This window comes from Bombus affinis, chromosome 12 (genome assembly GCF_024516045.1).
Source record: "Bombus affinis isolate iyBomAffi1 chromosome 12, iyBomAffi1.2, whole genome shotgun sequence".
NCBI classification, from domain to species: domain Eukaryota; kingdom Metazoa; phylum Arthropoda; class Insecta; order Hymenoptera; family Apidae; genus Bombus; species Bombus affinis.
In genome coordinates this window covers 9,219,457-9,363,635 of record NC_066355.1, presented here as the reverse complement: position 1 = coordinate 9,363,635, position 144,179 = coordinate 9,219,457, and the positions used below count along the sequence as shown (strand labels likewise).

General features: G+C 38.9%; 10 protein-coding genes and 2 long non-coding RNA genes across 19 annotated transcripts; 5 read left to right on the top strand and 7 right to left on the bottom strand.

Annotated features, from left to right (window-relative positions):
* The first annotated feature begins 51,720 nt into the window (after positions 1–51,720).
* Positions 51,721–54,635, top strand: LOC126922736 (uncharacterized). The gene is made up of 3 exons (XM_050735605.1): positions 51,721–52,886; positions 52,963–53,116; positions 53,263–54,635. Exons 1-3 carry the CDS (start codon positions 52,675–52,677, stop codon positions 53,515–53,517), a joined length of 621 nt encoding a protein of 206 aa, XP_050591562.1. The 5' UTR covers positions 51,721–52,674; the 3' UTR covers positions 53,518–54,635.
* Positions 54,636–64,300: 9,665 nt separating this feature from the next.
* Positions 64,301–66,763, bottom strand: LOC126922751 (malate dehydrogenase, mitochondrial-like). Its single transcript, XM_050735625.1, has 6 exons — positions 66,575–66,763; positions 66,214–66,503; positions 65,274–65,531; positions 65,062–65,194; positions 64,572–64,774; positions 64,301–64,515 (listed from the first exon to the last, which is right to left on the bottom strand). Exons 1-6 carry the CDS (start codon positions 66,747–66,749, stop codon positions 64,420–64,422), a joined length of 1,155 nt encoding a protein of 384 aa, XP_050591582.1. The 5' UTR covers positions 66,750–66,763; the 3' UTR covers positions 64,301–64,419.
* LOC126922756 (uncharacterized) lies at positions 65,241–65,964 on the top strand. Its single transcript, XR_007712921.1, has 2 exons — positions 65,241–65,350; positions 65,462–65,964. It is a non-coding gene; the product is annotated as an uncharacterized LOC126922756 (long non-coding RNA).
* A 228-nt stretch (positions 66,764–66,991) lies between the features above and the next one.
* Positions 66,992–67,813, bottom strand: LOC126922785 (cytochrome b5 domain-containing protein 1). The gene is made up of 2 exons (XM_050735646.1): positions 67,307–67,813; positions 66,992–67,231 (listed from the first exon to the last, which is right to left on the bottom strand). The coding sequence occupies exons 1-2, from the start codon at positions 67,811–67,813 to the stop codon at positions 67,001–67,003; spliced, it is 738 nt and encodes a 245-aa protein (XP_050591603.1). The 3' UTR covers positions 66,992–67,000.
* Positions 67,814–68,443: 630 nt separating this feature from the next.
* LOC126922696 (GMP synthase [glutamine-hydrolyzing]) lies at positions 68,444–72,425 on the top strand. The gene is made up of 9 exons (XM_050735516.1): positions 68,444–68,602; positions 69,400–69,674; positions 69,787–69,999; positions 70,080–70,377; positions 70,545–71,022; positions 71,106–71,347; positions 71,441–71,611; positions 71,698–72,129; positions 72,212–72,425. Exons 2-9 carry the CDS (start codon positions 69,454–69,456, stop codon positions 72,311–72,313), a joined length of 2,157 nt encoding a protein of 718 aa, XP_050591473.1. The 5' UTR covers positions 68,444–68,602; positions 69,400–69,453; the 3' UTR covers positions 72,314–72,425.
* A 181-nt stretch (positions 72,426–72,606) lies between these two features.
* On the bottom strand, positions 72,607–77,056 carry LOC126922679 (DNA repair protein REV1). Of its 2 annotated transcripts, XM_050735471.1 has the most exons (6): positions 76,554–77,050; positions 75,102–76,476; positions 74,574–75,015; positions 73,330–74,506; positions 72,965–73,107; positions 72,607–72,799 (listed from the first exon to the last, which is right to left on the bottom strand). In XM_050735471.1, exons 1-6 carry the CDS (start codon positions 76,605–76,607, stop codon positions 72,646–72,648), a joined length of 3,345 nt encoding a protein of 1,114 aa, XP_050591428.1. In that variant the 5' UTR covers positions 76,608–77,050; the 3' UTR covers positions 72,607–72,645. The 2 variants fall into 2 exon arrangements, with proteins under 2 accessions (XP_050591428.1, XP_050591429.1); XM_050735472.1 differs by lacking the exon at positions 72,965–73,107 and having other exon boundaries at positions 76,554–77,056.
* A 417-nt stretch (positions 77,057–77,473) lies between these two features.
* Positions 77,474–79,458, bottom strand: LOC126922724 (mitochondrial 2-oxoglutarate/malate carrier protein-like). Its single transcript, XM_050735583.1, has 6 exons — positions 79,153–79,458; positions 78,594–78,809; positions 78,371–78,501; positions 78,134–78,304; positions 77,960–78,059; positions 77,474–77,881 (listed from the first exon to the last, which is right to left on the bottom strand). Exons 1-6 carry the CDS (start codon positions 79,209–79,211, stop codon positions 77,677–77,679), a joined length of 882 nt encoding a protein of 293 aa, XP_050591540.1. The 5' UTR covers positions 79,212–79,458; the 3' UTR covers positions 77,474–77,676.
* A 607-nt stretch (positions 79,459–80,065) lies between these two features.
* LOC126922754 (uncharacterized) lies at positions 80,066–115,316 on the top strand. Its single transcript, XR_007712918.1, has 5 exons — positions 80,066–81,030; positions 109,586–109,686; positions 110,664–110,867; positions 114,559–114,676; positions 115,120–115,316. It is a non-coding gene; the product is annotated as an uncharacterized LOC126922754 (long non-coding RNA).
* Positions 82,043–110,683, bottom strand: LOC126922681 (potassium voltage-gated channel subfamily H member 8). 4 transcript variants are annotated; one of them, XM_050735477.1, is made up of 16 exons: positions 110,541–110,683; positions 108,573–108,683; positions 93,500–93,733; positions 92,497–92,628; positions 91,766–91,893; positions 91,368–91,596; positions 89,865–90,028; positions 89,051–89,264; positions 87,510–87,689; positions 87,077–87,276; positions 86,561–86,810; positions 86,214–86,476; positions 85,762–85,910; positions 85,529–85,697; positions 85,084–85,456; positions 82,043–84,865 (listed from the first exon to the last, which is right to left on the bottom strand). In XM_050735477.1, the coding sequence occupies exons 2-16, from the start codon at positions 108,646–108,648 to the stop codon at positions 84,654–84,656; spliced, it is 2,973 nt and encodes a 990-aa protein (XP_050591434.1). In that variant the 5' UTR covers positions 108,649–108,683; positions 110,541–110,683; the 3' UTR covers positions 82,043–84,653. The 4 variants fall into 4 exon arrangements, with proteins under 4 accessions (XP_050591434.1, XP_050591435.1, XP_050591436.1 ...); XM_050735478.1 differs by having other exon boundaries at positions 85,529–85,685; XM_050735479.1 differs by having other exon boundaries at positions 92,515–92,628.
* A 370-nt stretch (positions 115,317–115,686) lies between the features above and the next one.
* Positions 115,687–119,141, bottom strand: LOC126922689 (protein kintoun). 3 transcript variants are annotated; one of them, XM_050735494.1, is made up of 5 exons: positions 118,574–119,141; positions 117,269–118,489; positions 116,975–117,197; positions 116,767–116,917; positions 115,687–116,686 (listed from the first exon to the last, which is right to left on the bottom strand). In XM_050735494.1, exons 1-5 carry the CDS (start codon positions 119,096–119,098, stop codon positions 116,410–116,412), a joined length of 2,397 nt encoding a protein of 798 aa, XP_050591451.1. In that variant the 5' UTR covers positions 119,099–119,141; the 3' UTR covers positions 115,687–116,409. The 3 variants fall into 3 exon arrangements, with proteins under 3 accessions (XP_050591451.1, XP_050591452.1, XP_050591450.1); XM_050735495.1 differs by having other exon boundaries at positions 116,990–117,197; XM_050735493.1 differs by having other exon boundaries at positions 116,767–117,197; positions 118,574–119,140.
* Positions 119,142–119,830: 689 nt separating this feature from the next.
* Positions 119,831–123,645, top strand: LOC126922722 (uronyl 2-sulfotransferase-like). The gene is made up of 7 exons (XM_050735581.1): positions 119,831–120,374; positions 120,922–121,131; positions 121,656–121,816; positions 121,940–122,011; positions 122,087–122,247; positions 122,322–122,592; positions 122,711–123,645. The coding sequence occupies exons 1-6, from the start codon at positions 120,219–120,221 to the stop codon at positions 122,468–122,470; spliced, it is 909 nt and encodes a 302-aa protein (XP_050591538.1). The 5' UTR covers positions 119,831–120,218; the 3' UTR covers positions 122,471–122,592; positions 122,711–123,645.
* LOC126922669 (obg-like ATPase 1) lies at positions 123,426–137,339 on the bottom strand. Of its 2 annotated transcripts, XM_050735449.1 has the most exons (11): positions 137,224–137,339; positions 135,289–135,470; positions 128,935–128,995; positions 127,342–127,469; positions 126,813–126,988; positions 126,153–126,230; positions 125,978–126,075; positions 125,696–125,836; positions 124,395–124,491; positions 124,206–124,328; positions 123,426–124,075 (listed from the first exon to the last, which is right to left on the bottom strand). In XM_050735449.1, the coding sequence occupies exons 2-11, from the start codon at positions 135,467–135,469 to the stop codon at positions 123,965–123,967; spliced, it is 1,194 nt and encodes a 397-aa protein (XP_050591406.1). In that variant the 5' UTR covers position 135,470; positions 137,224–137,339; the 3' UTR covers positions 123,426–123,964. The 2 variants fall into 2 exon arrangements, with proteins under 2 accessions (XP_050591406.1, XP_050591407.1); XM_050735450.1 differs by lacking the exons at positions 135,289–135,470; positions 137,224–137,339 and adding an exon at positions 129,716–130,493 and having other exon boundaries at positions 128,935–129,012.
* Positions 137,340–144,179: the final 6,840 nt, after the last annotated feature.

Here is a 144,179-nt window from a genome sequence, read left to right as displayed (position 1 = left end):
AGACGGACGAAGAGTTAGCCGAACGCATTTCTTAACAGGATCTTGCGAAACACGCGGACGAGTTTCTCAATCGAGTTATCTGGCGCTTTCGATGAGTCTACCTGACGCAATTAACGCATACCATCGAGATAATATTTCCGTTCGAATGAAATTGATTTGCAAAATACGGCCTCATCGACAATGCATCTGGTAATACCAGATTCAAGTAGGTTACAGATAGCGGAGGAGCGAGTTCGCGCTTCTTAATAGACTTTCGGTGGAACTGATGGAAGGAGCTGGTTTTCTTCGACTTATCTAATTGTAAATCCATCCGAACGCTGACCACCCATTTCGAGCGAGATCGTGCGTTTGCCTCCGGGATCTGCAGCTTCGCTTAATATCTTCGCTGAAATACGACTACTAGAATTGCATATTTTTTCAGCGGCAATGATTTTATGTACCTTAACAAAGTAACGCGTAAAATAATTTACGCTTTCAAATAATATTACGTTTATGTCCGTTTTATGCATATCTTACTGTCTGGTCCTTGATGGTTCGTTAACGAAATGAAAAATTTAGAATATCAAGGTATAGTACGCGAAGATTACACGCACACTGAATCTTCGAGAGTAGCGCTCTAAGGATGCCGGACACGTGAAACCATTTTGAAAAGATATCGACAAAGATTTCTTGAATCGACGAGTCAATCATAAGGATATGCGTTCTACGCATCTGCATATACATCTTAGCGATGATACTCGGCTGATTCATCGCGCGACCAGTAATCTACGTGCACAACCAGTTTTCTAGGATAGCAGTCGTAATCGATGGTCCTGCGAAAGGTTGCGGCGCAGGCTGTTGCCATCGAGTCGAGCGAGCGAAGTGCTATTTCCTTCCCGATTTCACGGACATTCGGCTCCATTAATACCACGAGCAACAGTTAGCGACGTCTGTAAGCAACGACGATTAGTTGGTTGAAATCGGTTCGGTGATCGAGGCAAAGGGGTTATTTCGAACATGATCTATCGACCGATTCGTCGGAAATAATATTTCTAACCGCGCGAAATCGTATTTTCCTCGCTCATCGCGCAATACCGATAATTAATATCGACTGTGCTGGTTTTAATGATCATCCATCTTAATACCAAACGAACGTATTCTTTCGTTCTCCGCGTAGTGTACATCGATACCCGTTTCTGTCCGTGAAACGAGATGTATTTTTCTCCCGGCATATGATAAAAGTACGTGTAATACGTTACACGATGAAAGTCTGCCACGCGATCCAGACACAAAGGCGCAATCAAGAGAGAGAACTATCACTCTCCCCCACCTCTCCTCCCCCTAATTCATCGTTGCACGATTTGCTGCGCGTTTTCTCAGGGATTATTTGGCACGCGATCCCACGCGCGTCGGCAGAAGACAACGAACGCGTTCCAAGTTGCTGGAAAGTACCAACCCATGGCTATACACAATTACATAGCAGTGTACGGTGTATGAAAAGTATCGGGAGGCTTTTTTTTATCATTGATGGAATGTAGCTTAATGACAATCTTCGACAAACATCGAAAGAATTTTTTCATAGCGACGGTACTACAAATAGTTCAAAGGTATTCGCGATAACGACTTTCGTTCTATCAATGACAAACGTCAGGTAAAATATAATAAATATTGTAAGAATGAAATCATGTAGCTACCATAAAGATAGCAAAAGATTGTAACCTACGATTATCGACGCGTTGTTAAATAAACACTTCTACATATATCTACAACGGAAGATTACGACATCTCATTCTGAACAAACTAATACCATTGTTACAAATCGATTGAAACGTCCAAACAGTTATGAAAGATAACGTAGATACGTTTTCATGCCGACAACTTCGATCCTCGAACAGCAGTTTGGTACACGAACGTCGATCGTTATGGGAGTACACGTATCGATTTTGGCTATTTTCTATTCGATTTTCACAAGCAGATGTCGATCGTTCGTGAACGCAGCTTCCCTTCGATACGCGGACAAGGAGGTTTCGACGCAGAGGGGATCCTGGTAACTTTCCCTCCTACGCATCGACCGCAAGCCGAGGAAAGGAGAGAAGAGAAGGCGCTGGCATGCGAGAGAGCCTTTCTAATCCATCCAGCGAGTTGATGTTTTCGTGCCAGCTAGTAGATGGTAACGGAGTGCTGCCTAGCAGAAGGGGCAAGGACGGCCGAGGCCGATCATGCCCAACAACATGGCAGGAAGTCAACTCGGAGAAAGAAAGGGAGGAAGCTGATCGACGATCAACCAACACTGACAGATACCTGACTACTATTCCGTGTATATGTTCCTACGTATGTGTTCTGTTGAACCTCGTATTAGCATCAGGGCCCAAAGCCCTCGTGCACGATAATACAATCTAATCTAAAAATTAACGATATTAGCGAACCCGGTGAGGTAGAAACTATAGATTATAGGCGTTTCTTTTACGATTTCTTAATATTTCGTTAAATACGATAATCGGGGATTTGTAAAATTTTGTTCGTTTCTCTATCGCCTAGACCTACCCTTCCTAAGTTTCGAAAGCGACGACGAGGAGATTCGTCGATGACAAAGATGAAAAATCTAAAGCTAGACAGGAAATGCGTCAGAAACGGATGGTATCCTTTCTCACGTGCCTGTTTCACGGAAGGAGTTCAAGAACACGATGGAACATTGTAGGTAAACGAGAATATTATAATTTGGTGGAAAGAATAGGTTCGCTCCTTAGTATCGCGTTGCCTCACGACCCACATTCATAGCGTATTATCATAGCTTATCGTAGCTTATCGCGGACATTGGCAACAAATGCAAGCCACGTACTACTAGAGCCTTTGTATTTTATCGAGTCTCGTTTCCGAATAAACTTTGCACAGGGTACGCGAGGCTCGCAAGGCTTCTTTTATTCCAACAATTTGCAAATATCTAGAATAAAAATTACAGATACATCGGATCTCCCTAACGTGTCTTGGCATTCGGTAGAACGAATCTTTGTTTGCGTTAAGCCGTACAACCTGCTCGCCTGATTCGCCTCGATACACGCGAGAATTCCATGCTAATACGGCAGAATCATAATTTACGTCTGCAGGTAAGTAGGTACGTGTATGTGTATGATAGAGGTTCGGTACTCGGGCTTTCACAGCCGTTTGAAAAGGTGGTTTCTTTATGCCAGTGACTGGGAACTTTATGCCGGCCTTGAAGAAGCCGTTCCGGATCCTTTGTTCGGTATTCCCTGGAAGTAGCTTTTTTTGGATTTGCAGCTAGCGATAAGAATCCAGATGCCGGAACATTGTCCCCGGATAGACATTTTAAGAGACCGTGTTTACGCAATGGACCATCCTCAACGTAAATCAAAGTACCGCGTTTTCGGGGAAAATAAACGACTACTTGTCTGTGTCTAAACAGATAAGAAAACGAGTAGATATTTCCAATTCTATCATTTTTTTTTACATTTTAACCGATCTTATTTGCAGTTATGCATAATCATTCACGAAAGGGTTAGTTTTAACAAAGTAAATTGTATAACTGATATTATTTAGTAAACGCAATGCTTTCGACCCTAATCATACTTACTAATTAAGTAGATGATAAACATACTTGTTCGCGATAAAATTCGTCCGAAATTTTAGCATATTGTACCGCTTTTACAAAAGCCTCCGACAAAGTATTATCATAAATTTCTTCGTTAATATTCTCAATATTTTCTAATTAGTCAATCCGTTATTAACGATCAATGAAAAATAATTGCCTTCGCAGCCTGAAAGAAAATTCAATCCTAAAAACCCTCGTGAAACTCGGATTGTTGCTGCCGAGTTAAACTTCCAAGCTAGTCGAGATAGACCGACGATCATACGTATGCCAAACGTGTTACGCCCGGATACCCGGAGTCATAAATGAAATTTGAATTAATGCGTGTCCTGCGTTACGTTCGTACACCAGTAGTATGACCCTGGTAGTCCCCACAGTCGCAAGAGATTTATGTTGTCATTCGTCGCAGAAGTTATTCTTCTCATGAGGCTTTGTGCGTTCATCACGCGTCCGTAAACACTCGATAAACGCATATGTAACACACGCCGTCGGCTTACCAATCAAGAACAATATCGAAATTATTTTAGACTATCTTTTCGTCCTATGCCTGTGCAAAGTTTTCACCCGGAGATCCGCTCCAGACGGGCTACTATTTGAACAACATAGGAAAATTTACACAACTCCTTTCGAATCTCGTTCGGGATAAGAATTTCTTATTTTCTCTGGACGATGTTAGAGCGCGTTATCTGTATTCAAGACATCCTTTGGTCAAAGGTAAATCTAGCCGGAAACTCGTGATTACAATCTATATCCAAAAAAATAAAGATACTATAGAAACTTGGTAAATAATACGGTCGAGCTATCAATGGGGTCCGAGATTTGCTCGAATATGACACATTGTTCGTCTTTTATCAGTGTAAACTCGTTCACTCGAAAGTTCTATAAATATCTATAAATAATTGATATTTCATCAATTGCGTTTGTACTGTTAAACTTTTACTTGAAATACCAAGTTTCATATGCGTCGATCTAATCTCACGGTGTTCGTAAAAGTATGCCAGCATGGATCGATACGTTTTTAATCCAATAGAAAGTAAATGTAATAGGTCGTAGCCGGTTTAAAATTCTATCGCGTGCTAACGCTTGCAGACGTGTGCACGCCCATGGCGAAACAAACCCCACGAGGGTGCGAAAAGGGAAGACGAGTGTAATGGAAGCGAACTCGTGCTCGTGCAACTGTATCACAGATACCTTTTACTCGGATGGCCTTATATTTATAAATATGCGCGTGTGGATGCGTGTCAGAAGCCAGGAAGAGGGTGGCAGTGCAACGACACAAAGGACTTAATTGTATTGCTCGGTGACTCGCGTGGTTTACACGGTCGATGGCCTGGAAATGGTTATTCCTATCGTAGAGTACGCGTGGAAACGCACACGCGTTTCGTAGTCCCTCGAGAATTCATATTGGAAACATTCGTCCTCGTTAACAATTAGCTGGAAGAACTTTCTGTCCGTACAACTAGGGGAAATTTCGTTATTTACGAGCAACTTTTCATTAGGGGGATACTTGGTTCAGTGTTAATTGTAATTCTCATGCACGGACAAAGGTTTTCGTTCAAAGAATTTGCTACACCATCGAGAATTGTGCAGACAAAGCGTCGCTTTGTCGATTTAGTTCCACTAGCGCCGTTTCGTAGTTGGCAACAGACAGAAAGTCAACGTGCTGTCATTGAAAAAAATGTCTACCGCGGATGCTCTCGTCCCCTTTGTCGAACCCCCGCGATGCGTCGAGACGGTGCACGGTATCTCTCGTCAAAGCAAGGGAAATGTGTCTATCCCGATATTTTCGTATCAAAGACCCGCCTGCCTCTTTGTCGGTAGCCTTTGCCGACCAGTGCATAGACATTTTGGTCGATACCAGACACACAGATTATCAAACTGCTTATCTCGGTTAAAGGTTTTCCGTTAACTTCAGCGACACGCGTTATTTTTACCGCAGCTTGTCTTCGCGATGTTCGTAGCAGTGAATTGGACGTAAAATTGTATTCTCTGTGGTATATGTATATCTCTTTACTAATATTAATCCCTTAAGGCACAAACTTTACCTCGATTTATTAATAGGAATGATTATGTTTTCTCTTTTTTTTCTTTATAATAAAAAAACAACTAGCGATACATTTTTATAAAATGTATAGATGGTATCGTAAGACGTAGTTTGAATCCATAAAGATCAATGGCTAAAATAATCAATGGCTAAATTAAAAGCAATCTATGCACCGATACACGACGGTTAAACGGTTAAGTATACGTCTCGTTAATCATTATTGTTTTGTTTTTCGTAACCTCGTACGATATTCTACTCCGTATAGCGATTACATATCGTAAAATAAAAATCATAAATACATGTTTCGTGAATAAAAAAGAAATCTTGTTTCATCGAAACAACGTACATATATTGGCTTTTATAACTACGAAACGAAACGAAAGACTGAAATTGGAGAATTATAGAATATTTTCTATATTCTCTTGATTTACGATTAGTATCGTTTGGTCACCGCGTATCGTTACGAAGACATCAGAATGGAAAAAAATAAAGAAGGACTGTTCGTACACACACGCGCAAATAAGTTGAACGACAGATCGAAATTTTGATGGGTTTGGTATTATTTTAACGATTATCCAGGTTCATCCGATTTCTTCTAAATATTTTAAAATACTTACGCGCGGCAGTGTACGACACAGCGGTATTTAATATGACAAAAACGTCAAAAAGTTCCGTTTAGCATGATATTCCATAACTTTGAAACTTCTGACATGATACGAAGACTCATAGGAAATCAGCGTTTCTTATTCTTATTTAAATGAAACGACCAGCCGTCGCTGTGTAACAACAAAGTGATTTATTAGTCCTCCGCGAAGGACGTGACGCTTCTGCTTCGTCGCAGTTGCTACATGACGCAACGAAAGAAATCGGTCGAAACAATACGCGTGCATGCGTAACTTGCTTACAGGCCTCTATTAGATACAGCGGAAGTGAAACCGAAAGATTTCTGCTACATCGGAGATCATAATTGGTCGACGCATGACGCACTGCCGAATCGTTACCCATTACCGAATCGTTATATAGTTTCCAGGTTTAGTGAAAGTGTATTTTTAAGTCGAGTCGCACCCTTAAAATAACCTAAGCGGCACGTGATGATATTAGACAAGACGACAGATGTTGCACGTGCGAATGCATAGCTCGAGGTCGTCCGTTGCCTGGACAATAAGAGGAGCCTGTGCTCTGTCTGGTAGCGTAATCCGCTCCACGTGTCCGTAACAGGATCTCTTCGCCTATATGTAATCGCGGCAGACCAACTCGCGATTACACAAGACGACACGCTTTTTACACAATAGGTGACCTCGTGAAAGCACTAAATTTCAATTGGGTGTGGATAAAAGTTCTGTCAGATTCTATATTAATGGAAGAGGGCCACAGAACGTTTTCTAAAGGGTCGGCGCGGATATTTTTAGTTGAAGATTTTTAATACCTCTCTTAATATAGCTACATTACCATACTCTATTGGTAACGTAACACTGATTTGTCACGAACGAAAGCAAGAAAATATGATGTTTAAAAGATGGTTCGTAGATTATTCGAGTATCGGGAAAGTGATTCTGCGATTCCGAAGATCGTAATCTAAAAAGAAATTAAAATCCGCTCCTCATCTATGTAGATCTATCGAAGCTGTATTAGAATGTCGCGACATTTATTCACGTTCGTAAATCACGATCGTAAGCGTATCGTTCCTGGTTCTTGAATCATTATCACGAATCGGTGTTCCCAAGTAGCGTGTCAGGATCTTTAAGAGGGTCTGCAACGTGTTCTCGATAAGCGGCGCAATCTATTTCCGGCCGCACGAGCCACAGGCGCCAGACATTAGGCATTCCACGTTCGTCTATGGCTGCTAGTGATCGGTTACTGACTTAGACCGAGGACATACAGCATACAGCATGTGCGCCGGTGTACGATGCAACTCGGCTCCCTGTCACTCGGCTCGTTTTCCTATTAATTCCGCGCGGCTCGCAAAGGAAGCACGCTGGAGTCGGATATATGGCGCCATGCATCGTCGGGAATATCTCGCGTCTGAATCACCCGGCTCGTGCTTTAAGACCGTCATTTTCTTCGATATGCGCTTATCTTACGTCTATTCTAACGATTGATTTCGTTTGTCCCGTGTGACAACGTTATTTGGCGTGTACGCGAATGGATACGATGTTGTAATATTTGGTTTACGATAAGGCGTCTTGTCCGATTTACAACGCCAAGTCATCGTGTTTTAAATCTTATATCACATTGGACCTTCGACACGGTGACTCAAATCCAAAGGAAAAGCCAGATCCTTTCGTTTTACGATTATAAAAGTGCCAATACTTAGCCCGAGTATACGGAAAATTTCCCGAAATCCTCGAAACGCTTTAGGCTATTACGGTGAATGGTGTTTTTTCTTTTTTTCTTCCTCTTTTTTTTAAGAAATAGCATTTTCTAACAAATGCGTCGAGATAACCGAATAAGTATCGTTCGTTACGTACAGTGTGGCTTAAGAGAAAGTATTCGATCGGTTAAAAAGGCTGGATGTGTGTGACACGAAACCTTTTCACATTTCGCTAATGGGACTAATCTTTGCGATGAGACGCGATCATCGTGAATATGTGGAACCAATGTGAACGTGTACGCGTGTAGAAGCTACAAGAAGGACGCGGCTGATGTAAAAGTCAGGAAACCGACAGAAATAGACTTGTCATCCTTTCTTCCGTGGTATTCGTGTTTGATGAGTCGATGCCGAAGAGAGGAAAGCACGTGTCATTGTTAACAAAGGAGGCGAAAAAAGACACAGAGGGGAATCGGCGACGCAACCTAAATAGGAAGTGCGCCTGGACGCTAAGCGTTGACGGTGTATCATCGGTGGTCGGATCCACGGCCGCGGTCGCGCCGATTTCAGCAGCTGGCAGATTTTGAGCGGACATACTCATCGTCCCACCTAAAATTACGCAACCGTATTTAGCGAGGTGATTCAACCAGAAGTAGGGCCAGAGCCAAAGGCGAGCTCTTTCGCTGGGGAGCTTTACACTACCTACCTATAGCTCTACCTACCTATACGTGGGCCGACCACGAGTGCGTTACACGGGATGCACCATGGTGTACAAATAAGATGGAACCCTCGAGAAAACACGTACACAGTTGTTGAGGACAAGCGTGCACTCACGCGCTCTCGCGTAGTGATTCATGCCGTGGAACGCGAGAAACACGACCTAACCGCGCTGTCCGTTAGAGAACCGTTCTATTTCTATTTCGGGCGAACTGTGATGTCCATTCGGTCTGTTTGTGACCGTTAATAGAAGGAGACTCGCGGGCCAGGCCCGTATTCTTTCACCGAAGTGTTGTTCCACACCCTTTGAATTTCCTTTCGCACGCTTCTCCTTCAACGTTACCATCGATCCATAAAACTGAACGTTTTAACCCGTCAAGAAAGAGCGACATCGATCGCTAACCTTCGCGTCATCGTTCGATTCAATGGCACGAGATTCTTTCCCTTAGGGACCAAGTCGACCGTAATCGAGCAGTCGAAGAACAATACCGGAAAGTCAGGAAATCGCAAGGGATTGAAACGAAAAACTATCTGAGGGACACGAAGAGTATCATCGAAATATCATGTTTCACATACGATCGAAACGATTCGGTAAACTATCGACGAGAGGTATATCTATAATACTTAATTTCGTTAAAAAATTATCGAAAGACAAAGTTGGTATCGCGTCGTTAATCGCGTGCGGGCTATTCTTCGTGCTCTTAAATTTAACTCTTGCCCGTCCGCGTGCGAAACAGCTGATCTCTCGATGTCCTTATCCCGTTACGTACCCCGAGGATCTTCGGATACGTCAGCCACTTTGCATGTCTTATTTCCACCGACGCTTTTACCGAATGCGAGTGAAAGTAGAAAATCGTGGGTTTCGGAACGCGAATTTAAATAGCAAAATTATTGGTCAGCGAGAGATAAACGGTTGGAATATTTCTTCGCTTAGCAGCTACCGATATTTTCGCATTCCGTCGAAACCGATATTCGCAAGTTGGCTCGACCAATTTTTTTTTCTTTTTTTTTTTTTTTTTTTTTTGTAACATGACTTTTAAACCAGATAAAACATATGACTTTTAAGCCAGATAAAAACATTTCGTTGTACGTACATGGATTAACGTTCGCATTCTTGCGGGACGTATCGCGTGTTACCGAACGGAAAAACGCAATAAGAACACGGCTATAACATCTGATTAAATTGTAATGACGGGATGCGCGATACCTCTTAACTTTCATGAGGAAGTCTCGTGTAGGAACGAGGAAAGTAAGAATTTTACGTTCGTCGTCACGCTAATTTTACGATTGTTGTGACTATCAACGTATTGGTAACGTTACTTCCGGCAACTTCTCTCAACCGTACGAATCGTAGTATTCTCACGAAAAAACAATAGCTTTTGGATTATCGTCGCAAGGAGAGAAACAGTCGCCGTGGATACGTCTTAAACGCCAGCGAATCGTAGAACATTCGGCACGAGTACCTAGTAGATAGTTATTTTAGTCAACTATTTGGCAGGCCACGTACTTGCCAAGTATTTTCCAAGTTCTATTAACCTCGTGTTTCGTGTCGAACTAGCCTCTATTACATAAATATCAGCTTCTTCCTACACGACCGGCTCGTACAGTCGATTCCTGCTTATCCGGTCCCGTTTTAACCCATTAAATCAAACCCATTGACCCATTAAAGCACAGGCTAACATTGTTGCGTTATCGCATGTATTACCGCAACGTTTCTCTTTTATTATAACTTTTTCTGTTAATTTGCATCGATAAATCCTGTACGGTAGAAATAAAATAAACACGATTTATTGTTTGTATTCGCAAATGAAGAATCCCTGACATACAAATGATACACAGTTGGTATATATCATCGATCGTTGGTTTAACCAACCAGACGACTCCGGTTAACCGTGACGTGTGTGCACTGTGTTTTAAATCCTGTCTGGATAGCAACAAGTAGCATCAATGAAAGCCGCGGAATCGTCACTATTTTATGAACGGCGATGAAGAAGAAGAATTCTCGGAAATTGAAACGCCGAAACGCCGCTGACTTCCGGTTTCCTGGGTGGTTTCTCTATGCCATATTGGTAACACCGATCACGCATTCGAGTTTCCGGTGATTGCCAACCACTTTAAAGCCTACGCAGCTTTTAGGACGTCGAAGAAACGTATAAATCAAACGCGAGATCTCGATCGAGTCCCACGGGTCGCTATGAAACGATATTTCCGAATGCTCGACAGAACGTTCAGTGAATATCAATGGGATATCGACGAGGGGTGATCGCTTTCGACAAAAGAACCTTCGAGTCGTCGCATTTTCTCGCGTATCGTTCACATTTTTCTCGAGAAAAGGACGACATTTTGCATGCTTGCTGCATGATTCATTGGCTGATAAATATTTATTTTATGCGAATCGCTTAACCGCGGTGATTCAAGAGAGCCAAGCCCGCGACGCGTTTCTGTACTCGCCGTTGCCGGGTAATTACGAAGATCGGTCACGGATGCGCCGCGTAACAAATCCGTTAGAATTTTTCCAAACGTAAATCAACGCGCGTTGTCACTGTATTTGCAGGTTTCTCTCTTAAGAGGGAAGAAATTATGGGGGAAAGTTGATCGGTTTCGATTAAAAAAAAAAAAAAAAAAGAAAAGATATGGTAATCTGAGACGAGAATCATCGTCCTTTTTCTTCGAATACACGTTCTATGCGTTTGGTAAGAAACAGTCGTGGAATTTCTACGGCACGAGACGATACGAAGACTGTTAAAGCTGAACGAATGCCTGCCTCGCGAACTCGTATAATCGAAGCAATCCTTCAACGCACCTGGTGCAGGTGCGGTGTATAGGGCTGTTCGGTGGAACTATGCGGCCGCGTGCCTGATTGGCTTCTCTGAAATTCGAACGAAAATCGCACGAGACGCGCATCTGTCCCGTCGACCAGATTAAAGAAACTAACTACTGCGTTTTAAATACCGCATCGTTCCACTATAGTATCTTTTCTTATTGAAATTCCTTTATTCTGTCCCAGCGCTGACTTGCAAAACGTCTTTAACGACGCTCTGTATTTGCGCTAGTTTTTTTAATTAAGAAGATGCGAGGGAAAAAGGGGCCGAGAAACGCGAGATCTCACAGGCCAGTTAAACTTATGTATATCGCATTGACTAGTGAATTATTTCGTTTATTTTTTGTTTATATCTTTTACATTACCCCTCGTACGGTATGTTACGACGAACATTTCAGACAACAAACTTCCAGCCGTTATTATCTATCGCAAAGCTGATTCATTTTGCGTGCACGCAATTTACGCTTTAGTTTCTTCCTTCATTGTACGCCAGTTATACATATAATTATTTGCGTAACGACCGAGCCTAACGATAAGGAAAGCCTTTGATTACCGCATCTACCGACAAATTTAAATCGTCGTGGAAGCCTGCAAACGATTGTTTTTTACGCGACCGATTAGATGGCAATATAACCACACTGTTATGATCATTCTTAAAAGGAAATCTCTGTCCCTTTCTTACAGTATCGTGAAACGAGGGACGCACCGAGTTTCCACCGACTTAGCCCCGTTTAATACGTTTGCTCCGTATTTTCCAAGCGATTACCTGGATAATTACAGAGCGCTTCCACGGTTTTCTCGGCCAGTTGTACAATATTCGAACCGGTTGCCGCGTACGTACTGTCGTTGTCGCAATTATACTGTCGGCAATCGCGAGAGAAAGAGCTTCTGACCGATTCACCGCAGCAAATTATAACACGTAACCCGACTTTTGTAGAAGGACAGTTTAAGCATCCGATACGCTGTCAACCGATCATCCATTTTTCCGTTCTTCGCGTGTGAAACAGACGACCGAAAAGATCAAGGCTTTACGAGAATTTACTGCAGGATTTCCACGATTTATGCAGCTTCGTCAGAACATCGCGCTCTGCTGAAAAGAAGTTGGACATGCATCGCGGATGCGGTCGTTCTACGTATCGTGCATTGTACTCCGACAATAGCACATGTAGGAGAGTGCGGGAACACGAGGAGAATGTTCTTCGAAGATGGGGAATCATCGTCTTCTCTGACCACCGAGATTACGAGTTTTTTTTTGACACTTTTTCTTTTTTCGGGTATATCGAAGAACGATGACCTTGAATAAGGTAAAAACATTTTACGACATTTTACAACAGTTTTCGACATTTATCGCGATGTAGATTAAGTAATCGTATTTGAACGAAGATAACTCGTTCGATTTTATCGAGCGATAGAATGCTGAAAGAATGGAACTCGTATCTGCAATTTTTGTCATATCGTACGTGTAAAACATATTACATAACAGATAATATTATATATTATTAATATTATATAATATTATCATAATATAATACGATTATCAGAACGATTAATTTTACCGGAAACACTGGTTAATTGATAATTGCGAGATAATGTTAAAGAAAAATTAGAACACGCAAACGAGTGAGATCGTTGTATTTTAACTGAAAAACTGTCGTTTCTATTTAATATTAGTATCTAGGAAATAATTCATAATATGGTTGAATCTCGTATATTATATCAACTTCTAAATTATACTTATACGTTTATCCGTAATCTCGTTTTAATGTCATTCTCGCATCAACAACAACGTTATTTCGTATGGTGGATTATTTCACGCGTAAAGGGTTCAGACCCGTAAGTAAAATTACGTTAAAGTTAAATAAAATAAATGGTCTTTTGTCATTTGAAAGGAAAATTATTTGATTATCCGAACAATGTTTGTCACGGCTAGTTGGAATAATCGGGGTTCCACAGCGGTACTCGTAACAAAAAGAAATGCATCTGTTACAGGATGGCAGGAACGATTCCCGTTGTAGTTTCCACCAATTATTTTCTCGTCAAAGTTCTCGGAGGGTTGTATGCTCACGTTTGCTCACGAACGATAGCGGCGGTCGACAATCGCGGTACGCTCACACGCCGAGAAATAAGTTCCCCGCTGGACGAACTATTAATAAGAGAGGCCGTTCAATTGGGTTTTAACAGCCGAAGCAATAATAGAGGATCGTTAAAGGTCTGCGTAGACACCTACTTAACCGGCCATTTACCGATGCCGCTGCACGCGAAGGAATTTATTGTCCCGCTTGCAACACCACGTTACTATTACAGCAGTCCAATTTACGATAAAATATTTACCATGCTGCCTGATAAATGCCGGCATCCGCGGTAACGTAAGCGACGCGATAATGATATTTTAAGTGCGGATAGCGAGGGTACGTACGATCGTGAACGCGCATACTGTCTTCCCTTCTATTTCATTCGATCGCGTCTAAATAATCCTTCTCTTCTCCTCCGAAGATTTAGAGGAAAATTTGCATTCTCCGAACGCGTACGATCATCGGTCGTAGAATACGCGCCACGTTTAGAAAATTCCCTTTCCGAGATCGACGTCTACGACATCGTTATATCGTATCGGGTTGGCAACTAAGTGATTGCGGATGTTGTCATTAGATTGTATTGACAAGATCCGCAATCATTTAGTTGCCAAGCCAATAGATAAACTACGGACTTTTATGCAAACTTACACTTTTACGAACGCAAGAAATGAAAATTACAAGCGCTATAACTTGTACGTTTTAGATCATTTTGCATATTACGCGTATACCGTGCATCTTTGAACCTTTAAATTTCGCATAAACGCTATCTCGGATCGGTAGAGATACGAGCTATAAATCGAAGCGAGAGAACGAGACACTATCTGTTGTTATTAATACGTACGTATATCTGACGTAGAAACGAAGAGAGAATTGGTAATCCGGTAGGTGTACGAAGAAATTTATCAGTCCCAAGAGGTATCGAAAAGTTGGACATTTAAAAAATACCCCTTTGACGTTTGACGTAAACGATAGTAAAGACGGATGCTTGCTGATAACACAGCCGATAAATGACACGAACTTACTGGACGAGTTAAATACGTATTTCGTGACATCGTTTGATCATCGCTCGAGATGCATCGCGTTCTTGTCCGCAGGAGCAGAAAGAGGTAGGATAATTTTGCGAGGTGAATGGCCACGATTCGGCCAGTTCCTGCTCTGACTAAATTGGATTCGGATGTGGTCCGTTCACGTTGACGAGGGATGACGAGCAACGACACGCTTCGAGGAAAGTCCAATGACAGTAATTGGACGCGACACCGTGCGTCCTGTGCTCGTCGCAAGCTTACTCTTGGTCTTAGTCTCTCGTCGAATTTCAAGAATGTAAAACTCGTCTATAACCCAATGATAAAATCTGAAAGACTAAACGTTGCTAGCATACGAGCTACGGTGCGCATTATCGTGGATATCTGGCATGCTGCAGGCCACGAATTCGCTAATCGTCATCTCTTGTGCGTTCTACAACGTTTTCACAGCAAAAACGGTTATCGTTTACTAGGCTCGAGGGGTACTCGATTTAATAAGCATCATCGCTAGCGATCGCCTCGGAACCGTGTTCAAAGGTTACAACTTGGCCGGACTCGGTCGCGAGTATAAAATACTCGACATTATGGCGACTATATTTCACTGCCTGGTATTACACGCTAGCATTGGCTTCAAACCTCGCGATAAATAAGCGATACCTCGGGGAGGAAGAGGCTTATATTAATTATCCCAGCGGGGCAGACGCATCAACCTCCCTTGAGATCGCGCTGCAAACACTCGAGGCACCCGTGACCTCGACCCTTTCCACCGTGGCAAAAATCTCCGCTCCGTAACTGTTGCATAATGTTACTAACGCGAGGCGATTTCGTTTCTTTCAAAATTCTATCCTTTCGAACGATCGTACCTAACTTTAGGAAGATCGAGAATCTTGATAAATTTATTTGTTTAGGATGGGGAAAGTTTTCGATGGATGGGAAATCAATGCAACGAAAAAAGATCAAGATGGTGTGTGTATATCGTATCTAAAATAAACCTACTGCTCGGGCCACAAAAATTTATCTAAAGACAAAGAGATCGATAAGTATGTTTTTACCATATTATTACATCTTCATTGATATGTAATATTATATAATGTATAAACACCATAATAAATACAGTAATGCGCATATGATCTGTGCAGCTATTGTGTATAATGGAGATGGTAAAACGAAGGAGAAGAAAGTGAGATATAAATTTTACACAGCTAGGTGTCTGGGTCGTGCCCTCCGGGACGCGAGAACTGCTGTCACTTGTGTCTCCTCTAGGCCGATAAGCCACATGGAAATTTCACTCGCGATCGCAGATACTCGATATCGTCGTGTCGAGGCGATCCTTCCGGACAATCGAGAAGATCGTCGAAGAAACTCAACATCAACGGCCGTTTCTCCTCCGGCGACTGCTCATGATCTTGATCGAAGCAACGTCGAGTTTCAGTTAGAAATGGCATCGACTTTGATCGCGTGTCGATAATGAATGCCGATTCCGTTATGTACGACAAAGGTCCCTCGCATCATTGAACGGCCAAGCTGCAAATCATCATGCTGCGAACATCCCGTTTTTAATACCACACCTGTTTTAGAAAAACCGTTTCCGTGGCTAGCGTTACTTTCGCAGTTTGAAATTAAATCTAATTTATCAGAGCGTATCGCTGTTTCTCGTCGTAGTTGACGCTTTTTCATTACGTTCGATTATTGGATAAAAAGTTCGAGGCAGAGTTATTCCTTCTATGCAAAGCTCAAGATTGAATTTTAAGTTTGTCGAAGCTTAGACGAGTCAAGGAAGCTTAGCTTACCGTATTTTACGACGTCGATTTTTATTTCGACGCAGCTCGCGGTTCACAAGGTTTGCGCAACAACGGTACAAAGCGATGCATTTTATCGCATAGGTTTGCTACGGATAACCGTTCGGTTTGGTCGATTCCCGATCTCCCTTCCGGTTCTTCGTGGATTCCCCGTAGGGGAAAAAAGACCATGTTCGTAGAACGGTACGAAAGGTGTACAAATCGACCCACGCAATTTCATTCTCGGAAGAGAGCATCTTTTGTCGTAAAAGTCGAGATACTGGGCAGTCCGAGATAACAGTCGCGATAACTAGATAAGAGGTTGGCCAAGTATGTAGATGTTGGCCCCAATAACGGTACGGATTTCCCACACGATTCTGACATTCCTCTGCTCGAGCACGTTGCTTCCTGCTTCGGCCGCACAGTGAATCGTAGTTCGCGGCTGCATATGGAAATCGATGAGAATCCTACGACGATCGGAATTCTCCGTAAAAGACGGTTAAATCGTGGAAGAAGAGGTCAGAATTACACGGATGGACACACGGCAATCACAAGCTTCGTCATTAAACGAAAGATGCGTCGTTCTTTTTTTGTTTGGAATTATCTTTATCATAATACGCGATTTGTCAACAAGTCCGTAACGATGGAAATAAATTTTGCAAAGAGATAATAGCGAGATAATAGAGATAATACCCTATCAATTTTCCTTCGTGTGCTTCGTAATTATAATAGCATTCGCGATATAGCAGAATGTCTAATTAAAGCGTGAAATGAAATTTGTAAAAAAATTGCAATCAGAAATCAATAACGATCCTACCGCTTATTAAGCTCCTATCAATGAACAGTCGACTCGAGTACGAAGGTACCGAGAAACACCTGGTCGATGATGAGTTCTCCTCCGAGATATCTCGCTGCTTACTCGTCTTACGGAATATTATTCGCATGGAACAACTTAGAAACATGTTCCACCATAAACATGGAAGTGTATCAGAGGATACCTAATTACTTCGTTATTCGATAATTTATCGTTCCCATCGTGACCGTTTTTTGTCCAGCGAGTCATCGAATTAACGTCGGTAACATCGTTGGAAAACTCTCTAAATGCGCATCGCGGGAATACATTTCGATAAAGCATCGATTAAAAGCTGGAAGGTAATGGAATAATAATCGAAGTTGATGGATTAATAAGTAGGTTTCTCGTTCTTCTGATAACGTCGCGTGGCAAAAAGTTAATGGTGTACTAAGGTGGGTAAAACCTCGGTTAAATTTGCAATGATAATTAGAAGAAATGGATTTCTAAACAGACCGTTCGATGTGCTCGTTGAAGAAATGGTAAAATTATTGGAACTAGTTGACCATCTTGAAGCGAAAGACGAAAACTTGAGACGTCCTTGTCGATGAATTCTTCGTAATGGCGCGATCTTTCTCCAAAGATCCAATTATAAATGCAAAGCTGCTTAGTTAAAGTAGCTATAGTGCTTAAGAGCTATGTGTGTGTTATAAACGGGGGAGGTACTTCACTTACCGGTTAATGGCAATTTTATTCTCGTTTGCGTAGCTCGGGACACGTCATTTGCTCTGACTGACACCTAATCGCGACCAAAAGTCCATTACCATATTCATAGAATCTCATTATTACTCATATGCGTCGTTCTTTCTAGGTTTCGAGTTGCTCATTTCCCTTTATAGCGATTCGTTGCCACGAATAATCATATTAGAAATACCTTAAATCGTGTCTCGATAAAATATTTCCTTCGTTTCTTTCGAGCCATTTAACTTTTCCCTGCACCAATTTGACCTCTTCTTCTCTTTTACGCGGACATATTAAGTTTTCGCTAGAACGTGACTGTTCTGTGTTAAATTACTAATAGAAAGCGAATATATGATACGTAATATAGCAATGACTAGACGTAAGATAGGAATTGTGATCACAGCGAACGAAAGAAACGATATTTCTTGTAATTCGTAAGCAAACCGATAAACCGATTGTCCATTAGGCTCCCAGCCTGGGAAATAGATAAAAAAATCAATTCGTTATCGATGCCGAAAAGGAAAGGCGAAAAGTTTCAAGGACATACGCGCAGCGACTATATACGGGTTGCTGGTATTTCGGTGCAACTGTACGCTGTCCGGTCGTAAATGAAAGTGAAAATAAATTGCTCGGACGGTTCCACCACAAAATGCAATTTACTCCATTCATGGAGCCAGGTCCTTCGCGTACTCCAAGGTATATGTGTACATCGAAACGATGCTCTGCTCTCAACCACACGGCAGACACCTAAATTACGTTTCGTGGCCGATTCACTTTCTTTTTCCCAGCTGTCTCGTATCTCTTTTCACGAAACGCTTTAGGAATACACACCTCGAATACCGACGAAGATAATTACGCGGTCTTTACCTGAAATATCCTATCCGTCGTTTCGAAACACCTTCTTCCTTTCTATCATCTTTGTTTTCCATCGTCCAATCTAAAACGTTTAGTCGTTGATACTGAAAACTATCTTAGATTTGTCATTTTCTTGCATACAGCGACGATATACCGATACTTAAAGAGTTAAGAGGAGAAAAGACGCGTGGAATTTAAAATATTTGTAAAAAATGTTAGATAAGACATTTGAATCAAAGGGAGCAGAGTTTCTTTGGGAACTGCTTCTTCGAGTCGTGGCCATTTCACTCGACCAATACGAGAAACAAAACGAATAGAGAAGGATTGTGCTAGCCGAGCACTCGGACAGGGTACGGTGACGCGACATGTGCCGGACTCGTCTAGATCGCTGCAGCTCACCGTTAAGCCGGTATTTAACTTTTTAGCCGGTACGCTTGGATCGCGAATAAATTAGCCAGATGGCATCCACGGTATTATTATGTTATTACCGTTCGACTTCGTACAGCACGAATGGCAGTGAACGCTGTGGCGTTGCTGTTCCTTTTGTCTATTAATTTATCGTCGCGAAGAAAATTCTTTTGCAACGCGTAACACTCGAGGGTCCGCGCACTCTATAAACGGATGCTTAATAGCCTCGATACCTAGCCAGATAACGATTATGAGTCGAACTTCTCTACGTTTGCTTTGGACCCCGGTATTATCCCCATGAATATTACTCTTCATAAAGTTGGGTGTCACGCGCGTGAACCGTATTTACGATCCGTACGAGTACACGCCCGCCCGATCGTACACCGGATTATACTTATTAAGTTCTCCGCCATTAACTTCTTCGGCGCGATTCTGCAGGCTCTAGAAAGTGAAAATCGTCGGAATCACGGGGACACTGTCCCCGTCTATTTTCCTTGATCCCATCTTCAGCCGCGAGCCTCTGGCCGGTCACGCGTGAATATTAAAAGTATCATCTCCACGGCTATGAGAGGCACGTGTGTCGCGTGGGAGATACACGTGGTATGAAAAGTCCACCCGGAGGAGTTGAAACCGCATTCCAGGTGACGTCTGGCGCCAAAAGTGGTTCCCAACTGCGTCGCGACGATACTCGACGTGGACGAGGTACACGCGCGTATGCATCCGCGTGATTGGCAACGAGATGAACTTTCTACCGGAAAGGGAACCCCCGACGTTGAAGGCTAACGACTATAACCGTAACCACGGTACGCGTATATGTGTATCAATTATCGCTTTTAAGCTTTCGACGCGTGTAAAAAACGAGGAACTTGTACGCGTAATTTTGGATACGCTCGTTTATCTTTTAGATGCAGAGAAAGTTTCATATTCGTAGAAAGTGAATTTAATTACGAGGGATATATCGTCATCGCGTTCTTGTAAATAAGAGTGAACGAAGGAGGCACGGTAGAGTTTATGATAATGCGAGTTAATCGCGAACGAAGAGATCGGGTTCGGTGAAGTGTTTTACTTTGGAAATAGAGATTGATGGAATCGTCTGCTTTCTGTGTACGCGCCTTTGTTTGATCATCCATTTGTCATTTATCATTCGATTAGTCGTACAACGAGGTGGGTTCGGCTAGGTGATTAAGCTCATTGTTCTCCGTGTAAGTATCTCGTGACGTTGGTACTGATGCATCTACACCTCCGTTCATAATTAGGATAATTACAGAGGAAACGGGTAAACCTAACAGATTATCGGGAAACTGTTCAAATTTTCAAAGTTTATTTAACTCTGAGAATCGTAATATTATTATTGGACCTTTCGCTACATAGATTACGTTCCACCGCGAATTACAAATCATCGGACCATGCTTTAATAAAGAAAATGATAGGCGCGACATTCGCTATCTACCACTTGTAATTTATCTCGATTTATCAATATTATTGGTCGATTCAGCAATGTACGACTGTCTTGAATTTCGACCTTGACGAGAAAATGATTTCCACGGAACTTGGCACCAAATAGAGGTGTCGATCTCCCGTTCGAAGAAAGAGCACGAAATATCACTCCAGCTCGATAATGGAAACCACTTTTACGAGTTGGCGAGTAATCGAGGATTTCGCTTTTTGCGATCGGTCTTCCGTAGCGGGCATTTATTACCGCGAGCAAGGTGAGATATGGCGTTGCGAAGTGGAAATAAGCCAAACGCACGGAATGCACGACTGTGTACATTTGCGAGCACGGGTTCACGAGTAGGTGTGCGTATATGCCATCGATGTTACCCCCTTAGATTCCAAGATACCAATCCGGTTTATGAGCCTCGGATAGAATCCGCTGTCCGACCGTGTATAAAAATAGAAATGCCTCTCCCAATGTAGGATTGAGTTGTCAGACAGTCACCCCTCGAACCACAACGCGATTTACGCCGGGACGAAGACAGAGAAAAACGAGGAAAGGGAAAAGTAACGGAAAATGAAAAGAGAGCCGAGAATCATGACACGATATCCTGTATGTATAGACTTGCGAGAAGGTGTTACTTTTCTTCGCTTCTGTTTAAAATAACAACGTGAGTTCGTGCTCGCCATCCATATGCAGATGCGCTAGTTATAATAAATAGTAACTAGAAGACGGTTCTAGATATAATCGATAGATTTAATCGATAGGTTTACAATGTTCTTTTGTTTTTATTCCTAGTCCATGTAAGAAAGTGCAATAAAGGTTTTTCGGCTCAAAACGGTGTGATAGATTTACCCAAAGAATAAAATAATAGCTATTGTGATCCTACCTCTAAATACAGAAATGACAACAGCTTCTGTACGAGAAAACATATTCAAAGATATTAGCAGCGTAAGACTATGTTTGCGTTGTTAAATTTATCACAAAGATCGAACTATACTCGTTAAAATATTTCAACGCGTAACGTGGAAAACTTTTGTGAACCGAATACACGTCGATGACCTGTACGTATTTTACCGTATCGTTGCGAGAGTGGAATCTGAAAATTGCTGGATATCGAGACTGTCGGAAACTGTCATACAGCCTAGATGGTAACGAGAATCGAAAGATAGAGATAATTAAAGCAGCAGATCAAAGCGTGGAGTGGCCAGCCGCGTCGTTGACGCGCAAACACGAACGGCTCCCAACTCCGAAGTATCCTGATAAATAAAACATAGTCACGATGAAGCCACGATCGATCGATGTTGAATTTTATTTTACTGCCAGAACTTTCCGATAACAAGCAGTGACGAATAATTTTGCATTCAAAAAATGTACGCTAGTGAAGAGAGAAAAAGAACAACTATATTATTCCAAGCCGATGAGATTATTTTTACAATGACGAATATACGAGTTCTTTATAATTTAATGCCATTTTAAGTTTTAATCATTTTCTGACGATTTATCAGACCTATCTTTTCGTGTATGTCTTGGAACTTGTGTACGAGGGTGTACGCATCCGTATTGTTCCAAGGACAACCACGATTGTCGTTCTTCCTAAGTATCCGGGGAGAAGATACTTGGCGAGTCGTTGACATTAAACATAACTACCATACTGGCGCGTATGTTTTTGAACCAAGGCTATCGAATACACATATAGGTAATACAACCGTGACCCTTCGAATATTTTGCACGGAGAACAACGAACCAAACGAGTCGAGGTCGCCAAACGACGGTCTCCATTTTTTTCCACGCCAACGACCTGATCCTTCAAGGATGTCTCTTAGCGTTTTACTACTTTCGTTAGTAGTACGTTGGAGAGCTTACAAGCGAATTGAAAAATTATTTGAAAATTATTTCGGAATATCGCCGAGAGATATCCGCCGCGTGTCGTCTCTTATTTTTATACGAAAAGCCTGTGAATAAATTTCCACTAAAATTCAATCTCCCGTTTCGACCATTTTTAAAGTCGATTACGATCGCAGTTTGCTTTCTTCCTGCATCGTCTCCAAAGACTCCAGATATTAATGATAATTTATATCTTCGACTCGGTTGAACACGCTCTGTAGGGAGTGTCATCGGCAAGTAGGTAGAAGTAGAAGGCGACCTTTCAACGCCCCCGTAGGACGTTTTTTACGGAATAAGAAGAAGTAATGACAATGCCGAGCGGATGTACAATGGCGCCCCCTGGATAATGACAATGTTTCAGGCTGAATGCCAAAGAATGCCGGTTAGAAGGAAGGTCGTTGGCCGTACGACATTCGTGCATTCGTTCGTAATTGTTATGCACCAGACATCAGTAAGCCGTGTACCAAGTTGAAACGCGGTACCTAGAAAATATATTCCGTGGAAGAAAAATATTCCACCTCGGGCAGCTTCCTAACTACAGTGCACACCGTACGATATATCCAGAATTTTTCACCGGGTTTAATCACAGGGAGCAAACGACGTTCTGAATGCGCATGGGAAATATCGTGCAGGTTTTTCATCGGCGCAATTACGATGCAAGACACGGTCGATGCGGTAATTTGACATAAACGGTGTGCGTAACAAACCTACATTTACATTTTTGAATATCTCCATGTCTTACCATAATTAAAACGCTTCGATCGGTTACGATTGATTTACCGACCATGCAGTCGCGCGTGTCGCCTTTGAATCAGCGTCGAAGCGACGCAACTACTTTGATACCATTGCGTTCTCCGCTAACGTAATGTTACGCGAATTATGTAACGATAAAACTGCAGCGCGTGCGAGGCGGACGTTAAACGTTCCACAGTCACGACGACGCGGAGTCGCGTAATTGTAAAGTACGCTTGTATTTCTACTGCGAATAAACGGCGCGCTGTAAATCTGCGTCATCGATGTAGTAACAACAAGGAGCAGCAACAACTTTGGCAATCGTTTAGAATACAGAACGCATCACCGATTTTGATGAAATTGAGGTAGATATGTCGTCAAGGTGGACGTATCGAATAATTCTTCCATACAGGTGTATATAATTTGCTGCCCATCTTATTCAGTTTGCAAATTATACGCAAAAATGCTTTTAATACTGTACAGAATGTTTCCACAAGTTGATACCTGTTGAATATTGTTCGGAATATGCAAGACCAGGCAACAGAGAGTTCCTTGTTGTTGCAGCGAGGACGCGGTTACCGTTTAAAATTCGTACTTTCCATTTCTACGCCAAGGTGAACGCTGCCTTCTAATAAACTATAGCTTCTAGTAAAATATAGAATTACCAAGGTACTTAACTTTCGCCGGTAGATATCGAACCTTCATAGACCGGCACCAGATTACGCAAGGGCTTGCGTGAAAAGAGCTCACCTATCCGCGAGATCTGCAACAGATAGCTCGTATCTAAATAGACGTCCAACATTCGCTTTCGAATCGATTCGACGTTAGTCGATCCGCCGGTATACAGGGTGTTCCACGTTTTTCCTACAAAATGGATTTTCACGTCGCTTAGTATTCAATACGTTGCCGTTCCTAACACAATACGTTGTCGATCCTACGCCAAAACAGTCTTTCCATTCCATGTTGATGTTAAATATTTGTTCTCGCCATCCTCTCGAACACTACAACGAACGTAAATATGTACGTACTTAGGGCAAAGTTTGAACTGTGGCGAATCTATTCGTTTTCGTCTAATCACAAAGGTTAATCAATGACTAAACCACTTGGGACATTGAAACGGCAAAAAAGAAAAGATCGAAGCTGGTAAATTACCGGAGGATTTTGATTATTTACGCAGCTTTATCGGCATATCGCGTAGTGCAGGGAATTAGTTCAACATGTATTCGTGTAGTTTCTAATCGTTACGCGAACTTGAGGAACCGAAACCGTAGCAAGAGATCATCGGATAACGATGGGAATAACCATCGATCACGTTGCTTTGGACGTAACAGGGAACAATGGCCGACAGCTCGTGTATTTAACGATGAAAATGTTTTAATCATCAAGATTACTAATTTTTTCGCATCTTTCGCATTTCTTTTTCCGAAGTATATCGAAGAACGAACTCTTGCATAAACCAAGAACACGTTTTCAACATTCGTTGTAGGGCAGATTAAGCATCAAAGATACTACCCTTGCAAAGATACTACTATATTTCCGTAGATCATCCTGCAGATTCCCTTTCAATTGACTTCAGGATTTCTTTACTCAACTGGGAATGGTATCCTTCGAAATTTTAGTGGCCATCGTAAACTATTTGTAGCAAACCATTTCTAAAAAGAAGCAAACAAAAAATATCGGGAAACCATATACCAGGTCAAAACGTAGCCATTGACGAATTTTTCACACTGCCGAAATGGCAGTTGAGATTCTAACAATACCTACCAGAGCTAGGAAGTTTAGAGCAACGAATGAATTCTGTGAATCCTCAACTGGTTATCCATAAAAATGTACGATTTATTGAGAGATAGAAACCTATAATTATTCGAATATTGGCCGTCCCGATAATCTCCAGAGCCAATAAAACGCTATCTATAGCGTAAGACCGTTGTTTGCACAAGGTTACTCTGTTAAGATCGATGAGTTTTATAATTCTCTTGCTTTAGGCCGATACCTGGTAAAAGAGCAAATAAATGTTGCCACAGCTCTCAGGAAAGGAAGTTATATTGCGTAATGGCTAAAAAGAAGTATTTTAATACGAGCGATGAAATAAAATCAACTTCTTTTGAAAACAAGCGATAGATCCACCATGTTTTATAAGAAACGAATAATAGTTCGTTTAATTTAGCTGTTACGTGACTTATTTGATCTGTAGTCTTCGTATGTTAGCTGGTTTTTGCAAAGAAGAACCTAAGACACCATGTATAGCTCAAGCTGCAGCGTACGTTTTCTCCAACTCTAATGGTTACTTTCGTTAGATCGGTAATGGTGTTTCGGTTGCATACGGATGGCAATGCGTCTACCAAGTACATGCAATGAGAATGACGGGTAGAAAACATCGAGAGATCGCGTAACGAACGCAAAGGAATTTGAATCTGTTGCTCGACTAGCTAATGGAGCCAGTTGAACGCACCGACAAAGCCGACTTCGCCCACGGCCTTAAAACGTTGCCAGCTTTGTTCTTGTTGTCGCTATTGTCAGTGTTACCTGTTGTTCGTGCTTGGAAACCTGCAACACGACGCTGCCAACGGCGACGCGAACGATTCGCATAATACTTTAGCGATATGTTACACGCATGTTACGCGTTCGAAACATTCGGTTTATGAACGAGGAAACTATATCGTTTGTCTAACAGACCGACAATGAGCGGTTATTCCCTCCTCGATTTGGTTCGAATTATACCGAGAGGAGCGTGTCTACCAAGTTCGCGAGATTTTCACGTGATATTTAAAATGCGCAGGAATGCATGAAATATCAAAAATGAAGTTATTAATATGTAAAAGTGAAAGAAATCTCTAGTTAAGCTATTTTAATAAAATTCGTTAATTAAATGTATCGTTAACGCGAATCAAAGTTCTCACACTCTCGACGAGATTCGGCACGCGAAATAAATTCTTTCGTGAATTCTGGTCGTTCGTCATTCACCGATCGAGTCGCAGCGGTTGGTAAGTGAGAGGCTAAGTATGTACGAGGTGGAAAAGTTCCTTGGCGAGGTGACGTTTCTCGCAATAGCCTGCGGCGTCGATTACGGGCTGAGTTTACATTCGCGGAACGGCCTTATTTGCGAATTGCACGAACATCTATCGAGCGAGTATTGCGTCCCTTGCGTAATACGATTACCGATGTTCTTTTTTTTTCTTTTTAATCCATTACCCAATGCAAGTGCACAGAGAGCCTGTGAAAGTTAGCAGTCTCGAACTACTGGGATCTTTAGAAAGGCGAGCCGATTGTTCCCGCGAGCGTAGTATAATAAATATATCGATATACGTACTACCAAAAATTACACAGCTACCTATTGTTAGGCGAAGACAAAGCTGTACACTGTGCGAGTCGCCGTCTGTTGTGTTCCGCGGCAGTGTCTGTTACGCGAAAGGGCTGTGTGCACGGAGTTGCAGAGAGCCGCATTGTGACGACCTAGTAGGAAAACACGCGGAACAACTCGCATTCTTTCCTAGCTAGACGGGATCGCGCGTCGCAATAGGTGCACCGGTGAGAGGGAAAGAAAGAGGAACGTTGCCTAGTCGAACGTTGCACTCGATCAAAGAGCTGTTGCTTGCAAACGTTACAAATCGCACGCGTACGTTCGAACGATCCGTGGCAAATCGAAACGACCTCCGATAAATCGAACCGGCATTGTACGCCACCGGAACACAATTGTCGGACGTAAGCAGCTACCTTGCTTGTACTCTCGACACTGTTTGGATATCGGTTCTCGAAAGATCGACAAAGTTTATAAGTCGCGGTTCAGAAGGTTTCGCCACTCGAACCAATTGAGAGAAGATGCGTACGATAAGACGTAATCTATCCGACCTCAAGGCGATCCGACTTTTTACTGGAACGACAATTACGCTGACGCGCGACCTGATCGCAACTAGGCGAACTTCTTGGAGATTCGTTTAATTGCCATCAATTAATACGCCTTGACTTATTGAGATCATTTTAATCTGCATGCTCTGTGTTCTCTGTATTGCTCGAGTCGACCGATTTCTCGAATTGTCAATGATACGTCTATTAAAAATATTATTCCGAAAGTCAAAGACCACGTAGTTTGGTGCAACGTCTCATCGTACGGTATATCTCGCAATTGACGTTTCTATGAATTTTTCCAACAACTTAACGCGTTTAAATACTGTTTCATAATCGACATCTACTTGCAATTTTGCTATGACGTAAACGAATCGCTACGTAGAATTAACGTTTATATATAATCGTTTATATACAAATAATTGACGATATGTTTCCGTGTATCGACTCGCACTGTTTACAAAGTAAGTTCTTTCGCTTGGTATTTACGTAATGCTGCATCGAGATTTAACCTCGTTCGACGCAGATGAACCGCGTTACGACATCTGGTTAATGTTTAACGATCAAAGCGATCCAAAGAATACTACAGCCTGACCACATGGTGTATCGCATCTCGATATCGACCAATTAATTCGCATGAATCGAACCACAGATAAGAGATGTTGATCGTCCTCGATCGAAGTCTCGCAGTCTAGCTCGTTAATCGATGTTTAAACGACGTTACGTTGCGATTCAACGACCATCTAACGGACAATACTCGAGTGCATGACACATATCGTTTGCTTTTCCTCTGCGAGATGATCTTTCGAAGAGAAACTGGCTTTATTTTTAAAGAATGACGAGAGAAACTCGACGAATTAAGAATACGTTACGCGTTGACATCCACAAACTTCTACTTTTGAATAGGAGATTTGTCTCGTTGGAAATGTTCGTTGTACGAATTAAGTTTTAAAAGTACTCGATAAAGTTTACCTAAAATCTAAGTTCAAATCGTAAGAAAAATGATTCTTGTCCGTATCTATTTATTTGTAACCAGAAGAACCGTATGTAATTACTCGCGGCCATGTGGGCCGTAAAGAAAGAGATAGATATCGAATTCAGAGGCTCGAGCTAGTAACCCCGGTTTTAGAAATTCTCGTAGAACCAGATGCTGCGTACGCGTAACAGCGTGTTCACGGTAATAAGTTATCGGGCAATTTCCATGGAATCTGGCTGTTTGCTTCGCGCAGAGGCAAAGCGAGTCTCGGTAAATTGCTCGTCGTTTTAACGAAGGCGTTCCATTTCGTCTCACGCATTGATTCGTTCTCCGAGGAGTCGTCTCCTTCCCTTGCTCGTTGATTGCACGTTCGAGTCTCAGCAAATAGACCTCCGGTTTTTCGAGTTGGTTCACTCGCGTTCCTGGATACAGACGTTCCTTTCCTGCTTCCTTCGATATGTTTTAGACCTACGTATCTAAATATACTATTTTTCGCTGTTATTCGAACCAACCAAGTTTCGTCCAAATCTTACAAATAACGAACTATGTTTTTCTACATACATAGGTACATATACTGTATTTTATCGCATTATATCGTAAAGCGAAGCTCCACTTCGGAAAATATACTTTACTTCCTAGAAACGTAATAAGTCAATGAGTTATCTATCTAATCTCGTTAGAGGACGTTTTCTGTCAACGTGAAGGCCGTCTGTATGACGGGCATTTGACAGACAGATTATTTTCCAACAGCTTTCCAAGAGAGATTTACGACGTTCGTAAAGGAAGCAAGCGCGTTAAAAACAGGCGAGCAAGAGAAAGCATTTCGTTTATAAAGGGATCGAGTTACTCGACGAACAAACGAACGCATTCGACCGAAGGCTGGCAAGTTTTCGAGAGATGCTGTCGCCTCGATGAGTTTTATATCGATCATCACGGTGAAAGCGGAGGCGTGTACAATCGCGTTATATTCGGAATACGAATACTTTACGGACAAAAAGGAAAAATTCACTTCGATAATTCTCTGCGATACGGTGTTGATGCTGGCGTTTACGCGCGTAATCCAAGGTCCCGACGAGTGACTTATAGCAAACAATTCGCATCCACGGAACGAAAGCCCGCGTTACAGCGTAAACCGTACGACTATTCCAGTTCCATCATTAGACATGATTTATTTCAGGACCTCGCACCTCTTCCTCTTCCTGGTAGAAACGACTTATTCTATCAGCCGGTTCTTTGTTCCCTCGCGTATCTTGCTGTACTTTTTGCGTCTATTTACACAAGCTCAAGACTTTCCCAAATTTGTTAGTCCTCGAGTTGCCTCGTGCTAAAATTCGTTCGACTATTTCGCTTCTTTCTACGCGTAATCGAAACGGACGACCGGAGGCGATCTTCGTAAATGCTGTACTATTCCACGTGGCTCGTTTCATTCTTTCGCTATGACTATGACAAATGACCTGTCCCATGGGCATCCGTGAAGCTACCTTTGCATAGGGAGCGAGCGCTATTCCCATGCGAAGGACATAGCCGTTTTAAGTCGAGTACAACACGGTTTCGCCGCACTTCCTGGATCTGAATCGTTGGAGATAATTTATGTGCCGGTTCTGGTCTGTTTCTGTACCAGTACCGTATGCAAATGTACCGATCGATTAATCGAGAAGAGACGAGGCTCTTTCTTGGAAAATAAGATATCGCCGCGGCGATTATTAAACTAGCTCGCGTATCCTGCGATTAACGAGATTCTGAGTTCGCGTTCCACGCTTTCTGGGACGACCCGTCCGTCGATGCTATCGCGACAAACGACAAAGTACATACGTAGTTAGAGTTGACGATACTCGGTGACCCGACCAAGAATGTAGGCGATTTCTCGGAGCAGACGCAATTAGCGGGATTAAATCGTTCGCGGTTGTTACCATACATCCGATAACGAGCGATGGAATTTAGCGTTTAAAATTCATAAGGCGAACGCGCGCCAGCTAGTTTTAGACTAGTTAGAGACTACAGTTCTTTTAGAAGATGTCGACCTCGCCGTTCGTCCTTATAGAATCTTTCGCTTCAACGGTAATTACAGTTATCCGCTATTCGCGCGTTCTACTCGTGGGAAACGCGTGCTTGTGAATTCTTTCAAAATCAACCACTAACTTTTACAAGTCGGATACCGTGTTTTTTAAAGTACAGCAATACGTATTTCGTCTTGATTAAATTTAAACTTACACGTTGACGCGATAAATCCAAGTCGATCATTCGACACAGATAGATGCTTCAGTTGTTTCGTGGCGTTACTTTTCCTTTGTTCTGAAGAATATCGGATAGCATAAGGACCAATATAAGCAAAATATAAAAAAATTATTGCTCGATCATTCATTTGGAAAGACGACAGTTAATACGAATCTTTTGTAAAAATGAGAAACTTTCTGCAACTATTCTCTTCTCCCTCTTTGTCTTCGATTTTCTTCACAGCGAGCGGTATGTCGCGAAAGCTATGGAACGGAAGCAGACGGAACAGAGTAAGGGAAGACCGGCTTTGTCACGCTGTCACGAATTCGACTTTCGAACGGATCAACAAAATGGTTAAAGGTGATACGATCCGCAACCTTTGTAGGTCGCTCGGGCGATATCACTTTCGCTGGCAAACAAGCAGATTCCGTATCGTTCACCTCTGACCCGCCTTTCCCTTCTTGCACGATGTGACAACACCGTGATGATAAATATTCAATTCGCATCGTGACGAGAGCCCCTTTTGTTTCGTATATAATCGGCTTTTCTAATTAATTAATTGTTCCGTTGGTTCACGGGGCCACACGGTCGAGCCTTCCTAGCCTCCGCTTCCTATTTCCAACTGGAATTTCCCACGCGAGACTTTTTCTCTCGGAGCTGTCGAGCTGCAACGATTGACTTTTCGCCGGCCATTCACCCAACTGCAATATCTTTCGAATATGCCATTAAAATTGAATTTAAATAAAACACGAAAAAGATAGTGTCCGAAGAAAACAATAGGGAGTGCTTTATTCTTGGAAACGTTCCTTAAATCTTCAATTTTACGACGCTCTCTTATCTGACCTTTTATCATCGAGTCGTAATTCAAATCTCTCCGATAATGTTTTGTTTCTAGACTGCTTGGCATCGTTCAATGGCAATAATATTGACACTCCACAGTAATAACCTCCGACCTCGTTAACGCGTTTAGAACCAGAGTTGCATTATAAACGCGACGTTTCATTTATAATTTTTCTATTTCTTAATTTTTTTTTTTTTTCTTGTTATTATTGAACTCTATCGAAATCGTGGTTCATTAATCCAAGGTTTCGCTTTTCTTTGACGCGCAATTACGAGTAAAGAAGAATCTTAACGGCCCGATAACGCATAGTCATTGGAAACGAATATCGATCGATCGATAATAGAAATAAAAAGACGAGAGATAAAGTCCGTGTTGACAATTACGAGCGAATTTCATATTTCACAAGTGTCAAGCTCAAAGTACAGGTACGTATGATGCAATAGGATGAACTGCAATTGATAACATTGATAAAAGACGCATCGACGCATATCGATGCATTATCGACGATGACAATCGAACATCAGAGTGAAGAAATATGATTGGTAGGATTGGATATGGTGACTGGATAAGAAACATGATTGGTGTAGAATTGGACATGATGATTCGATGAGAAACATGATTGGCTAAGATTGGTTACAAATTCTTCTAGCATAAACATAAAAATTGTAGAAAAATCGTAAAAATCTAAGTCGTACGAAATGTACATTATATCGAAGTGCATTTTCTTAACCATTAAATTATTTATTTTTCTCGCCTGTATTCTTCGTAACGAACGGAGAATCGTAAAAATTTTCGCGCTAGTCCCAACAACAAACACCCGATGTACGACCTGAATTAACGTACAGGTGCACGAAGCTCGCAATTGAAAATAGGTTTGCACGTGAACTGATTTCACACATGTCGGAGCACGTGCAGCTGGGCACAGCGCGTGTACATTTCTCTCTGGCATAACTCTGGATCGCGTGGGCAATGCCTTATAGGTATTGTGATCGCCGATTGCAAAAGATCGGTGACCTCTTTTCAGATCGACTGCCTTTACACTGCGGATCCTGTTCGATGGTAACGATTTGCTAGGAACGATAAAGATCTATAGAAGCGAACGTTTAAGTTGACGCCGATACCTTTTTCTCGCGAGCATAACTTTCACGCTAAATGCTATTTCACGAGGTTTCTTCGTTGTCCCTGGCTCGTTGACGAAGATATTTTTAAGCCGCATACCTTTCGATTTTTCGTAATTGCCCGCCAGAGTTCGCGGAGCTGTTCGACCGAATGTTCGAAGACCATAGAGGATGCATACTTTCACGTGGCAACAGGAACAAGAGGGCTGAGGAAAGCCAAAGGCAGTGCCGAAAGGGAGAAAGGGACGGAGAAAGAGAGGCTGCGAGTCGATAAAAGGAGAAAGAGGAAGCGAGGTTCAGAGAGAGCCGCGTGACGGGCTCCGAAGCCGAGTTAAAAAAGAAATAGAGTGATGAAGACGAAGGGGAGAAAGGGGAGACGGAAGAAGGGAAAAAGGGGAGAACATTAGAGTCGACCTTGAAAGGAACCTTGCAAGGCCGTTACGCTTACCTCTGGACCGTCTCGAGCTGCTGCATCCACGGGTTGAATCTCGTTTGAGATACGATACGGAGAAAGCTCATGGAAACCGACATCTTTTATTCGTCTAGTTTTACGAACTCGAAATCGATCGGGTGAACACAGGGATTTGTGAAAGAATTGCATTCCAACGTCGATCGAAACGTCGCAGATTCTGTCGGGTTTATTACGAGTAAAACGTTACACGTTGCTCGTCAACGAAAATTCCAACACATTCGTGCGACCTCGCATTTGAAAAGTTGCGATATTTTTGGCGAACAACGTTATAAATTCTATCAGAGTTATACGATGAAATATATTTTTACTAAAACATAAAAATACTTTTCGCTGTTAGACGTGTCTCTCGTAAAACGAAACGGTAAGATTGACGATTTGGTTAACGAAGATGGACAGTTAGAAATAGCTTCAAGACAAATAGCTTCTATTTTATTAGATCGGTATTCCCGAGAGTGTATAAAACACTCGACAGTCGTGTATCCTCAGCGTACTCGGGCCGGCGAAAGATAGACGAAGTGTAAATAAAGCGATAAATTCACGTAATCACAACATCACGATGAGAGCTTATCGTCGGCTAGCCTTATCAATTACGACGTCAGCAAGGCCGATCGACGTTCTTGAGGTACATTTCTATACGAGCGAATATACGTACGAATTGGCGCGTGACTTTATACACGCACGATGATCCACGTAGTTGACGTAGGAGGACGAGTAACTGCATCTGATCGGTACATCTATCAAGCACAACTGAATTTGGTAGCGACAAAACGAAGATCGCGTCAACTCGGCCATCAAGGTTAATTGGATTTCAAATTGAACGAGTTTCACCGCGTCGAAAAATCGCCATGCAGTTTTTTCCAGCTTCGTGATCGTTTATAAAACAGGAATTCCAAGTTCGTTCGCTTCCTTGCTCGCCAACTCACGTACGATAGTCGCACGAACGTTGGATAGACGCGAGCCGTTCCATAAATATTCGTTAACTTCTAATAAGTGTTCCTTTCCATTCCGGCGTAACTACTCCGCGAGGAAGCTCGGCTAGATAATAGCCCGTGTCTGTAATTACGTGGCGGATGAACTTAGTCGAGAGTATTCTCGGGGTTAACGATGAAACTAACCCCGGAATACCGTAGATACCGCATTAAGATGGCTCTCTGTGCTTTCGTCTGCTCGCTATCGAATAAAGGTTTTCGATCAACCAAGGATTCCCAACGAGGGATATACCGAACCAGAATCTCTCGAATATGCTAATCGAGAAGTATCTTGCAAGTAACTCGACGCTCGAAAACTATCGTAAGTACGCGAAATATAGTACTCTTTGATCCAATTCAGGTCTCTGATCTTATCTCAGCCGCGTGCATGTACATAGAGTTAGCAGACATTGATAAAATGCAAGAGCAGTATAGTTCAACGATGAGGGAAAACTATACTTGGTCCGGGTTACTTGTCCGAATTCGAACGATCTAAATTTAAAAATTAATCGCCATGTTCCGTCATATGTGTCTGTAGTAAATACGACGAATGAAATCATCACAATTTTCTAATCGAAATACGAATCTTATCGAAGAGAGACAAATGACGGAGTATTTGTGAATGGTAGTGGTAGGAATGGACAGGACCCTGGTCGGAGGACCGAAGATCCAACGATCGTTACGCAAGATTTCGTTCTCCGGGTTGGCTGTCGAGTTATTCGTCTGCTAGCGGTTGGTTTATTTGCTGGGCCGGTCGGGTGGGTTAGTTGCCTGCACGGCAACACGGCAATACGGCAACTGCGAAGACGGTCGCCCAGGCACGAACAAGAAGTAAAGGAGAACGTCCTTGCAAGGCCGGCCGCCGACGCCCGAGAATCGAGCCTCTCTCTTTCGCTGTGCTTCTCGTTCCCTCTGCTTCATCAACCTCTTTTCCTCTTTCGTTGGCCGGTTCGTTCGCTTCGGCGTGCTTCTCGCTCGCTCCTGCCGATTCCTCTCTCGATTTCTCTCCCGATCCCACTTTCCATCCCCATCTATACACATCGCATCCATCCAGCCTTTCCGATCCTTCGTCCGCAAGTCTACACGTTCGCCAGTTACACGAGGCTATGTAACATGCGTTCTACCCATCCTGTTTGCTTATATATGTAGAAAACTGTCGTCTCACCTAGCCAAGTGTAGTTACCAACGTGCATCCTGCATTCCGATCTAACCGAGGCCGGGATAAGAGTCGGAGCGCGGCGAGATCGCGTGAGAAAACCGGGGGTTCGAGTTAATTCCTTTGACAATGACTAGGTACCGACTTCGTGGAAAGCCGAACCTTTCCTATCGAACCTATCCACTTGCCTACGACCGTTTCTCACGCGAGTGTAAAACGCCGCTGGAAAATCTTTCCACGACTCCAACTAACTTTTGCGCATAGCGGCTTCTTCAAACTGATTAGCTGAGAATCGTCGCGGTGTAAGCGAGATAATCGCTGTTGTAAAACACAGTTCTCCGTTTATTACTTTACAACGTGTAGTATAGTTTCTCGTGTCACGAAAATGTATTATGACGGTAAGCGGAAGTAAAGTTGTAATTTGATTAATTGCGAAGCTAGATGATTTTAAGTTTCAGATAAATTCAAAATTCTGATGCACGTCGTTGTAATTTTCAGCTTGCGATTTATGGTTCGTTACGACTGAGAAAGTATCGTGAAAACATTGAAAAGTTTGAGCTTCCTATAAGTCTGGTGAGAATGATCTCCGTACGGTTATACGTCTTCTTGGAACGTCGATGAACGTTCATTTACAGGACAGCTTCGTGAAGAAAGCTGTTTGTTCCTTTGTTTAGCACGCAACAGTCACGACAAAGCGTTAAATAAAAGTCGATGAACCTTCCTCATAAATATGTGCGTTCCAAAATTGTCCGTTGCGTAAAATAACACGTTACATGCTTGTCACGTATTAACGTCGCTCGGTGCCGATCAGGTTTTCGCATACATGGCGAAACCAATCTTTACAGGGACGTTACTTATTCATTATCGTTATAAATGTCTTTCTTCCTACATAAAACGAGAATTCCTTTTTTGCGCGTAAATATTACGCATTAATGGCGTAAGACGTTAATTACACTGGCTCGCAAGGTTTTTATTAACGGTAGATATTTCCACGGATCCTTCTATATTTTTCCATACTGGGATACGTGGTTGCACTTTTTATCGCTTAATAATTATTGAATTCATAGGTTTTTCGTTAATAACGCTATATGTATGTAACTCGTACGATTCGAGGCGTAGCGCGTTATGACGTTCGGAAATCATTTTCCTGGATTTCCACTTGAGTGTTTTCTTAGAAAACCTGATTAACGTGGACGATCAATATGACGAACGACTCCATTAATGTATTTCGGATATGGAAAAACGATATCGAGACAAATAAAGTTGTGATACGATGGTCGATTACAAATGATAGGTCATCGTCGATTATCGCTTTCTAGGTAACAGATTAATAGATAATAGATACGTGAAATTATATGAATCACTAACTACTAACCTATTAAGGACCAAGCTGTGACATAATGTGTAAAAATTGCGTAAACGCAATATCATCGTTAACGTCGTTAAAAATAAAACGACGAGTTCAATAAGTCGTTGGTTCGCGAAGCTACAAAAAGCGTATTGATATGAGCTGTACGTCGTTAAAAAAAATCTGACGTAAGAAAGACAATCTCGTTGCATTTTTCGATTCAGCAGAAAAAATACACAGAAAGTCACATATTAAAACTCGTTTCATAAGAGGTAAGAGATATTTTGTAAACCAATGTCATCGGATCGAATTCCTCAACCTCTAATCCACTGGTTGTGCAAACCTTTTGGGAAGAAATCTGGTCGCGTTTGGCACGTACCGAGGTCGCTTCAAGTATACGAACATAGCGCAACACGGTTCAGTGAATGAGAAATTTTACAAAAGCTCCGCTCGACCATTGAGAATATCGTGACTTTTCGTAGGTGTGTGAGAGTGACGCACGTAATGGATTTGCACGGCTGCAAGTAGGCGCAAATCTATGAATGCAAACGCCACGCAATGCACTCGTTCATGCGGCCCACTTCGTGCTTCATCGCTGGCAGAAATGTGCATGTGCACTTGTGGCTTGTTGCGCAGTGGTTGCTACTCTGAAAAGTGTGGGCGTCGATACCGATCGATCGACTATACCGTTGTCATTCGCATGAATCGCGCTTTTATAAATACATGGCGGGCAAACCAGCGTTTAGTACCAGCCGGGCAGATTGATATTTTGCGCATTGACGACCAGCGAACGTAACAAAGATCGTGAGACACCGAGATTATCGACACAGCGATTATGTTTCTGCGCGATAGATAGGTTCTTGAAAAAAATGGAAGCATAATAGATCGAATCTAGATGCGAAAAAGCCAATATAAGTAATAAATTGTTTTCGAACAAATCTCTAATTAAATCTTACTCGTACGAACACATTACGCGCCCGCGTGAGAATGTATTTTTTAATTTGATAAATGTACGATACAAAATCCAATAGAGGATAATGCGATAATAAATTTAGGGTGCAAAGGGTTAAATTGAAAGAAGACGTTTTTACGATAAAAAGGAATCGTTTGAACTATGTTAGATGAAATTAAATCACGTAAAAGAGGAATTGGATTTTTGCACAAACCATGTCGAATAGAAATCGTGTAAAAGTGTGTGTATTAAGTGTACTTTTCTTGCGTGTTATTCATCGACTTCCCAATATTCCAGTGATTCTAAAGAAGTACAAAAACCAGTTACGTACGCATCTGGTAATATATTCTTGGTGGTGGAATAAGTTAAACACCAGATATATCGAGAGCCAGTTGCAATTTGTTAATGCGCACAAGAAATATTCCGGATAGGCATCTTCGCGACCTGATAAATCTCGAAGCAGCTCGAGGTTCGATACGGTCTGTAATTACGGCACGTAACGAAAGTGTTACGTGTAGGTGCTTTGAAAGCCTTGGGGCTGAGAATCAGGTATCTAAGGGCGTGCCCAGACCGAGACGACTTTTATTGTCGGCAATATCGTTGACCGCATCTGTAGCAATTTTTTAATCGACAAATGAATAATCGTTCGCCTATTCGTTTCACACCGTCCCATAAGATTTATCGCAAATAAATAAACTAAATAAGTTGGCTGTGAAAAATGCATTCCACCTGCGATCTCTCAGAGACAAAGAGACCACCTCCATTCTTATTTCGGTCGATCGTTTCTTACGGAAACGATGAATATCGTATAGAATTGAAAGTGACAAATAAATAGAAAGTCAGGACAGGTTAATTTATATCTGTAATAATACGTATTCTCGCCAAGATATTCCGTCGAATATTACGTTCGTAGTTTACTGATCATCGGTATCTTATTCGACGTGTCAACTTGAAACTAAAGTTAGCGAGGGAACTATGCGAATGCACAATAACAATGCTTTACACGTTGATAAGTAACCAGGGTAAAAATAAACGATTCAAGGTATCGAGGCCTACGTGCGCAAATAATCTCTCTTTTCGTATTCGATGAACATTAGATTAGATATCGAATTCTATGAAATGAACATTTTGTAATTGCACCTTATCGACTCAAGGACTTGTATGTATATATAATAGCATATAGATATATACAGCGAAACGTTTGAAGATCATTTTTCAGAACGTCGTTCAAACAATTCGCGTTATTCTAAATAAACTTCGACATTTCAAAAGAAATAGCAATTAAGAAACGAGGTCAATAAATGCACACTGGTGGTATCGATTGTTTAGATATTCCATGCGACAATGGTTACAATGATTTTGCCACGTCGACGCGTACGGTCAGTAGCACTCGCATAAACTCGAATCAATAGAAGCTATCTGTCGGAATGGCTCGATAAATATCGTCAGGACCAAAAGTAATTGTGAAATATTCAAAACGTGATACGCGCCGGATCGTGTCTCGTGACAATTCCGTCGAGTCTGGCCAAATTGATTTATATTCGCGTATTCGTTGACGCGTTACCATCGATTATCGATCGAATGTTGCGTTTGCAGAGGAAATAAATTCTGACCAATTAAAAGTTAAAATTGGCTCTGTCAAGCTGATCGACCGAATCGAGTCGAAAAGATTTAGAAGCTTTAGGAGCGCTAATTAAATTTCTCTTTTACGATGATCGTACAGAAATATCAAGCTATTGCAAAGTTATATAACTTATTGCATTATAATATAACGTTAAGGAAAATTTTGTCTGCTTGATTAGCGAGTTATACACGCGTACGGTGTGTATAGGATCGTACAAGTTTTGGTTGGCGCGAAGATTGATCGATGAGATTTATGGCACGCATATCGCTATTATCGAGGCAGGCAGAAGGTGAAAGTAAGGAAATGGAAAATACACGCTGTTTATCGAATTACTACCATGTACCATCCGAGTATCGATAACCAGATGGTAGAAAAGATGAAACCTGTCTGTCTAAAATGGCAATCGTTCGTGACAGATGTGATTATTTTCTAAGATTCGTTCAGAAAACAAACAACAAATGTCTGTAAAATGTGTTTCGTATTTTTCATTCAATTGCGAACGAAATTATCGAACGACTTGATAGATCGACCAAAGATTCGTCCGAGTGCGGAATGTAGCGGTGTTCGAGCTGTACTTACGATAGACCAGTGATCTGTGGCTTGCCAGGGAAGAAAAGTCGAGATCGACAACCACTGGATCTTGGAACGATGCACACGTGTGGTCAGTTTAATAAGAGACTGCATATCGCATTACGTAGCCGTATAGCGACGTGTCCTGGATACGCTTGATTGTCGTATTCTCTTCCAACCGAGTTCATGCAAATTTCAATGCGATATCCGAAACAGCGTAAAAATGGATTGCATTTCGTGCAGCGGGCGATCGAATCGAATGGACCACGAACAATCGTATCGTTGCCACGGCTCTCCTTCCTGCTGGTCTATTAAACTTTGCGCAACCCACGTTTCGTGGTATTTATCGAGGTCGAATCCAGCAGCGTTCCAAGCGTGGGCCTTAACCTGCCACAATTCGATCGTAATTTTACGACAAAGTGGCCAAACAATTCGATAGAATTCGACAAAAGGACAGATTCCGAGAAGATCGACGTTTCGTTTTACGAATGCAACGGTTGCTTTTTGCAAAATTAATTCCAACGATTCTTTGCGTCTACTTTACGCGCTTTCTTGATTAAAGTGCTTTTTCATAGCTTGTACGAAACGTTTGCTATTTGTTTCCAAGTTAACGTCGTTGTATTATAGATTTTTCGTAATACTGCGATGAATATTCAAAGAACGCAAAATGTATAAACGAAAAATAATTGATATTCTATTTATATTCTATACCTACTTATACCTATTTATATTCTCGCCACTGTAGATCGCGACGATTCTACCTACCAAGTTGTCTACCTACTCCACTGATCGACCTACGGCTGCGATAGATATTTACGTGTGACTGTTCCGCCTTAAGCCTGTCTGAATTTAACTAGAGTATTCAGGTTGCGCAAACATTTTTCCACTAATGACGGAGAGTAATGCGTTACCGGCAAATCTCTAAGCTCTCTAGAAATATAATAATATCAGGTCAGCCTGGAAATTCCCCTGCTTCTGAATAAAATTAAAGAATAGGAACGTCCAGTTTGAAAGAAGTCATGTTCCATTAAAATAGATAGCTCGAAACTGTGGAATCTCGAAGAATGATCCAATACGTTCAAATTCCCATTTCTTATCGAGATCGTTATCGTTATGCTTTATTTGCTTATTGTTAGCTATATTTTCGAATAAGACGCAAAGTCGTGTACGTTCTACGCAAGCACATACGTAGGTTCGAGCGCGGAAAACAGAATAAGAGTAAGAGTAATGTTTATCGTAGAACGTAAGGAAAAGAGAGGGGAAGAACGAGCAAAAGTACTGTTACTCGGACAAAGGCTACCCACGTTTATGGTCAGCTTGCTATAAAAGCGGCTGCTTCGCGCACACCCAGTTCTTCCTGCAGTTTATTGCTATTGGAAACGGTTCAAGAAATCTCGTTGCCGTGTAATGCGTTTACAGAATGACGCTTCATTTTTCCTTATCTCCTTACGTTCTCGCGCGACGCGACGTTTCTCGCGGAAACCGTTACTAAAGTTCACGCAATGTACATATATCCTGGCATTTTCTCATTCTGTCTATATACTTTCGATTTTAAGATTCCGCTGAATTTTATTGGTAAAACCCAGTAACACACTCTAACACCACGTTTCGTTTATCTCGGATTCTTTAATCCTTTGATAGCACCGTAGCATAACACGAAGAGTTCAGAACGAACGATTTAAAAGTTAGTCGTCTCTTTATCATCGCGATTTTATGTATCTTTCATATCAAATATAGAAGATATAATAATTTCTTCATTCTATAGGAAATAAATATGTATCGGTAATTACGCTACGTGTGGCGAGATTTAACGCTAGAACGATCTGTTCAGATGGAAGATGAACGAAGCATCCTGTATAGAAGGAACTTTTTAACGATTTACTTCGTTCGTTGAAGAATAGTTGAGAGATTCGAGTTAGTCATGGTTGAGAGAATTCTAGCGGAACTTGTAGTATAATAGATTAACACGCTACAACGTGTGGACAATGCATGCGTGATCATGCTCTTCCGATTGCATTGTGGCAATCCCGTGGAATTATCGGAGATGCAAAGAGGCGAATCTGTAATTTATGAATTCGCCGATGAGGTCTGGGTCAATTGAAAATTGCGCTATTACTTCTACCTCCCTTTATCCTTGATCTCGTGTACCAATCGCGATCCATAAACGATACCTTTATTTTTGGCCACCATAGGTTCGAACGAGCAGAGATTCTCAGACTTGCACGAGATCGGCCATAAAACTTTTTTCCCCGAGGTTCGTGTTCTCGCGTTGCTATACATAGGATAGGCCTGAAACTTTTTTCTCAAACCATCCCACCTTTGCTCGTCGTCCTCCTACTCCTTCATCTTCTCTACCTTGCCAAACTACATGGCGGCAGGCGAACAAAGAGAATCTTGAAAGAAGAATCTCGTGTTCGAGAAGGTAGAAGAGTCGGTCGATAACTTTTTCGCACGGGTGGTACCGAACCTTTCAACAGGCCAGGATAATCTCGTAAAACGATAATTCACTAAATAACGATACCGTCGGTTTATTAAAAATTGCCAATCTTTGAGATATCAGTAAAATCTAATTCTAAAAGTAAACTACCCGTTACGTATTATGGGATGGGAGTGCCATGGTCGTATAACAAAATTAACGACAAGAATCTTGCGATCGATAAGAGTATAGCTGTATGCATACACAGTTTCTGATGCGAGCTAATTGAATTCGATCGAAGTAACGAAGCTACAGACGGACAAAACTCGACGCTAAAAACGTTAACCCAGATCGATGATCACGCGTCAATGCACTAGGCTGTACCTTACCTTGCTAACAGAAACACGACGAAGTCTTCGATGAACGACATACATACGTGTCCTTTCGACTACAAGCCGTGTCAAATAAAATGTTACACCCGCATATGGGACACGGATCTCGCGTTACATGTCGGCCACACCGCAAGGTCATCGATAGATAGGATCTAAAACAGAAATGTGGCTAATGACGAAGCAGTTAGACCACTCTAAAACTCTTTTTTCTTTCTTACGAGAGGAAGACAGTTAACATAATTTTTAATCATTTTTGTTGGTTTTTTGTCTCTATATTCGATTACGGGGGATAAGGCGTTGTCAATGCCTCTGGCCACAAATCGCTAGATCCGGTATTTAATACGAATGTCTCGCATTCCTTTGCGCGTATCCAGCGAATCTTCTTCTACCCACCATAGACAGAATCAAAGGGACGAAACCGCGATACAACGGCAGCAACAACGGGCGGCCAATAAGTAACGATAGAGCATTAACTTGCCTCGACAGTGGCGGTGCACCATAATACACGTCGGGTGTATACAGCGCTTGAGCAACACCTACAAATAGAAGTCGTAGAACAAGCCAAGGCCCTGTTGCACGCTACTTTATGACTACCAGGACACAGAGTTCGCGGGCATTACTTTCAAACCATTAGCTTGCGCACACTAAGCTTTGCTCCGTCTATACTCGATACCAATTTGTATTTGTAGCTCGAGAAGGGAAATTATTTTCTCGTTTGCAAGAACATTCGGATAACGTTCGATACTACGAGAGATCGTTGACTAACTGCCCGAAATTACAGGGAAATCGATCGATCCTGACAGAGGGTAAGTCGAATATCTTTGTTCAAGATGGTGAAAAAATGTTTATATTTATTTGCAACTAATTATATCGTTAGAGCAAGCTAACATATTTCATTCGCAAGCCTTCCGCTCGAAATTCCTCTGTTCACTGACGCATAACGTGCGCAGTGATTTGCATATTTGAAAGTGAACGAGTGATTTTCGCCCCAAGGGAACGTGACACAAAGATATAGACAACTTCGAAGCTGCATTACGTCAGTTCCTTCGAGGTATCCGAGACTTTTCGCAAAATGACGTGAACTTGTTCGTTGTAAAAACCTCACCAGATTTTCTACCGTACGTTGAACATAAACCTGCATGCATAATACATCCGCTCAGAAGCATTAGAACACATGGTTTCATAGAACACGCGATAATTGATTCAAGGAAACCATTAATCGATTGATTTTACAGCGAAGACGAACAAGATAACGATCCGAGAATTTGCAAAAATTATATGCAAGGGTAATGAAAGACACACGGCTTCGAGATCCAACGAATCATCGAGTAAAGATGATCAGACCGATACTCTATTACGGCATCACCCTGGTGTTACACGGGTTGAACTCGAGCCACGTGTCTACAGAATCTTACGTTACGTCCCTAAATTCTGATACGAAGTATTTGTTGACTGGTCGTCGTTGTAATTTTACTCGAGACATCGCGTTTCATGTTTGTATAATGCAACGATCAAACGAGTAATCAATGGTAATGCAACGTTAGCTTCTCATACGCTGTGTACAGGTGGCGCGATAAACAAACAAGCGAATCTACGTTCTACCACGTGCCATCGATTCACAAAGTAAGCCATTGATAAATCAGCAACTCCGATTAGCATAGCAATTATTTCGACATTCCCGCGTGGCTAAAAAAATTGCTAGGGGAGAAGACAGGCAGCGCAGCATCGATCGAAGAGCGATTTACCGGGAAACACGATCCGTGGTAACGCGTTACCAGGGCGTATAGAAGCGCATCCTCGATTTTCAATTTTGCCAGCAGGCAAAGACTTAAGATACCACCAAATAAACCAGTCAACGTCCCGACAGCAGCGTATACCACCGACAACAGTGCATACCACCGCGTGGCGGGTACCTAACAAGCGCGAGTCTTCGAGCTAAGGTAACACGAGAGGGCCACCGGCGTCGCGAGAGTCTCCGGTTTCGAATTTGTCTAAAGTAATTAAAACCCTACACGAGGCTTTGCCGCACGTTATGCCTGCAAATCGACGTTCTTCACGAGGGTGGTTGTTCTTTTCGCCAACACCACCCCGAGAGATTTTAAAACGACCGTCGCGCGCTGCTCACCTTCTCCTAACCTGAGTTATAGAAAGGGCAACGTTATACACGTATCCTCCGTTTCGTAACGTTAGAACTTGGAAAAAGGAAGGATTAGGAAATTTATCGCTTTTCTGCGGAGGGAAGGAAAACGGCTGCCTTTTTCTCGTGTTCGTGGCGCGAGTACATCGATGCAGGGTAAACAGAAGAAATGAGAGAAGAAAATAAATGGCCACCTGTTTAGCAAGCTACCTTGGTCACCCAGCTGGGGATACGTGATGTCACGCGTTGTGTCTCACCGTTACCCCGAGAATTGTATGCAGAGGAGGAATTCGATTGTCTCCAAATTGAGGAGCACTTATCTCGGCACGTGACTCCGCGTCGACGAGAGACAAACGCTTCGTCTTTTTCTCCAGAGTGTTGTCCCTTCTTTGAACAATCGGCGGTATAATAAAACGTTTTTCAGGCTATCGATGTTGCCGCGAAGAATAGAGATGTTGCAGGTAGAACGGAGATACACGCGAGCACGGAATTTATACGTGTTGCGAGGAGATCGTGATACGATACAGTCCCTGGTTATTGGAACTTTCAATATCTTTCACCCTTTTGATAAAGCTGCAGGTGCGATCGAGTGCTAATAGTACAATATACGTACATACGCGTGCTATTTCATCGACTAATGCTAATTTCTAATTCATCGACTCACGAATCGGATATCCTTTCTGAGAGAAGAGGGTATCAAGGTTCGTCAAACCCATAGTCGCGTCTTCACGTGGATGGCACGCCCTGAACCATGTCTGGCATAACACGAACCGGCGTTCTTGGAAGAAAAGACGAGGAACAAAAGCAAGCCGCGCCATAAATAATGCTACGAATCCACTGTTACGAGAGAGACGTTCGTTCGTTTGTTTTTGCGATCACGTACGCGATTAATTGAATTTTGAACGGGATAGAGAACATTCTGTGCATTATGTAGCCATAATTTCCTACGGGGAAATAACTCGTAGCCATGAAAAAGTGAAAAAGGTTGGTCCGATGTTAATGTTCTCAGTCATGGTCGTTTTAATTGAATAGCACGCGTATACCGATGAAAAGACAGAGTGGGATACGTTCGCGTGGGCGTGGATGCCGCGATTATCGAAGACACCCTTGGTGGATGAAGACGTCAGGATTTGACGGGCTTACAATGGAGTATAAATTACCGATGTTAGGAAACGATGATGACGGTGGTAGCGCAAACTCTTATCGTAGACTGTAGACTATACGCTCGTATGCGTTTAAAGGTATATGTACCGACGATAAACGTCACTGGAACCTAGGCTTTTATCAAGCATAGGTGAGGAGCGATTTAAGTACCGGAGGGATGTGCAACACGCTCATACACGGCTTCGAGGATCATCGCGACTTCCTGGAACGCCTACGAACCGTTCGACCTCCGAAGACGAGCCACGATCAAAGAGGTCATCACGGTATCGAGTCTCGTCCTTCGTGCCCGACCTTTCGATCCTTCGAGGACAATGAATTCACGGTTGTATCGTAAATCCTTGCCGATCCTCCAAAGTCTTGAAATAATCTCACCAACGAGGGGAAAATTTGACGTTTCATCGAGCCACGTACCATCATTCAAAGTTATATATTTTTCGATAACCGAAAGACACGAATGTTCGAAGCGTACAATCTCGCGCGTGGTTTTGCAATAAATCGTAAACGACTCACCGTTTCACACGACATTGCTTAAAGCGTAGGCAGCTCTGGTGTGGCAATATGGCGCCGTGCCCGGCCGTCCTTCCGTCCCACCTGAACATATAAAATAGGCAATGCGGTTAATTAACGAGCATTACGTTAGGTGCCAATCTGCATAATTAGCGGCCTGCGCGCTCCACCGAGTGCATTTGTCATTTATATCGTATTTTATCGTATCATAATGTTTACGTCGTGTTTTAAAGGAATGCCGAGCGTTGAATCCGTAAAGAATTATATTCCACCGCTTGCACGCATTTATCCTATTTAAATCGGGCATTTCTAACGCGTAAATTTATAGTTTCGTGCTTTCGATCTTGTATACAAAGGCTATACCATTTCTCAAGATATATTTCTACGGCATGTTATCTTTTCGATCTGAAATGCTACCCGAGCGGAAGGAACGCATTGCTGTAATTGTTGTAGAAAGTGAATCACACGAATCACTCGAATCACGAGATTCTATGTAGAAAGAGAGCAAAGAAAAGACAGGAAAAGACACCGACCCCCTTAAGCGAGATTCCTACTGGTTACTACCTTACGTCTACCTGTTATTGCGGCTACAGAGCTGCATTCCAGCTGAATCTAAATGCCTCTGTCACGGCTCGCAATAACCGTAATGGCAGGAACACGATGTTCCTGCTTCTGGGTGAGCGTGTTCCGCGGCTGCGTCACTTTGGACACACAAATGAGTACCTTTCCAAGTATCCCGCGTCCCAAAACTTTACCCTCCACGAATCACGTCTACCATCGTCTGAAAACATGGAGGGTGGAATGCGGAACGGATGATTATTTTGCGCGTGAACTTTTCGCGTCTGGCCATTAACTTCTTCCGCGATAACGAGAAATATGTCTTAGAATTATCTACCGAAAAGAAACGACTTCCCGACATTGGCAAGCCGTGTCGTTGATATCGAGACGATCATAATGATAAATCAAGGCTCGACCGTTTCGAGATATCGATGATAAAAGTCGGAACGGAGCACGAACGCGACTCACGTTTATGCTTCGGCAAACCCGTAACGTAGTTTCGTTCGCTGATAATAAGAACGTTCCTCGAGTTAATCAGCCTCGTATAAGGTCCAGGTTATCCTGCATGGTGTGCACAATGCCTCGGACGAGTTCGCGCATCCGTCGTAAGTGGATCTCTACCCGATGGGTCTTACGTGACAACAACGTTTAGATGGTTGCCGCGCGATAAACCGGAGAAAACTAGATCTTCGACTATAATAAAGGTGGCTTGAAATCGCAGGCCCATCAAGACGAATCTCGCCAGCAAACAAGAGTCGCAATAAAGAATCATCAATGAGAAAGCTGACGTACCATGTAAAATCTGATCGCGATATTTAGAAAATCTTTTTCCACTGTATCGAATAGAAATTAAATATTCTTTTACAAGAGTCTGTGAGAAAAGAAAGAAAGCAAAAATATTTTTGTCACGATGCCATTAGTCTTTAATACGTTCGATATGCCCTTTTGCTCGATCATCGAATGAAAAGTGAATCGAAATTGAAATCTTGCTGCGCCTATCATCTAGAAGGTGGTAGGAATTAAGTTAGATTCGTAGAAACGCGATTAGCCAGAAATGCTAATCGACTCGTTCTTGAGAGGAAGAATCGCGCGTTGCGCCATGCGAAAATTAGAAAGGCACATGCACTACCAATTGCGATCGTGCCTCTGTTCTCGGTCGTGAGTTTTCTACATACATAACGCGACGTCTTGCTGTTTACTTCGTTGTGTAAGTTAATCGCGTCCAACGATTCCTTAATTACGGCAATCGTGTTATCGAATCGAATAGAAAATCGGAGGTAGATCGATCACAAACGAGCTATATACAAATACAAAAGATAGGACACGTGTTATCAAGTTTTGATAGCAAAAGGAAGCTTCGAATCGTCCTTTATCCAGCGAATAATGCGGTTTCGGTATCGCGCGACACTATACGTTTCTCCTTTTTCTCTGTACAGACGAAGCAGACTGCATGTACTTTCTTCGGCCTCGATCCCCTTGCGGGAACCTCGCTTACGTATCGCTTTCGCAATCGTTATTAGACGTTGTTGCGCAAGCAAGAGCGCTCTGTCCTATATGAAATATCGCCCGCATTCAATCTCAGCCGCGGATACGTTGTAATTAGCGTGCAAGACACTGCGTGGAAGCAGAGCCTCTAACGTACCGTGAATACGCGATATCGCGGCTCGCAGGACACGAGTGTCTGCAAAAATCCAGATGCCATTTCAGATAGGTGCTAGGAGATTCGCCACGGCGTTACACCGCTGCAACTTTACGGCAAGCTCACGACATACCAATCTTCGCCTTGGTCTGCCTCCAGTTATTCATCCGTGGCTGGCTTTTACATCGTATTAACGCTCCTCCTATAATAAGTCATGCGGCTGCTTATCGGCGCAACGATAGAAACCAAAACAGTGTTAACGATTTTCCTATTCGAAGATTCACGGATCGACGCGCCGATAAATCTTTCGATACAAATGCGTAATACATTGCGAAAAGGTAATTGCAGCATGAAAAGGTATCGAGAAATGATCTAATCGTTCGCTAACAGCAGATGTGCTGACAGATGGTCGGACTAAGGCTGTTCTGAAACACGCGCGCTACTACTCGCCTCGGGTCGGTATAATCAAGAGACTATAAACTAACTCGGTTAAATCTCTCCCCTTTATTTTTCACGTCACGGTAAACCTATTACTCTACAAGGATGTCCCGTAATCTATACATCCTGTTCTTCGTTTAATACTAATACCTCCCAGTCGCACTTATACTTGCGTATAGTAGAACAGTATCGACTTCTTACCGATCGCTGTCAATGTTCGACCACGTCCAACTTCCGTTGTTTTCAAAGACCTATCTTTATCGAGTTGCAGCTCACGTCTCGTTACGTCAGTCCTTTAACTCGACGACGAAACGTAGCATTGCCGGATTCCATGGAAAAACCTAACCCAACTGTTGCTACGCCAAACGCGCGTGTGTTATCTTTAATCTTCCATGACCGAGCGACGTGTGCTTCATCGAGAGTCAACGCGTACGCGTTCAGTGCCAACTCAATTAACGCGATTGCGACAACGATAAATCGTTTAACTTCTTTCCTACCTCTCCCTCTTTCTGCCTTCTACAGGCGTGTGGTTCGAATTAAGAAAATTGCCGGTATAATAGGAGACACGAACAAAAGAACTCGAAAATCCCTTTACAACGACGGTTCATTGGCTAGAATCCATTAGAAAGCAACTAAAGAGTTTCTCCTATTATGAAATCTATTCACATTCGTTTCATGAATTACACCGTGTCCGTAGCGTTCGGAACAATCCGATTAAGTAAGTACGACAATCTTACGAACAAAGAGACGCGAGCTTAAATATAGCTATTTAGCAGCTGGGCTAAGTTTATCTTTATTGAGGTTTACGCTGGTCCCCGTCGACCTCGTTACTGCACGAAGTAAATTACTCGCGTCTCTAACAAACATCATCGTTTATCGCCATTTTTTATAATCACAGTCCTCGGACCGCTTTTATCGTTAACAATTACCTTGTTTATGGGCGGGAATAAAAAGACCATAATTATTAACGATAAGTTTGGTTTTATATCAAATCCTATATAGGTGTGCTTCTTGTATTTAAATATATCTTTGTAATCTGCTTTCACCGAACGGGTCACGTTGTATCTGTGTTTGCACGCGTGTACGTAAATGTAAGTAAGTTGCATGCGATTACGCGAAGAAATACATAAGATGGTACGTACACAGCGGCAAATGACGATTACTCCAACAGGATCGCGTGCTCCAGTAAGCTAACACGTTGCATTAGAGCTGCTGCCTGCTCGGCTATCAACGTGTTACATACTTTGCACAAATACGCGATCGAATCATTTAGCGTTATTTACCGACTGATCACGCGTATTATACAAACCTGCGAACGGATAGCCACAGGTTAATTGAATTAAAAATGGCAGACGTCTTCGTAAGAACTCGATCGTGAAAGAACAAGATTTTACATCGCAAAGAGATTAAGCGGATCTTGGTCGGACCAGTGGATTCTTCAACCAGTGATATTCGTTTTTACGCCTTGTACTTTAATCACCAGATAGATACCTGTTTGGCAAACGTTGCTTCGTCTACTACCTATAATTATCGCAATCTACGTACTTGGTTATTTTTAAATTTCTTATAATTAAATTCGAATATAAGAATTACTTTTTACTTGCAGAAATCTTCGACGATAGGATCGAACATGTATAGTCGCTACACTTTGCTCTAAAAAGGATCGGAGGACATTACGAAAACTGATCTTGCGAACGACATCGGTATTTCGGAACATGCGATAAGAAATGCCATAAGATAGGAAATCTATTCCGTAGCCCGGTTGGGATTCAAAATCGCGATGGTGTTGACAAGACGTGTCCATCGAGATAAATCATTGGCTCGACTCGGTTGGTCACGAGCGGTGACATGTTTCGTACCCCCCTATCAGGACGAGTCTATTAAATCTGCAACAGGACGGAATGTCTGCCACGGTCATTACCATTCCGCCAAGTCGTAAGTTATCTTCGCTGACAGTGGGCGCGCATAGAAATGTCTTCGGCCGTGATACCTCCTGACTTCTTCTTCTTCTTCTTCTTCTTCTTCTGGCTGTTCTCCTTGTTTTTCTTTTCCTTCCTTCCACTTCTCATTCTGTTCGAGGCCGTCTTTGGTCACACTGTCAGCCGCCGACATCCGTATCAGTCTTTACACTCTAGATAGCGCAATCTTTTTGCTGTATTATCTATCTTCTTGTAAAACTTGCAATAAGACCCGAAGAATTTTTTTCCTATGAAAACTGTTGCTTTTATACCGAAGATCGCCACTTGCCATTCAACGATCTTAACCAAGCCTATCAAAGGTTTAGATTCGTAGAGGTATTGGACGGTCCGCGCTGTAACTGATTCGTATAAAATTTGCATCACATTCCAGGCAACCCTTGCCAGTGCCAGTAATAGTGGCCGTGCATCGTAGGTAGATCTTTGAGGAGATCTCACCTCGGCACCTCCGCAAAACTTACGGACACGAACGTAAAGAAAAGAAAAGAAAAGGAAGGGAAAGAACAGCGGTGGAGAGGAAGACATGGAAGAAGAAGAAGAAGAAGAAGAAGACGACGACTAACCAGAGCATGAAGAAGAAAAGAGAAAGAGAAGAAGAAGGAGGTAGAACAAGAGCCGCGGACCTTTTCGAGTCCTTCCAATTCTCTCGTGACCATAAAGGTTTTGTTGCAGCCGGATCGCCGTCGAGTCGAACGGTAAATCAAGATGGTTGCTTTACGTAATGGAGTTGCACCGGCCACATCTTAATTAGGAAAAATCTGGAAGCACATCCGTTTCCAGCTCGCCGATGTTAGGTGGAGTTAAGGCGCCCATTGCATTCTCATTAACCGTCTGCTTTTGAATACATTCTATACACCGCACAGCGAATCGCTCGTTACACTATTTATCTTGAGCCTCTGTTTCGTAGAAAACAGACTCGTGGTCGTAATAACACGACCACATGCGTGATACCTGTTGTGGAATCTATCAGCTACCTTTTCAACGCGATGAAAAATATGCTATTAAACGTTGTTCATTCAACGCTCTCCCTTGAAATATCATTATCGGGCTACGAATTTTTATGTAATTTCATATTTTTTTTACGTGTACACCTATAGAAATGGAATTTAAATACTGATTTATTTCGTTTATTATTCCACCTTGCGTTTTATTTTATATAGTTTTACATGTTACGAGTCGTAGATACTCTTTTTTTACATTTAACTCTTTCGTAGATCCGTTCTCGAAAAATCTGTGCAAATGGAAGCCACGTAGAAACAGATATCAAGTGTATATCTCACGACAAATTTATCACGGTCAGATAAAACAGTAACTTCGTTCCAAGGTAAGGAAAAGTTAATAAGTTCGCGTTGCTAGCATCGATTCACATACATTCGTACTTGTATTCATACTTATAACCACGATGGAGATAGCGATCGTTCATTGTCGAAAATTTTCCGAATTCTTTGCAGGTTAGTCGATAATCGTGGTCGCTGGTTTTCACCCTACGGGGATGCCAAGATGAACGTTGGTCCAAATTTACGTGAGATATTCAATTACGACTATTAGCCAACTATTTGTGAAACATCGTGATGACTTCCGAGATAAATGGCGAGGCCTCGTGTCTCCAGCGTCTTCATCAAGAAGTACGAAATACAATTATCCCATTCTACTTAACCCTTATACCATTTACTGTATTTTCGTGTAGGCTTTTGATTGTTTAGAAACATTTCCAAACAAGATCATCGAATTGAATGACTTCGTCAACGAGTACATGCCGGAATCTGTTAGAAATAATAAATTCAACGAACCTGCGATCGATCGGAAAGTCAAGTGCCAATCTACGCTTTCCACCGCGAAAAATTGCGATCTAAGTAGCATCTCAGACTTCGGCGGTAATTATTAACCCTTAAAGGCTGTCACGGGTGAAAATGCATTTCGATCAACGAATTAATCAGGTTTAATCAGATGGAATTGAATCTTTTATCGTTGTTCGCGATACTACGCGAAGAGTAAACAACATTATCGTTAGCGGTGGTATTATTACACGACGACAGTGCTAAAACGAAATTCGCACGGGGTGAAATTTTACTCGTGATAGCCTTTGAGGGTTAATGAAAATACAAGTCACGTGTACGCGCGTAATGGACTTTTGCGCTGATTCCTGCAGTTTCCAGTTACTACTCTCTCTCGATGTGCGATCGCAATCGATCGCGACATGGAATCTGTAAAAGAAAATACTATCGATCGCGAGGTATAACTGGTTGTAACGTACGTCGAAGACCTGGACCGCTTGGACAACTTTTAGCATTTATAGTCAGCAGCTTGGCGACATGTACAAAGAAAATCGTCGTTACTCCGTCACAGTACATCATGGACAACATAATTCCAACATTCTTTCAAAAGTAGGTACAAACGAGAAGTATTAGAAATTAAGCAAAAAGAGCAAACCAAAGGATACTCTTCTTTTTTTTTATAAAGGCGAGAGTTGAAAAACGCACAATGTGGACCGCCGAATTGGAATAGCTCTCTTTCGACTTACGTGACTACGGTAAAAAAAGACACCACGATTATTGGAAAACTTATCGATATCATGAGACCTGCTGTAGTGAAACTCATTAACGACACTACGACCGTAAGAATTCTCATAAATTCCTTGCACTTGCAATTACGTGTTTCCTTCTCTCTCTCTCTCTCTCTCTCTCTCTCTCTCTCTCTCTCTCTCTCTCTCTCTCTCTCTCTCTCTCTTGATGAAACAAAACGTGTACAAATCTACTTCAGTTGAAACGCTGGCTACAAGCTATTGCTTTGACCGCTACATCGCCTCCGATCGAACTAACAAATGCAACTCGTAACACTGAAACCATCGACTGTTGGGCTTACGAGCTGTTCTTTCATCTCAAGTACCTTCAAGTGAATCGCGGACGACGGACCACCGACAAAGTAATCCTTACAGTTAATTGTAACTCTTGCCTACCTCTGCCGCGATATAGCGAAGAACGCGTTAATTTCGCTTTCGAATCAACGCGATCGTAACAACGATTTTCAATTGCACTTTCAACCTTGTTAATGAAACTCTCGCTGTTCCGTTAGGTAATGGCCGAGGCGGAGTCGAAACCTAACGATGTGATTCACGCTAACTTATGGCACCGATTAGTTCAGCTCCGCGATAATTACATTATTCTGTACGAGACTTTAAAGAACTACGATAAAATTCGTGATCTCGATTCGGAGAAACGGCAAGAATAACAACGTAATGACCAGTTACAGCGAATGTCGAGCGGAGGAAACACAGATTCGGTTTAATGCATCCACTAATTCCCTTCGGATAAGCGATTTAGACATTTCGCTCTGTATAGTTTTCCAAAGAACATTAATGCAAACTGTACAGCAGTTTTAACTCGAATAGAAGGTCCGTCGGTCGAACCTCTCGCCCGTTTGTTTCGACACGATTCAGCTGACATGGCACGCTATTGTAGCTAACATTTAAACTTCGTGCCAAGGAAGGGAACGCAGGCGCAGGCTACGGAATTTTTACTTCGCCGAGATTGCACCACCCGACCTGCAGTCACCATTCGCTCCATCGACTTTTTTCCACCGAGTAATAGCGTAACCTACTTCACCAGATAAAACGTCAGACACTTTTTACGGCCAAGTAATACTATCGAACGTTAATATCTAGGATCTAGCCCGGCTCATAGCGAGACCGATGTCGGTGCAATTTCGATCGTACAAATTTTAATAGCGATAGATTTCGCAATAGAAACGTTTCATTTTTTTTTTTTTTTTTTTTTTTAATCGTCCAACAAAGATTGTTTGCGAAACGTATAAGGATACAAAAGATCAGCGTTACGATGTTTCCAGTGAAACGAGTTTACGAGGAACCAGCCATCGGACGCGATAGAATTATTAATCATTCACCGACAAACGCATGCTGCACGCGTCCATTTATGTTTTGGCGTTCTTCGATCGTTTCGTATTCAACTAACGTGAGCAACACTTGTCATACCATATAGGTTAATATCGTATTTAAAAATCCCTTTCTCGAATTACCATCTTATACATTTTTACGGTGATAAATTGTCATATTATAACGGATGAAACGTAAATGGGGAAATAAAACGTAGCTGGCTGAGGGATATGCAGAATTCAAACACTGAGTCCATTCTTCTATTCCCACGATAAATGCAGCGGCAAATCTTTCTCTAGATAGAGGGAGTGTCAGTGCACATCATGGTAACTGGTATAGTCGTATACAGCTATAGAACGGTATCGCAAAAGAGATTGTGTTGCTTCTAGATATTGTTGAGACGGTATAAAATTCACAAGGAAAGGGATTATATCATAGTCTAACTGGAGCCAATAGAAAATGTTTCAAAACGTTTAGAAAACTGCGTTTACCGTACGATATCTCGTAGGGAAACGTTCGGTGGCGATACTTTTGTTCGTCACTGTACTTTTCATCTTCGTGATCGGTTGGTGCTCCTATAATCTAACTACGAATCATTAGACGTGGTGCCATAAAGCAACGCTCATGGACGTTATTACGCCATTAATGTCGAAATGCTGACAGTACCTCACGGTATTAAATTCTTACGACCGTTAAGCAGTTATAAATCGAAATTATTTGTTATTCGTTAAGAAGAGGATGGAATCGGTAATTTGTAAGAACATTTCCTTTCGTTCGCTTTGCTTGCAAATAGAAAATGTCAGGAAGGGAATACATCTAAGAACGGTTTTCCCATTTAAGCCGATGTGTTAGATATCCGTCAGTACATCTAGGCAAAGGTAAGAGCGTTAAACGAGTACCGACCCCAACTAACCTATGATCTTGGTTGATAGTTGATCGGGAGTTAAGCTTCGCTCCATCCATAACAGCTTCGAACGAAATCCCTCGTGTGGCTCCATCGTGCGAACGAACGGTAGTCACGACTCTGATTACGTAGCGTGTAAAACACCAAGGAGCCGTGCGAGAGGAAAAATAAGCGGACAGAAAGAGAAGGATCATCGAAGGAACGAGAAAACTAGATAAGAGATAAAACAAATTTATATCCTACGAGATAAGCTATAATTAAATTCATTTCGATTTGGATTTTTCCTTTATATATTATCTATTAAATATACCTTATATCGGCTTTTTCTTGCAAACGTATAATTATTATATTCCTCGACGTTATAATTTTATTTAGAAAAAGTTCCCAGGCATTTGATATTAAAATGAGAACGTACATCGCGAATAGAATCGAAGGGCAAATTTGAAAGATCGGTCGAAGAGGAAGAGAAGCGCCGTTGAATCCAAGGAAAAGCACAAAGATCGTGGTCATGAGATCATAGAGAGACGGGACTACCGAGATCCAGAGGGACCGTTAGAGTTAACGATGAGTTCGCTTCCCTTCTCTCCCTCTTTGCGATCTTTCCGCTTCGCAATTCTACGAGTGGATATATCCGCGATATCGCGGTAGCTCGTGCAGGCGGTTAACAAGACGAACAATCTCCCTAGGAAGACGACAATCACAACGAGAAAAGACGATTGCATAATTTACTCCGAATTTCGCCATGTTCGATAAAATCCAGTTCCGTACTTCAGGATGAAAAAAGTTCTTTCTATTTTCAACCTGTATACACTGGATTGCTATCGTTCGTAGAAGATCTCCGTGGAAAGGATTCCAACGATCGTTTCTCTCGTTACAACGCGAACTTCGAAGACCGATGTATTCCTTTTTAAGATTTACGGTACGAGATGGAAACAAGTACAAGATAAATCGGCTAAAAAAATTGTTCGTTTCTTGGTTAGACTTGAAACGGGCAAATTGTAAAGTCGAAGATAAATCATTTTCCCTCCCTTCGCTCGCGAAATCACTGTTTTAAGTGACACTTGTTACGTACGCGGCGGTACTGAGACATTTCTCGCGTAGTTTGGCTAATGTTATTATGGAAAAATTTAATTCGTAAATTTTCTTCGTTAATGTTTCTTGGAAGATATGGTCTATAGATCTATCTATAGTCTGGTATTGAATGATCTAATATCAGTGATATAATACTTAAGAACACATAGATACGATTGCACTTTATCGTTACGACATCAAATCGAATCGTTTATCAGACCTATATATATCAATTAAAACGCATGTATCGCTAAATACACGCAAGTCGTTGTATGCAACATATAATTTTGAACTGTACTATCGTTCTCAGAATGACAGGAATTGAGTGTCTCTGAATGCTGGAACGCTGCCTTAAATCAAGATTTGTGGCACGGTAGAAAGGAAAATGATTTTATAATAATCATCAAAGCTGTACGCTTTATCTGTTGTATCCGTTTTTTACCATCTGGTAAAACAGAATCGTGGGTGTGTTCCATGAGCATGCTACTCGGAAACAATGTGACATTATGGTAAATGACTGGGACCATTGTTGTCAAGGAACGTTTACTACGTATACGTATATTGTTCTATTCCATCCAATATAATCGAATGTTTCCGAGAGTGGACCAAGTTTTACATTCGGGGTAATGGTAATCACGAACGAAAAAGACGAATCTCAACCAATACCTATATTTTCTAAATTGGCGATGAAAATCTGGCGACTTTTCTCCGAAAGAACGGAATAATTTATAATCCAGGAAAACACGCGTGGATCTAGAATTTCAGTCGAGTATCTAACCACATTCGCGTGTCTTCGTTTACCGCGTTATACGCAAGAGCGGTCACCGAGAGATACGTATAGATTGTCCTCAACGCGCGCCAAACACTCTAACATCGATCCATGAAAATATAAATCAGAGCAGTGCATTCGTCGCTGAGGCTACGACGAGTTTTCTACTCTTACGTAATTCATGTTTATTGCGTGATCGATTTTACGACCGTAAACAATATTATCCGAGTTGATAGAATTTGTGAAATAAAACAAGTATAATTAGAGTAAATATAGATGAGATGGCGCGTTTCAGACATCGGTATTTCAAACGTAAAAGGGAAAAGCGACGGCTCCATTGCCTTCGCGCGAGTACCGTATATGAGGTAAACATGATAAATCCATCTTGTTGCAAGAACGAAGGAGAAGACAACCTGTTACATTTAAAGACAACGAAAGTTCTTACCCTAGTTAAAAAACGAAAGTTCTGTATATTCCTTTGCTGCTCGCGATACATGAGTTTATGGATATATCGGGTTCTTAACCTTTTTTCTCAGCACCCGAGCGTAAAAAACATCTATAAAGTTAATGATCGTTTAATGCTTGTTGTTAAATATACACGGATCACGGTACAGGAATTACGCTCAGTTACGAACGATTAGAAAGTTCATTGCAGAAAAATATTACTCGTGTTACGATTAGATATTACCATTATTATTATTGTTGTTGATGATATTATTATTGTCATCATTATCATCATCATCATTATCGGTATTATTATAGCGGATCTCAGCAGCTATCAAAAAGTTGATGAAGGTATCCATGCGGTAAGCCGCAGAGTACCGTGAGCTCCGACTACTCATTAACAACGTATATCAGTATGTAGTCGTAATGTGACGTGATGCAACCTGAACTTATCGAAACGATGTGTCGTAATCCTAGTCTCATAAAATTTCTTCTGAAAGCCCCGGTTTTAAAAAATCTCGATCGAAAATTGCTTACTAGAAAGTAATTTTATCGCGTGGTAAATACTACAACATGACGATTTCGTTCATATTATTTCGATATTCGTTATGTTTTTCTATAGTTCGTTATCTAACGAATGATACGGTTGATGGTAATTATTGTTCTCCGTAAAGCAGCACCAGTATCAAGGCAAGAAACGCATCCCGTTACAAAGATCTCATTAACGTAGTTGGTCTATAGCCGCAGAAGTATTACGATTGAAAACTGGTCATGAAACGCGACACTTTCCACGTTACCAAAGATATTGTGTAACCATGGCTGTATATTTCGCTAAATGTTCATAGAGAATCGAATATCTCGTGATCACGCGGCGGATTTTGTCCCTGGGCGAAATCTGGTTCCTCGTAAGAAATTATAATTCGCAAATCAGCCAAATATTGATAAACCGATGTGTTTGATAGTGTTCCATCCCGAATAAAGCAAACACGTGAGATTATAACACCATCGCTATGGAAGGAAGGATTATTTTTTGATTGAAATCGTAAAGTATTAGGGGAACGACGGTCGATCAACTTGCATCTTGAACAAACTAAAGAAACTCTACTTTACTTGTTGCTCGAATCGTACTTATTTTTCAAGTACACCGAAAATTTTCAATAGTCGAAGTTCATCAAAGTAATCAAAAAAATAGAATCGATCTCTTAAACGTAGGTGTAATACATACGTTACTATACAACTAGTTTCTAAGTCCACGATTATCTAATAATTTCTCGTGCTAAAACTCGCTTTAATATGACGTCTCCAAACGAGAATATCAGCTCGCGTTAAGTGCAAGTTTACGAGATACAAAACGCCTCTTCTTACCGTGAAACTACCGGATTTTCAACTTAGCATACTCGCAGCATTGTTCATATTTACATTTAAATCTGCACAATTACGGTTGTCCATGCATCTTGGCCATTATACAAAGATATTGCCTAGACATTCTAAAATAAGCACGCGTGAATCCCTGCCGCGATATAGCGAAGAGCCGAGTGGAATATGCGATTATGCAAAATTGGTATTCGCGGTGGGGTTCCTTGTGTTGATCTTAAATTACGCGAGTTCTTGACGGAGGGACACCCATGACTATCATAATTTATAATTATTCTCGAATGTTTTTACCATGCACGAAAAGATGAAAGATTTCAGGACAGAACGTTATAAACGATGAATCCTCGACGTCACAATACGCTTATTATTTCATTTTTAACATTCAGCTTGTTTACAACGTCGCGTCGCTATTACAGATGCAACACGAGTCTCGTAACGGAATATTTTATACCTTGTTTGCTACCAACTCCGATAGTCGTACAGAATTTTGAAGAAGAAAACGATGATTTAATCATTTTCGTTCCACGGTTTCCATTAAATTGTCCAATAAGTTCGCGTCGTTTATTCCTCTGCTAATTAAAAGTTTAATTTTCTCAACGCTTAAGAAAAACGAACTAACGAAGCATCTAACACTTGCGACTTTATCCTAAAATTTCAACCGAAGCGAAGTATGTGAAAATAGGAGTATGCACGTATAACTGGATACAAGTGCCTCGAGTGGCAACGCGTAGTTCTCTTCTCAGCCCTCACGAGTATCGTCAAGTTCAAGGATGCCTCCGAGGTCTAGGTTCACTAAAGACAGCCGCGCTCTGCTGCATGAAAGAAAGAGATTCTTCTCTTTCAGTTCCACTCTCGTATCTAAGGATTCGAGCAGCGATGCCTCGAGCAGATACGCACATTGTTTTAAAAGTGCACGGTACATTGCCTCGCTATGTACGTATTAAACGATGAAACGTGTTTCGGTAAAGGCAAGGCCGCGGTAAGAATTCTTTTCCAAGATGTTTGCTAGAATTCTTGTAAAAGTCACGATTCCAAGTATTACGGTTAAAAACGGTGTAGAATTTTATTCGAAATGCCTTTGTATCGAATCAAATGTAAATTCGTTTGAAATTTAAGTTCAATATCGATCTAGAAGAAAAAAACAGACTTTCTAATTTCTAAAAGTTCGCAAAACAATGAATCAAGTTCAAGCGTTTGGTGTATCGAAAAATAATTGAGACATCTCGATACATTGCATTTAACTTTAAATTCCACGACTATGATTTCTATAGTCGTGGAAACATCGAAAGCATGCGTGTCAATCTAGGAGAAAAAGCCAATCTGGTTGCCACGGCATCGTAAACAAGCCACGCTTGGTGCGATTGCAACGCATGAACTATGCCTTTGCCCTTAAAAGCTCCTGGCAACAATGCTCTCGCCTTGGCCCAAGAAGCAGGATCTCTGCGGAGGATCGTAGAGGCGCCAATGGCGGTGATGTAGGTGGATCTGAATGCACCATAGAAAGAGGGAGGTAAATAGTGAAAGGAGAAAAGAGAGAAAACTAGTGGACGATCTGCGAGGTTAGGCGCAGTCGCGGTGCAAAGTCACTGCACTCCTATGCCCCGTTGCGCACCGCTGAGAGAGCTCCACGCGAGCAGCCGTATTGCCGCGAGAGTACAGCCGGTTTGCTGGCTCGAGGTATTTTTCATTGACAATGAGAGAAAATAGGATATACATACCCCGTCCGCTAATACCGACGGGGTAAAAAGTTCGCTCGAACTATTATTAGAACCGTACTTAAATAAGATTATGTGGATTGTAGGGACAGGTATGCACGCTGACGGCACACTATCTTCTGCCGCGCTATGCAACTCGGCAGATAACTCTGCGAGTAACGCCGTAACGAATCGACTTAATATCGCCTCGAAGCACACCAATAACTGCCCTGCGATCTATCGATTTCTCTTCGATACACAGTTTGACTTCGGTTTCGCTTTATCGAGAGACAGAGCGGAGCGGAGCGAGCGAGCGAGCGATCGAGCGAATATACGAACGAAATGGATGATCCGGGATCGTATTCCCAAGCATCGAGCAGCATCTGCGCGTGTTAGCGGAAAGATTTCGTAGAATTTTCCCGATGTCGAGCAATGGTACGTTGGTCTGTGCCCTATCCTACATCGAAAAACCGTAAGCTCCTCACGATATTCCGCGCATCTAGCCTCAAGTGCTTCTTCGAACGCGGAAGCTTCTTGCGGGGGAGTGCACATGCAGAACCACGTCGTACGGCCGGTCGGCCGCTCAGCCGGCCTCCTCGGAAGGTCGTGCCATTCAGCGGCCGTTCACCCATCATCCCTTTCTTTTTCTGCTCTTCCCCTTCTTCTTTTTCCTCTACCTATCTCGGCTATAGCCAATACCCACTATTGTTACTATACATATCACCGGCGAAGCATATAGTCTATCAGGGTGGAAAACGGATCCCATACTTTCGACCAACCGGCACAAAAATTCTACTAGGACGTAACCTATCGATACCATGACTTTTCGTTGTAATCGCAACGAATGATACCGAGATTCGCAAGTACGTTCAAACCGATTGAAAATCGAAGAGATAGAAACGAAGGTAAGGTATGTAGGGTGACTGTCAGTTGATACGATTAGCGTCTTAACTCGCTGATACTTGGCATATCAGCAAATGGTCTCAGCTCGGACATTCACCTCCCGCCCATTTGTTCTGCTGTATCCTCTTATCTTCCTAATACATCCTCATAACCGGTCCTTAGAATACGTTGATCGTTCAAGCGAACGCCTTAGGTGACGAATTAGCGGCTATGAAAAATTACTATCGCGCTAATGAATTTGTATCACCGGCGTTAAACCGAAAATATTACGCTTACTAACTGGTAATACGGTACTCCGTATTTACCAGTTTCTTTAACACATTGTTCGTAATGGAAAGGAAACCAGAAGGAAAACGCATATGAAACGATTAACGAGAGAAAATGTACTATATGGTGACACGGTCGGAGGGATTCAAAGGATTTTCTCACGCAACGTGACATTAAGACGGATTCTTTCTCGACTATTACACTTGGAGCGATTTCTCTTCTTAATCGCAATGTATGTCCTCCAATCTACGTCCTTGAGCAGAAGAACGGCCGATCGATACTACGCAATCCTCGATAACCTCTTTGATTAGAAGAATTCAACAAGAAAGAGCCAGACGGCGCCAGCCTTGCCGGAGAAAAAGCGATCGTGTGAGGCGTTCTAATGCTCGAATACCAACAAGCTTATGTATTTCTAGATGGTAGAATCGTTGAGCTCGTTCGATCGATGTTGACAGTTATACGAATACCTACGATCGCGTGGATCGTTGGATCGATTAAAACATTTTGTCGACGCAACTTGCATCGTAAAAATATCGAATCCCGATCGAAGAAATACACTAATACGCTGATACTGATCCCATTTATTTCCCGGCGTCTAACTTTTATTCGCGGTTCTGCAATTAAATCGCGTATTATCGAGCATAAGCAAACGTGTGTGTGCGAATACTTTTGAACGATAGTATACGTCGAAAATGCAGTACGAAGCAGCGGTATGTGAATGGAATTTCTAAACGAACCCCGGATTTTAGTTGACCAACGGCCGTCGTTAAATATACCAGTTAACGTAAGTTCGCTCTCATTAGGCGAGAAAAACTTTGTACTTGTATTTTTAAGATTTCAGAAGCCGTTAACATCGTTGTAATTAAAGCAATTATCGATAGACACCAAGTTTTTAGCGCATGATGGACACAAATTGCGGAGACGAGAATACTAGCAGATGGGTATTGCAACTATTATGTCGTGAGAAACTATGCGATTAATTTCCTGCTCCGCAAGTTGCTGGCGTTACCAACATACCTAAGTTACAGTAGCAAGAACCACGTAAAAGCGTACACATCCTCGATGATGTTCTGTCAAAGACGAGTCAGAGAAACATCCGATTTTCAAACTTCCGCCAGTGATGATCCATCCGATTAAAAAATTACAAATTCTAGTATTTACATTGCTGAAAATTACTATGTGATCTACTACGAGATTTTTATCGACGAGAAAGACAATCGTGCCTATCTTTGATCGTTTTCTTTTCCACTTGGTTTACCGCTTTTATATGCGTCGATAGCACGTTGAAACTCATCGTTCCCATCAGAACGATTCTCATCGCTTACACCATCAAGGTCGACTGGTGGTGTTTATAGCAGAAAGATGGATAGTTACTCGAAGCTATTTAAGCAGTGCATTAGCTGCAATCGAGGTTTCATTAAAAGCATCGGATTATGCCTCGAATCAATGGATCGGCGTAATGGAATCGAAAAAACGAATAGTGGAATAAGAGACGTACGATGAAAAAGGACGAGCATGTGTTAATAACGATATAAGAGGAACGAGTTTGCGTGGCAGTACAATTCGATGAAGATGGTGCGTAGGTATGGTAGCACACACAGGACCAAACAACGGCTCTTTAAATAGGTACGTTTAACCTCGAAACCATTGGAAAAATAATGCAATTTTCAAGCCTGAAAGCTATATATTATCGTTTGAATTAAATTCACTGGATAATAGCCGCATGCAATCTATAAACTAATAAATCATTATGCTTTTTAGATCATCGAGCAACCAAACCTCCTGGATCACTGTGTTATGCTTGTGTTTTCTATCTTGTATTTATTATATTTTTGTTATACTGTTCGCCGTAGTTATGGTTGAATCGCGCTGGAATGTAGGGAGTTTAAGACTTGCTTAGCGAAGATTTGCAATAGGTAACACCCGCGCGTTCTCCCTCTCTTGGTAACTTCGCAATAATCCCTTCTGCCAAAGAGTTGCCAGCTGCAGTCGTCCGTATCTTGTCTGCAGTCGCCGCGCACACTTGGGAACACCATGGCGTGTCGGGAATGCGGAAAGGACGAGTTTCTTCTACTTTTGTTGCACGTATCTACCTGGTAACCTGAGACACGGTGATGCGGTGGCTCTTCGAAAACCGCGTTCGCTTCTAGAATCTTTGAGACCAGGGTTGTATTTGTCCTTATCAGATCCAAAGACTTCCTTGTTTAGGCAACGCTAGTTAAGTTGCTTACTATACACAACTACAACAAACGAGTAAATTCGAGACTCGCGAAACGAAACCAACGGACTTGTTATAATTAGAGCACCACCGTTATATCTATGCGCATATGCGATAATAACGTCGATAGAGTATAAGACGGAACAAGCATGTTCATATAGCAAACGTTCAAATTAGGTTGGTGCAAATGAAATGTCTCTTTGTTAAATGAAACTTTAACCGTACTTTCTTAAACATTATACATATATTTCGAAAACTTTATACATATATTTGATCGAAGCCATTTTTACGTGATTCGATGCACTTTCTCGATGATTATTTTTTAATAAAAAAAAAAAAAGTAGTGTACGAAAGATAATATTTGATACTTTCGATTATCGCTTGTTAAGAAGATGTACGAGGCGAATTTATTCGATCACACGAATCGGTATGTTGCAGGCATACTTCGGATGAAATGTTTTCGTGTCCAAGAGCAAGAGTCTGCGAAGAGTCAAGGATGTCATTTTGTTTTCTCAATAATATTTTTACTTCGTTACCTCTCCAAGTTTAATAGCTTCCTTTAAACAAGGTATAGCTGCTTTAAGAAGCTCGCATTCGTAATCGCTCAAAGGTGGAATACCCAAATATCTCTGAATCCCATTAGGACCTAATTCCAAGGGAGCAGCGAAATATGTTAGTTGTGGTATCATGCACGATCTGACATATGCATATTCCACAACGTTTCTTTCGTGTCGTAAGGCTAAATAATTCAATAACGAAATGTGAATTTCAGATCTAATTATGAAAAATATTGCGTATTTGATGTACACTCCCGTCCGTAAAACAGGAAACACTTGCTAATCTTCATCATGAGATGAAAAACAACACACATAAATAAAGAATGGCTTTGAAAAACTTGGTAAATAAAAACTTGTTTCCAATAATAATGAATAATTAATAATGGCAATAATAGTTGCAACGCTCATTTATATCTATTTTTAGATAAACTAAGAATTCTGTAATTTAAGGACGGTAGTGTAAAAATACCTTTACATAGAGACATGCAAAATCTCGCAGCCGCAAAAGACAGAGTTAAAAATGTTTTCTCTTTAACTTTGCTTGATGTCAGTAACTCTTCGTTGGGTATTCTTACGGCCTGTGTCAATCTGCTAGCCTCTATCTAATTAATTAATGGACTGATCGATTACTCGGTGATAATCAGAAAGGCACTGTGAAACGTTTAGTGAAATTTTTACAACCTGAGATAATTCGGTGGAAGGTTTTGCCTGAGAGAAAAGTGGAATACACGTTTTCGGACAACCTCCGCCAATTACAGGTACTATCATACATTCTGGTTCAACACCCATAAATTTTGCAGCGAAGGTATTCGCTCTAAGACAATTATAATTAATTACACCGAAAAGACGATTGTACTCGTAAATTCCAGCCTTTTTGTACATTTCCATTGCCAGAGGTATTAAACTATTTATCGGATTCATTACGACTGCGACCATAGCCTAAAGTAAAAAAGGCCAGAGATATTCACCATAGAAGTCGACATTGAAATTGATGCCTTGCAGATCGGACCTTAAAAAGGTTTACAAAGCTAAATTTGGTCGGAAATAAAATAGACAAGGCACGAAAAGGAACACATCATCGACATCGCTATAAAGGAAATGGTATGTAGATGACCAAAGACAAATATCCTTGTCCTTGTCTGAAATCGTCACGAAGAATGTCGAAAACAACCTGCTTGTAATTGATGAAGCTGTGAGGGCGTTAAAAGCCGAGGTCAGCTACTACATATAAAAAAACGACGGCCAACCATCTAGAAAACATGGCGTTGTACCATTATACGAATCTATAACGCATCTTTATTGTCTCAGTTATAAGCCTAAATACCCTATAAAACATCCATTTATTACTGAAATAAAATGCTACAAAATTTTACTGCAAAGTAAATGTGTTCTATACCAAAACAATTAATAACTTTTTCATTACTCTTTTATACCTGTATTAAGAAACATTTATTATACGTCGTTGTGTGCTTTGTTTAAAGAAAAAAAAAAAAGAAAAAGGTCTGTTTTAAAAAGTGTACGAAAATTTGTATGTGTGACTATATTTTTCACGAGTAAAATATCTAAGAGATACTCTTTCATAATAAAAAGAACGTAATCATTAGTCGGTCTAGTTCGTTACCTGAGGTGAAAATTTAATAACGTTCGGCAGTAGATCTGATAGTCTATCTGCATTAGATTTCAAGACTTCGTGTTGGTTCTCTTTGATCCTGTCATCTGCTACGATCATTACTATTTTCGCTCCTTCGAGCGTGTGCTCGAGACTCGTTTCAGGATAATTACACGTACTAACCTTGCACCTCGTGTCGATATAATTCAAATCCAGCGCAAGACCATAAACGCATTTATTATCGAAAATTGCCAGTTCATCGATCAGAGGTGACTGTTTCAGAAACAGTGAAAGACTATTCCCTATAGCGTGACAACGTAATCAGTATGTAAAATATACAGTAGAAAAAGGAAGGGAATGTAACCTAAATTACCAGTCTTGCTAGCAGCACCCAAAATAGCTACTTTCATAGATTTCGAAGAGAAGGCATCAATTTGTGTACTAGTAATTTGAAAAGCATTCTTTTTAGTCAGAGGATTAAAATATCTGCCGTGAGAAATACGCGATGTCAAATTTCGAAAAGTACGAATCGTTATAGGTGAAAACATTGTCGTTAAATTTTATAAAGGCCTACTGAACGAGATAAAGTTCTCATTTCCTTGAATGAAAGTTAGCTGACTTATATTGACTAAAGTGGTCGTGGTGCCATCTTTTGTATTTGCTTTAACTATTATACGATGATACCGTAGGAAACTTTCCTTCGAATAATAATTCATGTTCATTTTACTTTCATATACATATGTATAGCCTCTAGAATTTTTCCCACCATTTCTGCTTATTCATCTGAATTATTATTAGATCATTCATTGTAGTAACACATGAGACATGGAATATAATAATCTTCAGGCAGGCCGCAAGCGGCAAAACGATCTCGTTCATCTGGAATACCATTTTCTGTCAAAGTTAAATCGATATTCAAATCCTTCCCTTCAAACTTCCACGTATAAGACTTTCCATTTTCGTTATAAATAAGAGCACGTTCTTGAATACGCCTAATAGAATCTTCCTCGCAGACCTTTACGAAATTCTTTCATTAACACGTCGATTGTAAACACCTTTTATTACAATAAGATAAAGATCTGTTTCTTTGAACGATAAACATCTAGTATTGTACCATTATAATAACTTGTACTCCGATGAGGACATTTAAAATTCTACATGGACGTGCATTTTTGGTTAAGTATCCTTTTTTATATTTTTCATCGAGCCACCAAGGACATTTATCTAACGGTCGCCAAGTACTGCAAGGTACTACGGAAGGTGTTACATCCGGAATCGGACCATGAGGACAATATGGTACCAATACTCCCGTAACAGGATGTATGTAATGTTTAATGTCATTTCTTTCGTGATCAAACCAATGACTTATATCTTTACCGGCATAAGCTAATATTGGTTTGATCTCCCTTTTATTCGCCCAAATTTTACAAAGGTCAGTCAAATCATACACTACGTCATGATACGAAATCCAGCAATCAATTTCTGTATTATGAATAGCAATTTCTGTCGGTAGAAAATACTTGACTGCTTTGGATACGTCATCTGTAAAATCTTTACTAGTTCTACAAATATCTTTTTCCTCCAACAAACAAGATTGACTTATAAATGACATTTTACAAAATCTGCTATTATTACGTTTTCTCCCTTTTACTGAAATTTGTCGTGGGTGATTTTCATTTGAATGTACTATATAATATAAATAAATAAATATATATACATACATACATGTGCTTTAAAGCAATGTTAAGCAACTATGTCGAAACATTTTAAATTAAGAAAACATTCGCGCGATAAGATAATTTTTTTATTTTAACACATCAAATATGACTGCTGCAATTTTGAGATAGTCAAGAGTATTGAATTAACATTCAATTAAACATCATAGAGGCAGATCACAATTGACCTTGTGATATATTTACACGTATGCTTTATTATGTAAATATATAAAAAACAATAAACACATATAATCCTTAAACGTGCCCAAAAAATGCTGCTCAATAAATGTCAGAATTTACTATCTTCATGTTAGCCCTATTCCACGAAAAAACTAGACGGATCATAGACAAACTTGATAACTGGAGAAATAATCGTCGAAGAAAAAATATTAAATCGTGGAGTGTCAGCAGGTACGTGAAGTAGCAATCGTCAATCACCATATAAGATGATATTTTTTCAAAAATTGATCGATTAATGTAATAAGTATTGAATTTTGCTAGGAACTTTTAGACTATGCTGTTGGTTTCCTACGTTACTCTCAAGCTGAAGGCAGTCACTGCATTGTGACTATTGCAGGCGATTGAATGGCTGCCTCGTCCAAAGAGTGCACATTCTGTTTTGCTGTAATTAATTTTACGTTAGTTGGTGATTTAGGCGTGAAATATTCTGTGCCTCGTATAATTTGGTAAGTCTTTTGATGCATTTTACTGGTCTCTAAAAAGATGATACATGTAGTAGATATGCTATTATAATACTCTCGTTTCTAAGAAACGTGCTCATAAAATTTACGGCCGGTTATTTATTTTTTGCTGAACGTCATATTTAATGGTTCTTTTCAAAACATCATTTAGGTCATTCATTAAATAATATAAAATATGCACGTATATATTTTCAAATAAATTTCCCATATGAATCAAATATCTATAATGTACAGTAGTTGTCAGAACTTATACTGGGTTGTGACATACTATAATAGCATTTACATGCAGCGATATCTTTAGATATTATTTGTAACAGGGTGGTTTGTATATCTTTTCCATCTGTTAAAATGAGAAGCTTACAACATCAGTTTCATATAATAAAAAAACTTTATATTTGTAATTGTAGTGTGTAATCCAATTTTGCTCATCTGTTTTCAATAACATGAAAATGATACAGTAATTAATAAACAATGAACTTAAGGTAGTATGTAACTTAGAATTATTTCCTAATAAACTGCTGATCTAACTTCAAATAATAATATAAAAGATAATTTTTTAAAATTATTTGCTTTATTATTGACTACAATCATATAATTTTCCTCTGCCACAACACCTTTTTAATTTTAACAAATGGAAAAATTTTTCTTTATTCTGTTCTTTGTTACATTATAGCAGCTAAGTTTGAGTATACTTTGAGGGAAGCTAAAAATAGATTTATGTGTTATTTTATTATTTGTTTACTTATATTTGATTTCTCATTGAATTTATCACATCCTTATAGGATTATTCAAATCACCGCAATAGCAATAGCAATAGCAATACAAGAAATTTTGAAATGGAAAAAAGCGCGGACGGATTATTGTTTCGCGCAGAGAGAAATAATGGAGCTAACGAAGCAACATTGGGCATGGCATGTGTCGATGAAAAAGTGGCCATTCTGGATGCAGGGGCACAATATGGTAAAGTGATAGATCGAAAGATTCGTGAGTTAAATGTGCACAGTGAAATTCTGCCCCTGGATACATCTGCATTCACTCTCCAAGAAAAGGGTTATAAGTAAGATCACAAATCATATGTTTTTATATTAGAAACCGGGTATTTATATATATAAATATATATATATGAATATACAAACACTAATTATATTCTTTTGAATATAAATTTTTAGAGCTATCATAATTTCTGGAGGGCCAAGTTCAGTATATGCAGAAGATGCACCTAAATATGATGCAGACATCTTCAGAATAGGAATTCCAGTACTAGGTATTTGTTATGGAATGCAAATGATGAATAAAGAATTTGGTGGTACGGTAATAAGTAAAGAAGGCAGAGAAGATGGTCAGTTTCCCATTGAAATAGACTCCAAGTGCCTATTATTTAAGTAAGTGAGTCAAAACAAATGATCCATTCCATGCTTTTATCTTTAAGTGTAAGATATTTAAAAAATGAATAATTTGTCAGGGGCTTGGAGAAAGAGCAAATGGTACTGTTAACACATGGGGACAGTATAGATAGGGTGGCTGATAGCTTTCATATCACTGGGAGATCATCAAACTTTATAGCAGGAATAGCAAGTGATAAAATGAATTTGTATGGAGTACAATTTCACCCAGAAGTAGATCTTACACCTAATGGAAAAACAATGTTACACAATTTTTTGTTTGGTATTGCTGGCCTCACTGGTAATTATACGCTGCGTGGTCGGGAGGCACAGTGTATCCAGTATATCAAAGATACAGTTGGCAACAAAAAAGTTTTGGTAAGATACAGGTTTATATAATCAGCATTTAGGTAATTTTATTAGAAATTTACTAGAATTCGTATTCCTTGAAAAGATTCGTAAAATTGTTGAAAATATTTGAAAAACATAGTATAATGTATGATAAAATGTGATTGTCAATTAAAATAGAAAAAAAACAATCATAGTTATTAGTGAGTGGCGGTGTGGATTCTACGGTATGTGCAGCACTATTACATAAAGCTTTAAATAAGGAACAAGTCATAGCTTTGCATATCAATAATGGCTTTATGCGGAAAGGAGAGACACAATTTGTGGAACAAAGTTTAGCACAATTGGGAATTCGATTAAGAGTCGTCAATGCCGGTCGCTGCTTCATGCAAGGAACTACATCAGTACCCTTGGATAACGTTACTCCAGTAACCAATGCAAATACTATAAACAACAAAGGAATATGTGGGACAGCAACTAGCCCAAGAACTAGATTAACTAAAATGTTGTGTGCGACAACCAACCCAGAAGAGAAACGAAAAATCATAGGAGATGTTTTTGTAAGAGTAGCCAACGAAGCAATGGCAGAGATGGGTTTGAAGCCAGAAGAAGTGTTTCTTGGACAAGGCACTCTTAGGCCTGACCTTATAGAAAGTGCGAGTGCATTAGCTAGTGGTAAATTAATAGTCGTAAATGCATTGTTCTTTCATATCTGTTAGAAGCAACAAATTTACATAAAATATAAACACTTCTATCAGGTAAAGCAGATGCGATAAAAACGCATCACAATGACAGTGAACTCGTTAGAGCATTAAGAGCTCAAGGTCATATAGTAGAACCTTTAAAAGATTTTCATAAGGATGAAGTGAGACAATTAGGATGTGATCTTGGATTACCAGCATCATTAGTTGCTCGTCATCCGTATCCCGGTCCTGGACTTGCTGTACGCATTCTATGTGCAGATGAACCTTATATGGATAAGGATTTTTCAGAAACACAGGTATTTTCGTTTACGGTATCGATAAAATGAATAATAAAGAACACCTTCTCCATAAAAAATCCATAAAATAACAAATTAATAATTCCATCCAAGGTGATAGTTAAAATAATGGCCGAATACGAACAAATGCTTCAAAAGAAACACGGATTATTAAATCGTGTAGAAGGTGCGACTAGTGAATCTGAACGCCAATATTTACGACAGCTTTCGAGTTACCGACATATTTCTGCAACACTCTTGCCTATACGCAGTGTAGGAGTACAGGTATAATGTTCATCACTTACGAATAATCTGATTAATAAACCCGCCTGACTGATTACAAGGATTAAAACATTTACTGTACAATGTAGGGAGATCGAAGAAGTTACAGCTATGTAGTAGGGTTATCTAGCGAAGAAAATTTGTCCGAGGGTATAGATTGGAAGGATCTATTGTTCCTCGCAAAACTAATTCCGCGAGTATGTCATAACGTAAACCGTGTGTGCTTCATTTTTGGTCCTCACCTACATCATTCTGTAACGGATATCACACCAACTCATCTTACATCGAATGTGATAGCTACGCTTCGACAAGCAGATCACGTAGCAAACTTAGTATTAGCTACTAATGGTTGTATGGGAGCAATCAGTCAAATGCCAGTAGTTTTAATTCCCATACATTTCGATCGCGACGCTGCTTCTCGAATACCCTCATGTCAACGTTCAGTTGTTCTTAGGCCATTCGTCACTAATGATTTTATGACTGGCACACCAGCTATTCCTGGGAAGGAATTGCCACTACATGTAAGTTTGATATATATGTGTGTATACACATTCGATATAATAGATGTAAGCATAAGAAGTCAATACTTCTTTTTTTCCATAGGTGGTGAAGAAATTGGTGACCGAAATATCTTCAATACCCGGTATCTCGCGTGTTTTATACGACTTAACATCTAAACCGCCAGGAACTACCGAATGGGAGTAGTAAACGCTCATCTCTAACTCACCCCTTTCTATTTTTTCACCTTCCCAGCGCGTAACAACTACAAAGTAAAAAATATATTTAAAAATATATATATATATATATTACAAAAATACGTACGAATTCGAAGTTTATGACTTCTTACCGATTTATATGAAACCTTTGAGCATAGTTCTTTCAGAAAAAAAATATGTTCTCGATTGTAAATTAATATGTTACCTAAAGAATACTGATACTGTGTTCAATGAAATTGAAGGTAAGTATCATGTTTGCTTGTAAATAGGTTTCTTATTAACCTCATTGTAAAAATATTAATTTATTAAATTTCGAAAAATTTACATTACATCACTGTTACATTGCAAAAGGTTGCATTTGATTGGTGGTACCATGAGGTTACTGTTATATTCAATTTGCATATAATGTTGAACGTATTTTACTGTTTTCCTATATGTCCCATGCCAAATGCAATTTCCAGTTTTTGTCATACATCTAAAAATACGAACATAAATAAGTTAATGTATTATCTTTAATATCATTTTTATTTATCAATCATAACTGAGTAAAATGATATCTATTCCCCGAATCCTCTGTGTTATATTACTCAAAATCCACCTATTACAAGGGTGTGCGTATGAAATTTGCATAATAGATTACCTATGCATGGTTTTCAATAATATATGTAAATCTTCGATGCGTCTTTTCTCCGGGAGCATGCTAAGAAATGTCGCAAGCGATAAAAAGTCTACTTCATTCACGATTTTAGAATTAGTGATCCACGTTTGTATTTGTATTTTTACCTGCAACCGTGTATTTTATATTTGCATTAATTCTACAAAATTTATGTTTAAACGGATGACATGATGACCAGCCGGATTATCAAGCATGCATATCAAGCATTCACTCCTTCATAAGTGACTTGCTTGAAATTAAATACCATCTGATCGCTTTAACATTTTTTAATCCATCCGACAAAATGTATCGAAGAAAGAAAATAATCTATAGTGATAAATAACAGCTACCTGTTTCAGAGGTAGATTAAGTAAACGATTTACGAGGTCAATTAAAATATCTTGATGTTGGTTCGCGCTGTCACTATCTTCTGAGATAGTACGATTATGAGAAAGAATAGCCTCCGTGTCATCCCCAGTAATTTGATCATTCACAGAGTCGGTTTTTTCCACGGGAGGCATTATGAATCTTGCAATACCAGTATTAGTTTTACTCTTCGATATCTGTTCAAGTTCATTTACGTTTTTCAATGCTTTGTTTAATGTTTGTCCGTTCTTTCTTTTATTTTTAGAATGTGTCGCTTTGCCATTTTTATTGCTATTTTTATTTTTGGAATTAGGTTCCCCTTTTTTAATCTGTTTCATGTTTTCGTTATTTCTTACAAATCCATTACTATTCATAGCATCCTTTCTTATTTTCGAATTGTATTCTGCCTTTTTAGCAGTGCAATACATTTGAACATCGCGTCTTAGATCTTCCGATAATGCAGCTAAAAACTCTGGATCCACTTGCGAATAAGATATATTTTGCTCATCGCTTTTAATTTCTGTAGAAATTGCTGCTTTACTGGTTGAAGATTTACTATTTTTATTGGTATTCGCATTCGTTTGATTTTTATTAGCACTGTATTCATTAAGAATTTCATTTCGTATATCTTCAGGTAGTTCTATTAAAACAGACATATCTATCTCGTGAATAGGTGGCATTTCCACCTTTGGCCTGGAAATGCCAGGTTTTATTTGTTTAAAAAAATTCTCATGACGCATTTGCACACTTTTCTGTGGCTGTGTTTTGTTCGTATTTTGTACGCTAACAGTACCTCCATCTTTATTATCATCTGATAATCCTTTACTTTTGTTAGGATATAAAATTTCATTTCTTATTTCCTCCGGAAGTTCGGAAAAGACTGATTCGTTGATACCGGATGGAACGTGCAATTTTTGCTCATTATTAACGTCGTTAGAAATTACTGCGACAACATCCGAATGTGTTAAGGATTGAACTTCATTGCCTTTATTTGTTTCAATAGTTGGTTGAACTGTGCTACTTGGTTTATTTTTAATGAAATTTAATAAAGTTGTACCACGGGATTTATTTTTTAATATTTCTAGTTTAGATATTTGTATACCGATGCCCCTTGCATCTTCAGGCACTTTTTGCATTTGATTCCAAAGTGTAATAACTTCCCTAAAGTAAACACGAATAAATTATTCTATTGCTTTATTCAAAAATATTAAAATGATTTTTGACTTACTTTGTTATGATATCGACATCGCTAATGGGAGAGATAAGATTTTTTGATCTCGTTATGTAATCGCATAAACCATGTCCCATAAATTTTTCAGTTTCTTTAGGTGCTTCTTTTGCTCTAATTAAAAGTTTTAAGGTGATGCATCTACCTTTTGCGTTAATTTTATTTAATCGATTACATACTTCGCGACATAACTTTTTTAAAAAGTCTATTGCATCATCGTTATTTTCAAACCTTATTCCATAATTTACCTCTGCCGAAACAGATTTTCTAACGTGTTCTAGATTAAGCTTTGAATGATCTACACCGCGACACATGTTATATAATATATCACCCGTTTTTTTGCCAAATTCTTTCTGTAACGTCGGCAATGAGATTGCTTGTAACTCTGCACATGTCCGTACATTAAGATTCTTTAATTTATGTGTTGTTGTCCACCCAACTCCTAATTTAAATAATTAAGATTGTTAAACAAATATAGGATATACATAGCATTATTAATTAACTGAATTAACCCCCAAAATACCCTACCTGGCAAGTCTTGCACATTGAAGGTGCTAACACAATCATTAATATGTTCCTGTTGTATATAAAACTGACCATCTGGCTTTGCTTTTCTTGTTGCTAATCTTGCCAACAATTTATTACTTCCAAACCCTGTTGATACAGGACAGCCAGTTTTCTCTTTTATTTCCTGTCGAATTATAGTTGCAAATTCCATTGGTGTTAAAGAAGATTCTTCCAATATTTTTGTACAGTCTGCATACATTTCATCACAACTAACTGCTTCAATATCTAATGTGTATGATGCTACAATATCGTACAACATGTAGGAAACTTCTGTATAGCCTTCAAAATTATATGGTACTGGTTTTAAATTAGGACATATTTTTAATGCCTCTCCTAAGAACATGCCATTTTTTACGCCAGCTTTCCTTGCTTCATAAGAGCAAGATGCTATTTCTGATAATGAACCGTGTTCTCCATCTTTATTGCCTTTTGCATGTGTTACTGCAATCGGTAGGCCTCTCAACTCTGGCCTATCTCTAAGACCAACTGAGACAAAGAAGCAATCCATATCTATGTGCATTATAATACAATCTTGACTATCTATTATCTTGTTTTCCTCTCGTAAATCATTTGGGACGATATTAAATTCTAATTGAGAACCAAATAATGATCTATTCAATCTAATATCTTTTAATCTAATAAGACCTGGAAATTCTCCGTTATTTTTATCTCTCAGTTCATTAACATACTCTTTAAATGTTGCTCCCATTGTTGCAATGTGATGTAATCGTGAATTATTATAAAATTCTGATATGAATTCTGAATTTTTTGTTGAATGAGTATCTCTTGAACTCATTGGTAATGCAGGATTGAAGGTATTTTCTTGTATAGAAGTATGTTTTACTGTTTCAGTTCTACTATTACCAATTTTTAAACTATTTACTTCATTATTTCTTTGTATATTATGTGTTTGAAAAGTATCATCTGTTTTATTTCCTGTATTTTGTATTGCACACTTTAATTGTAGTTGTACATCTGTACAATGAGAATAAAGCAAATACTTTTGAAAATTTAAAATTCTACCAGCCTTTATACTATCCATAATCCATTCAGTTTTACATATGGGAATTGGGTTTTGACTTTTCCTATATAACATTATTTTTGAATATGGCAAATTAGATGCAATAATATGAGTTGTTGCTTTTGGCCTCATATAGTGGTGATATGTGCCCCCATGTTGCATCATTAAATGACGAAGTTCATCTGCAGTTGGATTAGTATAACCATTTACGAAAATTGCTATTCCTTCAAATATATTGGACGATTTAATTTCATTGTCTGCTTCATTGTGAAATTGTTCTTCTAATTTCGCTTGCTTTGCAGCCATGTATCCACCCTAAAATTATCCCATTATTCTATTCTACATTTAATTTGTTTACTTTTATTAAAAAGTTTTAAATGTCTTTTACATACCCAATCTTCAAATCCATCTTCCCCCCAAGCTTTGCTTTTCCTTTTTCTTGACATTATAACAAATTTTATATCATATAACTGGAGTATGAAATTCTTTAAAATGAAACTATCATATAATTATCGTATTCCATATGTATATACACCGATTTTTTATATTTGATAAAAATATTCATTCCCATATAACCTTATGCAAATGAAATACCTTGTTGAACATTCTGAATGTAATTTAAATACACGAACCAACCATTTAAATAGCATTGAAAATATAATGTTATATAGAACAGAAATTATTCATATTAATTAGTTTTCAATATTACACGTAACATTGCAACCCTTGCGATAAATATAATACGTAACGATAAATCACTTCATGCTGTCTACATATTAACCACTTGTATTAAACGCTCGATTCAAACGATTCTTCTGGGAAGAGTTATTAGATAGTTTATTTATCTCTCATTGAAGACCACATTAATATACACAAAAATAACTTTTTTCGTTTATTAAACAATTATATATACAATTTAAGTAGTATATATATACATGTAAAACTGATAGTAACTATATACTCGTTACTTAATATTTATACATCCCAATGTCTCATTCGTAGTTTCAAATTTTATGAAATGATATTTATTGTAAACAATTTATAATTTCGTAATATTAAGTTTTTATACATATGTGTAGATATAAAGTCATAAAATATAGTTTTTATAATAACAAATAAAAAAATAAAAATCATATAAAACGACACTTTATCTGCGAAGAATGTTAGTAGAATGTATTGTTTTCATAAAGCAATAAGAAGATTTGTTTATCGACGTAAACACGTGTATGACTTGTTACGTATGTATATACTATAACCTAATCTTTGACGAACTTTAAGGTGAGGTTAGCATAAGTTATCAAGGTATCCAACATTTAAAATATAAAATTATTATTGTGCGTGCATTATATACGAATACATGAATAATGTCTATCAAATATTAATACACAAACAAAAGCTATATTGAAAGAGTGAACATTCAGTCTAAGCATATAACTTGGAAAAGGTTAGATATAAAACAAAATATTGGCAAAAATGCTGCTTAGACATTTTGAAAATTTACTGCATGCTTGTGTATTAAAGTGCATCATATGTTCTGTAAAAATCACGCATTTGTTCTACAAAAACAAATGTCAAGACAGTATGTGGACCTAGACGAGCATAATAAGGAAAGAAACCTTTCCACAATGAAAATATTCCTTCATTTCGGCACACCTGAATTATAACATCTACTGCACCTTTAAATTCTGGTTTACCATCCACAATTTTCATATTTTGAATCCTGCAAGTCATCAATAATGCAAAGTGTGAAAGCGTTTTCATTAACTGTTTCACTAATTTACTTTTTTTGAAACTTTACCTTGTTTTAGCAATATCAACTGGCATAGAGGCAGCGGTAGTTACTAAACCTGATATCATAGAACTTACAAAATGTAATGTAATATTGTTTTCAAAATATCCTATCCAAATATATAAAAAAAACATTATCCTAGTGTTAATCATTTGATTCTTACTTATTTACATATTTACAAACCAGTGTTAAGTAACATTTCTTTAGACTGAGAATATGATGCCAATTGAGCTGCATTTACAACCATAGCCCTTCCCATTGTTGGAATGGTACCTCTCCACAATGCTAAAAAGCCCTCCTCTTTGACTATTCGAACTAATGCATTAAATGCATTTTTATAATTGCGTCTCTCAGCTAAAAATACATCATTGCTAAGGATTGGAAAACCTCTGTTCAATATTCAACTAACAATAGGCGTACCAATAGGTAGTCTACCATCGGCAGTCATTCTAATTAAGGCAACTTCAGCTGGAGTACCGACAAATGCTCCTACACAACCAGCAGTACAACCTATCAATACTTTCATTATAAAATTTGGTTGGCTGTCTTTTCTAAACAAATATCACGAGAAATATTAATGACTGTATTTGGTACATGATACCTTTTTTTACATTGGCTATGTTCTCAATATACATGTACTCACGAAATTAATTGTGATAGCCATTCATATGTACCAAGTCTTGTAGTTGTATATGAAGCTTGACGCAATAAACCAGCAGATAAGCCTGCATATAAAGCTAAAGCACCCTCATTTTTTAAGATTGAAGATATTACATTTATCGTCGATGTCTTAGTACCACTTAGTTGCATTCGATTTTTTATTAAATCTAATGGTTGAACAACACATGTTGCAGCCATTCTAAAATAAAGTAATCAGTTATATTTAGCTTTCTAATCATTGATAGTAAACTGGCCATGAAACTATATAAGACTATATAGGACTATATAAACTATTCCTATATAGGAAGATACGAAAGCTAATACAGACTCTTATGTAAGTTGTAATATCTATTTTAAAATATCATCAGATACGAATATTTCATGAAAATATATACAAATATGTTAAATTTATTTTTGATAGCTAAAATTAATACTTGAATCAAAGCAAGTTGTCTTTTGCTTGAATTTCTTAAAATGTCTATGTACAATGTATATTGTGTTCTTAATCAAATGAATGAATTAAGATGATAAAAATAACAAACCCTGCTGTTCCCCCAAAAAGGAAGTTTATTGAAGTTGGCACTGTCTTTTGATTACTCATTTTAACAATATTGTATGACACTTATATTGATAATTAAAAGGTAATTTATAAATTAGATGTTGCCTAAAATGTTGTAGACGCAAACGTGATATTTACAAAATTTTAAAAGCAGAAAAATAAGCACCAGCTCAATATAGACTTGTTGAAAGCACTAAATTGATCTAAATGGAAGATTATCAAATATCCCAGAAATTCCATCCTTCGCTTACCCTTTCCCATACCAGCCCATACTGAATTATCAATTTTTTGTATTTTAGCGACATCTCGTAGCACAAAGTTACTTGTGATATGTACCACACTTGATAAAGAATTTTGATAAATTCATCTATCACTGAATTGGAACGATAATAACGACTGTGATAACGATGATAATAAAATAATACCGATAATGCAGAATTATTTTACGTAAAAATTGTTAATTATTAGTTTAATAATGATAGTTTAATTTTATAAAATTTTATTGTTTAAATTGCATATTCAAAAAATTTTTGAATGTCGATTATCGATAATAACACACATCCGTGCATATATATGTACATATTTATATATGTATTAAGAGAGTGAGAGAGGAAAGGGGGAGAGGGGAGACGGTTACTTCAGATGTAAAGAGATAATAAAATCATGAAAAGAAGAGTCTTAAAATTTATTAAAACGTGTATAAAAATGAATAATATAATTTAGATATTACTTAATTTTTAATTTGTTACATTTTGTTATAAACGAACAAGAATATTCCATTGGTTCAAATTTAAATGAATTTAAATTAAATTTTTAGTATTTCTCGTCTTTACTAAATAATTAAAAAATTATTAAAAAGATATTGTTTTATTAGTTATCGTGAAATAGTCTTTCTATATTCAAATTTATCATCAAAGGAATCTATATATATACCCATACAGAATTTCTAGGAACACGATAGTTAATTCGTAATACTGTCTCACTCCCTTTATTTTGATGTAAAAAAAAGTAATAGAAAATAACTGAAAACTCACCATTCGTAGAGAGCTTCTTATCGCAGGTAGTGACCATAAGAGACGCAGATCCTAAATAGCTGCCATAGAAGAAAAGATATAGTTTAATAAATTATTAATATTACATGTGAGAACCCGTCATTTGAAAGACGAGTGAAGCACGAAGAATGAAAATTGTATTTAAAAATAGAAGAGGGAAAATTATGGAGCAAAAAAATTTGTTGGCATAGGCACGCCAAATTTCAAGAATTTTCGCATAATAGCTGCAATGAAATTATATTTAAATATTTTTCAACATTACATTAAATATTTGAAAAAACTTGCCACAATCACTTCGTTTCCATGTACTGCATGTTTTCTTCATATTTTCCAACACTATGTATTTCAAATTCGCAAAATTTTTAAACAATTTGTTAAGAAATTTACGGAGATGAAAAAGTCGCGTACCGAATTAGTAACTGAAAATGTGAGGTCATGTGAACACTACGTGTGACATTCAAAAAGTTGTGCAAAAATATGAAAATATAGGGAACACTTCGATGGAAAAGATTATTCAAAATGAATTAGAGATATTTATAAATGTAAAAAATTAAATTAAAAATGTAAACTGTATTTTTCTCATTAGTTTTATGTTTATTCAATTTTATATAATTTTCATTTTAATAATTTATGAACTTTGTTGACTTAGATAGTAACCCGCCCTAAACTAACGTACGTGTGCAGTTTCCTACCGACGCGACGCGAACTTTATTAGAGTGATTTGTGAGTGTGATTGGAAAAAAGGGATGACAAGCTGCTGCAACAGGACCAACAAAAAGCACTTGAGAAAAGCTTCTTTTCGTGGACAAGTAGGTCAAGTACAATCACGTAACGTACATAATATGGTTATAAATCGGTATAAAGTAGAAAATATTGATATATATATATATATATATCGATTAAAGAGTAGAATATACCATGATCCTTGTTGCAAGTGCGACGCCAATGATTCCTACTTTGTTTTGTAATATGTGGCTTTCTTGTTTAAACAACGATTAATTTGACGTATTTATACAAAATATACAGAGCTATACGTAATATTAATGTATCTTTTTGAAATGTGATATTACAGCATAGTACTGAAGTTGAACATTTTTAACATATGCATACTTCGGAGAATGTGACATACATACATACATATATGTTATGTATGTACATGATTCACGATCGAAATCTTTATATATATATGAATATCGATTATGTTTTTAAGAATCTTGTTCTATATGTAGTCATTTGATCTTTTTCTATACTTGATTCATTGTTTTAATGCAACCGGGAATCCTTTTGTATCGGAACATGGCTCGGTAACAATAAGTACATATAGTCGAGATTCGAGATCGTACCGCTGATTCACAACGATATGCAAATATGGCGTAAAATGGTTGCACTCATAAAAACGAATGGAAGCCATATTGAAAAATATTCCGTTACTTGTTTAAATAACATTTGAACATAATGTTCCTTCTAGAAATATTAGAGTTTAGAATAGATTATTGAATAGAATAGATTTCGATATTTTAAATCCATATGTAAAAAATATAAAATAAGATTCAAAAGTAACATGCGATTACACGAAAGAAAATTTAGACCAAACATTTCTGTAATTATTTTTATTTCTTCTTTTTTTTATAATGAGACGAGTGAACAAAGGACCAATTGTACGATACACACTGTACAGTAAGCAGATAACAATATTTACAAACGTCTGAAAGATTTTAGCAGGTTGACTCTTCTTTTGATAATCGTATTTACTGCTCAGTTTTTTGTTATACCGAAAAGAATAATATGCACATTAAATTAATAGTATTTTTCTTCTCGAAATAATTGATAAAGAGTTCGTACGTATACGATAGACGTATTTCAGCCAAGTTATTTAAAAGAGACATTTTGAAGATTATTTATTAACATTAGTATTTTCAAGATCCCATCAATCGTAATGTAATTATAAATATATTCGTATCATTTTCGAATTATATGCCTCTCTTTCTGTACAATATTTATATTTGCGATTGATATAATATAACTCGATATTTGTCGCCCCTGGAAAATTGCACTCGACAATTAGGTATAAAAACGATGTAAAATGTTTTATTTGTACAGTATGTATGTATATGTATTTTTTCGCTATTCTATCTGAACGTGGCTTTCAAAGGTGTTTTGTAATTTGATATAGCAAGTTTATACGGAAAATCATAGGCGTCAGTTACGTAGAAACCATATTCCTAGATTCTAGATTATCTTTGGTATGCAAGAATAGTGAGAACAATAAGTTTTTATTTTAAGGCCGTTGATTTTTCTAAGTTTTCTAACTAGATTGGTTAAAAAGTGTACGATAAAAAATTTCATTAAATTTAGCTATATCTCTGATAATTTGATATTTCTTTCCTTCTATGTTTGTTATAAACTTATTAACCAACAATAAGTTCATACAGGGAAGTGGTGATAGTATACATACGCCTGTATATATACGTGTATCCATACACATTATATCCGTGTATACATTAGATGCATAAATTTATGTTGTATCATATCAGATATAAACAACAATTTTCTTTTTTCTCTTCATTTTCAATCTAATAGTTAAATTAAAATTATTATACTGTACCGCGACTGCACGGTTTAGTACGTTATCCTTAAATTTCGTCAACTTGGAGCACACTGAAATGTGCGTTAAGGAATAATCATATTTTGTGCTTACTGACATTTTCATATATATTAAGATGACAAATGTTTCTTTCGTAGTTAGTTTCTCGGAAAGTGTAAAAAGTAGTAGAATACGTGAGAGTAGGTTAAATATTACAATATGTTTAGCTTGAATTATAAGGTGAGGAGCATAGAAATAGTATAACAAAATATATGAAATATTTATAAAACAGCTGCTTTCATTGACATTTGTGAAATGATGATATAATAAATACAAATATCGTACTTTACACGCTTTATCTCTATGACGTAATATATTCGAACGATTATTTTAGAAAACATTGGTATTGCATCATTGTTTGTGCGCTCAAGGAATGAGAATGTAAGTAGGTTAAACGATTGATCATCTTATGTTTCAATTCTTATATTCGTTGAAATCAAATTGTAGGTACCGAATCGTGGGTGCCCGATATCGTAAGTAGACGAATAATTTTTTGACGTTTCACAAATGACGATGAAAGATGAACGAATACAACTGTTGTGCATGGCCAAAGCCGTGCCTTATCACATATTTTTAATAGCGATATAATATTTACATTGAATTTGTTCAAGAAATACTTACAATTGGATACATCTCCCGCGTAATAATCTCGTATGATATATTCATTTTAAAATTAATCATTTGAATAACCTCCTTCATTAACGTACTTGTCTTACCTACCTTGAAATCAACATCTTTACTGCGATGATAGATACTACTTTATAATAACTACTGTCTAATTTGGACGTCAGCGGATACATCGAAATTTGTTGTGCATATTATTGCTACGCTAAAGTTTAAAACTTCGTACTCCCCGATAGATCTTAAAGTCTTTCGAAGCGAAGACTTTGCGATATTGAACGTTGAACGTTCTTCTCACATATGTGAAAGTGAAAACACGAATGCTCTTAAGTAATACGTTTTGCTGATTTATTTACAGCAAAATTACTGCAAGAGAACATCTTTAAATAAACGACATAGTTTCTGCTAACTAGGTATAATCAATCACAGCGACACGTATGCGTATGGAATGACAGAAGCAAAAATTTTCTATAAAAGAAAGTAGATTTCCAATATTTTATATCGTTATCCGAATTTTAAACATTCTCGATAATAATATAGGAATTAGTTAAAAAATACCTTTTCAAAATATCTTTTAGATCATGAAAAAATGTACCAACAATTCACTTCGCATACGATATATTTTTTAGATTAAAATTTATGGTTGTACACGTATTCCATTCTAGAGATTCGGATCAGACGGTGAGATGTCGAGTCCCTAAATAAATGTAAAAGTCTCTCGGATGAGCAAGGTTATAGATATACTCGTACGTGTATTTATAGCTTATCAATGCTGGCGATCCTTTCATTTTTCTTTCTTTGGACATGTTTCGTGTCGTAAAAAATTCTTATATCATTGCTATACTATACAGAAATTTATTCAATTATCGTAGGATTGTTTTTGGGATGAAGACAATGTCGATCGTTCGTTGCTAACTATCGATTGAATTCAAGTATTCCAATCCGTAAAAAAATGACCAAACTGTTGATTCTAGATTTCATAGGAGTCGAAATACAGGTGATAAAAAGTGAACGAATTTGAACACTTAAAATGAGTGGTTTTGCTTCTCGTTGCTCTATTTTAGTCATGAAATTTGTCTTTTGCTCTTGTTTCGTGTACAAACATCTTGCCTTCCTGGGTTACGTGTTCTTCTAAGGCTTATAACCCTGATATGTTTCTGGAAACGTTCAGCTATCAAAAGGATCGAATTTCAACGATCGAGATTCAGGAAGTCGGCGTAGAGTGCTAAACGCTGAATACAAAGACGCGTTCTCGGCATCGCCGGCACTAAATCTGTGCGATAACTTGTTCTTCCGAACCCACGTAGAGTTTGTTGGTTTATATAAACGAGGAATGTGTCGATCTCCATGATTATTACCGTAAACGAAATCAGCGTTTCCTGAAACAATAACTTTCCTGTATATTACAACTTTTCAAAAGACTGCAATCTAAAAATTCAACTCTACTGTTCTTGTTGCTCATTCCTCGCAATTGTATTCCTTCTAATCACAACGACGAAAAGTTTGATATTTTAAAAATACCCGTAGAATTCATATTTTAACTGTTTGCACATTTTTCGATAATAAGTGAAAAAAGAAATTAAATTCGAATGGTTACCTTGTGCGAGAGACGGTGATTGTGGCGGTGTCCCAACAATAGGTGACAAGGGTTCGTATGGCGGTGGCGGAGGAGAAGATGGCGATGGTGTAGGAGACGGTGGTTGTCTCAAAAGAGTATCCGGATCGAGTTCGAGGATCCTTAGAACTCGTTGAGGATTTGCTCGAATCCAGGACTCGAACAGATCCACAGGCCAGTCGGTTTGAGTGGATGCATCTAACATTCTTCTAGGTGGGTCCCAACATATAGCATCGGGCGGATGAGACGAACTTCTCGTCAAAACGCCACTCCCACGACTCGCGGGCGTTGGCAAATTTGGATTACTTCGAGGCGAACACGTTAATATTTGTAGAGCTTGAATGGCATTCCTCACCTATTTTTATACGAAACAATCGGGAACGTTAGACCAGCTGAGAGTGGAACGAACGTTTACCGCAATATTTACCTCGTAACTCAACGTGGCAACGTCTTGGTGTAACGTAGAAAATTGTGTGTCGAGTCTCTCCACCGATCCTCGAATATGTTCCTCCATTGATTCTTGAGCGATTATCTGAGCCGCTCTCCCTCTTACTAGAACTCCTCTTCCGGTTCTTTTTGCTTCTCTATGATCATCCCTATTATACGATGTAGGATATTTGAAGAATTTTTTAAGAGTGAAAAAATGTGGTGAAATCTCACCTGAACTTGGCATGTCTAGGACTCGTCGTATGTAAAGGCGATTTATTTTGTGGTGATAAAGGTGAAGTCTCCCCTTCGTCAGGCATATTTTCGTCGTCTTCGCTAATCGATGGTAACGTTAACGATGGTCCGTTCATATCTGACTCTTGCTAAAGGTAGATAATTAAGAAACATTCGTATGAATTTTTGTTTGTTTTTACTCTTACTATTGGACGCTGTCAATATGAATATCGGATTTCAGAATCTTCATAGAAACAGCTAGTATACGTAACGTTTGTTTCAGCTAGTAATTTGCCATTAATTTGTACATTTTAGTATTTTACTGTTACAAGGAACGTATGGAAATGTCCAGATACTTTTGAGCGGTATTTATTATACAAGTAGATTTATGGGTTGATTTTTCAGAAAGCTCTTCAATTACCGACACTGTGATATTAAATATTAATAGTTACCTCAGCTTCGTATCCCTCTCGTATATTGTAAGTGAGATCATGTTGTATATCATTTGCAAATTCATGCTGATACTCGGGATACAGTCGAAGTACCTCGACTAATCCATGCATATTTATGCATTTCAAATCACAGTAAGTCAACGCTTTAACGTCACAACTTGATTTGACTACTACGTCTGCGGCTCCTCCGCCACCTGTTCCACCACCGTTACTGCAGTGTTGCAGATGAACGTTTATGTCACAACCTACTAGATCGCCTTTGCCTTTAAACGAAATCAAACACTGTGTGACATCTCAGTCCTCATTTTTCGAATATAGTCAAAACTACGAACACTGTGATATCGTACCTAAAATCGCGACGACCATGTTGTTTTGCACAACTTCCATCGAGCCGTTGCATAAATAATATATGTACGAGAGTGCATCTCCTTTGTGAATTAAAAATTCGCCGGGGGCACAAAAATTATTTTTAATGCGAAGAGAAAGCAGTTTGAGACAACCCTGAGAAGCAGCTTCGAATATCGGTAAATTTAATATTTCTCGATGTAAATGCATCGAAACGTCACCCCGGAGTTCCTCGGGAAATTGTTTCAAGGTCTAAAAGCAGTAAGTCTCGCGTAATCGTGACTAATTGTGAATCACAATACGTTTGGCAATTTTATATGATACAGCGTAATCGAAAGGCTCATAATAAAAATCTCTTGTCAGATTTTTCGATCTTTTAGGTAACAGAGATCGAAATACATTGCATAGATATTACAACATATCGTTAGAGTATTCTTTTGGTTCCCTAGAAAAGAAGAAACGCGAACAAGAATCTTTTCCTTTATAAGCCTTTGAATCATAGCGTTTACGTGGTTTACCTCGTGTATATCGATACCGTGATTTAAAGACCACATAGTTTGGAAATAGTCTTGCATTCGCTGTTTCAGTTCTTCGGGGATCTGATGCAATACGAAAAAATCCTTGAGATCCCGCAGTTTTGTTTGGTATAGCGATCTTCTAGAGTAAATTCTTTGAATAATCGCTGTCACGTTACCAAACACGACGGCATGCATCAGAGCTGTAGCATACACGATATGTACAATGTGGAAACATTTTCTATCGTAAGTTTTCCATTCAAAGTTTATTCCGTATTAAATAATATTATTTCCCCCTAATACATGTGTATGCAAATTCTTATATTGATTAGATACGCGTGCGGCAACTAGTAATACTTGGTTAATTAACTTGAATAATTAATTGATAATCCTTACGGAATAATGTATAACATATCGATCAATGATGATTACTGACCACCAATGAGCATCGTGCAAATGGAGAAGAATTTTTCGGAGAATGTATTGGCCGACACATTTCCAAATCCTACCGATGTTAAACTACTGCATGTAAAGTACAACGCTGTGATGTAACTTTCCGCGTGCGTTACGTTCTCCACGGAGATTTTTAACCTTTCTGCCAGTGTGTGAATCCAGCCTGTAAAATGCGTCCGATCAAAGTCGATTCGAATGTCAGTAGTTCATTCTCTATCAAATACATCTATGATTGTCGCGTTGATATAATTGCCTTGTATGTTCTCTTTGAGCTTTTTAATCGGATATTATTCATTTACGCGAACGGATTAAACAGTAGTGTATTAAACTGTAGTGTATTAAACAGTAGTATTACGAGAGTATGCCTAGAGGCAAACGTCTGCAGTTAAGTTATGCGATACACTTTCCCATAAGAGAAAAGTTTGCAGACTGATACGAATACAGTTCTAACTTTCTCAGGGCATCGATTCCATCTAGAATGTAGTGCTCTCCAAAACAAAATTCCTTGAATCGAATCATGCAAGATCAATCTGTATGTTTAAATATGTAGACACGGAGCTTTTTGTTCAAAATGTACGGTTCTTGCTTGACTTTTGCGTAGACAATCAAACTGTTCACGCATGATGAATATCCCATTACGATGTATCAGATATATTAGATAAATATCGATGATTCGACTTTCGTACATTTCCAAAACTTTCTATTTCTCCTTTTTAGAATTCTATCAAATATTATTTTAAACGATTTGAGCGGTAAAATACTTGACGTTACAACGCAATCCTGCTATGGAGGCATCTTCGGAAAATTCTGATCATATCACAAAATTGCAATAAAATTTAATAGTCTATTAAAAAGATCAATAATGCAGTTATTAGAGAATGTAATAAAGGCGAGCCGGGAAAGAAGCAATTGTTTTATAAAGCACTATCGTTCGCAGCGTTGATGGTTAAAGTTGTAAAAAGTTACGTCTGCTAACGATGAATTGATTTTTTAACAAACGCCGCCTGCTAGCTTGGGTGAAATAGAATTCCACGCTAGAGCCGCTCGCTCGTGTCATTCGCAAATTTCTGGTGCAGTAATGCGATAAACGGAACCTTATCTTATTTATGTAAAATATACAGATCCATGACGTACTAAAAACCATATGAAAACGCGAAAAAGCTGTCATAAATGCCGAAGACCGTATGTGCTTGTGCAAGAAGCACGGAAATAAATTTGAAATTTTAGTATTTAAAGTTTTATACGCGAATTTTTATTTGTTAGACGCGAATTGACGTAAAAAGATGGAAAGAATAATTTCTAAAGCAATTTCGTAACATTCGTATTGATTTTCACGAGAACACGTATAAAATTGTTAAGGAAAATTTACAACTACCTTTTTGCGCGAATATTTTTTTGTCCATATAAATGTTAAAGAGGAAGGGATTATATCTCGACTCGTAGATATTCAAGTGTTTCAACTGTAAATGTTTCGTGAATTTGTGTCTTATAAAAATGATATTATTATATGAAGATCGAACTTACCGAGATCCCAATCATCGTCGTTTCTCAACCTTTCTTTTTCCGCGATAACGAACCAAATGCAAGCCAACCAGTGTGCCACCAAGATGAAAAAAAGCATTAACATCGTCAGAATGACGGCACTGTACTGCGAATATCTATCCATCTTTTGGAGTAACCGCGCGAGCCTTAATAATCTTGTCAGCTTTACTAAATGAATGTTACCATGTCCCGATTCCTATGATAAAAGATGCGCTATTAATAAACATGAAATACGTTAATCGAAGTATTTAGATCGATGATATTAGTTGTAATTCGTTTCGATATTAAATATGTACATACTAATTTATCGAAAAAATAGTATTGTAGCAAATCGATGTTGGATTTCCATATGTTAAATATCCGCTTTGATAATAACTGACGTTAATTACGTATTCTTGTTATAGACTCACGACGACTAGATTGTACCATTCATGTCGAGATATGTCGTTCGATTCAAGCTGATATGTGACCGTGTTCCGGAGAGAACGCGAAGCTTGGAATCGGTATGTCGTTCAATTTAATAATACGCGGACCTTCCCTAAATGAACTTCATTCATAACTCGTTTTCAAATGTGCAAATAGCGTATCGTACACGTGTCTTCCTTACATTTCTCAACAGGACATCCAAAGATTTTGAGTTAGAAAGGAAACTCTATTATTCGCAATCGAGATACAGATTTTACAAGGCAATTTTAAGTTAACTTGCAGCTTGCAACACGGGTATATTAGTACGCGTAGTATAAAAGTTTCAGGGTCGAGCTATCTAAATAGTTTGAAATAGTTACGGATTACTCACCTCACCGCTGTATACGTCAGAAGCATAGAGAAAATCAAAAGGCAAAGCAGCGACAAGATCGACGAAAAACCAACCCTTTAAATAGTTCACGGCTATACTTTTGCTGTTGCTGACAACTTCACCTTTCCTGCTTACGTACGTTGTTCGAAAGTTTAGAATGATATCTGCGGAAAGATGCGTGATTTTAACTATTGTTTTCAATGTTTAACTATTGCTTTCGTTTTCGATAATTCTATTATAATTGAAGACCGGAGGAGGAAAATTCGATAAAAGGGTGAAAATCACGCATTTAACTTTAAAATAAAATAGACAGACGATTTTCTCCCTTGTACTTTTCAATTAATTTTAATCCTACAAACTTTGATCGTACCGCAGAATAGAAATTTTAGCGAGTAGAAACATCGGACCTCTGTTTGTGTTTTGATCAAAGAGACAAACTACTCTCGCGATCCCTTCCCTTCCCTTATTGAGTTTCTCGACGTGAAAATGCAGCGCGTTAAGGAACTTTATTTCCGCAGGATGAACTGCTTTTAATCTCGTTAGCAAACAGGATTTCTATCTCAACATTCGCTCATTATACTTATCTACGAATTGGCTAAACGAGTCCAAGTAATTTCATATCAAGTTATGCATACGAATACTAGGTTTTCGAATACAGATAAATTGGACGAGAGGAACGATACACATCGACTGATAAAATCCTCCTTTCACAGGATGTTTTAACTTTCTCCACCTAAAATTCATCAGTATATTTTTCTAGATATAAATACGAAATACGAAAATTTTATTATAACATAAACGTAATATAATACGATTTTTTATTCGACTGGACGTTCTGAGAAAATCAGGTTGGACAAGTTTAAACTGCCCTATATTGTACTCACAAATAAAATTATGATTTTTATCCTCGAAGAGATACGATCTCGTCGAACACCAGTGAAGAGTTCTTACTTTGGACATCGTTATTCGATATTCGCTTTGAATATAAATCAATTCAGTGTTTGTAAAGCGAATGTCGCATTACTTGCGAAAACTGACTCAAGGGGAATTCACTGCATCACGAAAATTGAAATAAAACCAATATTACTAGCGCGGTAAGAGAACTTCTTGCTTTCTTTTGTATATTGGTCTTATATGAATAAATAAACAAATATATCGAGATTAAATTAAATTTCTCTGCATTCGCGCGAAGAAAATTGCACTGAATGGAGCTAGTAGTTGAAACCAACGATTTTACAAGTATAAAGCGGATTGGAAACAGGGAAGCGAGGAATCGTTGCTTTCGAACTTAACGAGCTTCTCGAATTACCAATTGGATGAGAAGAGTACCATTCGCGTTCCTTTTTGGCCGAATTACTTTAAAAGCATCGCCAATCGATATATCGAACTGTCTCTGATTAGTAATTTTAGGCTGATTACGATAAAGGTCTGTTCTCTCCTCGGCCCTTCAATATTTTAAATCAGTCCCGAACGAGACAAATAAATCGAAGAAATGATACCCACCGGTTATAAAGAGCGCTTCGACAACAACGTCGCTAACCATCGTAGGCCTATCGATGTTAATAAAACTCGCGTTAAAAGGGACGACGATCGCCACATAAAACGTCGCAATGAGTATTAACCAGTCCCAGCAAGACTTAAAGCCACCGTAATGGCTTAGGATGAACTGAGATTTTTTGATTCCCGTCGTTTTGTATTCTGGCAAGGGTGGTGCAGTGGAATGCAGAAGGTTCTATAATAATAGTACATCATACGTGAAAGCTTTCTATGGTAGGTAAATGTTCGGATATTTTTGTGAATCGCTAAATGTGAATGTAAATATAAGCGTAAATGTTCCCAAGGTAAATGAAATGGTTCAAGCTGTTCTTAGAAGTAATTAAAACTGGAATGGTAGCACTTACATTATTCAATTTAATTTTGTGCTTATTGTCCTGTTTGTAATGGCCTGATAATTGATAAAGGACGGCGCGACTCCTTCTTCTGCCATAATTAGCTGGAGGCGATTCTGGATCGAGACTGCCATTTGCATCTGAAATATAATTGTACCATCGCCGTATATACTTTACCCTTTGTACAGTTTAAAACTGTACGCTATATGCAATCAAGGAGTTCGACGAAGAATGTATATTTATATTTAATTATTTATATTTAGGCGATAACGTCGTATCGGTTTACACTTTTTTTCCTTTGATCTTCGATCATTTTTTTTTATTGGGAAAAAATAGCGTACACCGTAAAAATATCTCCCATTCCTATGGGATACGTACATACGCAGCTTTTCTAGGTCAATTTTGTAAATGACTAACACGTGCAATGCCATTACGCGTAAATTCTACAAGAAAAGCAAACTATTGGAAGCTTCTGATTTGTGCTCTTTGGTGTCTTTGCTTTCATAATAATCGTTGCATTAGGTATTTATGTGCAGCGTGTAGCGTGATCGCGGTGTAAGAAGCACGAAACGTTAGATACGTTGAAAAAGTATGTACATTGGGAACGTTTAATCCATACCCGATGTATGGTCCGTGCTTGGATACTTTGGAATGCAATTCATCAGTCACGTCGATCGAAATGCATTCCAGAGAAAATCGTTTCGTCAGACTGAGTTCAGCAGCGAAGCTTGGCTAGAACTCACCACTATCGAGCAACTCACACAGCTGAAGGTTCTTCGTGTGGGTGATATCCTTATGCGAAGCCAGAAACAGAACGACGTCGCCCTTTTCATTTTTGATCGGAACAATATCGAGCAGACAGTCGAATGGACTTCCTGCAATCAAAGTCGCATTCTAAATCTCGATTAAAACGTCGATCATCTGAAATTTATAAGCAAAAACGCTTTTCCTTTTGTTTTCTCTCTTTTCCTTTTTTTTTACTTTTACCTATGAATTTTTCATTTCTACTGTCAATGGTTTGAACGCAAAAAGCCAATAGTAAAACTCGTATCGGAAACATAGACAGGTGGTGTTGTACAAACACGATAGAACCGATTTGATCCAATCGATTATCTTGATTAAATGTATTTTGCTGCACCTGTGTTATTTTTGCATGCATTTACATCGTACCATTGTGACCAGTAACGCTAAATCGCACTTTTTCACCATTATTATAAATCATACGATTATTTCATATAGCAACATTGATATTAAATCTCGGCGAATAAAATTTACGAGACAGTATTTTTACATTTTGTTAAAATATATTCACATGAATAATTTTATGAATATTTTAGTGAATTTCTCATTAAGTGAGTTACAATCTATATGTTTGCCTATGTATTGTACCATCGTTGAAAAATCAAGTACAATGCGAAGATTTTTACGATGAAAAATTTTAGTAATAATAACTTCAAAAAATAATTTCAATGTAATTAAATAATGAATTATTAGGGCGTTAAAACGAATCTATTCATACGCAATATGTCATATTTAGTGAATCCTGGTTTTGCCAGGATATTCCACAAATTGGTTTCTAAGGGATCAATTTGAATTACCATTAATTAGGAGAATTATCTCCATTCTGTAACCAAATGTTAGATTGCTAAACGTTGGTAATCACTCAATTCCTTGCTTGGCAAATCGAATATCTATGATCGAAATGGATCGTTTTCTAACGCGGAAGAAAGAACGAATGAAGCTTACCGGTCTTTTTATAGAATACGACTTCCATCTTCAGCTCTGTTTTGCTCTCGAGGCTCTTGTCGATCATCGCTCTTTCCTCTTCTTTCGTTTCCGGGCCATAGAGAAACTTGCAAGCGCAACCCCTTTGCATGATTTGCGCTCGCGCGAATCCTGTCAGCTCGCAGAAACCGTCAGAGCAATAAACGATCGGGTAGAGCGACGGAACCTGTGCATTTCCCAGCACAAAGTTGCTGTCTGCGAACAAAGGCGAATATTCCATTAAAGCAAACAACTACAATAACGTGGTTTCTATTTAATCTTTTCTACTTAACTATCTATTTATTCTCGAGTTTTCATTATAAACTACACATGGCGAGCGTATACAGTACGTCAGCAAAGTATTCTTTTATGAATACATCGTGTGTAAATTTTACAGAGAGACTCGAAGACGAAAATCGGGTAACGGTTGGTCGAAAAAAGAAAATATTAGTTAAACCTAATGATTAGTCATAGATTAATCAGATTAATGTATAAATCTATGTGACTGTCGTCGAAGAATTTTGCCACGTTCGAGCCAAAACAATTTTAAATCGCAGTTCGTTCGCTACCCGTGGCGAAGTTGCACAAGACGCGTATAAATAGAGATCTCTCCATGATCGCGAACATTATCTTTTTGAATACAAGGATTATCGGGTCGCAGCATTAAATCGAGCATTTGTTACTAATGGCGCACGGTATTAGTAAAAGAAAAAGTTTTAATCTCAGAATGCGCGAATCTGCAAAAGCTTTTATGCAAATAAAAGGTGCAAGATATTTGGACCAAGAATATATTTCGCATAAAATGATGACGAGTATACGATACACAGCAGCACTTCTGGTAAAAATATGTTTGCAAGCAAACAATAATTTCATTTATATTGTCAGAAAAACTTGTACTTATTTATATCGTGCTCTCTATTGTATGTGTTCGTTCTTATTTCCCGTTAGCAAGAACATGGATCTTGCCAATTAACTTTCCATACATCGCGTCTATTTTTTCGATTACTCTTTATTTCAAAATTTCGTCGTATTGAAAAAGAGAAATCGACAAAGAACGGAGAAGTCTGATTGAACTGTCGATTAGCTTTAAATAAGCACAAAGAAGTAAGCGATACGTGTGTTTACGTCGAATTTGTTGGTGATAGCAATTCGACGAAAGTTACAGTATCTCGCTATATTGCGTATGTTATACGAAACATTTAGAAATGTTACTTGCACTTTAACGAGATGAAATTATCATAATCACATTGGCAAAGTTTGAAACAAATATAAAGATGTATACAAAAGTTACAAAATATTTATTGTAGATATATTTCGTAGAGATCACGATATGTATATATGTTTGCAATAAATATCTCGTAATCTCTATGTGGATTTTCAGATTGAGTTAAAATTTTATCGATATAATTATGGCGAATTGATTACGATGCTAATGAAGTCTCAAAATGTTTCATACAACACACATATTAGTAAACGTGTAGGTACGTAATCGTTCAAATATTTTCGCCACATTACGTTCTTCCGGAATACAATTATTGAAATTGAGGAAAGTAAACAAGATTTCGATGATTACGTGAACGCAATGCACGTCTGCATCATATGGCGGTTCATTGGTTAATAGCTTTGTCAACGTCACTGACGTCACGCATAATTTCTTTCAGGGTAACGACGGTGCTATTTTTAATTTTACGCTCACCCCTGAAACACTTTCATCTTCCCACAGCCTTTTGTGAGACTTCAACTCCCGACGCTTCCTTGTTTCTTCGAAATAAAATCAATGACTGTCTGTTTATCAAAGGGGTTCGGTCCAATTTCATCTTCTTGCAATTATCATTAATTCCTCGACGAGTGTATTTAAGGTTTAATTAAAGTATGCTGGAGAATTGCTCGAGATAAATCCATGGACAGAAAATTCTTTTTTTTTTCGGTGAACGATCACGTCTAAACAATCTCGCGCAATTTTTTAACGGATCATGGTGATTGACGATTAAGCCACCCTTTATGCAGCGTGGAAAATAGTGATTGTCACATGTTCGGTAGGGAGTTCAGTTACGAAGGGTTGTAAGATAAAAATATGATTTAGGGGTAAAGTTTAAATATTAATTTATTTTAATTTGCTGATCATCTTTTCTTATTCGCACCGTGTTCTTTATCTTTGATTTCATTTGGATTTAATTCTGCTCCAGTCGAATTTTCATGTCTGAACGTCGTTCTCGTTTCACCGTATAAAAAGATTTCTAACGATTTAAGAGAAATTCTCTTGAAATCGCCTGCAGTTTTTTACACCTAAGACATTTTTAACGATAGGACTCAGGATTGAAATCGCGCAAATAAATGTAATTCGTAGAATTCGTAATTACAAACTAATTTTGATTCGAGAAAATACATATACGTTTGATCAAGATTCAAAATAGGATTAAAGAGCCAATGCTTCTTTGAAAACGTCAGAATTTCTACGCATTTGTCATGGGAATGATAAATTGTAATTATATCTGATATATATAGAAGTACAGTATAAAGCAAACGTTTCGACGATCTCAGACAGGATGAGAGGGATAATTAAACGAGAGACACAGCGGGTTCGCAGTTCCTCTTTAATTACGGACGTTCTTCGCAGACCTTATTACATGTGCCTTTCTCCTCGGCTATGTTTACTTATTTCTAATAAATATGTATGAAATCGTCTTTCGAATTTGCAGTTCTGCTGTACGCAGGTACACAAACATGTACATACGTATACGCGTAATACGAAATCATCGTTCGAATTCCCAGCTGTACTATTCACTAACACGTTCAAACTGTCGGCTACGAGAACGACAGGGTTTACGATCACATCGCATCAGTTGCTAAAAGCAGCGTAACACGCTACAGTTTCAGTCGGATCTTGACAAAGACTAATGGAGTCGATTGTCTTGCTTACGCTTAGGAACATATGCAGCATAGACTAGTGCCAGAAAAATTTTCTATTCTTTGTTCTAAGAAATGAAAATCTGAAAGAACGTTTGCTAGCGAACGATCGCTAGCGAGAAGAGACACGGCTGCCTTTAAGGTTGCTTGATGACGATACAAGGACGCGTATGTAAATAGGAGTTTGTTGCAGTTTTCTAAATTCGTGCGAGGAAAAACTCGTAATCCTAGTAAATAAACCGAACGTCGTAAATAACGAAGGAGCACGATAAAAATAGCAGTAGACCGTGAAAAGTGCATTTTAAATAAATATAGATTTTATGATGGTAGCTGTGCATGGGAGAAAATCTGCATCGAGAAAAACAAACAGGGAGAGAAGCTGTGCTTGCTTTTGTCGAATATGCGAGAGTCATATTCGACTATGTGAATATCTCGAACGTTTGTTTATCGCGAGTTTTTTCTCTATGTAGGTTCCAGACATTATGAACGTGTATTTGGTGCATATTATGTATTTCTTACGCTTGGGTGTTAATTAAATGTAAAAAGGGAGCACGTACTCAGGGCCAATTAAACCGTTATGAAATAGGAAGCACTGTTTATCCCGAGCGGGATTTCAATTTTCCGTGTAATGGTCAGTTATCTTTAAATATGGTATTATCTTCAAGTGATTAATTAGCAAGGACTGTAAAAAAACGAACGAGTTAAAATAATTAAAAGGAGCCAATTATATCAGAAGTTTCAGTCACCATTTTTCTTATTATTAGCTACGTTCGATTGGATTATTATGATAGCTCTTTTTACATTCTCGAAATCGATAAAAATTTCATAATACCTCAAGTAGTTTATTAGAAAATACACCTGGTACCTATAGATTTACCGTAGGGTTGTTACAGGCGTTGTTTTCAGAAACTTCCTAATGTGCTTTTTTTATATAAATAATTTTCCGGCCACTTTTGCACAATATACCAGCCTCCTTTCACAGGCATTAGAACATTTACGCGCAATTAGGAACCTGAATAATCATTAGAAGATTCATAAAATCTTTAAAAATCGTTGCATCGTTCGAAACTTTCAGCTATAGAAAATCCACATATTTGTATCAACCTCGTTAATTATGTACATTTATCATTTGTTCTGTAATTTTTTCGAACAGTTTTCGTTAAAATTTACTCTATGTTCTGAACCGTTATCTACGAAAAACTAAAATTCCAACCGTTTTCCACATAATCTAGGTCGTTTATCGTGTTTCGTACGCGACCATTATATGCCCTAATATCATTGAACGTGAATGCACAAATTTGAAGCGGTAAGAACGATATGATACGTTGCGTTTCAGGATAAATCGATAAAAAACCGTGATTTAAAACTTAATCAAATGGTCGGAGGATATTTTTCAAGCCGCAAGCGTATTCAGCGAAAGGGAGAGAGAGAGAGAGAAAGAGAGAGAAAGAGATCATGCAAATTTTCATGTTTTCATATTGAAAAGCGATAACTACATCGTAAGTTGTTAATCATATTTCCTAGTAACCGCAAAATAATTAAATGGATACGACACACGTGTTACCGTAGCTATTGTGATTAATTCAGCTAAAGTTACATTCAGCTAGATGCTTTTAATATAACATTTTCGTTATTCGGAGACGATTTGGATATTTTGTACTTGTAGATATAATGCACGTTTTTAGATCTTAATTTTAACTCTCCTCGTTTTGTATTTATAATCTATCCGTACCCTTATTATTAAGGCTAGCCTGCCATAATTATTCGTACGACTTTAAGATATAGCGCACATTGTTTGAATAATTAAAAATGCGCGAAATTCCTGACGAACAATTGGATGCGTCAACAATATCGATACCTGTATAATTTTTACAGAGAAGTGGAATGAAGTAAAGGCGATGATTGTAGAAATGAAGAAACGTATGAAAGATAGGTATATTGTATTGCACATTCAATTTTATTGCGATCTACGTTTATGATGTATCCCAAATCGATATATGAAAATGCCGTATTTTGAAGTCAACTAAATTGCATATTATTATTGACTTTTATAAAAAAAAGAACAGGTATTTTGAGGAAAGAACAAATTGAACACAATTGTTCGGTTGGATAATTAATATTATAGCGAATCGATAAAAAGATTAATTTTCCTAGAAATGATCCTACAAAGATAAACAATGCAATCCGACACTACACTTCAAGGTGACGTCACATGAGAGAAACGCACGAATTGATGACGCTGAATGTTAATTTTGCCGCAGACCTCATAAGTGGAATGCAAATTGAAATGTTTATAAATACCTATAATTAAGGGAATGGAATTATCTGTTAAATATTATAGAGGGTTTTATATTCTGGATATTTTATATACTTTTACATATTTATTTAAAGGATCGCATCAAGAACTAAAGCGTAACCTTTTAATTAACCTTTTAATAAAAATTCATTCGTAAAACAACAGATTGAGTGAAAGGGATTAAGAAAACGTGATACTTTATTGTAAATTTAGGAACGTGTCGAACGTATCATGTTCGCGTGGTAATGAAAATTTCGCATTTATGTTTAACTATGACGATATCGTGGCCATTGCGGATTAAATGGCATTATTCAAACATGTCGACCTTATGCTTTATATCACGTATCATGGACTCTGTCAAAGTATTTGCAAATAAAGGGGAAATTTGCGTTTCATACGTTTCTCCGAGTATCATCACTTTTTCATTTTTAGTCTTAATGGATTACAGCACGTGTAACATTTTCGATGGGATTGTTTCTTCGTAATAAGACAGGTAAGACCGTAACAGTTAAACGTTTAACGGGTGAATCCAATACAATTCCGATACGACATTAATTGTAGAAAATACAAGAAAGTGGTTCAATCAAACTTGAAATTACGGTGTGGATCGGGTAAGGTAGAGAAAATCTAGCAGTAAATTATATCGACTCGTTTTCGATACAGTTAAGAGTTCCCCGTGGAAAAAGTAGTCGTTTATATGGAATTGGCGGTATGGAAGCAATGTCGATTTCCTTCTCCGAAGACGATACGATACGGAAAAACTTCGAAAGGTAGTGGAATACAATCGTACAACGTAATAAGTATCGAATTGAATTAAATAAAATAATTACGTCGTGGTAAATTATTTCATTTTTATATCCATAAAACTAACTTTATTTTCTCTTTAATCCAACAAACCCGCCGTGCATTATCGATGCCGGCAGTTTGAATCATCGAAACACGATCAATTAATCCAACTTCGTATTTAAAGATTCAACATGAATTATTTTTTCTTTTCGAAGAGGAAAGGAGAGTTTTAATTTGTTTTTTGAACAAGATCAGTTACATTTTGTAATCACGTAAAATTGCAAGTATTGTTACGGACGTAATATTCTTGAAAGGATTGTGACAAAGGTCGACCTCCATTGTAAGATGAGTCACATCTTCTCTGTATCTAAGAAAAATCTTCGTGTTACGTTTCGTTTTTTTCATAGTGGGGGCTTCTGTTTCGGGATCATATATATAGCGATTCATATATATATATATATATATATATATAGCGATCTTATAAATAATACAAGGAACTTTTTATCTGTTGTTCTCTATAGATGATCTATACTGGAAATTTGTCGAAAATTTTTTCACGACATTTCATATTTATACTCTTCGTTCTTCGATGCGATTTAACGAGGAAGGCCGAGAGTCTCATTACCAGTGGAACTTTATCACTCATGATTGAGGTCGCTGACGATGATAACTTAGCAATTTCCACTAAGGTCGTAGTGTACCGCTCCCCTTAATCAGATTTCTACAAAATTTCGAATACGTGGAATTGTGAAGCAAATGGAATGGTTAGATTCTTGTTCGGTGCTTTAAATTGGTTCATTTCGCAAAAGTCTCTCCAGGGGTAGGCAACTTTCCCTCGGAATATGGAAACACAAAAGTCCAATATAGTCCAGAAACCAATTGCCGTTAGACGCAAAGAACTGGCCCACTTACGAGACATATCTTTTCCAATACTTGCCTTTGTATAAGTATGTCCCGTGGAAACAGCAACTGGATGAGATTTCAAATATCATCTTCACTTTATAATTTAATAAAATTTCACTTACTTCGTCTTAGTTCGAGTATAGACTGGTGAACATATAAATATTTAACTAACTATATCGCAAAAGGATTTATTTCCGTTTCTTTTCTGTAGTATAAGTTTTAAAAATACATTTCTTGTGCTTCGAAGAGAATAAATGTAGAACGGCTTTCGTATATTTACTTTTGAGTGATAATTACGAATTAGGTTAGATAGAGTTTGAAATGGCGAAATTACTTACATAATTAATTACCCTTTGTATTAAAAGTAACGACATTTAGTGGGATCGCTAAAGTTAACTTTCATTAAAGTGAAACTTTCATTTTTAGATTGGTTTTAAGTTTTATAATGTAATATAGAAATTTTATAATATTGCTAGTCGTATATAATTACAGTGTTAATGAAATTTCAAAAAGTTTTGTATAACATACATAATGTATTCATAAAAGTTTTCCATCTTGAGCGTTCAAAGTACTTTTGTCAGACTTTTGCATACTCGTTACTATATATCATTTAAAAACATTATTCTTTATTAACAAAGCTATGTAGTCAAAATAGAGAAAGAAAAGTAACAGTGAAATTTTCTTTGAAACACCATTTGAAATAAAGGGCGATTTCTATTCACTCGGTGGTGTCTGCTATATTTTCTCTTACCCCACAAGTTAGATCTCCCTTTGCTTTAGAATACCTTTCTCGGGCCGGAATATGAAGCGATTAAGCTTTCCTATCGAGTAGCTTAACCATATACCTTTTGAAAAAATTTGCCCACCGTCTTTTCATTTAAGACCATTCTGAAAGGATTTTCATTTATTGAACGATGAATGCGTTTCATGGAAGAAATGAAACGATAATTGACGATTTCCCCGTTGCTCATAAACCGTGGCACATCTGGAGAAACAATGTTCTGTAATTGCCTCTTAGTTGTCTCATTTTCTATGCAATATCGTTTTATTACCATAAACGGCGTAAACCATAAACGATTTATTGCTGTTCGAACCACTTATGCGGTTAGATATACTTTCATTGAGCAAAGACTATAACTTAAATCGATAAATGTATGTGTCTTTCTCGGAAACGCCCTGCGTCGTTACTTTTACTCGCAATGTTGAGTGTCACGATAAGATAAGTGTCATTGATATTGTACAATCATTAGGTATCGCCGCGCCGATCAATAACTGAATTTTTTTTTATTTCTTAATGTCACCTTATAGATAGAAAGGAATATCGAAAAATGAAAAGGACATGTCATTGTTAGGTCTGAAAGCTTTACAAAATAGACGAAAATTTCGTAACAATTCGACTATTTTATTTGAAAATATGCCGAGCATTTAAATGTATGTTTAGCATGGATCCGTAGTGTTCTTTCATGAAAGTTCCTAAATTTTCCTCACGGCAAGAATATCACGCAGTTAGCGTAACCTACAAGTTAAAGATGGACTACAATATTTACTCACACGTCGCTTGTAATTTATGTTAGGATACATTCACACTGTATATATTTGCACTAGATTCTAGCTAGTTTTGTCTTCAGAAGTTAATTCGCCTTTAGACTTACGTATCCGTATGAATTCTCATTTACCCAATATCCCGTATCAATCCTAACTTTGAACACAGTTGCTAGACAAGTTACATGCTTATCCACTTGCGAAGCTTGTGAAATTTACCATAGCCTGACGCTACATTGCAATTAATTCTTAGTACGTAGAGGAATTACGTGCTCCTGTACAAGCTGCCAAATCGATAGCAATTGAGAGCTTTTGAGAGGCTCCTATCGTAACAAAAACATTAGCTCCGGAAATATATTTGCCACGAAGTTCTCAATTATTCGAATTTCGATAGAAATTTCGACAATTAATGAATTAATAAATAATATTATTATGCGTAAGAAGAAGCGGCAAGAAATTACAAAATAAAATTATTAAAAATTTTTTTAATTCAGAATTATTTTTATTTTCTTTTTTTTTAAGAATGCTTCTCAATTATAAGAATGTTACTTCATTAGTAGCAGTAGTAGTATTTTACAAACACTATGTATATATATAATAGATATAAAAGTCTGTTGGAAATGCTTGTCATTTGACGCATTTATCTGTGAAGAACCTGACTATTAGTGGAATGTTTTGAGGTCATACTGTGATATGCAGTTTCGAATTCGATGAAAGTGTATGCAAGTTGTGTCGCTGTTATACGCGCGTATAAATGTCGTGACAGGTATGTATAGTGGTTGAAATATTCGTATACCGATCGAGAAGTAGCGTTCACGTAGAATTTTGAAACTGTCAGAAATATTGAACGAAGTTACGTTTTTAATTCCTTCGTACTTTTGTACACTCTTCTTGTTAACTTTTACATTCATGTTTCATGATAGTGCTTCTATCGTAATTAGAGATCGTTTCTAAATAACTAGTGTCACGTGTTTCGACTTTCTGTCTGGCGTTTACTCGATCGTTACTACTTCGGAGAAACAGATTCCAACCTCGTGTAGCGATATAGAAGAAGAGAAAGGTAATTTTCGTAAATATTAACCCTCAAGCGACGGACCTCAATGTTACGGACCAAATCGTTAAAAAAAAAGAGATACATATATGTATTTTCTTCCCTACATTTTCCATTTCTTTTTTTTTTTTTTGTAGAAATATTGCACGTTTTTGATACCCTTACGATGCAAGAACAGTTAATTAATTGAACTCTTTATTCCTGATTAATTATCGTTGATGGGACTCACTTTGTACGAGTTGCGAAGATTAAGTAACAAGTATTTTTCATTATAATTCCATAGTTGAATAGTTGGAGCATCGAAACTAATAAAAATTTTCATAATGAATGCATTGGAAATTTGCTTGAGGGTCTGCGAGGGAGAAGCAAAAGCGACGCAGGGATAATAGATGAATCACACGTCGTTGGAAAAATTACTGTTTGCAAGTTTCCAGCCGTCTCTTATAAAATTGTTTTCCTTCTTCGGTACAAGATGATCATCAATTTTTTCTCCCGAGGAATGATATTAAGCAAATGATTGATGATAATCACTAGGATAATAAATAGGTCATCCGTACAAAGAGGAACTCTCTTTTGACCTCCCTTATTTCCCACTTATTCGCCACTCAGTATTTACTGTTACTCGGTCGTTTTTTAATGGGCTATTTTCTTCCGCAAAACAAAGCAGCTTTTTTCTATAACTTGTATGAAGCGTTTCTTCCAAAATGTAAAACGTCCTTTCATTTCAAGCGAAAATACAAGAGCGCTTTTTCTACATCGAAGAAAGTGAAATTAATTTCCGCTATACTTCTTGTAAGAGGGAAATATCATATATCTCAGGTCAAGGGAATTTAGCAAAATTGCACAACAATGTTACTTGTGTATTGTATGCAGGGATTTCCAGGGCAAAATTAAATTATTTACGATTTGAAAAATGAGACTCAGCCAATGTTTTTGTTCATGAAACTTCTTCATTTTCTTCATGTTTACGATCGGTCTTATTAATATCCTTCAGATGTATTGTAACATATTGCATCGTCGAACAAAGATTGTATATAAGCTATTTGTCATCTGAGGTTCGAGAAATGCTTTCTAGTTATATATTTATTATTATTATATTACCATAAATGTTATATATTTATTAGAATAGAATTTATTATAATTATGAATATATATATAATTTTCTAAAGTTACGAACGCATCTATAGAAATGTTGCAAAAGGATATTCTCAAGGCAGAGATAAGAAGCATTTCTTTCTGATTAGGATTACAACAAAACTACTTTCAAAGTGTTATAAAATTTGATTTGATATAATTTACAAAAATGAATAAAAGGAAATGGAAAACGAAAGAAGCAGATAAGAAGTCGAATACTTTTTCGTTCGAACGTGTAGTTGAATTTGTCAGAATCAGATTGTAAGCATGTATGTACGTAGGGAGGGAATAACGTCGATTTTCACGGCGTCGATGTTAGATTAATATTCTATGCCCTGTCTGGGGTCGACGGACTCTGTAATAAAACTAGGGGATATTCATATTCCACGGCCAAGAGGGTTGTACATCTTTGCGAACTGAATGTTGGAACACCGTGTTGTCACGGAGTTCACTATACTTGAACTTGCATAAAAGTTTCCCTATACATCGTTGCTGTTGAATATTATTTTAAGTTTGAATAAAAAATAAAATGAAATAACTATATACTTCGTATCGGAGTATTTGCATATAGAAAAGATCAAAGTTCAATTTTTTACCAAAAACCTTTTCAAAGGCTTCTACGGTCGTCTATTGGCGCGTATACGAATATACACGGTCGTTAAACTGGATAGATTTGCTGGTTTTGAATAGATACTGCATATACATACGTTTATACGTAACAACAAATGAACGTACTCGATAAGGCGATATTTTCTGTTGCCTCTTGTATAAGGTGAAATTGTTTCGCTAAAGTGGTTCTTTTAAATCGATAAAAAAAAGATGCAGATAGACGTGAAAAAATCTTTGCTAAAACGAATATTCCGATCGGTCCTCCATGAGTCTTGGTCAGCAAAGACAAACGAGTGTTTGAACAGTCGTCAACCATCCTTTACCCCAGTTGGCGATGCGCCAAACACGCTCGGAGAAAGAAAGAGAGTGCCAAAAATATCCTCGGATAGGTACTTCGAATGTCGTTAACGAGCAATTATTTCCCTTTTCTCCCGTCGAAATCAACGTGTTCACAATGGAAATGTCACGAACTTCAATCCAAACGCATTTTCTTTTTCATCGATCTTTCTCACCTGATTGAAATCCTTCGGATCAATCTGTAATACGCGTAATACGGAAAAATTTATTCTTATAATAGTTTGGGATACCCGCTCTCGCTTAAAAATCTTTTATTTTTCATTTTTAATAAAACTTCGGTACCTATTTCATGTTAATTATGATCCTCGAATTACATGAATTTTCTAGTAAATTTAAGTTAAAATTAAAGAAAATAAAAAATAATATTTTAATTAACTACTTTTTTCGTTGCATCAAGTACCAAGTTAAATGGGCATGCCATTGTAATTTAAGAGATTGTTAATTTATGATTTTTCCAAGTTGATATAATAACTGTCCTAAATCTTTCGAGCCACAGTTCATTTACGTAATATCACGATATTTTTTCGGACCAAGTTGAATGACAGATACTATTACGTCGTTAAGTGTTTCGGTCTTAACGATGCTATTATTTCTACTAATTATTTGACGAAGAAGAGAACACAGAATGTTTACGTTTTCTGGCGAGAAATCGAGTTTGTAGAGAAACTGTAGTATTTGATGGAACACCAAGATCGAGCGTAATAGCATAATTCTAGGGTCGTCGTATCCTCTTGAAGCGACGAAGCATCGCACTATAACGACACGATCGCCTCGCAAGTGTGGTAAACAAGCAAGTGCCCGGTGCTTGATCGGTACTCTAAGTTATTTGAACTAACGCAAACATAGTTTGGCGCGTGATCGAGCAGATCGAATTTATCTCGAAGATGGATTTTCATTACGGAAAACATGGAATGAGAAATATCCTGATAATATTGAACAAATTGAAAAACTACCTACTTACACCTTACAACTACCTGCTTTTATTCTTCTTACCGTGGAGTTTTATACTAATTGTCACCACTGTGTGTCGTGTTAAGCGCAAAACAAAATATATCCTCTTTTTCTGAATGTAAGTTTGTAGGATCATTTTATTCGAAAAAGCTGTGTTAAACATACTGAAACGAAGGAGTTAAAACAACGTAAGGAACTTTGTCGTTACCCTGAACATTTCGTACTCGCAGCTGTTTTAAATATTACTTATTTTTTCTGTATATTATATGCATATTATACGCATATAATTTTTATACCTATATTATATGTATCTACACTTTTAAATTTTCCACGAGTGTATGAACATCCGCGGCTCTACTTATGGTTCACAAGTGCCAGAATGAAAATGGAGTTTCCTGTTTTAATACGTTAAGTAGTTTTAATCGTCTTAGACCTAGGGACTGTGTGTTACCGTAAAATTAATTCTTACGCAGATGCTAATACAATATTACGCAAGTGTTGCGATGTATGGAAGGGTGGGACACGTTTTAAGACTTGAAAATAACGGCTTATGCAAATACGTGTATGCAATATGTACACTATCTGGTTGAAAGTAAATGTCGCCTTAAACCCCTCAATTAAATCAAACTGCACTGCCGAGGATTAGTTAGATAGATAGAAATGCAATTTCGTCAGCATCTCGAAAGAGGGAAAAGATGCGATTCCATTACTTTCCTAGGACGTAACTTTCCTGTAATTCTCTTACGAAGATGATGTCGACGATTCGTAGCCCCTTTCTCGTAATTAGTTTTTCTTGGCTCGTAGGCCCGAAGTTACTATCAGTATATCGGCGGGCTCCTAATTTCGTATCCATTGCACGAATTTTTCGTGCTTTTCCGAAGAAATGCCTCTAGGGAGCCTAAGCGAGTGATCTTAAATACAAAACTCGTTCCAAAATATTGCAGGATGCTATTGTCTAAATATGCGATTGTGCGCCAAATTCAGCGTACGCGGCTGTTTTCATCGCGCTAATCGTCCACGTGTTTTTCAATAACAGCAACCGTAAACGCGTAGCTTTTAATTTTTATTGGTCTACCACTCTGTCGCAAGCGACTCGTAAGCACTCGTTTGTTTTATCGAAAGTCGAAAGTTAAAGAGAAGGGATCGCGTCAAGTCACTGACGACACGTTCAGTTTAGATTACTTTTCTCTTAGACCCAAGAACTCTATCTTTGTACGACAAAGGGAAAGGTTGAAGATAATCAAGTTAGTGTCTCAGGGGAAGCTACGGAATAGCCAATGTTACGAAAGATGATCTCGTTCGATTCCTTCTTCCCACTATTTTACGAATTGCTGTCGCACTCTCGCGTTACGGTTATCACGATGAAAGTTTACAAGGGCTCCAATACACCAGAGGCAATTCGGTTTCGCGCGTTATTAACATTGCTAAGCATAATATCGATATACGAATTAACGATGACAACGTCAATAGGCGCGGCAAGTATGTACCGAGAGACTCTTCTATATTAATTTGCAGCTTGATCGAGCGTTTGGTAAATAGCGACACGTGCCGATAGTCTGAACTTATTAAACATCGTGTCGGAAAACGGAAGCGATAAGACAAAGGCAAACACGTTGTAACCTATGAAATTTTATACAACCAGATATAGTTCAAGATTGTTTTAAATATAAAATTCTTTCTTCAAACGAAACGTCTAGATGAAAGATAGATATGTATATATATATATACATGTCTGATCGAATGACAGTACACAGATAATCGATCACGCGTTACGTTCCTTTTCGCAAACCACCAAATCCGCTCGAGACTTTTTATATTGACAAATCGTTTCGTTCTAATCCAACGACGCGTAAACGAGGGTCGCCTTGGAGCATCAGGATTGAGCCTAATCGAATGGTACGATGCTTGGTATGTTCGTTCCTTTGCACCCCTTAAAAGCTTACGTGTATGTGCTTCTGTTACGTGGTTGGAATTCTATTATATAATATTTTCCTACAGCTATACTCGGGTCAATCCATCTTGCCCGAGACATATCTTCATACTTTTAATATAGATATTTTCTATATACACCACCATGCGTCGGTATTTGGACTATATGATATCGTAAACGTAGATGTCAGATATGTCTCATATGAAACTTTATAATCTGATTTTTATCTTTTGTTTTGTTTAGAGAATTATATACAGTTAATTAATGCTCGCGATTCGTGACTTGTAAAATTCCGCTAATGATATTAGTTCGATTGCGTGCGACATACGGATGAATAAGTAAACGGAGTCAAGTTACATCTCTCTGAAATTTCATAATCTTTTTTGTGAAATGGCATAATCGCGCAACTTGCGATTTCTGAAATTTACTTTTTAATTAAACTCGTTACGTATATCAAGAAGCAAACACGTCTATTAACATTGACAACTTGTATAATTTGTGTACGAGTGACTGAAGTTTTTCAATTCGTTTATTTTTTAAATAATTGAATAAGCTGATTTGATCAGATGATTTTGTTGAATATACTTACGGGTTCCATCGAAACGAGTGGCGATAGTATCTAAGAAAGTATTTTGTGGGGCGAGGAGGCCCTTCCTGACCGGCATTGGGGCCGCCCCGCCGCGCTGTCAGGCGCTCGAATCTGTAAAATAGCGAAGAGAATTTTGTTTCAGTCCAAGTCATGCGATATTCTTGCACCAATTATGCGCTCGACATGTATGCACACACTTATACATACGTAAAATGTAAATGCGCATATTCGGATATAAAGCTTGAGATCGTTTGTGCTTTATGCATAAGCGTGCCTAAAGCTTTGGAATATATGCATGAGGAAAAAAGGTCTTAGTCTTCGATAGGTAGGTCAGTGGTCCAATGAAAATAAAGGATTGCGTGTAGTGCGGTAGTTGCAGTGATAGATGATTGCGGTTTAAGCAAACTAGAATGAAGTTATTTTTAGACAAGAGTTTTAATTTAACACGTTCCGAAAGCGGCCACACAGCTTGTATAGAATATGTACTTCGATCTTTTTCTTATTCTATTTTTACACGTCGATCTTTGCGATTCTCTGTGGTTCTCTTTAGCGCGACTTTAATCTTTTCTTTCGTTTCAGATATACACGCGCAAATTATGTTTTTGAAAGCCGTGCAATAGTCGTATATTTTTTGACAGGAAATTCCATACACGTTCCTCGTTCGTGTAATTTTATGAGTAGGCGCAGAAATGCATTTGCAGCAACAGGGATCTCGTTGAAAAGCGTGGAAGTCGGTGATATTCATAGCTTTTCATTATTGGACAGTTCTATTGTTACTCACGTTCTTCAATGGTATTTGTGATTTCTGGAATTAATCCAACTGAAGTTGTACTTTTCTTTCATTCGAATTATCCATGGATACAGGTCGTTAATTTATAATTATAGTAATGTAGTTCGCAAGGAATCTCATATTTACGTTATCGCGGTACTATGTCACCGTATCATAATATCGTATCTTAAACGCGGCTACCATCGAAACATATTCTACATACTGAGTTAAAATTTGGTTACAGGTTCGATAAAACTCTTCGATTATTTCTGAGAACGCTGGAAATAATATTCATTCGATTCAACGAGGATAAATCAAAAGGAGAGGGGATGTCAATTTTTAATGGTGAGTTATTTATTTGTAAATAAACAATAATATGATTCGCGAATGAAGAATTAAAATGAAACACGTTATATATATATATATTAAAAACGCATAGCAAACCAATTAAGCATTAATGCTCGTTCCTGCGCTTTTTGTCATTATTCAGCGTGGAAACATTCATTTTGACTTGCTTGCCAGCAAGTGCAATTAACCTACAGCTTTGTATAAAATAACCCATCTAAAGATTAACGTGCGATTTAATTTATTTGCTTCTTTTTGAGGGAAAATTAAAAAGAAAGCTAGAACGTAGCGTTTCATTTATTCGCGAAACAGGTGTGATTGATTTATAAAGCAAATCTATATATCCGTATAGCGATTCGGGCAATGTAACAGGTGTGAGAAGAGGATACGGTATAGGATATATTCATTACGTGTATATCCTCTTGTGTAAAATAGGCTAATTTGCCAAACGACTCTGTTCAGTCACTCACTTCATTAGAAAAAATTGAGCATAATGTTTTAAAAGAATTGATTCGAAACATTCTAAAAAATATTTACTTTCTAAGGATCCTTTGTTCAAGGATCACCAATTACATCGGTTACGACACGTATCTACCGATTACTACTTAATAGATCGAACAACACTGCCATCGTTTCAACGTTTTCAAGCTGCTAGTTATAGTTTTACGAAGCTCATTTTAGTCTTTAGACACGAAACACGGTCTTATAGAATTATGACAAAGGAATCTAGGATAAGCAGTGATTCGTTTAAAATGACGTTTATCTATGCGGAAAAGATTGCATTTTGTTGTTCAATTTGCATGCAAATAGTCGAGTATTGAAATTAGCAAGTAGAATCAGTGACAGATACAGACCTTATCGAGAAAAAAGTTCTACCTCAGTGGCAGAACATATTAGGCATTGTATCGTAAACACTACACCTATTTTTGTATCCTCTGCTTTAGGTGTCCCACTAATGTGCACTGAACACGTTTCAGGAGAATCGCGTATTCGTCCCGTTACGACTGATTCGAGGCTTTATCGCGACATTACCGAAGAAATCGGGAAACACGCGGAACGTTTGCTGGTACTCGCATAACTGACCGAGTCGAGGGGAGAAATTCTCTCTATCCTGATGGCCCGGGCTCCTGGCTGACTTGCGCTCCGCGTACCTAAGCGCAACATGTGGTAAACCGTTGAAGGTATACACCCATACACTTATTCTACTCTGTACATGCAAGCAGGTTTGTACGTGTACTCTGATAAGTACACTAATGCGAAACTGTGTAACCTGCACACGCACGCGCGTTGATCGTTTCCAAACGCGTGTGTACCGCGAGTCATAAAACAGGGTCAAGATTTCAACCGAGGATCAAACATGTTGGTTGCACAGTCTTTGATGATTATCTCAGGCAGCATGATTGATGGCTCGTGTCCTGTTCGAGAAAACAATCGAACGATCGTTGATGTAAATACGAGCTTTTTGATCGCGTTCGAAACCGCAAATACATCTTACTTAGTGGTATGATTTATCGGCATCGATACATTGAATAAGAAATTAGGAAGCCTCCCGCGTTCTTCGAGCTATTTCCGGATCGTACTTTCTTATCGGTTACAATCTTATGTTAAGTATTTTCATAGAAGTCCTTTCTTTGGTGGAAACGAAAGTGAGACGTAGAAACTCGAAGATCGTAGCGGTTAAACAATAGAAACACGGCCTGGAATTTTTCTTCATGATACGTTGAAAGATTAAAGGATTTCGTTGAGGTAAAATTAGATTAATTCCTGAATGTAACTTATGGAATGAAATTGCGGAAATCTGATATTTTATACCTAACTTCGACGCGAAACGCAATGCGTAAAAACATTTGACCTCTTCATACGAGAAGAAACTAATTAAACTGTTATTCTGTTTTGTAAAGCAGACAGGATAAAAAAATAGTGTCATCGTGTAGTATTAGTTTCTTGAACAGAAGTAAACTTTTGTAAAAGGTTATTATAGGAATTAACCCAATACCGTTTTATGGAAAAGACGATACGGAATCCAAGACGAATTATTTAAAAGAAAAAGATACTCGAAAGATTCCCAACGGCTTTGAAAACGTCCCGTTTATTTCAGCGAACTTTTCTTCTCGTTATGCGAACGTGCTTTGCTTAGAATTATCTTAAATAACTTAGAATATCTCGTGTCTTTGTCTAGGATTTGCAACGAAGCGAGATTTTTATTTTGTTAGCTTTCGTTCTAAAAAGACGCAACAAATCAACGCGTGGATAGCATTAAATATCATATACATAATATCCTAAACGTTATGAAAATGGTAATATCGAAGCATGTATGATACCCGCCTCTAGTGAGTAGGATATTCTATACTCACATATGCATATTGCTCCTATAAAGGAATTCATTGTTCCTTCAAAGCCCATGTTAGTAGACTATATATGAATTTGCTTCTTATCGCGGTATCGTGAATTTTCCAACGATTTTCCGTCTACAGAGAAATTTAAATTTACTTCGATAGTTTTGGTTAAATTTACTTAGATTTTGTCGTTTATCGGCTAATCGCAACACGATGTACAATTCTGAGTGCATAAATAGGAACAGAACTATCTATTCGCAATTATAGCGGACACCTAAAGAACACATAATTCTCAGGCTGAAACGTATAAAAGAAAATAAATAATTTCACTTAAATTATCAGAAGAACGTGTACTTATTATTGTACCTATTTATGCCACCACTATACTATATACTGCCACTTTATTATATATCCGTGTTTATTTAGATCAAAGTTATTTCTTTTCCAATCAACCTGTTTCCACGGAATATATGCGAGTAGAAAGTACCGTAATAAATGAAACGCGATCATAGATAGGGAACTCTGAAAATTACCATCGTTGTGATTTCATGCACCGTTTCATCGACTTTTCCCTCAACTCGATATATGTATTTGTGGTGATTGTACGTATGAGTATATATTGAATGAAACGTTAACTTAGGTCAGTTTCGTAGTATTGTATAATATGACCGCACCGAAGAGGGTCGATGACTGTATTTGCGTGTTAGACCATCGTGAACGGAGCATACAATCTGTAGGCGTCTCTGATATAGATCGTTGTGAAAAAAAATCCCCTTCGACTGTTTAATTCTATAGTCTGTGGATTTAGCGAAACATGGACAGTAGAACCGGTATGTGACATAGCAGACGCGACAGGAGTCAGAAGATTCAGACCAATGAAGAATCAATGGTGTCTTATTAGAGTATCGTCTTCGTATCATTTTCATTTTTATATTAATTTCCGTTATTTGTACGTATACATCTTTTATAATAAAATTTTCCCGTTCGTTTGTCATCTTTGCAAATTAAATATTCTTCGCTCGAACGAAAAAGAGTTTCTTCAAACGTGATGTACGTAAAAGGCAAATCCGACATGTCGGCCTATTTTCAGGCACGAATTCAGCAGCGACGTCAATGCTCTTGCGAGAGTAGCGCTTGGAGGTAACATATCAGCTTGCAATCAGTTGGTAATCCCCCATTTCATAGAAAAAATTTCAATACGTCAATTCCTTCGATATTTTCGCGAAAATCTATTTTGATCTCTTCTCGAATTTTTTTCTTAGCTTTCTTCTTAAGTGGATTTCACCTACTTTATAGAACCCCACTTCGTCTGCCACAATGATGTTCGATATATTTTCTATAATAATCCAAGTAGGGTTCCCTTAGCCGGGTCTCTATAAAGTGCGCGAGACTAAAATCTTTCACGAAGTGGAAAATATATTTATTTTTCTATCGTATACATGCTACAACGGATACGAACGTGGAATTTCAAACGCGAATTTACAATTGTTCATCATGTCGAGAAAAATATCAACTCATGATACAAACGAATGAATGTTTTCTGCTTATATAAGATGGAAACGTAATATCGAATAATATGCAGCAAAAAACGCGATATTGATAGGCTGAAGAAAAATTAATCTATAAAAAAATGCCTGTGTTGCACGAAAATTGTCAGTGTCAGTGGGTTATCCGGACAGCACGGCGTATAGACGGCGCGTGGTCACGAAGCAGGGTCCATATAATCGATACTCTACTACTTCGAATACCTGACTCCGTAGGGAGGGATGGAGAAAAGGAGACGGATTGAGATAAAAAAGAGGCAAGAAGGTTCTAAGGATACTTACCATTCTTTTCCCTCCTGGTTTACTGAAGGATCTTCTTTGCTTCCCCAAGGAATGTTCGAAACAACAAAAAGTCGTACGAACAATTTCACCATGAACGATGGTAAAATTAACGAGTCCATTTTCCGTCCTCTTACCTCCCGTTCTACTCAACCCTTACTTTTCTTTTACCTTTGAACGAGAAACTGACATATTCTTGGACCGTAGTTTTCTCGCAGCGAGAAAAGACTTGTGCGAAGAATTGTGCTCAGAATAAATGTATATTATATAAATGTATATGCTATAATAAAAGTACATGCTCAAAACGTTTATTTTAGTTTAAGCACGGAATGTATGGCAGCTTTCTGGATGCGCTTTTGGGTCGCAGGGAAGTTATTCCGAGGTTAGCCGACCTCTTGAAAGCTCAAAGGAGTTATTACATCTTTGTACAAACAACGCTATCGTTGCAGACAGAAATTTCCTATTGCTTAAACGTCTGAGACATTAGAAATTTTTAATAAGTCTTTGAAGCCGATAGCTCCGGTACTATTATATTGAATTCGATTGTGATTCTACCACCCACGCTGAGGTATTATGTTATAAATATCTATCAATAAGTTCTTTGGTTCCACGTGATCCTGGTGTGCGAATATCTCTACCGGTGAACGAGGTTGCTAAAATCTCCGCCGTGGCAAATAACTCGCTGACGTTTAACATCTGTAATTCTCTTTTAGATACCGGTCGGCCTGGTCTGTGTTTTCCAGTGGTGCCAGGTGCGATGGCCGGACGGTATAACGACGTAACGGCTGCCGCATTGCCGATGTCGTGTCTACAGTAACTACGGTACATGGGGTACGTATACCCTCGTGTACACCAACCTCTGACTCTCTCTAGAGGTGGACGACTTATCGACCTGGTGCTAGTCAGGCCTACCACCTTTATCTCGTCAGCAGGTTCAATCACGAAATTTATTACACGATTTGATCGCGTGAGTTTTATCAAACTTAAATCAATTTGAGATCGAGCTGACCGAGCAAACGCGAAACAGAACGATCCTCTGCGATAATGGTTAATTTTTATTTCATTCGTTGCTGATCGTACCCAAAATATTTTCGTAACCGAATCCTTTTAATTATATTATAACGTATGCTATCGATGCTAAGATGAAACGGAGAGAAGATAAAAAATCTTGAAAATGTCGACAGATTTGCGATATGTGTTCTACTCTTTAGCTCACATTCCCAAGAGAGGGTAGTACCTTCGTAGTGTTTGACGAGAGGCCCTTGTCCTTCTAGGTCGTCTCTTAGAGTGTTTGCGAATTAGGCCGCGACCCCGTCTCCGTCGTCGCGAACCACGATGGTTCTGTGGTAGTGGTTGCAGAGGGGGTTGTGCCGCGAAATTAGAACGTTGCATTCGTGAGGGTCGTCGCTGTCTCGCTCCCGTAGCGGGGCATCAATAGGAATAATACGAGGAACTATGCGATGCAGCTCGCACATAGGTAGACGCGAGTGTAACGACCTTACACCCCCGCAGGTAGCGGGATCGATGGGCTTCAACTACGTGCAACCTCACATCCGCAGCTCCTACCGCGGGCCAACTTCCTCCACCGTGTTGGCTGTCCCACTTTTCTGTCGCATTTTACTACTACGATGTAACGTTGTTTCGCACCTTACGGCCACTGCTTGTCGATGATAAGGGAACTTGTACTGTTTCGAATAGAAACGGTTCTGCCGCGACAGACAATGCCTAGCAACGAGGCAAGGATTCTCAAACACAGAAAATCATCGGATGTTTCATTAAAATTTGAAAATACACTGTTGGAAATAACTTGGTATATAAATAGGGTGAATAAAATCAACTAGTTATTTGTTTAAAATATATTGTAAACGTTTCTCATAACGATAGTACGGTCTGAGAATTTTGGAATCAAATTTCATAGAAACGATGAATTAAAGTCGATCGTATCGTGAAGTTTTATTCCCATTTCTCTGTTGAGTAGAATGTGCTAGTATTGTGTTACGTGCATGCTGATATGGCAAACGCTTCACTAAGAAAGCAAGTGCGTTATTTACTCCAACAATGGAGCTACATGTTGTAATCGTGACGTAGATTATATCGTGATTGTTGCAAAGGTGTACTCGTTACGCACGTTCCATTTTATAAAATAGATTTCCCCGCAAAAAATTTTAAAAAACGTGATCCTTTTACTTCTTCTATACGAAATGGTTAAAATTCAAAATAGATCGCGCGAGAAACATTCAAAAGATTCTTATTTTCACATTATATTTTATAAATATAGAAGATAAAATATTATGTAGAGTAAGGTCGATATTTTTGAACTATCAAACGAAAAAATTCTATCTAGGATTGTTTCTTTGAGAACCTTCTACGTTAGTACGAATATACAATTTCACCGAGACATTATCACATAATTCTAAGTAGATTCCATATTTTTGTCTAATTCCTCGAAGACGGTAGATAAACCATCTTAGTTCGCTTTAAAATCTTTCAAAGTTTTCAAATTCGCTTTAAAAAGATTATCACATATACATTACAAAACGCCTCCGTTGGTGAACAAATAAAATCTACATATCAAGGTCGAATATCAAATCGTTCTTGAATTGTGCTTTAACCTCGTCCTTGGCAGTGTCATCCGAGTTGCTCGAACGAATTTCATTCATTTCTTCTTTGATACTCGTTACAGTCTCAGAGACTTCTGTATGTTTTTGATTTCCTTTGTACTTATCACGTTCCTCCGTTTCGGAATTTTCGCTTTCGCTCATTCTACGTTCATAAGCACGCCTTTTATTTCGTAATTTACGTTGGTTCTTTTTACGCTGACCAAGAATACTGGAGTTCGATCTAAAAAAATTAAACAAGTTGATCGATGTACATGATTATTAAAAAAGAAAGTATCGATACAATCGCTATTGTGATAGTACCTGAATAGTTGCCGCGATACTACGTCGTTGAATCGTACTGTCTTTTTTAAGCTGGAACAATCTAATTCAGAATTTAAATCCGGTATCGAATCGTAATGGCAATCTACAGACGATGCAGCCGTTCCAATTTCATCGGCACTCGATTCGGATACTGAACGCGAAAGATTATGATTGCGTTGCGATCTTAATATACTTTTTGGGAATGTACCTGTTATATTATTACTTATCAACTCATCTCCGCTGCTCTCTGAAACAGATCTAGTCTTTGTTACAGTATGACAAAGATTTGGTCGTTCTTCCATCGGTGTTGTACTGTGTCGTTCAACTTCATCGTCCGTATCTAAATGGTTCGGGCTAATATTTATAACGACACTATCACCTTCTGTTTGCACGTCGATTCTTTGATCCGCCTCGAAGTCATCGGCCTTACTCTGTAAAGCACGAGTCGATGAGTACAAGATAATCTTTCGCTTTAACTTTTATAGATATTTAAAATACTTACCGTTAATTCTTCTAGTTGATTCTTGAGAGACGCAACAGTAGGAAAATGTTTCTGTTCCATGAACTCTTCGTCTATACCAACGTAGTACTGTCCTAAATTTTCCACATCTTTTAACGTAATAGTAAATACAACATTGTTATCCCACGGTTCGACTGTGACCGAATCGGGATTTACAGAATTCTCGGTTATTTTTAAACATAACGAATAGTGCTGTGGAAAAAATCCTGTACCTACAGATGTTAGTAAAGTGTGTATCCCTAAATTATTTTGTAAAATTCTATAGCGAATAGAATCTGGATTGACATTTTTTACATTTACAGTAATCGTTAATTGATTCTTATATATATTACAAATAAATGTTGGCAGTGAATACTTAATGCTAGGATCTAAAAATGTGTTTATATCTTTTTTGCTAGTCCGTAGTTTCGTATCACTAGAATCTTCTACATTTTGGCTCTCATATTCCGTTTTTGTAGTTGCAAGCACTGTTTCACATTCTTCAACTAATTTAGGTGTAGAGTTACTTTTATGACTCTGACTAGGAGAATCTTCCGTGGAGTCTTCTAGTAGTAGCGGCACAGTAGTATCAAAATTACAAGGATCACTATTTACTCCACTGTCCTCTTTGATATTAGATACCGATACCACTGGTTGTATAACTGGTAGTGTAACAACAAGCTTCTTGTGTTTTGCATCAAACTTAGCATTACCCCCATCTGCATCCACACGATAAGGTAGAGGAAGCTCCAATAAATATTTTGCAGGTTTTATGCTCTTTATGCTGAGATAACGTTCTTGTACATCTAGAGAAGCATCAGTGGCAGTTTTTAGTAGGGGTAGATCTATAGTGATGATTAATCTCTTAGGTACCGTAGCATTCATTTTTGCATTTCTGTTAGTGCTAAAATCTTCCAGCTCTACGTCAGATTGGTGTTTTACAGAAAATTTTGGTGTAGTAAATTTGTTATCTGTATCTGTACTTTTATTTGCTTTTTTGTTATAATATTTGGTAGAAGATGACCGCTTTGGCGCTTTCTCCATACGCTTGGGTCGTGGTTGTCTGCTCTTGTCGTAACTGGCCATTAGTTTTTGATAGATTTCTGGTTCTATATCCAACTCCTCTTCAGGTTGACTCTTGGATGGTTTTCTGATCACAGTTGGATGGCATATTCCTTTGTATCTTATCTGTGGAAACTTTATATTTTTCCTATCCAATTTGACCTAACACGTTCAATAAAAATCAAATGATAAAGACAAACAGATAAGTAACTTTGTACAATGATCCAAGAAAATAGTGGTACTTACATTAAAATTATTTTCGATACCGTCTATAGCCGTGCTGTTTACGATTTTGCGAAGTTCTGCGTGTTTCGTCGATAGGAAAATGGTATCAGGATGAAATATCACATCGAAGACTTTGCAACGTACATTTTTTTTGTCAAGGTCATCACGAGGTGGTGTTAACAAGTAGGGAATAGACCATTGTTGTCCATGATGACCTTGTTCGAAGGAAGGTTGACTGCTTGGCGGATCTGTAAGTTCGCTCGTGCAAATATTTAGGAAACATTTTTTGTCTCCGTCTACGCTGGTTTTTATGACGTAACTAGGCTGTGGAGTAACGAATGTAACGTCGACGCCCCGTTTCTTCTCTAACAACGTAATTTCTTTTTGATAGACCTCCATATTTTTCGGATCAGTCACCTCTTCCACGTATTCGATCAACATCTTGCGGAACTCCTCCTTTTTCAGGCACTCGGTCAAATTTTTCAGCTCTTCTTTGGTCACGTCTAAATCTTCCCAATTTTTCTTATGCATATCGTAAGCGTCCATCTTTCAGTCCAATAGTGTTTACAAATAAAGTCGCAGTAGAATGATCGCGAATCGCTGTACCACGTGGACGGTTGCGCCACTACGCCGGCCGGTTGAATAGCGGTCAAACACGGAACTTCCAAACGTCTAATGGCGTTCGCGCCACTTTTTTCTAGTATTCTCTATTTTAGCGCTATATATCTCTGTTCTTTTTATATTTACTGTTAAAACAAAACCTTTTCTCCGACCTCTGACAAGACACTTTACCTTTTTTCACTGGGAGAGACAGTATCACGTAGGAATATCGCGTGAATCTGCTTAATTTCAACGTTTCCAATTGTCAGTCGAACATCCTCTTTTGCTGTTTAAGCAAATGCCGGCGTATCGAACAAACATTAACTGCGTTACGAAGGTCGATAGAAGCATTGAATAGCAAAGAAGTAGAATCATCATTTAGAATGAAAGAGTTGCGCTGCCTTTCACCGTTTTTGCTATCTCACTTTATGAATATGTATGTCGATGGATGCACTATGAAATTTGTAACAGAAACGAAGGATGCAACCTAGTTGAACAGGAATAGATCTATATTCTAAATGTCGTATGGAAATGATTTGTTATTTCGCACTTCCCGAGAATTTAAATGTACAAAAGTTTAATGCATATGAGAACGAAAAATGTATAATACACCCAATGTAAAGTACTTTCTATAATATTTAGCGGATGTAAACGAATATTTATTTAGCTCGCAGCTCCTTCGTTATGTTCATAAGGATATCAAAATGCATAAACACCTGTATTCTGATCTATTGTGTTGACATCTCGAGTAGGTTAAACCTCTCGGATGTTTAGTTGGAAACCGCGGTTCATGCATGCAATGAACGCGATAAATGCATCAGGAAAAGCTAAGTTTCGCTTTTCGTGAGCTCCACTATTGGTGGGAGTTTAGGTGAAGATGTGGGGATCAAGCAGTACGAAGTCTCTGACCCACTGACATTCTCTTTAGTTACTTGGTAGAAACAAACGCTGATAATCCGTGACTCAGACTTTCGATGTTCGTGATCAGGATTATTAGCAAAATAGTATCCGAAGAAGAAAGATAGCCGTCATCGAAGGATCAGAACCAGTCGAGTCTCGTTTTGAGATGCGGCGAAATCGTGGCTTGCTAACTAGTGTCGCTGTTTGCTTGACGGTTTTCTTCATTGTTTTAAATTCGAAATCAACAGTGGAAACTGTAAACGATACAGGAAGTAGCATAGAAAAGCCTTACGCTGGAGAACAGGAAGTCCATAAAGGTCAGGTAAATTGTATCCAATTAAACGATTCAGATGAAGGCTACTAGCTATTTCGATGTATGTATACGGTGAAATGTTTCATTTTCTATGAAATATTTTCGACTTTTGATACAATTTGATATGGTACTGTTTGAGAATTGTTTTCTTTTCCAATAGGATACTGGTTGCGTTTAGATTGTAGTGCAGTGAAAGTGCGTCTGTGAACGATGTAATTATTGGAAAGCGATCTTTCCCTTTTACGATTTACAAACGAGTTTATTGCGTATGATAGAGAATTGGAGAATTTCCTGATTACGTATAATACTTTACACATTTTGTTGATTTTATTAATAGACTAGAGATTTTTATACGTTCACGGGAAAAGATGGAAAAATGCATAAAAATTAAGTAAAACAAATCATTGTCTAGCTTCTATTTTTTTAACCGTTTTCATGTAAACTTGAATTTGCATTTATAAATCCATCGCAACCTGTCAGTTTATTTATTAATTTAAACTATTAGCTTGTTGCAGCCGTTATGATACAACGATTATTAATATGATTTACTGTGCAGACGTATCGATACGTTACACCTTCTCTTGCTGAATTGGGTGCCCGTGGAAGTTTGCCTAAAATGAACCAGCATGTTTTAATGCTGACGCGTGTACCTGATGCTGGAGCTGAATTGTTAGTCTTGATGCTACAACGTCTGCAGGGTTACAATGCGTTTAAACATATACGATTACCACCTGGTGATCATGGGCTTCTATCAACTTTGCAAGAGGTATAATCTCGTACACGACGTTCATAAGATAGTTTTTGAATTACTGTTCTCGATATTAATGCTCGTCCAATAACACGAAATAATGGTAGTACTATTTCAAATGGCAACTGCATGGATCGAATGCCGAACAATAACGTAAGAAATATGAATCAGCTGCTGATTCATTGGCCGCATAAATCTTGGGAAAATTTAATCATAGTACCATGTAGTGGTTGTTGCACTTTACGCTCATGTCAGAGTCGGTTTTCAGTGTTGCAATCGAAGTTGTGCCACTTTCATCTTTCCAATTAAAGTAGCCGTGTCGGAAATACCTATTTGGAGCAAGTCTAGCTAAAGCCAGATAGAGGTGGCGCGACTGCGCGAAATACGATAGGAAAGTTGATAAATGTTAAAAAATTCGATGTATTTTCAGTATGGTAAATAATCATCGTGACATTTTTAGTTTGCAGTTTTAGACGATACAGGAGAATCCGGTTGTTCAGCGTTTCTCAGTTTATAAATAACTTTGGCTAACTATTTTGTAGGAACTGTTAGTAGAAGAAATTACTAATATCATTAGACAGGAAGCGATTCCTTTGAGTTTCGACGGAGATGTTAGATTTCTGAACTTCTCCAAGTTCGGAAGAGAGTCTCCGACGTTTATTTCCCTAGTGAGAAATCCTATGTGTGCGCACAATTTGCGGAGGTAAAAATCAAATTTCTTTTCGGTAGAATTTTTCGTTTTATTTGTATTTTGTTAATTGTTACTGGTATATTATGAATGTAATAACTATTAATTATACTTAAAGATGCATTTGTTACTTTTCAGATATCGTGAAAGGCGAAATGACATGCTTCATAGAGCCATACCTACGTTCTGTGGTCAAGATCCTCGATGCGCGTGAGTATTTAATATATTACATCTTTGTAGCATATGGTAACTTTTTTATTTCCCTGTATCGCGTATCAATTGTAGAAAGATAAATAACAAATGGGCGTTAGAACGAGCAAAGGCAAATATCGTTGAACGGTACCCCGTTGTCGGTATATTAAATTACATGGAACAATCGATAGATGTACTGGAATATAAATTTCCATATTTCTTTCGAGGTGCTAAACGTAGTTACAGAAAGATTCGTAAGTAATTATAATTAAGTATAATTAGGCGGTAAGATTTCAGATTCAATCTAGTTTCAATTCATTTCATTTAGAGCCGAGAAAAAGACACTTTTCTGATCCAACACTTACGCTAAGAGCACGAGAAAGAGATATTTTATTTAAGCTTCTTGAGGATGAGATAGAATTTTATCAATGGTTAAAATATCGACTTTTGAACGAAACATTGATCGACATTGATTAAAGCCATGAAATTTACACGATGATAAGTGTCTAGTTTCAAAATATGCCAAAGACATTAAATATTCCAATAATAATGATTTTATACAGAAATAAATTTGATTAAAAATTTTTCTAGGAAGAAAGGTATGATCACGGATTCTTTCCCTTTTGTATTTTTACTATAGTATAAACGAGAGACAGATAGACGTATTGTACCGTTCTAAATTGTGCAGAGCGCAACAAAATATCTGATTTTTTTCAGGATTTTAGTTCCTGTAAAATTAGAGTACTGTACAGGAACAATATGCATCTCATTTGCTTAGAGTCGACTCCACTTGCTTACTGAGAATTTCTAGAAAATATAGGATATACAGAAGAAACTACTTTTCAATCTTCATAGTTTATAATTTATTCATTTTTACATTTTTATTATAAATTTATCGTAACGATAGCAATAATTTATACGTTTTCCATGTCAGCGTTACACTTATGTTTCTATAATAACTGTTTTCAACGTGTAAACTACGTTAAAGTACCCTCGTTGTCTTTCGATGCATTGGTAGAAATTTCCTCTCTGATAATACTCATAGGGTAGATAACAATCGAACTTTTTATTGAGCAGTGATCATCGATTGGGAATAATCACAGCACGTACAAAAATTGTGTCATGCAAAGTTCCAAATACGTAATTTCTGTCATTGTAATATACAATAATCTATAGTAATTTGTTTAAACTTGATATTAATTACACTTATTAGCATATAATTAAAAGTATAAGAATCTAAGCCTTTTATCCCCTTTAAGCATAATATAAAGAGGATATTTCGTTGATACTCGATTCACACGACGCAAAATCCGATAAAATACCTATATTATAGCTAGATTAGATAGTTATTTTTATAATCGTAATATTTTAAATGTACAAAGCAAGCTTCAAACACGGTTTTACTATTCTCGAGGGAGAAGGTATTAGATAATTATCTTTTAAAGAAATATATTTAGAATAAATATGGAAATATACAAAGAAACATTAGAAAACGTACAATGATCGTTTTGTGGTTTACTGATTATTCCGAGTGGTAGAAAGCAGCGTATTATATAATCAAGCTCTTGTCATTTATTTACATTTATTGTTGTTTAGAAATGCAAGTTACCGTCATTAAGATGCTGTATAAAATAAAAGAAAAGGTATATGTACTATCTATACGTAATTACCACCATTGATACAATAGAATTGACAAATTACCTTGATCGTATAAGCATAGGATATTTTATCTTTATAGCGTAATAGAACATATAAAAATATCTATTTGAGTCAAATTCGAAATCTTGCTATAAAAACGTTACTATTGATACCAACTATGATATTATACGATCTTAAATTGAACGAAAAGTGAAATTAAGGAGTATCAGAAAGCGATTTTGATCGTTTTATGCGCAAATCGCGCGTGCAACAAAACATGGCGATCATGTTGATGTAGAGATGAACGAGCAACAACATGAGTAAAACGTGCCATCACTTTTTCTTTGCATCCTTTAATCCAGCACCAGCGTTAAACTTGAAGAAAACGATGTCTCCGTCCTCGACGACGTAGTTTCGTCCTTGTTGCCTATATTTTCCGGCTGCCTACAGTAAACAGAAAAAAAGAAATGATTAATATAGCCATATTTACATATACGTATAATAGAACAACTGGAAAATAAAAGTAATAAAAAGCATTCGATTGGTGTTAAATATCACATAGTACGATACTCACCTTTACCGCTGCTTCCGATCCTTCGTTTTTAAAATCGTCGAATTTCATGACTTCAGCCATGATGAATCCCTTCTCGAAATCTGTGTGAATCTTCCCAGCAGCTTGAGGTGCTTTTGTACCTTTCTGAAGTAACGAAAGATTCACGGATAAGATCATGAAAGAACATTGAAAAAGATCACTTTGATTTACCTGGATCGTCCATGCTTTCACTTCATCGTGTCCCGCTGTAAAGAAGTACTGCAATTGCAACGCTTTGTATCCTTGAACGATAATCTTGTCAAGCGCGCTAAAAACGATTCGTAAGGTGAAACAGCAAATTTTCAACTCGTATTAGAAAAAAGAAGGCGAGGGGGGGCAGAAAAAAATGAATTCTTGGTTCAAAGAAGGGGTGGCCAAAAAACAGGACTGTGGAATATGATTGTCTCGAACCGAATATCGTCTAATGACAGGGTACAAGAAGGGAAGCCATCCTGTTCCGTGAGCCCGACGAACTTCGAGACTTCAGAGAATACACATAAAGCTGAACGACTTAATACCGCAATTTTATCACTCTAACTCTGTCCGAGATCTACTTCGGCGCCTTGGTTATCTGCGGTCTCGAAATAAAATCGCGGTATCTAGAAATCTTTCGTTTGTCCCCTGTGATTACCAAGAGAACCTACCTTATGCGATCATTTCGAGGGATCGACAAAATTTGCCGAAGAATTTAGATTTCTAACCATCAATGCCAGATTATAGGTATCATTGGTAACGATTTTATATTTTCCACGCTAGCTATAATTATGCAATCGCCTTCGGTCCAAAATAATTGCATCATAAATTTATATAACGAATAAATTTTTCTTTATCCAACGCATTATAGTTCTGTACGTCGATTACTTTTATCGATATAACATATAGTATGTTACAGTATAACAATGTTGAAAATGTACGCGAACTTGATCGAGTTTACCGTGTATAACACGGGTTGAGTTTGTTCGCGAATGACCCACTAGCCAACTGAACCGGTTGATCCTCATTCCACTCGTCTCCCTGGTTATACCGGTGTGCCCGGGAGGATAGGAGGGGTTTTTATGCAATTTTGCAAGAATTTGAATAGCCGTTCGTAAAAATATAATGCGCCACAGTAAAGATGCCGCAGTTTTTATTGGTCACCCTACATGAAAGTAGGGCTAGTCTAGACGCTTAAACCGAGCCCTCCATTGTTATTACCATTAGTAGATAACCTGGTGCATAGCTAAATATGGGAACCTGACTTTCTTAGGTTTTAAAGCAGGGGAGGATTAGGCTTTACGAATTTTACGATTTTTACGTTCGTCCTTCTCCCTTCCCTTCACTCTCTCTGCCTCTCCTTTTTTCTTTTCTTTTAAATTCACGCAACACACTGCTTATTTTGGCGCTCGTTTCATTTGCAAGTATAAAGATACTTTTGCGTTAATTTAAAAGATACAGATAGAGCTATGTAACGAATTATAGACACTGTTACTCACCTAGTAACTTTGTTTTCTTCTTGATATTTCGCACGCTCTGCGTCATCCATATCGAAAAGTTTATTTTCGAAAGTTCCACTAAATGGGATTAAAATAGCTCCTGGATCGTTCTTATCAACCCATTCTTTGATTTTGATTAACCTGAAATTTACATGTGAGTGTTAAGGCATAAGAAAAATTGGTATGTTAATTAATATATTAACGATCGACTGTCGTTTCTTGAAAGCATCAAATAATGATAATATACATATAAATCCCAGACAATAAACGATATATACATACCATTTATTCTTCTTACGTATGTAATCCTTTTCAGACAGATTAACTAAATAAATGACTGGCTTCGACGTGAGGAATAAATATTTATTGAGAACCTCGATCTAAAAACACGAACGACCAGAATAACATTGAAACAGCATTAAAATTTTTCATTTGCAAAGCGATACGATTAACTTACGTCAGTAGCACTCCAGTCGGCAAACCTGATATGCCTCTTTTCATCCACCATTATACCTTTCACTTTCAATAAGGTATCCTGCACAGAAAAGCGCTCGATTATATCTGTAAGCGTTAGCTTTCTCCAACAGATTGTATTTTTTACCACTACCGTGCGAAAATACTGGATTCGAAAAAGATCAGTGTTCCGCTAACGATAATAGTCAGCCAGACGAGTAAGTTCGTAAGTAAGTACGCTACCAAGTGGAATAATCCCGAGATCGAACTGTGATTAGAGGATTGTACACTAACGAAACGCCTCTCTATTACTTTGACCGAGAGAGAAGACGAGGAGGTAGCTTGGAACTCTCGAAAAGTTTTAGCAAATTGCAAAGTCTAGAACGAGGGGAGAGATCGGAAATTGCCGTGGGTCAATCCACGGAAAGAGGGTAATTCGATTGATTCGTTCTAGGAAGTAGTGTACCGACCGCGCTCTCTTAATTTCCTCGGTAATTTCGTTCAGGCTCTACGATATGCCTACATTTACAATGATTTCCTTCGTTTCTCAATCCGAACGTCAAAAGAGAACGAGTTTCTTTAAACGTCCTAATGTATTTCTTTCGATGTGCAGGGTTAACGACGTTAAAACGCATCAAAGCTTCAAACATAAATTACTACTTACGTATTCAGGCTTTAGTTTCTTGTCGTTTCCTCGGACAACGAGCTTCTCCAACTTCTCCAGATGACCATTTAAAAACTCGATATCTTTCAACCGTAATTCCTCGCTAATTATCTCGAGATCTCTCACGGGATTCACGTCTCCTTCCACGTGAGTAACGTCGTCGTCGTCGAACGCTCCTACGTCACAGATCGTCGAAAATACGATATTAATCCGCTTAGTTTCGGAAATTTATTTTCTAGAATCGATGCAGTTCTACGAAAACTGTTAACGAAAGCTATAATGGTATAGTACTCTTACGTCTATAAGCTACTCGTGCGTGTTGCAAGATAAACTCGTGTCCATGATTGCATGTGCAATGCACGGAAGGAGCAAACACGATGATAAACTAATCTCTCGATCTCATCGGCAACGATACCTTCCCTTTAACGTAATCGATTTTATCAGTTATTGTTCATCTGGGACAGCAACGTCGTCGCTTGCTCCTATGTAAAGAGCTTCGTATCGAATCGAATGTTTATGCTGGACTTACGGCAAAGATGAAAAATCCCATCGCAAGCGTTGATGTGCGATAAGAAATTGTTTCCCAGGCCTTGTCCCTCCGCGGCACCTTTGACCAAGCCAGCAATGTCCACGACATTTAAGAAAGCTGGAACTTTGCTGAAACCGCAAATAAGGACGCGTCTCATCGCGATTCTCGATTCGTTCAAGAAGCAAAAGTCGCGAACTTTGTTGCTCTTAAGAGATCGAACTTTGGAGGGTGGTTTCAGCCTTCGAACCTGAGTCACCGCGGCTAAAAGATATACATATATATAAATCTACTATTTTCGGCTGTTCCTCGTTCCTACAAAGTTTTATCCAAATCGGAGCTGGGAACATTCGCGACTCTTTCTTGTAAGTACGAATAGAATACGACTGATGATGTATTTACACTGTAACATGTACGCGCCTAGAATTTAAACGAGGGTGTCGCAGTGACAACGAGCTGTATTTAAATGCTAATGCAAGTAGCATCATTAAACAATTAGCCTTTGAAGAGAGGCGTTAGTAAAATGAGCAAGAAGGGGAGTGCCATGTTAGGTGGCTTTCATTAGGGATCGTTGAATCATCTGACACGTGACAGCCATTCGGACTTTGCAGTGTCGTTGGCCGTTGGCGACAATGTTTCGAAGTTGGGTGCCATGGGTGACCAGGATGCAAGACACGCTCTTTGATCTAACACGGTAGCCAGTTTTAATCTCTTCAAATTAGTTGAATTCCGAGGAAAGCACGTGTCGCAAAGCAAACTCGATTCGTCTTTCATTCGATAATTTTTCGTTACTTCGTTATAATACTTTGAAGTTCATCGATTCTATGCCGCTCCCTCCCTCTCTCTCTCTCTCTCTCTCTCTCTCTCTCTCTTTTGCGCTCTGCCATGGTTAAGTTTAACTGTTTACCAGCGACAACAGCGTCGAAGAATATTTTACCGTGAACCGAACATACGCTTTGCTTTCCAATCTTCCCGCTGCTCTGTACATTCAATCTCGTCGTGTGAACGAGCCAGCGTGATAACGCGAGGCACGGTAAACACGGCTTTCATCGACAAGTTGATGCATACCACAGCACGTATATCGGTTTCCATGTGTTTCGGTGGAACTTTCATCGCGTTTGATTAGTTTCGAGTGTCACGTGAAATTTTAATTAATCTTTTCTAGCCTCTCTTCGGAGGGCATACATTGATCTTTCTAACGCAAAATAATCCAGTCAATATCGCATATAAATCTAAGTTTTAGAAATATCTTACGAAATGTTATCTTAAATAATAGTATGCCACAAGCGAGTAAAAGAAAAACGTACGTGAAGTCGGCTGATATTCAACGTGAGTTATACGTCGCGTAGACGAATTTTGTCGAATCTGCATTGCAGATCACGTACCGCTTTCTCTCCTCCCTATCCCTGCCTTGTGAAAATAAAAGCAAAGGAGTATGGAAATGTCAATGGTTATTCCAACTCGTTTCCCATTGCGAGGGTGCATTTTCTGGTAGACTCGTCACGTTGTTCAATAATACAATAACGCGTATCAGATATTTGTCGTTACGATCGAACAATATTTTCACCGGTATGTAGTAGCAGGTTTGATACGTACCTAGCTGGCTTAAAATATTCGCACAGGTAATCGAATCTTGCGTCAGGAACGGGTACGCGACGTGCTGAAAGATAAAATCTAGTTAGACGACAAATACATTTTTCTTAACAAATAACACGCGTCATCGTACATTCACGCGGGGAATAAAAAAATAATAGGATATTGGAAAAAGAAATTCCAGTCAGACGGTAGATTATCTATACGTTGTTTATTGTCTATTTACAAAGTGTTTATTAGACTGAGATATAAAGTTTTATAATAATATTTGGGCACGATTAAAGTACAAAATATTTAAATTTATTCGTCCGATGATTCATCGTCGAGATTCGATAAAGTTTCTGATAGAAAATAATAGGACATATTATCTATTCACAATTTGTTTATTACTATTGTCGATTTTCTATCATCGGAATCGGCTAAAGTTTGTGTCGGTGATGTTCGACGAAACGTAATTGAAGTCGACTTAGGTACATATATACGAGATAACATAGACAATTGTCCAGTGCATCTGTAAGTAGGATTAACCTTATCTTTATATACAGGTGCATGTATGAAAGGGTTTATCCTTTTCTTCATCGTTCGGGTCGCTGCTTTGATAATCATTTCACGACTGTACATTCTTCTGCTAATTGTTTTGTACAACTCAGTTTCTTTTAAGCCGCAACATGTGTTACGAGCCTTTAAATATACACCGATGTAAACGGCGGCGGTAGCCGAAGGCGATAAACCTGGTAATTTCGGCCGATCTACGCTGATTTCGTTTACAGCTTTGATTATTAACTTGGAAACCGTTTGTTCCAAGAAACCAACATTTGGCAGAGATTTTACGTCGATCGTTGGCATCGTATATAAAAATTTCATTTGAACGTTCGCGTATTTATCGGGTTGTGCCAAAAATTTATCGCGACAATCTTCCGTACAGAACAGGTATAAATTGTCTTTGTACAAAACCGCTATAACTATCTTTCCAGGTACAAGTTTGCGACTTGGTAATCCGTCGAAGTACGTTACTAAGCAAAATCCTCTGACTTGCAAACGTCTAGCCCAACACGAATGTTCCAAGTCGATCGTTTCGGTTAAAATTCGCGGACGATCTGCCGGTGGATACGAATTGTTCGCTGGTGGAAGATATTTTTGCGGGTGTTGAATAAATTCATTGATATGTTGCGAGCAAATCCAGTAGAAGTGTTCCCTAAACTGAATCGTGCCTCGATGATCCGGAGGTCCCGAAGTCTTCATCGTGTCCTCGTAGTACAAGCAAAGAGGACAATAGGACTCGAACCGGCTTTGTCGTCTCCTAAATTCGTACGGCGAGACGCTCATATATTTCAAGCTGTGAATTGTATCGTAGTCACTTTCACGAAAGTACGATCTGATGATCGTGTATCTGGAACATACGCGTCGATCAGCTTGGCTCCACACATACCACATACATTTAGTCGCGTCTACTTCTATTACGTTCTGAGTGAAGCTTTTTAACCAAGTTCGAAAGTGTCCCTGATCGACTTCCCAAACGGCATAGCGATGAGATAAAAAGCTACTCGAGAAGGTAGGTGGTTTTATCGTTCGATCGTCGGATGCGCGAGACAAACGGTCGAGACAAAAAGTTAGATTCGCTTTCAGGTCGAGAGTGATCATTGGTTGAAGACCTAGAAACGTCAGTTGCTCGTATTCTTTGCGGTTTAAGGGAAATCCATCGAGCACGAAACCTTGAGAAATCACATTAGGATCGATGGAATACATTTCAACGGCACGGTTTACGCATTCCGTTGGAACCGTTCGACCTGCACGAAGAGAAGATTCCGTCAATTGCGCCCACTCTGTCCAAGGAAAATATTTGACGATGTAACGCAGAGCGGCTCCTCGCGTTATCACCTTTACGCCATATTTGTTGGCAAATCGTTGTGCAAGAGTCGTTTTCCCGCATTTCGGTGGGCCAATGATAGAGAGCCGAAATGGAATAATAGGTGCGCAAGAATCTCGTTCGAGATACTCGAACGGACTCTCTAAAAATGCGGTCTGCGCGTCTTTGCCGCCGAAGAAGTAAACGAATTGTCTGTGTATGACGGGATAAATCTCCTGCACAGATTCCAGTGGCAGAAACATTTGCAGAGGAACGTTATTTCGACGCAACTGCACAGGACACCAACGGCCAAAGGAACTTAAAAGATAATAGCCGCAATCAAGCAGAGTGTCGGCTGTTTCAAGATCGATGGTATAGATCTTCTCCAGGATAGAAATATCTCGACGAACGTAAGGCTCGAGAATTCTCATAATTCGCAGTAAAACGTCTTTTACATCTGCTTCGGCATCCACTACGATATACGGTATCGATTCATTTTCTAGACGGCTCCGAATAGCAGCTATCTTTTGAGAATCAGTTTCATACTTGCTGAAAAATTCCTGCTCGATTCTTTGTCTCGCTGTTTCAAAATCTTCCCAGTCGGTGAACAGCACAGGCTCAGGATTCTCTCGATACCACGCTTCTTCAAACTCAAACCTTTTCAATTCCATTTCTTCCAAATCCGTATCATCGCTCAGCATGTATTCCTCCATGAGTATGTCGTCTTCGTCCTTGTATTCGTGCTCCGCGTTATCTTCTTCTTCGCCGATATATCGTTGACTGATCATCTCATCCAGCATTCTTTTCACCCAAATATCTCGATCTCTTCGATAATCTTCAAGCTGTGTAGCGTATCGTAATTGTTCGATACGTTTCTTCTCTTCCAAATTTTGTTCCCACGACGCGAGTAATTTCGGTATTACTCTGTCCGACACCGTCTCTCTACCGCAACGAAGTTCTATTATTATCTCGGGCACCGTGTACTCTCTTATAGCAGTTTCTACGTCTTGCGGACAGCTTGGAAACTGATCGAACACGGCACCGGCTTCGCTGTAAAGTCCTTTGAAAAATCGCGTTAAACATTCGTCGTGCATTCTTTCAGGAAGAAGCACACTGCCGTCTCTCCAATAACTTCGAATAAATGTCAGAATTGTATTAGAGTCGCTGTTGTATCTCTCGTCGTTCAGATCTGCTGGCAATTCTACCTCATTGGGAAGTTCGTTTGATAAAACAAGAACGTCTCTGTGGGATAATGGTCGCATTCCACGCGATCCCATGTACGTAGTGAAACAATTAAAGTAGTCTATATGAAGCAGACCATATTCTCGAGATATCGCGTCTGATAACGTGCTTTTCCCACTTCCTGATGGACCGATGATACTCATACGAAGGGGTGGAATTAAAGATAAAGGCCTTTTCAATGGAAGACCTAATTTTTGCGGGCCACGTAAAAATTCCTCGAGAGCTGTGAGACTAGATAGATGATATATCTTATCCATAAAAATAGCGCTGAACTCTTCTTTGCCTTTCCAAAATATATTATATCTTAATAACGCCACTGGACAGTAGTAATTAGTGTCTCCAAAGCGACGATTATCTTCCTTAGAAGGTAATTCCGTCGTTTCTCTTTCACCTTTCCTTTCTTCTTCTTCTTCTTCCTCGATATTTTCCGTGTCATCGGTCATGCCGATATATTCTGCAAGATCTCTTTCTCTTTCCTTCTCCTCGTCAGTCATAACTCTCGCTTTATCCATGTAACGATCCTTAATTCGATCCATAACGTATTTCGAGACATCGGTGATTTTACCAACATCGCAGGTAATAATATTTCTGCAAGTATCCATCGTTCTTTCTCGTATCGCCTCCCAATCCGACTTAAACCTCTGAATGTGTCTAATATATTCGACCAGACCTTGCGCCTCTTCCTCGCCCTCTTCATCTCCAAGGTCTTCGAAGCTTTCTTCGAATTGCTCATCCTTTTCGATGCCACGAATTTTGCGCCATTTTGATATCAAATAATCATAAGGATCCTCGTCGAACAAAAGAATCGCATCCTCGAAGATAATCTCCGAATCTTCCACGATTGTTTTCCAAGAATCGATATTCGGATACATACCATCTACGATGTAACCTCCGTCTCTCCATATTTTAATATCGATTTCTTCTCTCGGCACGCTCCGTATAGCTTCCACGATCGCATGATCCGGCGAATAAATATACGAGTTAACGTTCGCCGAAGATTTTCCAATTTCCTTCGCGTTTATTATCGTACCTTTTAACGCTCGTGCCAATTCGTCGCAGAGATCAGATTTGCCAGAATAGTCAGGTCCAAATACTACGATTTTACAGGTCGGTCTCGGAGACAAAGGAGAAATAAAAGTTCTTGGATTTTCGATAAATAAATCCGCGGCCTCGTTCGACGAAAGAAAGAAGACTTTGTTCATAAATCGAACGGCGTGTTTCGCTAATCCTTCCGCGGTCCTTCCCTTTGTCAATTCGACGGGACAAAGAAAATTCCAGGACGACAGTCTCCAAGGGAATAGAGGCGAAACGGTTTCTCTGTTTCTCAGATCTTGAAACGCTTCATCGTTCGACTTATCTTCGAATTCGTCGCCAGTTACGGGTATCACTGGCGATTCACCCTCGAATTCTAACGCAGCGTGATTCGTGAATTTTCGCGGAAGAATTACACGCGGCACTGGCAATGTGCGCAGCCGTGAGATAAAAATTTGAAACATTAGCGATACAGGTGTACGACCATCCACGCGAATTATGTTCTGTGGATTGTATAGCAAGATCCATTTCTCGATCGTAGGCAGTGCCAGACGTTTGTACATTGCGCATTGCGATTCTACGTTGGATCTTTCGTCAGAAGGTCGTCTCAGTAAGTATTTCCCCTGGTTCTCGTCTAAAACTCGTTCTTCCTTCGTCAACTCTTGATACAATTCAAAGGAAACGTTCATGTTATTCTGCATTTTGTTATGAGAAAATAACATCTCGATATGTTTGCTCATACCAGCGAAGCTCGTGTCTACGGTGCGACCAGTTGTCGGATCTATACGAAAATGTGCACGCTTTATCGTCGCGTCCGCGTCAGGACACATTACGTAGACGATTATCGATGGTTTTACGGGCCACGTTGCGAAAATATCTTCGATCTGACTTGAAATAAAATGTTCGTAACGTGAATTTTCCAATACGATACATACTTGATTTCTTATCTTTTGGTCGCGAAAAGTCGAAATATCTTTGCTATTATCCGACACATCGTGATGTTTGATCGCTTCTTCGTTCGCTGTATTGCAGGTTCTAGGAACCGACGTGTTAAAAATCTTCATAAAATTCTCGTCATTTTCTGGATCCAGCTTCTCGGTGGAAATATTTGGGTAAGAAGAATAATCGAGTGTCTCGTTTGGAATTAACGGCAATCCTTCTACAACGTACCCTTTGTGAAACACGTCCCTTTCACTAAGACGACTGGCTATCAAATTCATGATAATTTCTGGACCTAAACATTCACCTGTTTTCAACACGTCTGCCATGAATTTACCTTTTTCGCTATTTTGCTGGATTTCCTGTTTCATAAGCGACAACGGAGAAATCAAAACGCAATTCCAAGAATCCGCGATCATGGTCGCAAGTTTCGTAGTGTTCAAGTCAGGTTTTCCCAGAACGACGAAACAAGTTGGTTCACTCGCCAGATATTTGTTTCTCGCTTCGGTTTCGTCATAGGGATCGCGAATCTCGTGAGGTTCTTGAGAGGGTTCAAAGTGTGCTCGGACATTTCCATACTCTCTCGACTCGCATTTGGCGGGAAATCTAGTAAATGGATTCGTATCTTCGTGGAAGACGTAGTAAGAGTTAGCTTTTGGATACACACATCGATGAGCTTCGGGCCAGGAAGGAGAATACTTCTGGCGAGGATATCCTTTGATGAATCGGAAGAAACTCTTTTTTATAATAAACGATGAATCTGCGTAAAACTTCTCGCGCTCATCTTCGTGCTCTTCTTTTATCTTGGGACGCGACGTTTTATCACACATCGTTGGATATATCTCATTTTTAGGTTACTATATGAATCTTTTACACAGAGTTGCAAACAAACGACATGCGATTTAATAACAGGTTAAATATTTGTAGTGGCAGACGCGAAGTACGATTAACGTTATTAGGTCGGAGCATCTAAAAAATGTTGCTTTGTATAATAAAAATCGAATTAAGATTCGAAAGATTTTCTATGACGTACAACACGATATCGCTATTATGATTATTAGACTGCGAATGTATATGCAACCATAGACGAAATTTAAAGGTAAAGTTAATATAATATAGAAAAATACAAAAAATTTCCAAAGCGAAGTGCTCGTCATAATTTTTAGTAAGCAAAACGAGTCTCCAGCCAAATTCCATTTCTTTACTTTCTTTTTGTTCTTTACTTGCAGAAATACAAATTTGCACAGAAATTCGCAGTCTATAATAAACATGCATAAGAAAAAAATATGAATACTTATTTTCATTGGGATCGATGGTGCAGAAGGGGAAGTTCTCAGCAGCAGCCTGGCTTTTCGTGAGAACGTTGAAGAAGGTTGATTTTCCTACGTTAGGTATGCCTACTATACCAACTTTCAAATTGGTACCTACGCGGCCAATAAGCGGCTTCCTTTCAGGTTCTTCGATTTTCTTTGGCGCCATTCTATGACAGAAATATAAATCTATCGTCATTGCACACATTCATATGAAACTGTATCGCGATTTCAAGAATCTAGCACTGATTAGAAGCAAATCCTGTAACACGTTTGTCGGAGGTTCGGTTCGATTCGAAAAGTTCCATTCATTTCCACAGCGACACTATTCGCTTCACAATGGCCAGGTTTACCGATTCATCTTTGTCTACGTACTAACGCGGCATGCAAAAATGACCGCGTCTGCATATTTATAGGGAGAGAGGGGGTTGATATATCAGTTTGCATGGACAGAAATGAAAATGATCCAACATCGGCCACGCCCTTGTTCCTCCAACCCTTGGAATCTTTAACAGTCCACCATGTTTCACCTACCTATGAACGCAGTGCCCCCCAGCCTCTTGATACTTCGAACAGAATCAAGGCACGGCGGACAGAGCCGAGTAGAATGAAGCAAGAGGGCAGAGTCGAGAGAGTCGGCTTCTCAAACATCGGGTCGCTTTCGAGCGCTCGGGGTGACTAATTATATTAATGCGGACGGCACATCAAGCGATTGCTGTATTTACCGCAAGATTGCCCCCCTTCTTTCTTTTCATCCTTCGCTCGCTGTACAACGGGGCCCGCGCCATATCAAAAGGATGAAACAGGTACGAGACGCCTACGGGAGGCGAAGGGAGAGACCCGTGGAAGGCCAAGGGAAGCAAAGGGAGGCGAACGAAAGTGCGGAGAAGCGAATTCGACGAGAAAGAAGAAGGGACGAGGTGGATTCTCCTGAGCAAAGATGCGAGGGAGGAGGAATACGTCGGGTAAGGGGACCGACGATTACTGGGCACCAAAGCCGCGAATCACCGGCATCACGCCGGGAATCTGCAACCGCGCCTTAGGCCGCCAATCCGCCACCGACTTTGCGATTCCTCTTCCTCTGTCTCGTCTTTCGGATCCCTCTCTCTACCCTTCCTTTCTCGTTCCTTTTCACACGATCAGCCATCCCGACTGGCTTTCCTCTTCCTCTCCGTCTATCCCCGAAACTATCTACTCTCTCGAACAGTTTAACTCGAAACCGCGCCACCTCCAACCGTTCTTCATCACGGTACCCACGAAATTTGCAGATTACGATAATGGAAGAGAAGAAAGGACCCGCCCGCGATGCTACTCAACAGCCGCTCTGGCGCCGTGGTATCACCGTCGCCTCTGCTTTTACGACATCGTCTCGCCATCGCTGCCTCCGCTTTATCGATCGTTTCTTCTACCTCTTCTACCTTTACCTCGATAGAAATATAACAATACTTTATTAAAGACGATAGTTTCTCGAGTTAAAACGAATCGAGTAAAACGTACGTGATATAAATTTCGAAATTTGAAATTCGAAAGAGGCGCCAGTATTTAGTACCGTATCGGCTGGATTGGGGGTGCTTCGAGCTTTAGGTGTATTGTACAGTGCTGCCACGTAGCACTAGATTCTCGAACCAAACGCAAGATGCACACCAGATCTTAACCTTACTTTAGAAGGAGAGCGAGTTATTTATAGATTGCTAACTTTAACAATTTCCAGTTATTTGTTTTTTAACATTCTTACAGTATGCTCGAGTCGTTCGTTCGTACGTAAGAGCCACGTGTATGTTTCTATCAGCACAACAAACGTTGCATCATTTTTGCATGCACGTACCTTACCTGCTTGTGTGGAAATTATATGAAAATCTACGAGAATAACGCTGTTCTCGCCCGATACAGAGATGATTAGATAATCGAGTATCGATTAAATACCTCGAGTATTTTTCGTATTGTTCCTAGGTAAATATCACTGCACAACGCGTGGCAAAGAGGAACACAGCACTGCACTGACGTCGACGTCACACGTTCGACCGGCCTTTTGTAGTGATACAGATATCTATATTACCAGCCGAGAGTTTTGTCGATTGGATAAAAGAAGATTAAATAAAGGGAAAAAAGGACAACGAAGCTACAAGTTAAAATAAAAAGTGAGTAATCAAATATGTTTTGAATTATATCTCGAACAATAATATCGTATTCTTTTCATTTGTTTTTTTCCATTATTATATACTATTATCCGCTGTTTTGATATTTAATTACTTCTTGCTTTTTCTGAAACGATTTCTTCGTTTGTTCCAATGATCCGATCCTGAAGTATCTATTCGCAAACAAGTTCATTATGATTCTAGGAATAGCTGTGTGGAATGAAACGCTACCTTTAATCCGTGGGAGAAAAAGGGGCCATCATCGAGGGTTGATTGCAATGCTTTCGTGGAAACCATAAACACGCACGCTCCTCCCCAAACAAATTTGCAAAACCACTTCAACGTTAAAAAATACCCCGTGATTGAAATCATAGCGTAAAACTATGATTTCGTTCAAGCGGAATAAAAGCGCCTCTTAGACCTTATCGTTGACGCAACTAACACCGCAAATGTCATGGTTTATTATTCATCGCTTTCACGAGTTCAACATTTTCTAGAGTTAACTTAGTTGTGATTCGTTACGTAACGCAACATCCACGCAACGAGCAGTGTTATGCTCCGAAATACGAGCGCGATTATTGGAGTCTAATTCGACGGTGTGCGTATGTGATGGGAACGTACGCCGTTGATCACCGGAGGGCCGTAATTCGAAGGATAATATTAAGATTGCCTCGGAATGGAGAAAAAAGGATAACCGACTATGCAGATGTGTGCGTGTATGCGTGCCTTTATGTCTGGCGCCGTGAGACTGGATCAGGGAAGGACGCGACGATCGTTGACACCGACATCGTGTTTCAACGAGAAATTCGTTTCCTACCTTAGAAAGGAAAATGGTTGTTACACGAAACGAGTTTTCCTCGTACTCTCTTAATTTCCAAAATTGCTTAATTCGCTTTAATCGCAAGAACGCATAACGTTCACCGTGGAAGCCGAACGTATTATGTAATTTGCATAACTTCGTGAGATTTCAATTACGCCACAGACATATTTATCGCGAGCACGATATTGCGTTAACTGATGTTTCATTTGGCGAACAGATTTCTAACATTGTGTCGACCTTGTGCCGTATGATTATTTCAATTATTTTATTACGAACCGTATCAATCTCGGCCCATATAATGCATATAATCAGAAGGCTATTATTCCACGAGCGCACGGCTGGCGGAAAGGACCTTTCTCCTACCTCTGTTCGGCCCCGTAGTCCGTACCATCTCAACTCGCTCGTTTTCGTGATATTGTAATTTGAAGACCGCAAACTCGCTGACGTCACTGGTGCACTGGAGCATCTTGCCAGCGTAGCGCACGATCGACGCTCTTCTCTCTTCTGCCCTTTCTTATTGCTTCGACAATTTCGATGAAAAGCATATTAAAGCCTGGCGAATTATAGGAATTTCGGCAGATTAGATATGCGCCGAATTGAAGGATTGCGTTACTAATTCCGGCGAAAACGCCGACGCGCTGCTCGTTGCTCGAAGATTTATTTGACCACGATGCACCACCGGGTTGCAACGAACGAATAATCTTATTAGTTGCGACGTAGTTGCGTAAGAAATTTCTATCCGAATCGTGTTCGCGTTAAACCATGTTCTGGAAGACGCAAATACGAAGAAAGCGAATCCTAACTTGTTCGAACCGCAATACTTGGTCATTGAATCAGAACCATTCGGAACATTCGATATTTATTAGCTTTTTAATTGATCGAGAGGTACGAGCAAATGTAAATGGCAAAGTTACGAAGCAAACAGCAATGAAATGCGATAAAATCGATACTATGGTAAATAAAAAGTGACTTGCTCGTTCGAAGCAGCGTTCAAAGTAACAGTCTCTCGAAGAAAGCGGAAAGATTGAAGGAAGAAAGAAAGGGCATTTAATATCTGTTCAAATAGTACACACCTTACGGGCTGTCAATTACTCAAAAGCGATTGCACACCGTAACGTTCGAGCAGTCAGTCGTTTGGTCGCGGTGTTCTCGAATATACCGAGTGTTTTTATTACTAGAAAAAATAGAAGACGGACCGTAAATGGAGCGCCGAATAACAGGGTGCGAGAAATAAGAACGGAGTTTGCATTGGTAGATAATAAATGTAGAAAACGATCGTTTAATGAGAAACATGCAGGACTCGTCTTTACGAGGAAATAACATCGAAACTATCGAGCGTGGGCCAATTAGACGGCGCATAAAATTTTCGTTTCGTATCCCGCTATAATACGCGCGCTGCAATCACCGTTAAAGATGACTTAATCGATGTCTACGTTAATTGATATCCTTACTTAACATTCCAAACTAGAAAACTAGGTGCATGAAACTACCAATTAGCTTTAAATTCGACGTTCATATTCTCGAGTTTGTCGTCTCTTTCGTATCGGTATTGGAAACGAGGTAGAGAGAAAAGACATTTATAAGATGATTTATGGCAAGAAGCGAGTTACCGTCGACAGGTATGATAATCTCTATGATATAGGAAGGTCGTAAAATCGGTCAAATGTCAAACTTTACACGTGCATGGTATTTGAACAAGTAAATTGATACGTAATTGGTACGAAACTTTAATTGTTAGATCTACCGAGTGCATTGACGCTTTCTGAACCATGATAATTACAGACATAAAATTATTAAAGCGTAACGATAAGCAACTGGAAAATTATCCCATTTTGTTTTACGCGGCACGTATTATATGTATAAAATGGTAATTTTACTTTTAACTTGATTTAGGTTCGATGCAGAGCCTTTGGTGTACCTATCATTGTACACACGATCGCACACGATGCTTCAAGAATCACGCGTATAAGTGGATTCAATAACTCGATATTAACCAGCGACTTGGTCCACTTAACGCGAATAAAATTGAAAAAAATGTTGCTGCAAGATAACGATGTTGTAATAACTTGGCAGCAAGTCGGATAAACGCTAGAAACGGTTCATTGGCTGCATTACGAGCTCATAAAATACGATGCTGCTTCCACGTTGCATCCGCTGTTTCGTGTTTTTACGAGGCAAATTGAAGATTATAGAATGACCGCTCTCGCTTTTCTCAGCTGTTGCTGCATCGTTTAGGAGCGTTATAACTCGCCGTTTCCTTTCTTCCTTTGCATAACCATATTCGGCGCATGACTGGCCGTAGGAAAAGGAAAATTACGCAGGAAGATACGGAGCGATTAGAAAGAATTTGTTAGGTAACGAGTCGTCGGCGATCGTCTAAAAAATTTTAGAATCGTGGAAATACTTTGCCTTCGACAACTTCTTCGTTAAGAATTAACGTTATCTTCTAATTTAGGATACGTTGCTGTGCTTTTATGCTTTCGGGGAGGAAGGAAACGCGAAATAAAATCGAGAAACAGCACGTTAATGCGGAAATCATTGGATTTTTATCCTACAGAACTTTCAAATTATACACGTTCAGGATGAAACAGATTATAAACACTGTATCGAGATAGACTAGAAGAACATCCCTAATAACTAATTGCATAGGGGCGTAAAGAAGCCTTGATAATTCTTCGAGCATGTAGCCACGCAATTAAGGTGTAACGTTTCGAAGTTCTGGTCGTAAACAACACGGGCAAAGTAGCGGAACCTCCGAGGCTCGGTTCCGCCCGTCAATTGTTACCAATTGTTACCAATCAGAGTAATACGTGTCATTATAGCGAGAAGGTTAGCAGCAATACGCACAACCATCGTTCTGTCATGTACCTACAGAACAGATTGCCCCGACAACAATACTAATTTGGATAATTATCAACGGGTAATCGCGTTGTTCGCATTCTACACGCGTGAACTCGAACACAACGAATACATTCTACAATTTCATTAATTATTTTTTGCTCATCGAAGTATCACGAAAGAAGTATAGCCAAAACGCGTTTAATAGTTACGCGGTAAACGAGTGTGATACGTTGCTTCGTCCCGCCAGCAACGTAGATATTATAATAATATCCTACACCTCTGGGATCAATCGATAAGGTGTTAATAATATCTCGAGGATGTTGATGCTATTAATTAGAACAAACTATAAAAATATTATCTCGCATTATTATAACGCGCGTAAGTCGTATACACCTGTTATTATATCTGGACGCGCGCAATGGTTAAAATTAATTAGTGAGACACAGAGAAAATCCGTTTCTTAACACGCTTTTAACTGTCGCTGTTCAACGGACAATTTGTTGAAAATTAATTAACACAAGGCACACGATGGTGCAACAGTGAGTTTTACAGCGCAGAAATCCGGTGTTTCAGTCTGCGAACGTGTTCTCCGCCTATCGTAGTTGCGAGATATTTTAGATACTCGAACTACTCTCTTGCCGTTGCATATTTTCACAAACTGATTGCTGCAGATTTGTTGCAAATTCGCGCAAACGATGTCTGCGATTCTTTTAGGATAACCGACATTTTCCTACATTTGGATTAATTAGAGCGACGATATTTTACCCTGTAACTTGTTTCACGCTCTGTCAGCTAACTTATTAAAGAGTATACAATACACGTACACACAGTAAGAAAGAAGTAAAAGGAAGAAACAGAAATTTCTATAGTTGCGAGATTCAAAATTAATGGAGACAAATCAATTTCAAACAGTAACATTTACAAATAACGTTATTCGTGTAATTTAATTTGAATAAAAAAATGAAAGAACGCAGCAGATGATAGAGGATTGATAAAAGAAAAGAAATGATTTTACCCAAAAGATGACTCGTCCCGATGAGTTAAACAGGTTAAAGGAAAGCGACATATTTGGCGCTACGTAACATCTTCGACATTGGTAGGCATCGTGCGCGTTCGCGATGTTACAGTTTTGTTGCTTGTGCATCGTTCCGCGAGTATTACGCGAGAATGAAGATGAGGCATCGGTCTTTGATTTTGCATAGCTGGAACGATCCGGTCTGATTGGAGCACGGGCTGAGCAGTTTTAACCAGTGAACAGCAGCGGATCAAAAACGATTCGAAAGTCGCGATGTATCGCGCTCCTTGTACAGCTATAAGAAGAAGTAGTAGTAGAAGAAGAAGAAGAAGAAGAAGAAAACCAACGCGTTCGTGCATCGCGTGGCAGAAACTGAACCAACCAGTGGCCACGCCTCCTTAGACAGCCGCCAGCCAACAATTAAGATTTGATCGGCAAAAATGGTCGAGGCAAAATGGCGCTGGCCACTGAATACGTAATGCTCATGGACGAGACTGGCCGACCTGCTGGCGGAACCGGCACAACACGTGCTTCCTTGCATCCGGACTGCAGTCAGACTCGCGTTTATGATTAGAGGGTAACTCTGTAACTTACAACGACTATCGTGCCTCGGTACAACCTCTTCTGCGAAGGTAACATTGTTACAAAATTTACGCTGCTTATCGTGTTCTACTACGATCCCATGGTTAGCGCCGATAGCCTCGAAGGTTCCGAATTTTTTGCCATCGCTTATCGTTTGCATACGACTATCGCAAACAGGAAAGGATAATTGGGTAAAAATAGTTTTACGGGACAAAGCGTAAAGTTCGCGAGAACCGTGTGCCCCTAAATGCAGGCAACCGCTAAGGCATGCGTGCGTGTAAGTACGTATAGGAATCGGCTGGAGAAAAAGTCGTACGGCAAAAGTGGATTGTACGAGGTTGGTAAATTGCAATACACGGGAACTAGGAAACGACGTAGAACCTTGGTAAAATATTCACGAGAAGATAGACTCGGAAAGATACAATGATACAGAAATTGCGGCGTTCTCCGTTAACGTGACACGGCAGCAAACGCGTAGCGCGTGTTGCGACGCCAGGAGTACATCGTTACGTCGAGTCATAAATCATATTGATAGCAATGTACAACGTTTTCATCGTTCACACACGTTGCGCGCGGTGGATGTGTTGGTGATTAATGTACTTTGATAGATGCGCGTACGAATATCCATCGGTATATAACTCTACCTGTCGATTGGCAAGATTCGATCTGCCTTCCGTTCAGTCAGCCTTTCTTTTTATTTTTTGCCGGCTTGTACGAGTCCATCGTACACCACCGACATTCCTTTTTCCCCTTTGGACGAAAGAAGAGTCTCGAGACCGGATTAAAATTGCAGGAGCGATTTCGCGAACTCACGATATCGGCGAAAATGCAGCAGAGGCTCTAATCATGGCGGATACACGCCGCGGTAGCTGCTACCACGTTTTACCCCTTAACTCAAGACTCTCATTACACTAATGTCCCACCAATCACGGACCCTCCGCCGTCTGCACCCCCCCTCCAAACCCTACACTTTTTCTCAATCGCTCGAATCAGAATCATGCAAACTGTTGCAAAAATCGAATAACGTCAGCTCTGGTTGGAACACGCGGCGAACGGTCGGCATCCGCGACTTATCATCGACTTTCGCGCCCGTGCAAACGTCGCGTAGCGAAGATACCTCGGACGAAAGGTGTCTTTGTTTGACCGCGTTTGCCTGTTTCGTGCGCGAAACACCGGGACAAAACGATAGGTCGTTGCGTTAATGAGTCCGTTACGTATTAATTTCACGATTTTACGATTCCGCATTGGCCAAATGAACGGGCGTCTCGCATAGAACGCGGTCTTTTGCACCGTTCAAACGTTACAACGGCCCATCGGAGTCTTTAACAGGGTACTTCGCGAAATAGCCGAAGAAACGCTCTTTAGCATACCGGCAGGGCCAACCGTTAAGCCGGTCGTTAAGTTTATGGGGGAGCGCGAGATGCGAGAGGTTGGCAATTAGATGCCTTCTGTGAACACTGTGATCTTCGCCACGCGAAAGAAAACG

Bases quoted from the DNA above. Each gene is read 5' to 3' on its own strand.
- LOC126922736 (XM_050735605.1), top strand. From the start codon at position 52,675: ATGTGCGATCGCAATCGATCGCGACATGGAATCTGTAAAAGAAAATAC. The intron at 52,887-52,962 runs GTAGGTACAAAC...TTTTTTATAAAG, and splicing joins ATTCCAACATTCTTTCAAAA to GCGAGAGTTGAAAAACGCAC. The intron at 53,117-53,262 runs GTAAGAATTCTC...AATCTACTTCAG, and splicing joins TCATTAACGACACTACGACC to TTGAAACGCTGGCTACAAGC.
- LOC126922751 (XM_050735625.1), bottom strand. From the start codon at position 66,749: ATGTTTTCACCTATAACGATTCGTACTTTTCGAAATTTGACATCGCGT. The intron at 65,532-66,213 runs GTAACGAACTAG...TTTTTACTTTAG, and splicing joins TTATTAAATTTTCACCTCAG to GCTATGGTCGCAGTCGTAAT. The intron at 65,195-65,273 runs GTTGTAAAAATT...TTAATTAATTAG, and splicing joins CTTCCACCGAATTATCTCAG to ATAGAGGCTAGCAGATTGAC.
- LOC126922785 (XM_050735646.1), bottom strand. From the start codon at position 67,813: ATGTCATTTATAAGTCAATCTTGTTTGTTGGAGGAAAAAGATATTTGT. The intron at 67,232-67,306 runs TAGATGTTTATC...ACGTGTTAATGA, and splicing joins TTATTATAATGGTACAATAC to AAGAATTTCGTAAAGGTCTG.
- LOC126922696 (XM_050735516.1), top strand. From the start codon at position 69,454: ATGGAAAAAAGCGCGGACGGATTATTGTTTCGCGCAGAGAGAAATAAT. The intron at 71,348-71,440 runs GTATTTTCGTTT...ATTCCATCCAAG, and splicing joins AGGATTTTTCAGAAACACAG to GTGATAGTTAAAATAATGGC. The intron at 72,130-72,211 runs GTAAGTTTGATA...TTTTTTCCATAG, and splicing joins GGAAGGAATTGCCACTACAT to GTGGTGAAGAAATTGGTGAC.
- LOC126922679 (XM_050735471.1), bottom strand. From the start codon at position 76,607: ATGTCAAGAAAAAGGAAAAGCAAAGCTTGGGGGGAAGATGGATTTGAA. The intron at 75,016-75,101 runs GTAGGGTATTTT...TATTTAAATTAG, and splicing joins CAATGTGCAAGACTTGCCAG to GAGTTGGGTGGACAACAACA. The intron at 72,800-72,964 runs GTAATCTATTAT...TCGTATTTTTAG, and splicing joins TTATTGAAAACCATGCATAG to ATGTATGACAAAAACTGGAA.
- LOC126922724 (XM_050735583.1), bottom strand. From the start codon at position 79,211: ATGAGTAATCAAAAGACAGTGCCAACTTCAATAAACTTCCTTTTTGGG. The intron at 78,060-78,133 runs GTTTGTAAATAT...ATATTTGGATAG, and splicing joins AGAAATGTTACTTAACACTG to GATATTTTGAAAACAATATT. The intron at 77,882-77,959 runs GTAAAGTTTCAA...GATGACTTGCAG, and splicing joins GTTGATATTGCTAAAACAAG to GATTCAAAATATGAAAATTG.
- LOC126922681 (XM_050735477.1), bottom strand. From the start codon at position 108,648: ATGCCGGTCAGGAAGGGCCTCCTCGCCCCACAAAATACTTTCTTAGAT. The intron at 90,029-91,367 runs GTGGGTATCATT...ATCTTTCCGCAG, and splicing joins CGAAGCGCTCTTTATAACCG to ATATCATTCTAAACTTTCGA. The intron at 86,477-86,560 runs GTACGATATCAC...TTTCGTTTAAAG, and splicing joins CATGGTCGTCGCGATTTTAG to GCAAAGGCGATCTAGTAGGT.
- LOC126922689 (XM_050735493.1), bottom strand. From the start codon at position 119,098: ATGGACGCTTACGATATGCATAAGAAAAATTGGGAAGATTTAGACGTG. The intron at 117,198-117,268 runs GTAAGTATTTTA...CGTGCTTTACAG, and splicing joins ATCAACTAGAAGAATTAACG to AGTAAGGCCGATGACTTCGA. The intron at 116,687-116,766 runs GTACTATCACAA...TAATTTTTTTAG, and splicing joins GTATCGCGGCAACTATTCAG to ATCGAACTCCAGTATTCTTG.
- LOC126922722 (XM_050735581.1), top strand. From the start codon at position 120,219: ATGCGGCGAAATCGTGGCTTGCTAACTAGTGTCGCTGTTTGCTTGACG. The intron at 121,132-121,655 runs GTATAATCTCGT...ACTATTTTGTAG, and splicing joins TTCTATCAACTTTGCAAGAG to GAACTGTTAGTAGAAGAAAT. The intron at 122,248-122,321 runs GTAAGTAATTAT...CATTTCATTTAG, and splicing joins ACGTAGTTACAGAAAGATTC to AGCCGAGAAAAAGACACTTT.
- LOC126922669 (XM_050735450.1), bottom strand. From the start codon at position 130,365: ATGTGGTATGTGTGGAGCCAAGCTGATCGACGCGTATGTTCCAGATAC. The intron at 126,076-126,152 runs GTAAGTTAATCG...TCGTGTTTTTAG, and splicing joins CCGACTGGAGTGCTACTGAC to ATCGAGGTTCTCAATAAATA. The intron at 124,329-124,394 runs GTAAATCAAAGT...TCGTTACTTCAG, and splicing joins TGAAAGCATGGACGATCCAG to AAAGGTACAAAAGCACCTCA.